Source organism: Mchenga conophoros, linkage group LG8 (genome assembly GCF_057382185.1).
Source record: "Mchenga conophoros isolate Kocher_MC1m ecotype Shallow Benthic linkage group LG8, M_conophoros_male_GT1.1, whole genome shotgun sequence".
Lineage (NCBI taxonomy): Eukaryota > Metazoa > Chordata > Actinopteri > Cichliformes > Cichlidae > Mchenga > Mchenga conophoros.
The window spans coordinates 18,608,822-18,722,070 of record NC_140533.1 but is presented as its reverse complement, the minus strand read 5'-3'; the positions used below and the strand labels follow the sequence as shown (position 1 = coordinate 18,722,070).

At 41.0% G+C, this 113,249-nt stretch overlaps 5 protein-coding genes, 1 non-coding gene and 1 pseudogene across 10 annotated transcripts; 4 read left to right on the top strand and 3 right to left on the bottom strand.

Moving 5' to 3' along the window:
* Positions 1–49,663: 49,663 nt before the first annotated feature.
* Positions 49,664–51,101, top strand: crygmxl2 (crystallin, gamma MX, like 2). The gene is made up of 3 exons (XM_085284697.1): positions 49,664–49,700; positions 50,055–50,297; positions 50,774–51,101. The coding sequence occupies exons 1-3, from the start codon at positions 49,692–49,694 to the stop codon at positions 51,047–51,049; spliced, it is 528 nt and encodes a 175-aa protein (XP_085140823.1). The 5' UTR covers positions 49,664–49,691; the 3' UTR covers positions 51,050–51,101.
* A 454-nt stretch (positions 51,102–51,555) lies between these two features.
* On the top strand, positions 51,556–53,730 carry crygmx (crystallin, gamma MX). Its single transcript, XM_085284698.1, has 3 exons — positions 51,556–51,583; positions 52,670–52,912; positions 53,127–53,730. The coding sequence occupies exons 1-3, from the start codon at positions 51,575–51,577 to the stop codon at positions 53,400–53,402; spliced, it is 528 nt and encodes a 175-aa protein (XP_085140824.1). The 5' UTR covers positions 51,556–51,574; the 3' UTR covers positions 53,403–53,730.
* A 4,870-nt stretch (positions 53,731–58,600) lies between these two features.
* aldh18a1 (aldehyde dehydrogenase 18 family, member A1) lies at positions 58,601–75,438 on the bottom strand. 2 transcript variants are annotated; one of them, XM_085284694.1, is made up of 18 exons: positions 75,186–75,438; positions 74,914–75,019; positions 72,711–72,862; positions 72,160–72,309; positions 71,645–71,749; positions 71,405–71,563; positions 70,173–70,263; positions 69,415–69,539; positions 68,863–69,007; positions 68,697–68,770; positions 68,473–68,572; positions 67,911–68,131; positions 61,506–61,643; positions 61,192–61,387; positions 60,989–61,110; positions 60,643–60,829; positions 59,165–59,260; positions 58,601–59,029 (listed from the first exon to the last, which is right to left on the bottom strand). In XM_085284694.1, the coding sequence occupies exons 2-18, from the start codon at positions 75,008–75,010 to the stop codon at positions 58,833–58,835; spliced, it is 2,355 nt and encodes a 784-aa protein (XP_085140820.1). In that variant the 5' UTR covers positions 75,011–75,019; positions 75,186–75,438; the 3' UTR covers positions 58,601–58,832. The 2 variants fall into 2 exon arrangements, with proteins under 2 accessions (XP_085140820.1, XP_085140822.1); XM_085284696.1 differs by having other exon boundaries at positions 71,411–71,563; positions 75,186–75,437.
* A 4,559-nt stretch (positions 75,439–79,997) lies between these two features.
* On the top strand, positions 79,998–82,873 carry pnmt (phenylethanolamine N-methyltransferase). Its single transcript, XM_085283399.1, has 3 exons — positions 79,998–80,362; positions 80,925–81,135; positions 81,540–82,873. The coding sequence occupies exons 1-3, from the start codon at positions 80,188–80,190 to the stop codon at positions 81,976–81,978; spliced, it is 825 nt and encodes a 274-aa protein (XP_085139525.1). The 5' UTR covers positions 79,998–80,187; the 3' UTR covers positions 81,979–82,873.
* A 2,574-nt stretch (positions 82,874–85,447) lies between these two features.
* Positions 85,448–96,984, bottom strand: LOC146568592 (protein phosphatase 1 regulatory subunit 1B-like). 3 transcript variants are annotated; one of them, XM_085284691.1, is made up of 6 exons: positions 96,892–96,984; positions 96,627–96,809; positions 89,918–90,001; positions 89,021–89,099; positions 86,781–86,900; positions 85,448–86,674 (listed from the first exon to the last, which is right to left on the bottom strand). In XM_085284691.1, the coding sequence occupies exons 2-6, from the start codon at positions 96,720–96,722 to the stop codon at positions 86,562–86,564; spliced, it is 492 nt and encodes a 163-aa protein (XP_085140817.1). In that variant the 5' UTR covers positions 96,723–96,809; positions 96,892–96,984; the 3' UTR covers positions 85,448–86,561. The 3 variants fall into 3 exon arrangements, with proteins under 3 accessions (XP_085140817.1, XP_085140818.1, XP_085140819.1); XM_085284692.1 differs by having other exon boundaries at positions 85,448–86,671; positions 96,627–96,964; XM_085284693.1 differs by having other exon boundaries at positions 89,021–89,096; positions 96,627–96,964.
* trnal-aag (transfer RNA leucine (anticodon AAG)) lies at positions 87,787–87,868 on the bottom strand. The gene has a single exon. It is a non-coding gene; the product is annotated as a tRNA-Leu (tRNA).
* A 3,303-nt stretch (positions 96,985–100,287) lies between the features above and the next one.
* Positions 100,288–104,124, top strand: LOC146568591 (neurogenic differentiation factor 2 pseudogene; annotated as a pseudogene). The gene is made up of 2 exons (XR_014893631.1): positions 100,288–100,623; positions 102,734–104,124. The product of XR_014893631.1 is annotated as a neurogenic differentiation factor 2 pseudogene (transcript).
* Positions 104,125–113,249: the final 9,125 nt, after the last annotated feature.

Here is a 113,249-nt window from a genome sequence, read left to right as displayed (position 1 = left end):
TCTCGTAATCTTGTGATCCTCCTTTAAAAAAATTAATTCTGCGACATCGAACGATAAAACCAAAGGTCACAGAATCGAGCAGCAACAGAGGAATCGATTTGGATGCATCTTATGCTTTCTGTTGTTTTACAGCATCCTCACATCTACGAGTGACAACACAACGAGTCCAGTTTCTCAGATCTGCATTTGACTGACTGAGGTTGCCGGTTCGAGCCCCGGCTTGGACAGTCTCGGTCATTGTGTCCTTGGGCAAGACACTTCACCCATTGCCTACTGGTGGTGGTCAGAGGGCCCGGTGGCGCCAGTGTCCGGCAGCCTCGCCTCTGTCAGTGCGCCCCAGGGTGGCTGTGGCTACAATGTAGCTGCCATCACCAGTGTGTGAATGTGTGCGTGAATGGGTGGATGACTGGATGTGTAAAGCGCTTTGGGGTCCTTAGAGACTAGTAAAGCGCTATATAAATACAGGCCATTTTTACATTTCCTAATCGACTTTTAAAGTTACAGCTCGATCTCTCCCGAGTGTTTGTTACAAAGAGCTTCTTACAAGGGGGAGGACTCAAGTAGAAACACCTCGAGACCGAGAAGAAGCGCAGCATATTTACAGGTGTTACGTGTACTCGCTGCTGTCTGAGTGCAGGCTTGCGTTTCACCTTCCCAAGCACAAGTGCCCTAGTCCCTAATGATGGCGGTGTGCAGTAAGCTAACTACCCTCACAGTGGAGCGAGCCCCCAGGCTAGTGCCACATCTCTCCATCAAGGCTTGCCTTCATCCCACTTTACACTGGGCCCTTTCCAAAGACACACACATACACACACAGAGCCAATGACAAATAATTCATATTATGGCCTGCCTGAAAGTTTGCCACACTACCTCATTAAGCAGCCTATTGTAACTGGCTGACATTCTCTCAGCATAATAACATTCCTTGGTCGGGTTGTTTTTGAAGTGACATCTCACTAGAGGGAAACAGAAATAAATAAAGAAATAATAATAATAATAAAAATAAAATGAAAAAAACAACAACACCCCAGTTGTGCTACGCTGTTTTTCACCTTTGGAACTCTCAAGGTGATGCAACTTTAGCTGCTAGATATCAATAATGGATCCCTGTTGTTTCTTGATATGGTACAAGGTCCAGCAATGACATATCAAATGAAGACAGAAATGTCGTTACTTGTGTCATTCGCATGGAAGGAGCAGCTTTTTCTATTTCAATAAATACCTACGAGGACAGGATGTGATAAGGACGGGAACAGCAGACACACACGCGCAGCTTTAGACTTCTTTGCATGAACTTTAATTACTAAATCATAAAGGCAAGCTGTCAGTTTATGAGACGGATAATGGCCAAGGTGAGGAGGTTTGCTGTCACACGTGGCATTGTGCGTTGTATATTTAGACATGAAAAGCCGAACTTAGATTCCACGTTAGGCATGGCATAAAACAGCACAAGTATCTCAGCCTTCACCTTTTTTGGACGAGGTGAGCAAAGAACTAAGGCAGCTCGGGATAAATGAAAATTTGCTTACTTGCAGAGAGGACATTTCATTCTATGCACATCTCAAGCGAAGGAAACAAACAAAGCCTCCTCAGCTTTGTGCCCATGTGGGCTTTTCTCTCTCACACACACACACACACACACACACACACACACACACACACACACACACACGAGATAGATTTATTCGGTGTAATAAAGACACTATGGCTCAGTCCAAACCTACATATTGAGTTTGATCTCCCACTTAGGGCCGCATTGATTTTTCCTCTTAGCCACATGGTCCAGTGCGCTGCTTCTGATACGCAATGAAAATTAGTCTGTTTGAAGTAATTTGCAAAATTTACCATGGGTAAAGAGAGAGGCAGAGTAAGGAGGGAGGGAGGGAAGGAAAGAGGAGGAGGAGTGCAGGGGTGCATTCGGGGAATGGGGTATATGGCTTGATGAGGATGTAGAGTGGGGCTAAGTGAATATGCTCCTTTGATGTGCTTCGTGTTTGTGCGTGTGGCAGCAAATGGCAGCACGGCAACAATGTGGGAGTTTTTTTTTTCCGAGTGGCAATCAGTCAGTTCAGAGGCGCTGAGCTCCTGGCGAGCCTACAAGGCATGTGGCTAGGTGCTCTCTGTCCTGGGGGCGAGACAGGGAGAGCTCTGACTTAGCTCTGACTTTTCCGGGGCAACAACGAGGCATGGGAGAGGAAGAAGAAACTTTCTCAGCAAAGTGAAAGGGGAAACAAGGGGGAGAATCATCCAAGTAAGGCAGGCTTCAAGTTAAAGTACTGACGTGCACTTCAATCTTCACTTCAGTCTCGACAAGTATGCCAAACATGGATTTTGCATAAACACACAGCACTTCAGAGGCGCTCGAAGAGATAAAGATGAAGTTATTCGAATAACAAAAGGGAAAATGAGAGGAAGACGGAAGGCGAAGCCTTAAAACATGAGGAAAGATGGAAGACAACCCCTGCTAAGTTGGAATCTGCGTCTGCTCCGTCTCCCTTAGCAGATATAGCGAGAATGATAGTGGTGCATGTTCCAGTCTCTTGTAATGAAGTCCAGATGTATCAAGTCAGCTACGCTCCTCATCATCACAGGCAGCGACCTTGGGAAAACTGCCTCAGCCGTGGGCCTTTTGTCATACTCGGAGAATATAGCAGTATCACTGTCGCTTTGGGATAAGGGAATAGAAAATTCCAGGTTACATTTCCCTTGATTACTTTTGAATTAATAGAGTGGTTTGCGTCTACCTGTCCTCCACAGTTTATCCTGTCTCCGTGAGGGCAGTGCCGTTCAGCTAACCCCGACGTAACCTGCTTAATAACAAAGAGGCCGACCTTTAAGGCGAGGATACCGTGCACGGCTATTAAAACGGGAAACTTTTTGTTCTATCGAAACAAAACACACCGAGCTAATGGAGGTGCATCACGATTTCACAATGGCTTGTCAATAAATGAACTGCAATTCAAATCTGATTGTACTGTGCGCAGAAAACAAAGTAGTCTATGAATGACCGTGCACAAAAAAAGGAAGAGAAAAAAGAAGAGATAAGAGCCCCGGTTTAACAATGACAATGAGAGTGATGTACTGCGTGCACTGGATGTAAAACATCACCCTAATCAGTTAAAAGTGGCACCAGTCTCTCTGCTTTTTTTAGTTGCAAGGAAAAAATGTGAGTGCTCCTTAAAATAAAACCTCAAATCCCGCTCCGGATCTCCCTGCAAGGTCCTGAATATGAGCCCGGGAGAAGAGGCACTCCTACACCCTTGCGAAATTCAACAGTCTCAATAGCTTTCCAGAGTATATACTTAAGAAGTTGGTTTTATCCCAAGGCTGACAATGGGAGTAGATTGTGTTTTTGTACTGCATATTACTTCTTATTACCTCTTTTAGCGATGGAAGATTAGAAAGCACAAGACGTGGCTGAGAATAGCAGGTAAAAACATTCCACTGAATTTCGACTCCTCAGTCAAGTGCAATGTATCACAACTTCAGTGGCGCGCGCTCCCTGTATGGAACAAAAGTGGCGTAAAAGTGGGACGGCAAGTCTCATCGAGTAGACACAATTACAGTGCCGAGGATATGCTGTGAGCATCGGATGTAAGACAAGAGAGCCATTTTAAAGGAGATTAGTGCTGACACCTCCCTGTGTCTCAGCATGCAGTGATCACACTGCGCCAGCTACTGTGTGTGGGAGGCCTTTTGTCACTTGTACCATTCAAAGTGGGAGAGGGAAAACAAGCGATGGGATGACACCCAGCCGCCTCCGATAGATCAAAACCAAATTAATAAGCCAGGATGCTCAAATTAACAATGAGGCCTCTTGTTTAACTCGGCTGCTTGACTTCCTCAGCCGAGGCACATCGACTACACAGGCACGTTTAAATCAGACTTTGGAAATAATGACTGCACTCAGCGTCACCGGAAAAAATTATTTAGGGCGAAAAAGAAGCTCTTCTGTCAACACACCTTTATGTTCAACTCTAAAGAGGACGCACACGGGATGCAATCACGACGACTCGCAACAGAAGCAGCTGATTGTAAGTTTGGCCGAGGTGGAGGCGCATTAAGAGGCCAGACATCCACTTAGTGAAGCCAAAGCACACAAGGCCCTCCCTCTGCAATAGTAATCCATCTCCATTGTTCCCCTGAAGAGGCTTGTTGAAAATTAATTTGGGCTGGTCAACAGTCAATAACACGCTCCCCAGAGACACGCAGTTTAACCCCTATAGTGCTCGATGTATTAGCGCGCACACACAAACACTCAAATCCGCATTCCTCTCAATAGTGAGAGGAAGGGATTATTGACCAATTGCTGAGCTTAATGTACCTACATTTCCCCCCTCCGGGCGATCCGCTCGCACCTCCTCCACCCACTTTTACCTCGTTGTTATGTTATCCTCTTGTCATGTGGTCTTTTATTCATTGCACCACCAGATGAGAAAATAGCAGGAACACGAGACCGATAAGGACCGCGCCAAGACAGCAACCTGATCATTTTTAAATAAGCTGTTATATGTCAAATGACAATAATTCATCTGTAACTCTAAATAGACATTTTCTTAATTCTACTTTTCTCTTAGTGCACTTCACTGTGATAGATTATATAAATGTATGAAACATGAGCTACTAATTACACGCAAATACGCAAAAAAAAAGTCATACTATCATGTTATAACTCCAACTTTGCTTGGTATTTTTTAGACTGATTCAGAGATGAGCACTACCGAGTTTGAGAATTAAATCATGTCGGTGTTGTTGAGGACGAATGTTCCTTCGCAGAAATACAACGTGAGGAAAAAGAGAAAGGAAAAAAAAACAACAAAAAAACTGACCAGAACCCGACAAGACCACTTGTTTTACTGCTGTATTTTCATTTTAGATCACACAAAATACCGGACACTGCTGCTGTCAGCTTTGTGTTCAACCACTCACTGCAGACCATGTTTGACATTACAGACTTTTTCACATCTTTTGCTGAAGAGTGCACCGCATTTGTGTTAGAGCAGTCAGCTATTTTCAATGCTCAGCACTCAAGTTCGGCGTGTGTGTGTGTGCAGAGACGCAGGCATGAGGCAATCCTGCAAAGAAGAAACATAATAGTTTATACTGCCCAGTGTGTATTTACTCCCCCATAAAACAGACATTGTGATTCATCCCTAAGGGTGACCCCATAAAAAACACATTCTGTGTCTAGTGACAGACTGAGGCAACAGCCAGCAAAAGAGTTGCAACTGCCTTGAAGAAATTTAGGACACTTACATCAGGACGTTTTATTCAGCTATTATGTTTTTCAGAAGTGAACACAGTGACAAAAGTGTTGTGTGACTTCTTAAACGTAAGAACAGAATACAGTTCATTTGTATGGATTAAGAAGTAAGAGCAGGAGTCTCGATTAGGGCTGGGCTATATCATACCGTTCACGGTGATACCGGTGTAATGTTGGGCAATGATAAGAAAATGAAATATCGCGATAGAATATGGGTAAAACGCGCATGCGCAGTGCCTTTGTTTACATACGCACATGCCGGCGATGCAGAATGAGAAGAGCGAAAGTGGATCGTTGAATGAAACAGATGAACCAGAATTGGTTTGTGAAAATGCTGCAACTTCAGTGGTGTGGGACTGGTTTGGCTTTCGTCCGTCAGATACACAAAAAAGCACTATTTTTGGTAGCGTATGCTAGCGGGCCGTCGTTATTACCGTGTTGTTTGGAAAATACGGCACACTTGAAATCAATCCTTTGATTTTTCTGAAAATCCACAGTGCCCCTTATAATCCCGTGTGCCTTATGTATGAATTCTGGTTGTGTTTACTGACCTCTAAACGATTTTATGTCGTACACGGTGCTCGAAAATCTGTCAAATGTTTCAGTACGACTTTGCTAAGCTACGAAGCCGCACCGCTTGATGGATTGTCGGAGCATTACGGCTATATTAGGCAGGAGCCTCGCGGAGTGATACGTACTGTGCTTCAACATAATTTTACCGTACTGTGTGTGTATAACCTCTTTTTAAGTTTTGTGGATATTATACATGGTTATGCTGAGGATATGTCGGCCAATTTCCACTGGAAATGCCTTTTGGTTAAACTGTCAGCAAGGAATTTGCATTTGCACTGCAAATTTTTTATATAATTTTAATGCACATAAAAGCTGCTTGTTTAAGTGCAAAATACATTTATTTATTTATTTTTTTGCACTAATAAAGTTGAGGAGTTGTAAAGTATTTTTTCTAGTGTCAATTATATCGTCAGTTATATCGTTATCGCAAATTTTCAAATGTATATCGTGATAAATATCTTTGGTCATATCGCCCTGCTCTAGTCTCGATTCTGATGACTGAGTTCGGAAAGATGCGTCAAATTGAAACTTTTATTTGCCATTTGTAATCTGTCCATTTAGAGAACGGCAATTCAGTCCTGTTCGTGCTGGCTGTTATATTTCGCGACACCAGTTATATTTTCAAAAATTGGAAGGTTTAGTCTGCTACGATGGATGGAAGAACAAATTAACGCTAACCGAGCTTCCTCCGTCTCATTCTCACCTGATGCACTCCACATCGCGAGATCCAGGGCGGAACAGTGGTTAGCGCCGTCCCCTCACAGAAACAAGGGTACTTCGGGTACTCCAGCGTCCTCTCACATCCCCAAATTAAATTCAGTTTCATTTATATAGCACCAAATCACAATATTAGTCAGCTCAAGGCACTTTATATTGTCGGGCAAAGACCATAAATAACAACAAAACAGAGAAAACGAGCAAACACTTGGCAACAGTGGGAAGGAAAAACTCCCTTTTAACAGGAAGAAACCTCTGACAGAACCAGGTTCAGTGAAGGGAGACAAAAACAGGCATTTTAGGTTAATTAGCTGTAGGTGTGAATGTACGTATGAATGGCTGTCTCTCTGAGTTATCCCCCCTGATGGCTAACCTGTACGGGGACTACCAGGGAATGCAAGCCTCAACTGGATAAGCGGTTTAAAAAGTGGGCCTAATAAAACATTTCAGAGGCCCATTGAGAACTCTTATTTTAGGGAAATAACAGATAAAGCTTTGGTGCATATTAAGGAAGAAAAGGGTTATTCTCTCATGGAATCACAATGCAGCTGTATATCACTTCTTATTTACTGAGAATTGGGCACGGCGTGCTTTATTGTTCAGGTAGCAACATAAAAAAATCAAAAGGATGATTCACAGCGCGGTTCCTTTCTTATTGTGCCTTGTGGAAACGATTAAAACAGAACCGAAACCTCTTTTCAAAGCGCAAACTTCACCTGCGTGGCTCAACATCGTGGAGGAAAATAAAGGCTTTTCTCGAACACTTTTTGGTGCCAGCTACTCATAACCAGTCCAGCGCCCTGCATCTATTGATAAGAAAACTGTTGTTCTCCAACTCTCACCTCCTCAGAGAGAGAAACTACAAGCCCCTGAACGTTTGGTGCTGCTGAGATGAGTATAGAGGAGCACACATGAGCCATTTTGTCAGAGCAAGTGGTGAAGGTTTGGCGGTGAGAGAAGACACCAGAGGAGAAGAGCCTGTATTGAGGTTGCAAAAGAGTGAGAGAGAAAAGAGAGAGTGGGGCTCAACCCCCCCACATCAAAGCTTTTCCCTCCAGCGGTGTCTTGTGATATTTATTTATTGAGATGATTTTGCCAGAAACCCAGTGGCCTGGCTGTGCCCCCCCACTCTTTGATATGTTGCTTGGTTCTTAGCTGGCTGTCCTCAGAGAAAGAGAGGTCGCGGGGTCAGCCAAAGAGACCCCCACAGGAAAAAAAACACGGCTCACAGAGTACACCTAGAAACACCACACACCATACCATATACACATACACACACACAAACAGCTCACCAGATGATGCACAGGGAAAATGGAGGGGTGGTGCTGGGCGGGGGGGATAGGCATTGATTATTATTAAAGGGCCAATGATTTGTTTCCTCCACCATTTGGAGGAACATGGCTCACATCTAAATTAATATCCGATTAAAACCTTGAAGTTATTACAGCGGACTCTTGTCATGTTCAGTCCGAGCAAAGCAGCGAGAAAAACCCTGGGAAAACAAACCGATGTGAGATGCGGTTCAGGAGGTTTTATTTTTTCCCCTGTAGTGGACACACACAGCCTCGGGGTTCATTTCTCTCATTAAACGACCAAATAAAAAACAATTTGACACCTTGTAATGAGAAAACCAAACACGTCTACACGCTGCGCGCGCACGAACACGATCGCATTGCACCACTGCAGCCGCGTCTTGTATAACCAGATGAAGATTCCTTTATGGTAAAAAGAAAATGGTCACATGTGGTTTAGAGAGCTAAGATTAGCTGCAGTACAGAGCCAGGAAGGACAATCCTGATCCAAGGTGGAAGACATTTGTTAGCACTATGTTGTGTCCCAGAGGGAAACACCCTTGGAATGGAGTACTTACAGGCTAAATAATTTCCATGTAACAGTAAACCACAGTACATTCGAGGGCTGTGAACTCATGAGAACATCGACTGGAGTAAACAAGTCATCATAATATGAAAGGTTTTTCTTAGATTTTGATCACATAACAGTTTCTGCTGTAATCAACTCGATCTAGCTCTAGTGTACTAACAGTGGCCAGGGCTCGCAGGCTTTGTATTTTAAAGTGGGTGTCATTGTACCTTGTAGGTTTGTCTGATAGGATTCAATAGGAGTCCCTCAACATGTGCCATCTGCCATCCCAACTCACTCCTAATTCAGACTTTTAGTGCTTTTTGTTCTTGTTTGTACCTTGCACACCAGAAAAAAAAAAAAAAACGTACGAATGAGTAAAATGCAATGACAATGGGTTTCTGACCAAATGTTTGCATGTGGCCTATTGGGAGTAACTCAAGACGTACACATTTTTTGCCTCTATGTGCAGGCCTATAGGAACTCTGCTATAATACTGTGCAAAAGCCTTGTGCCACCCCTCATTTCTTCATATTTTGCTTCTAAGGAGACAAACTTTCTTGTTATTCTTTAAAGTGTGTTGGTGAATAGTTCTCTGAAAGTCGTTCAAATTTTTTCTTTAACAATTGATTGTTTTTTCACTCGTTTTCTGTCCAGTCCTTGTACCTACCCATTGTCAGAAGAATGTGTTTTGATCTATGAGTCATTCGAGCATAAAAAGACACCTAACTCAAGGGATGAGCCGATGTTGTCTCTAGACAACTTAACAAAGAACCACCTCTTTTGTATCGATCGATAGATTGATATGGAAGACAAAGGTGACAGGCCCAAAAAAAAAAAAAAAAACTATCTATAGGAGATGAACGGTATCTGAAGGTCATGTGTTTAAGAAATTGAGGGAAAGTTCCAGCAAAGACCTGACACAGGACCTGAGAGACACATCTGGCCCATTAGTTGATCCATCTAGTGTTTATTGGATTCTCATCAGAAATGGTCTCAATGGAAGGCTGTCTGACAATGAGTCATTCTTAAACAAGGGAAACAAAGGGAAAATACAGACGTATGCCAAATACCACACAAGAACTGGACCGAAAATCAGCAGCAACAGGTGTTGTGGAGTGACGAATCCAGTTTGGGATCGCGTTGACAGAAAACAGAACAAGAGACATCCAAAGAAGAGCTTTGAATGTCCTTGAAGAGGCCTGGAGAGCTATTCCTGAAGTCTAATTAAAGAAATTATAAGAAAGCTTGCCTAAGAGCATTTAGGCTGTGTTGAAGAATAAAGGTGGTTATACAAAAAAGTGAACTTTCAAATTAGATTGAAAAACTTTTTGACTTATACCCTGTATTTCCATGCAAATCTTTCAATAGATTTCTTCAAAGAAATGTGGAGTGACTCAAGACTGTACAGTGCCATAACTAAGGTTCAAAAGTTGTGTTTATAGGGGAAAACATGCAAAGTTAAGGTGCTGGTCAACAATATAAATCGGAGACACAAAACGACAGCAGAATCCATGCATACTGATGTTCTTTATTATTTATTTTGGCAGTTACTAACTGTGAATAAGTGAGGAAGGCTGCGGTCAGTGGGTCCTACAGTGGTCCATAGAGAATTGACAAAGTAGGAGCCACTCCTCACTGCACCGCAGGTTGTAATTTCAGCCGCACAGGGAGGGCATGCTCATCTTTTTTGCGTGACAGATCTCCAACATAATGCATTGTCAAATAATTCTTAATATGTCCAGTATGACACGATGGCAGTGTTCTCAATATTCAGATTTGCTCTGGCTCATAAATTCAGACGCCACTGCGCGCCATTGGCCCATCAATCAAGACATCTCCACCCCCGCCCCCTCCACTGACTCTTTTTCACCTGTCAGCCCATTTGAATATGAGGTGGCGCTTGGATGGCTTCCAGAAAATAAGCTTCTGGGAGAACAAGGCTCGGCAAGGCTGTTTACACGTGTAGGAATTTTGATTGAGGAATATGCACGGCTCTCCTGAGATTTGACAACCACTCTCACCCCAGTCACAGGTCTTTTCCAGACTTATTTTACACATTATAACGTGCATCACATCATCCTGTAAAAGTCAAGGCTTTACAGATCAATTTGAATATTTACCTCTTAAAGCTGACCATCATTGTTTGAACAGGCATTTAAAAAATTCTTTGGCAAACACACTGACAAGAACTGAAACACTCGACAATGTCAGCACTGGTTTGATGACGAGAACAAACATTGACAGAAGAAGTCAAGGGCTGAAAATCGCTGCCCATCTTTCTTCATGTCCCCTTCAATAAGTCTCCATTTAGACACCCCCCTATAATTGAACTTGTGTAAACAATAATCCATCTAAAAGCAGAAGGCCCATTTAACACAGACTGATTGTCTGCATATGAGGGTAAACAAACAGAGTGCCACTGGATCTGTCATGTCTTGGACCCCTCTAGATAAAGATGGATGGAGGAGTGGAAAAGGAGGGAGGGGAGCCGAGGGACCGGGACGGGCAGTAAAGAGCCACGTCAACTTCTCTCCCTCCTCATGCATTAAATTCAAAGGAAGCTGGTGTACAAAACTCCCACTGATCAATTGTAAGCAAAGGGGAGTGGAGGAAGGGTGGAGGGGTGAGCGAGCCCCTGGTTTGGCATACGTGATCAGCACATCGGGCCAAATGATGTCATCCATCAGGATGGACACTGCAATTTGCCATCTATTTCCTCATCAATCAAACGTGGACATTGGTACAAGGGGGTGGAATATGCGGTGTGTGTGTGTGTGTGTGTGTGTGTGTGTGTGTGTGTGTGTGTGTGTGCGTGCGTGCGTGTGTGCGTGCGTAATGTGTGTCTTCTCAAGAAAGAGAAAAACAGACCTATCGTGAAGGGCATCAAATGGCATTAACAGAATACAGAAAAGCTCTTATGGTGTCTTATCTACATTAAGAAAGACTTCCTGTTTGTTTAATTTAAATTAGACACAATTCATGAAATACAACATAATTTACTCCAGCAAATTTCCGAGGTGTTAAAGTGAAATTCTTATAAAGCATGCCTTTATTTCCTCAGCAGTCAAACCTTGTTAACAGAATACAGAAGACTGATTTTTCCCCCCCAAATAGCCTATGCTGTGCATGCTCTTTCGTTCGCTTGTTGACCTGCTATCTGTAACTTCACAGCTGTTGGGCAGTTTTGACCTCAGTGCTGCTCTAGCTCTTAAAAATATTCTCAAATAAGATTCTCTAACTTACCAGCAGATGTTATCCTTGCTAAATTTCCCAAAGAGCCCCTTAAGTGTTTAGTGCTAACTTTTCGTTATCTACTATAAACAGCTTTTTACCCAGTGGCACAATTCCCTAAACTTTTTTTAAGCATTCAGCTGGAACAAGCTCATTAATGCAGCTTACATCTGAACAAGCCAAAATTCAATCTTAAAATATTCCCACAAAATGTTACACAAGTTGTCATGAAACTCTTATACACTCCATCAAAGCTACCACCTGGATCATGGTTTATCCTCACATACTAAATATTCTGTAATCCTCCCTAATGCTAAAGTCACAGGCTGGAGAGTGTAGCACGTTCAAAATTGGTGTGACCGTGTGTAATCAAGTCGCTATCTTGTTGCCTCTGAAATGTTTGCTTTGAAGATAAGGACCAAGTCTGCAACCACACAATCAGCTGCAGTCTTCAAAGCAACTTTGGTGCATCAAGACAGCAATAAAGTTACAATAAGATGGAGATTGAATGGGGTCAAGTTGGTAATTTGGAGATTTGTAATAATACAGTGATTAGCTGATCTATTGGTGAAAATCTCTCAGAAAATCTGTCATTGTAAATTCTAAATCTGTCGACATCTACATACAAAGAAATCCACATCAAACAGAACTTTCACATTAACATAATTAGTTAAAAAGTTAACTACAAAATGACACAGGAGCCTAGTAACCTTGGTTTTATATAAAAATATAACCAGAATGCAACCAGTTGGCAACCAGTTTCCAAATGATTGTATTACGGTAAGTTGCGCTCATCAATGCGGGCTGACACAGGCTGATTGGAACGTGTTAGCAATCTGTCTGCATTTATAAATCTGCTAGTGTAAGTTCGACCTCAGCTTTTTGCACAGGTTGCCTCCTACCAGGCGACCTGTGAAATCACCTTACAACTAAAAGTGGTTGCCCAGAAGTTGAGGGTGTTGCATGCTCAACCTTTGGGAGACCACTTAGCTACTGCAACTACTTGCATTCACTCTCTGACTGCAAAAAAAAATTCTGTGTAAATATCGAGCAACCACCCATTTTTCTTAGTTACAGGGAGGTTTTGTCCTATTTTTACTCTATTGTGACTGAAGTGTAACAGCTCTGAGCTGTAGGAGGTAGACACCGGACCTGTCATTGTATAGCACTGGGACCCTTTGGGTTTTGTGGGTTGCTTGGTTGGTGGGGATCGGGTATGTCCGACTTGTTTAGGTGCATACTGTGGCTTATTGATCTGATTGGGATCTGGAGAGCTGGAGGCTGGTACAACCACTTGGTCTCTTTGTCTTATTCCTCCAGCCTTCTTTGAGCGGTTCTTGAGAAAATACAGGGTACACTGTCCTACTGGTGGAACAGCTTCATGCTTTTTAGACAAGTGGTAGGTGTCAAAGTCCACATTAATGACCAAAGGTGCTACAATGCATTGCGATTAAATGATCCAAGACATCAAGATCATTTTAATACTGTGGCTCAGTTATGCATATTCACATATTTTTTTAGTTTTATCTAATGAAGAGGATAAGAATAGCTGCACCTGAGTTGCTCCCGTTTAATGTTTTAATGACTGACACGTGCAAGAGGAACTCTAGTCTAGTCAAGGAAGTCTAGACTTGAGGTCAAGAGTGTTAAAAGTCTTTTCTGTCGGGACCATTAAGCTTTGGAACAGTGTGCCCAAGGGGATCAGGATCTAGTTTCCTAAATCCTACTTAGCACTATGCTCAGCTGGCTTCTGATTTTACCATGCATGGCAGAAAAATCAACAGCAAGCACAAAATAATTAAGGAGCACGTAATGTCTTGATTAAGATGGTTTAAACATAAAATTGTCAGGTACAATCTTTATCCCTGACAATAAATTCAGTAAAAATCCAGTATGAGCTTGATATAGTTATAAGTTTTAAAGATATACATACAACATTTTTATTTACAGCAAGTGTGTGCAGACAGCCCTTATACAGCTGCTGGTTGTGCAACATTTGAGTCCAGTGTAATGCTTCTTAAGCGTGTCAAGTATTAAAAAGGGTTTGTAATGAGGTGTTTGAAAGAAAAGGCAAGTTCTGGCACCATAATGTGTACATACTGTTGAATGAACAGCTTTCCATGAGTCAATGTAGTCCAAAATAGTCTTCATTTGTAGATTTCCGTGTGCTGACCTCATTATTTGAAACAATGGCCACTTTTAGCACTGATATGTATAGTCCACCTTAACGTCTTCCTCTTAATATTGCCAGTACAACTAGGATTTTTACTACCTTTGCTATCAATACTAATAAACCATTTATCTGTAATCTCACCACCATGATCTGACCCAGCAGTTTAGAGCCACTACCACTCTCTCCCTCATCACTTTCCTCTTCTTACATTGCTGAGATAATCGTCTTCCTCCCCTCTGGGGGGAAAGAGTGACTGGTCTTCTCTGGGACTGGAGAAGATCAAGTTCACCTCATTATTAACCTACACACCCCCTCTGACCTTTCCAGCTCCCACCCACCAGGCAGCAACATGTGCATCTCATTGCGGCGGAGAGGAATCATTGGCCCCGTTTTTCACCCTGGCCTTCCCCGACTGGCTTATGCGGAGATCCAGAGCTGATTTATGAGCCTAAGCAGATTGGTCCCAAGTGAGTTAGATGGTTTGCGAAATGTGACGCATGACTAAGGTTTGGCACAAGTGCTTCTTGCATGATTGTCAAACAGGCGGAGTCGGAGTGATTTAGGAGGTCTCCCTTTTTAGAGTCTGGATGTCATGATTTTTAAAAAATTGTGCAGAAAAAAAGAGGAAAAAAGTCAGCACTGTTATGTTGTAATCTTTATCTTTATCTATCGCAGTACCAGCTGTGATTTTTTAAAAATCCTACGTAAAGACACTCAGAATCTTCAGAGAAATAGCAAACTTGTGTTTACTAATATTAAACACTTGGTAGTGTTTTCTGAGTGTCTGTAAACCCTTGTGGATGCTGGAATGATGAAAACTTAATGGATGTTGATCTATCAAGTCCATAACCTTAAATATAACTAAGCCTGTATGTTTCTTTTTGAATGCATTTCTTCACTGACATTTATTCCTCATCGGGTTTGCATGGGAGGGTTTTTATTGCATATTAATTGCTAATATCTACAAGGCAGATGGTGAATTCCTGCAAGGCCCAAGTGCTTGGTGCACTTATGTTTGCAATGATGGACTGTTTGAAATCTTATTACTTCTCTCATGTGGGGTTAATCAATCAAGCGCCCGAGTATCAGCTATTATAAAACATAAGTTCCTTTGATCCAGAATTTCGTGGCACTGTAAACAAACATGGGACACCCTTTATGTGTCTTTCCTTTTGCCTTTTTTTGTTTCCGTCCTGCAAACGATTGTGGCCTCGAAGCACGTCCACTTTTAAATTCATTTCATTTTAAATGTTATAAAACGATACGCAAAATATGTGGAATGCAGAAAGGCATCCTCAAAGTGCGACACACCTAGTGTTGGTGCGCAGCAGATGAGACGCAAAACAGAAGGACAGAGGGCCAATAGTTTCGTAAAAGGAATAAATATGCAAAAAGAACAAAAAGTAGAGGTACTGTAGAAAACACACACAGACACACACCCCACAAATCCTCTATTTCTCACTTACTCTCTTTCTCACTCTCTTTTTCACTCTCTTTGTCATCCAGTCTCAGTGATAGCGAGAGTGTTGGCATCCACTCGGGCTGGGAGATGTTCTAAGACCTCTTCTCACTTTGTGCCAGCTCTGCTATACCCTAGTGGGTGTGCGTTTAAGTTTCCCCATCTGCTTCTGTTCACATTATCTAGCTCCAGGGCAGGCACCTTGCCTAAAATACACACATGCACACACATGCACTCACGCAAAGACACACACATACTGTGAGTTTCATCTTTTGTGCTGATGACGCAGTTTTAGAGTTGTGTGAAGCCCACACACACGGCTTAGCAGGGGTGTTTTTTTTATCTTTACCTTCCTTTTCTTTCTCGACAGAACAGGCGAAATCAAGAGGAAGTGCTGGCCTCTGGAGAGTGGAGGCCGCTAACTTCCTCTGAGCGTTGTGATCACTGGCTGCTCATCCCTGGAGGTTAAATCAGCGGTGGAGCACAGAGGACGTAAGGGAGCAAACATCACTGGCAGCTCTACTGTGAACTAGGGGCCAAATTTGCATCAGAGTTCTTCTTTTTTTAAATGCCTCCTCAATCAGATCACATTCTTCAGCACTGGGTTATGACTTTCGAGGTACGAGCACGCAAAAATAAAAGCTCCACAAGCTTCCGACTATTAAAGAACACTGATGATGAGCTGAGAAAATAAAGGAAGCGAATAATATGTAAGGACAACGTGTAAATGCCCAAAGTGCTTTGCAATGTCATGCTGTTAATTCAAAGCCTAACACTGAGTGCATGTGACTGAGAAAGGGTTACAATGAAAAAGAAGGAAGCTGCCAGTGTTTATTTCCCTGGGACCATCTGATGTGGCTGTGGTCTCTTTTCTTTGCTATGACGGGTGCCATAAAAAGCAGATTGAGCTGTCTGCTCGAGGGATCAAAGGTCAAACTCATCCTGTCAGAAGGAGGCTGGTGGTGAGCCACAGGGAAGGGTTGGGGGTTGTGACCTGTTGATTGTCCAAGGTATGATGGACTGGGAGAGGGCAGGGGGAGGTTGCCGTATGTGGCTCCCACTGACCTATGAGGAAAATCAGTGGCGACACGAGGTGACACTGGGTGGTTGGGCAATTTTGTCACCACCTGGCGCTCTTTTTGAAACGCGAGAAAGGAAAAAGAGACGGTTGAGGAGGAGAAAGAGAGAGGAAAATATGTCCAGCAGGGGGGCTGTTCTTCTAAGGATATTTTAGTTCAAAGATTTAGGCGGACATCATTCAGAGTTACTTGAAACTACATCAGTGGAGGTTAAAAATAAAAGAACCATGAGGTACCTGGCATGATCACATGGCTATTATGTAACCAAAATTCACGATATTGCCTCAATCCATCTCTGGAAGCAGCATCTCAACAAATTAATGCACGGAGGCAGGCAGGGGAGGCGATCGGCCTCCATGCGCTGCAGACCATCAGCGATGACACCTTCCTTACAGTAAATCCACATGAAAACTAAGAGACCCTGACAGCCAAGCAGTGCCATCAAACAAACAATCCCCCCCCCCATTTATAAACGAATGCTTTCACATGCCTCGTCTGGGAGGCAGACATCGTGCGCATGCCTGTCTTTTTGCCTCCCCTCTGCCTTATAGATTTACATTTGCTTATCTGTTTGCCTTTACTTATTCATATCTGCGTTTTGGGCACTCCTTTCTTGCCTCTTGATATTTGTCAATATAGGCTTGACCTCAGTGGGCCAAGTCTCTCCTCTGAAGTGGGAGCTGGTGATAGCCTTGAAAACAGACCTTTAAATTAAACGAGGGAGAACACAGATTGTTGTATAATTCATCTAGACCCCCTGCCGAGGATCCTCTGTGCAGTCGTGTTACTGTCTAGATTAGAATTTCCTTTTGTTGCTGCCTGTTTGTGTAATACACAATGTAGATCCTGCCAGGGCCCAGTAAATTACCTCTTTAAACATTCATTTGCCTTAACCAAGAGGAAGGGGGAGAGGGAGCGGAGGGGAGAAAGGAAAAATCCTCTTGATTTCACATACAATGAATAAGTTAATAAAAAGATTTCTTCCCTCTCCTGTGCATGCATTTTTTCCTCCCCTCCACACTTGAAATCATCCTTACCAAATCAAAAAGTAAGAGGGAAAGAGAAAGGGAGGGAGGAAGAAAGAAAGACAGAGAACTACAGTGGGACAGAGAATGTCTGCGTATGCAGAAGTACAACAACAACAAGAAAGAGGAGAGGAGTGAAGCCGATTGGAGAGGAGAGAGGAAGCAGGAGAGAGAGAGAGGGAGACAGAGAGAAAGAACCAGATGAGCTCTTGGAATGATGTGCCTCATAGTCCCCGCTTTCGTATCCCAAAATACCTGGTGCTGGAAATGTGAAAGCCAGGCGCACGACGGACGCCATTCCCCAGAGAGGCTCCGCTGGTATCATTAGCGAGGGAAACGGCGGGCTCAAGTGGCGTACAAACTTCAGCAAAACGTCAAGCGAGAGAAATGTGCACGCATTGCGCCTCTTTTTTCCCCCCTCCCCTCTTTCCCCCCTTTTTTCTCACTCTCCCTCTCTCTTTTTTCTTTCTCTGTGTTGTGTTTCAGATACGACACCACTCTTCTACCAAATTAATATTTCTCAAAATAAAAGCCAGGACAACTTTAAACTAGCGAGTGAAGAAAAAGGGAGGGAAGAAAGGAGGAGAGACAGAGAGGGAGAGAGAGAGAGGGAGAATTCGGTTCAGTTTGCACGCTTCCTGTGAAGTGGAGTCTCTGTCTTCCTGCTCCTCTCATTTTGAGGTCTGCGGTTTTGTTGTCTCCGTCTTGGAGTCAGCTCCATCTAACTGATGAGGTCGTCACAACTGCTTATGAATGCCAAATGAAGAAGCGCAGCAAGCATCCGTGCTACCAGGGGGACATTTCCATATAGTTTGTATGATAAGCAGAAATCATCCTTGACCCGGACAAAGCATTTTCAAATTGCTGGACCTGTGCTGGCATTTACTCTGGTGCGCTTCTGCTGTGTGCTTTAGTTGAAACTTAACACATACCCATTTAAAATGAAAGTGTTGTTCTGTCATGTGAAATAATACCTCATATTAACACATTCAGAACAGTGGAGTCACTTATAATTGCCTCTTAAGTGATATTGTGGTTCTTCTCTCCCAAAGCCATCGGGATGGCACGGCTACAATGCACAACTGTAATCAAACGGGACAGCGACCGCCCTTTGACGACTGGCTGCTGAGTGGGGCCAAATATGTCTTTTCTACGTGGTGCCGTCTGTCGGAGACGTAATTACAAGTTAGAGCTAAATAAACAAACAGCTGCAGCCTGACTGCCCCTTCAGGAGCTGTTTGGTGGCTGCTGCCGGAGATGCACGCCTGCTTTGCTGCAGCACAGTCACAGACGTTTTCTATATGCAGTTCACTAGACACATACACACAGCACAACTAACCCTGCTATCATGCAAGAACTGACATGTACTCCATACCGCCTAATGGCAATTCTAGCACAGGGATAAATATATATATGTATATAATGCACACATTCAGACGTACACAATGCATAATTTGGGATGTGACGCCCTATAGAGAGGAGAGAGGATTTTCCTGTCTGAGGAAAAAAGAAGGCACAAACTAACAATTAGCCTTTATTTTAATTGGAGCATTTCAAAGTAAATCAGAGGGCCCACTCAGGCCTAACCAAAAGTACAGAGTGGTGCTAAACTTGGAGGGCGCAGAGCTGTTTTCCACCTCTCCTCTTTTAGACATAAAGAGGAGGGACGTATAGATGCATACAGTCGAGAGCCAAACTGAGACCTGCTCCGGCGTCTCAGTGAAACATATTTGTGGTAAACCACGACAAAATCAGACAACATGTGAAACATTTGCCTCCCTTCGGGGAAAATTACAGGTGGTGAACAATTTAATGTGCGTGCTGTGTACTTAAATGTGTTTGAGACCAGCGGATGACACGGCGTTAGACGGTCATTAACAGCTGACACAGTTTAAACGGGCCCAGCGTTTAAACAGCTGGAATCCGGAGCAGAAACTAAAATTGAGCATGCTTCCGACTAATGTGATGTTAAACTATGATCTGGTGTGACACGTCGGATGAAAAGAGAACACTTTGTGTATAGCAGTTTGCACAAACTGACAGCCTTGTTTGTTCAACGTTATTTTAAAAGACAACTACAAATCTGCTCCGACGTCTATCTTTGGATTGTTTTTTGGGATTTTCTCAGAGAATAACTTAATATTTTTGAATTTGGTAAGACCTGTGCCATATTTAGACATATAGAAAGTACTGATATTTTAGTGGAAAAAGAACCCGTGTGGAGCATTTTTATGCTAAAATGCTAACAGGCTTTTCACTCAAATTTGATTATTGCCAAAGCTGCTATTGTTTTTATCTGATATGTCACCTTTCAATTAAAAAATATTCCAATTAAACCACTTTTTAAACAAATAATCAGATTCACTGAAGGCCACAAACAGAAGAAACACTAAAGCGAATTTAAATTCCTGGAAATTGGAGTTGAGCAACCGATTGTCAAACCAAGCAGTAATTATAGCTAGCACTTAAGCCAATGTATGACCATCTGATCAATCAAAGATATGGGAGGAGAGCTGACAGGACCGACCATAAAAACAGTTACTGCTGCTCCTCCAGTTAATCCAGATGCTTTCCGGTGAAAGTTTTTGGAAACTGTCCTGGGGAATGGACAATGCAGATGTGAATTCTTAAAGCTGCCGGCTTCCAAAATGTGTGTTTTCTTTTATTTATTTGTTTTTTGTTACAACTACCCAGCTACTAATTGATGAACTGTCAAACTGAGAAGCTGGTATGACTATCTTAATACTGCTGGATTGTATTTCTTTTCCGAGAGACAGGCAGGTAATAAACTAAAGAGCAAGGCCAGCAAAAAAAAGAAGAAAAAAAACGTGAAATTCAAACTATGTGAGGAATCTGTTATGTGTGTCAAACTGCTGTTTAGGGACTTCATTTGGTTTCTCCGATCAGAACATGTGTTTCGTGAGATGAGGATCCTGCAGCTTTCTTAGAAAAAGGAAGAAAAAAAATATTTGCAAAGATTGTCCAACACCAAACACACATAACAAATTTAAGATGGATTAATATTTTCTGGCAGAAAAAGAGATGCACTCTTTAATTAATCTGAGTGTCCAAAAATAAAATAAAGCTAGGGGGGGAAAAAAGTGCATGGTATGAAATCAGTGAGGGCAGTAAGCAGAGTTGATAGGTCGCTGCTGTTTTTCAAACTGTGTTACACTGTCCCCTGCAGAAACATTAGCCACTGATAGTGGTTTTAGAGCAGCTAATGTGCTGATAACACATTACATTTGAAGGTTTCAGTGCTTTGAAACACTGGAGGGATGAGGTGTGGGAATCCAATCCATTAGATAAAGCCAACAGTAATAGGTATCCAGTATCAAAGGAATATAGTCTAAACTGCAGGGGCTTTGGATGCACTCATTGCTATTTATTGTTTTAAGTGGAGCTTTATGCACAGGAGGTGATATCAACACACTAACAAAACCCTTTCAACACCAGTGGGCTTTGAGTGACATCAAATGTGTCTATTAACCAACCTCTTGACAAGCCAAGGTGATTCATCTCTACTGTGCTGCCTCTGTGTGTGTGTGTGTGTCTTTGTGTGTGCACACGTGCACGTGCGGATGTTCTCATCCCAGATACTGATTTGAATGTAGCCTAACAACAAACCGAAATCCCAACATTAACTATTTTAACAACTCGTTAGAAGTGATTTTCAAAGTCACTTTCTTTTTTCTTTTCAAATTCTACCCTCCAAAATTTGGACTTTTCTTCTAAACCGGTGCCGGATAAAAACAAAAACAATGAAAAAAAATTTTTAAACACAAAATCCCAAAAAGACCAAACCTAATTTCTTCCCTTCAAAAGAACAGACTCTGTGACTTGCTTAGTACAATAAATTGTTAAGACCGAATCTCTTTTGTGTATGGCTTTTGGTATATTAAAAAAATAATTAAATAAAAATTAAAACAAAAGTTAACCATCATTCGCTGACAGCTCACCAGATTCCTGAAGCCTGGTGGCTAAACCCAATGCCATTCGGAAAAAACAACAAGAGGCCCTAAAATCAAAGTCCCCCTTCAGCTCAATCACTCTGGCTGCCTCTCCCAAACACTAATAATCACTTTCCTCCCTTCCTTTTTTCTCCCGTGTGTGAAACATCGCATTGCCTTTGATTGGGCTGTTTAAATGATTAGCACACCACCTCGGCAGAGACGGCTGGCAGTGGCACCGGGGAGAAGGGGAGCGCGAGCCCCCCGCTGAGTGTGCTGAGATGCACGGTGTAGAGATGAGGCATGGACCCCCTGTCACATCACAAGAAGATGGCGTCCAATAAAGGCTCACAATGGCCACAACTCTCCCGCAGTTTGTCTAGCTTACCTACATGTTTTCACTTAGTATTTGTTCCCTAGAGGCTTGTTTTCAATGTGTGTGTGTGTGTGTGTGTGTGTGTGTGTGGGGGGGGGGGGGGGGGGGGGGTAAGTATGTGTGTGATGCAAATCTGGGTGCTGTGTATGGCTTCACATCTACCACCTAAGCGTAGTGTAAAATTTAATGTCCAAAGTCACAGATGCAAAAGACCAGAGAGAAAGGAGGTATTTTTCAGCTGCAAAATAATCCCTGCTTGTACCTGATCTGACACTACACCAAAGTACAACATGAGGACAGTTTTCAAGGAGTTTATTCTACCCAGAATCCTCTGTACTGGCGAGCACAAAGAGTAACAACACCGTCATACAGAAGAAAAATGCGTGGCCTTCATCTTTGACTACTTAACGTCTAAAAGGGGTGAATTGTGGTGACCGTTGGTATTCAGTGGCCATAGTTCCTGTGGGCAGACTGGAAAAATACAAGTGGGCAAACAATTGGAACAAGCAAAAAGATAAAAATTAAAATATGAAGCCACTGCCAACGCCAGCTATTTTTTTCTTTCCCTCCTCACTTTGAGGACACAACTTTGGTCTTGATGCCCAGAGTCTTAAATGAATAGCATGGGGAGAGACTTTGATGTGACAATCATTCCCAAGTTAATTTGTCTTCAGTCACAAGCGCTCAGGGCATCTAGTGTGCAATCAGTAGAAAGACAAAGAATCACTATAGAAAAAGATGTTTTCCAAATAATGTTCTTACTTTGATATGCTGGCTGATCAGTGCCTACCTAAAGGCGAGGATGAAAATTTAAGAAATCAAGACAATGCATCAGTCAGACACAATTATTATGCAATATGTAGCCATTCTTTAATGTCTCTCCTTTGTGTTTGTTCCTGGAAACACACACACACACACACACGTAATTCACACAAATACTCACGCGGATGCATCCAAAATGTTACACTATGTCTACACTATCTGAAAGGGAACAAGCTACATGTTGTCAGTGTCATCAAATTGTGCATTTAACTGTTATGTTTCTAAGCGTTAATATTCAGGCAGTTTCTTTTTAGAGAAATGTGGAAGACAAATATGGCTGAATCTAAAGACATTTAACTAGATCTCAGATGCAAATCGTGCACATAACTGCACAGAGTCAAATAAAACACCATGTGCAATGTGTTTGTTTAAAAAAAAAACAAAAAAAAACACTTGGTAGTTAAAAAATTTATGGAAATGTGAGCTAGTTTAGATAACTTTTATCCTCACCTGCTATGAGCAAGCCAGTCTATTTCTTGTTTTCGCCTTAATGCAATGAATTGTTATTGAATATTGCAAATTCTTTAAATTATGCCTTTCATCATCTCAGTCCTCCAACACTTTTACTTGACTCTGCCTTTACTTTAGTTCATTATAGCAATTCACCAACTCGTTTTTCACAAAGAGTCCTTTTAAGAAGAATAAAGGGTTTGCCTTTTAATGCACTTGCATGTGTACAGCTGCAGCCATGTGATCATGAACCATATCTGTAACTTTAACAATAATTTTGGGCTGCTGGGGTAGTTTATTTTTTATTTTTGCAGTTGGTTTGCTCATAGGGGGAAAAGCTTCTTCTACTCCTCTGTGGTATGAGAACACGAGCAGTTTCAAAGAGCTCTGCGTTCCTTGTGCTCTTCTGCCACCCGGTGGCCACTGGGGAGAACAGAGAAAAATCTCCAAAGAGGTTTTGCCTGGAGAGGTTGATCATGTCTCATCCTGCATCAAAATCTCATGATTGCATCTTAGGAGATTCTTAGCCATCAGCCTGGAAGGCAAAAAATAAACCTCTCTTAACTCTCTTTTCTTCACATTCTTCTGTCTTCCCTTCTCTTTATGTCTTTGTCAGTGGCATGACAGCTGATACCCCTTTAAAGACTAAGACAATTAACTTTCTTGCGGGTGCAAAATAAGCAATAAGGGGCTTGCAGTGGGGGTGGGCTGGGACTCTTAAAGACAGAAAAGGAAGCTGTCTGTTTACCCACGTCATCATTAAAGTGACGACCAACACTCGCCCAATGGGCTCATCTGCATAATTGAATAGAGTTAAGAGTTTCACCAAAGCCCATGATTTCAGGCGCGCGTGTGTGTGTGTGTGGGTGTGTGTGTGTGGACTCTGGAGACTCAGTTTCTTCCTCTTGGTACAAACGTCATCATTAGACCTCCTTAGCCCAGCACATAACAAAGAGTTAGCTCATTACTGACAAAAATATCTTTGCTAATGTCCCCCTCGCTTTGTCCGTTTCTCTTCTAATCTCTCTTGGCACAAGTGACTTCAAATTCATGATGATAACATGGAGGAGAGAGCGAGAGAGGGGAAAAAGAAGAGAAAAGAAATGTGCACAGAGGAACTGGAAGAGAAAAAGAAACAGCTTCAGTGACATGGCCACACTGTGTGTACAGAGATAGGCATGCCAAAATACAGAGAGAATAAAAAGAAATGAAAGAGCTTTCTTGCTGGCAATATTCCTGCCAACATCTGTCACAGGCAATGCTGGCTGTGTGAAGGTGTGTCTGTGCGCTATACAGTATGTGTCTTCCATGAGTATGGCTGTGTATTTTCTCCTTAATGCAAACGGAATACATATTCATGTCGCGCGAGAGCGTGTACATCTGTGTACGTATCCAGCAAACGTGTGTTTACGTGATTCCATCTGAATGTCTGCAGGAGTATGCATTCACATGCATGGGTACTTGTGCATGTACCTCCAAAGCCTCCCCTCCTCATTTCCTGCATATTTTTGTATACGTGTGAGAACGAGAGACTACAGTTTCTATGCGCGCGAGGCCGACCCATACATCCAAAGCTTCCTCATTTACCCCGTATTTGTAGGTGTGTGTCTGTGTGTGTGTAGGTTTTGCGCGTGGCGACGTGCATATGTGTGCGCACACTCCAGTATGCCATTAAGATGAGCTATGACAGCTGTAGCCTCTTCACCCTGCAGCCCTCCTTTCTGCTTCTTGAAATGTGCCTCCTGCTTGTCATAGAGGATCTTGGCCTCTCGCTACCACCACATATCAAACTGCTGAACAGAGGTGGAGAGAGTGCAGCAATATTTTACTCAAGTACAATCACTGCAACTTCAGGAAGTGGCCCTTTTGAATAGTGTCGCAAGGCTGACTTCAGTCAGAGCTGAATGAGATGATAGAAAAGTGCTTTTAAATGAATCACAGAGAAGTAGGCAGGAAAAAAAAGGTTGTGTTACACTCAATATAGCTTTTCAAGGAAAATAAGAGATGAAATAACTACTTAATTTCTACCTTTGGTCTTGAGTGTATCTAACAGACGAGAGGGGCTAAGAGGGGAAGTGAGGAATGTTGATCGCACACATCGGAAAATACAGATAAAAAAAGTGCGCTATAAACGAAAGAAACGGTTCTCATGAGAAGCATTGGATTTGTTATTTAGCGGCGATGTGAAAACAACTTATCACACCTTTTCTAGCTCTGTCACAATACCTGCAGCCAAAGGAAAGAATTTTAAGGTCAGTTATGAAAGATGTCAGAACGTCTGCTAAGCCGTTACTCAGAAATGAGGTATAAATTCCACTGAGCAGGGAGACGTTAGAAAATGACAATTACAGCAAGGACGGTGGAATAACATCGTAAATTTTTAGGGCAGTAAACATCAAGACAGCTTTTTTGTGTATTCTATCAAAACTACAAGCGAGTCTGGCATGAATTACAGTATCTCTGACTCTGGATAGCCTTTAATGGGCCAATTTTTAATTTGACTGGCCAGATGTGAGCCTATCTTTTTGTCTGGACGTCCTTATTTGGCCTTATATCTGTTTGGTAGTGTTGGAGTAACAGGCACGAAGGTTATTCCTCATCAGGTCATGCATTGCATTCTCTTTTTTTCTTTCAGTACCAACCTTAATGCCTCTACCTCCCTCTGGGTGCTGTTCCTGCCCAGTTTGATCCAGAACTTTTTATCCATTTGTACCTTGCTTCTGATGTCCTGAACATCAAGAAGGACTGACATACCTTCATCTTCTAGGGTAGCCAACTCTTCCCTGTTCAAGGTGCTTTACTACATGTGAGACTAACTGACCACGTGTTTTATTAGTAGCATACTCTTTTCCTAGACCTGAGATTTAAAGTGCATCGCGTAGTTTACCAGCTGTCTACAGTCACCAGATTCGGTGGTAATTTAAATTTAGCGTTAGCGGAAGAGTTAGCATAAGCGCTGCAATGACGTTTTATCGAACTTAACTGGCTTTTTCTGCCCCCTAGTGGTCACTTTGCTAACTTCAGAACACTTACGTCAGTCTAGCAACACCTCAGCTGTTTGCTGTGCTCCTTTCTGATGTCTGGATAATCCGTGGGGATGATTGACATGACATACTCTGATGGGCAAGGTTAAGTGGCAAACCGTCATACCTACTTACATTTGTGCTGGAATTACTCTGTGACAGCAGAAATGTACATAAACTACTTATGGTAGGACATTTAGCCAAAGTAGGACGTTTTGTCAGAACACTGGACTAGTGAATTTACCGGTTTGGGCTTAAATTGTAAGAAATAACTGTGTAAAATTACAGAAAAAGTTCTCCTGTAATTATAAAACACAAATACTTTGTTAATTCACAGAAAAATCTTTTTTATTTTTACTGCAGTCATACATTTCTATAGTTTATAATTTTTAAAAAAAGAGATTTTTCTGTAATTGTTTAACTGTTACTTAATTACGTTGTTGTAGTATGAATGGCAATGGGAAAGGTCTTTATAAGAAGAAAAGAACAGTAAAAAGTCCAAAATTTATGCACTCACTTTTTCCAAAGCCATCAAGTTGAATTAGTCTTTGCCTGGCCGATTCAAGCCCCCTGGGCCTTATGTTTGACGCCCCTGCCTTAAACAGTGAAGAGAGATGAATGAAGAGCTGCACACCTCTCAGGTTTCAGTCACAAATACTTCAACCAAATCCAAGTTTTCTCTGTATCTATACACTTAGTCTCAGGATCACAGTTTTCAAACAAAGTTATCCTTCTTTTCTCTTCTACCTTGTTAGCTAGCGCACATGAACTGTAACGTGAAGTAAACACATTGTGTATTTTAGCTAACATATTAACGGACTTTTCACAGTAAATGGTAATTTTTTTAAGTACTGTACCGCTTTCAGTAGCTAAATTAAATGCAAACAATGGCAGAATAACTGTCATACAATATAGTGAGACAATACCAAAAGCTAGCTTCCACAGCGAGTTTCTCTGAAAGTGCTCGGCAAAAAATGTCAAAAATTCACCACCTTCTCGCATAAATGAGTGAACATAAAGAAGTAACAATTAACCACAACATGTTGCTAAACTTATCGTGCTTTTTGTGCGGTAATTACCTTCATCGGGGAAAACCAGAGAGGAGATGAGTGAAGAGATTACCACTGAGCTGAGATTCCTCATACTGGAGCCCTAAGGCATTACCAATGGGTCAAAGCACAATCAAACCCTGTATTAGCCATTTCTACTCTTTGAATTCTGGGTGCACACTTCTACAGCAGCACAGTCAAAGTAACAGTAAAATTATGTTATGACATAAAAGGAACAAAATTATATATATATATATATATATATATATATATATATATATCCACCACACATAAGTGAATAACAGAGAGGGGTTTTCAAACGCACGGTGCTTGACATGGATGATGCTGAAACTTTGTTTTTAACGCTTCGCTTCACTTCAGCTCATCTTCATCTAGCACGCAGACCAGGTGTACCGCATTTTTGTACACTGCATCCATCAGTAGATGCTCTCTGCAGGTAGATGCAGGCACTACCACCACTAAACAACAATTTCTCCCGTTCATTGCTGAATTTCTCCTTGATTCATCTGAAAAATTTAACATAACTATAATTTGGAGCTGTTGAAGACAAGGTAATGATAACGTACATACTACCTCGGTTCAGCCATTTAAAAATGAAAACAAACAAACAAAAAACTAAACAAAATTCCAAAACAGCTGAGTTGCTCTTTTTTCATTATTATTAAAATAGCATATTTATAGGTAGAGGCCTGATCTACCTTCCATTTCAGTTGGTGGCACTACAATGTTGTTTCCAAACTGTCATTAAATTCAAGAATAAGAAGAAAACGGGTTAAAGTTTACGCAGACTTTATATGACCCTATACTCTTTGAATCAGTGAATGAGTAGGAGTTCCATTTACCACATGGTTCACTCGTTATAATGTCAGTATTTACTGTCAGGTTGAGTTCACTTACTCTAAAAGTAAGTAACTGTAACTGGAAAACACCGTGCCTAAAATGTTACACACCGAGAAGCACATATCCAAGAAAGCCCTGGACATGTATTCACTGGAAAATAATAGGTGCAGTTCTAGCAATCAGTGGTAATAATGTTTTGATGATACCTGAGCACGTTAAGTTCATTTAAGCACTCTGTAATTTAACATCATTATTCTTTATAAACCTCATAAATTTCAGCAGATTATAAAATTAATGTAACTACTGTTATTTCATTTATTGCAAACCCTTCTGCTGTTACAAATAGTAATCCCATATGTGAAGATTGAGCTTGAACTCTAATCGATCATCATCGTTCACAAAGAGTCAATCAACACAGTGTTAAAATGAACATTTGATCCTGGTCACCAGGTCAGGTTTTAAAAATCCACACTCGAGCCTTTCCATCTATAAAAGCAGCCTCCTTCAACCCCAACCTGATCTTCTACACCCGGGTCGCCCATCGCAGAGTTCTTCAGCTCCAGCCGAGGTCTCTCTCCTCTCAGCCATCTCTAGTAGACAGCTGAGCTTCAGCTCCTCCTCTAAATGTCCATCTAAAAAGAGCAGACCTGGTGATCGTCTGGTGTCCTCTCGCCACACATCTCCCCTGTTCGAGAAAGCCTCAGTGCTTCCGCTGGGCTGATTGGCCGGCTCAGTGCAAGGACCAGATAGGATCTTTCTATTTGCCCAGCGGCAGGGCTGCCTCTCTATCAGCGCTACCTCTGGAGGGGGTTTATCTGGCCTGCTGATAACAATGTTTTCCCCTGCCTTGTTCCCCTCCCTGATGGTTTGTTACACTAGTAAATGGGAGTCAAGGCTGGGGCTGAGCTGCAGCAGCAGTCTGCAGTCCTACGCTACTCCTTGTAAACAAGATTGGCTCAGTTTGCTTTTACCGCTCAGTCATGTGTGTGTTTGTGTGTGTGTTTAAGAGAGAGAGAGAGGGAGATGGAGTGAAAAAGAGATTAAAAGAGAAACTGTGAAGAAAAAAAATCTTTTACACAATAAACACTTCTTTAACACCAACACAAATTAGCCTGGATTACAAATTTGTGAACAGACTTATAATTCATTCAGCATTATTTTTACACTCCTGCGCGGCGCAGTCTAAGTTCTGTTTTTGCTGCGCTGCTGCCAGTACATCTGTCGCTGGAGAGTCGCCAGCTTTACAAATCTGTGCAGAACAATATGCACCGGAGTTCACGGAAGCGGCACTAAATAGCGTCTGTGTCAGATGAAACCTTGGCCGGTGCAGGATATAGTACTTAGCAGAAGTGCACCAGAGTATAAGTTGTAGATCACTTTCCGAGCTTGGCTGGAGCAAAACCTTCAACATGCTTTTTCATTCATGGCGTGGTGGGAAAAGCCTCGTGTTCTCTGCATGGCCGAAACATCTGTAAGCTGTTGCAGAAACAGAGCCCAGAGGAAAACATTTACCTAACAGAATACTAATTCTTTCAGGCCCTCGTGTCAACACTTCGTAAATAAACTTGCACATATGGTATTGTTTTCTTAAGGTTGGTCTGGGAGAACCATTCTGGCTGTTGTAATCTGCCACATCTACCCATGAGGTTTTCTGAATGTTGCTGCAAAGGTTCTTTTTTTACTATAAACTGTCTCTCATACTGTGAACACCTGTCTGCTGCTCACAGTTCCTTCATGGATTGTTCTTGCTAAGACTGATTTAGAGTAAATCATAATCCTGTCTCTAGATGTGAAAATACTGAGGGCAGTGCCCATATAAGATGATGAAATGCTTATAAGTTTAATTAATTAATCAAAAAAAATCTACCTGCCACAACTTTTCCTTTTTTTCTTAAAATAAATGTTTAGCTACGCCACTGTTTTCTGTCCAGATGTGTATTATTTATATGTAAGAAAAGCTTTTGGTGTTAAAAAAAACAAAAGCAAAATCTTTCAAACATGGGGTGCCAAAGAAGTCTTCACAGACTGCAAGAATGGCATCCAGCTAATGGCCTACCATCACCATCTCTGTTGTAGCACAGTTAAAACTCTGCTTTTATGTTCCCACAATGAGTATGTGCATTCCTCTTTGGGATGACTGTCCTAGATTTAAAGGCTTGTCAGACACCACTAGCCCTTTTATTTTTCCATAAACTTTTTTTAATCTTTTGCATTTTACACTGGGGGATTGTTTCTGCTGGGATACTGTTGCAACGGATTATACGAAAAATGTCCACAACTGGGAGTTAAAATAGAAGCCTCCTTCATCTTTGCCTTGCAGCATCTTTTGTTGTGATGCCTGTGTGCTGCAGCACTGGAGTGCAAAAGTATTAAAATACACACGAATTACAGAGCTGCAGGTTTAATGTCAGGCACTGCAATGCGAGTAATCGCTTTACTGAAGGCATCACCGTGCAGCTGATAGTGCTAACAGTTAACAGCCTTTCGGTAAATGTCATAATTAGTTGTGAATCTGCAGCTAATCAGCGCTCCTTGGGAGCCAACTAGGTCACTGTTTGTCTGAGATGGAAAATGGAGATATTCAGCGCTGACAAGTAATTCTGTGATTGTGTCAGCAGCTAAGATACATAATTCAGTGCATTTAAACTGGACCTGTCTGGTGAAGTGAGTAGCGCCTGTGTTGTTGCTTCAGTACATCTGTCTCCTCGTCACTTCGGGAGTCTGACATCTCTCTCAGCGCCGTGGCACAATGGAGGAAAGTGCACTTCCGTGGCGCAGGTAAAAACCCGCCAAGGGATAGAAGGCCCCCTCATGAATAAATGATTGTGACACGCAGCAATAATTTGCATCCGTGTAAAAGTGACGCATCAGCGCTTTTGTCTGCCAAGAAGTCTAGAGGTGTGTTTTTTATTTTATTATTTAATGGAAAATGGCTTTCATTAACAGTGGCAAAGCAAAAGGTGTTGACAGCGATGCACCGACTTGTCAAGCCGATCACAGCCTGTTTTTCAAGCCGATCACAGCCTCTGCCTTTTTTTCTCTAATTAGGCATATGCTGGAGGCATCATAACAAACACTGAAACAGGTTTGTCCTTGCCTAATCCGGGGAACTAATTTTTAAGGTTATTATGCAAATCGATACTGTTTACAAACATGAAAGCCGGCGTCCTATTTTTGATCTGCCACATCGGTTTTCGATGGCTTAAAGCCCGCCTCAGCAGGTGTCATGTCAATAACAACCAGCAATCGATCAGCGGCCGTCTGAGGGGGATTGGGACAGCAGGGCCTTGAGGTGTGGAGGGGGATTTTCATCAGCTAAAGGCTCAGACACAGCCACAACATTACATTGTTTCTTCGTGGACACGCAGCCGACACTGTGGCTATTGTTATGTTAAAACAGCACAGATGTTTATGGTTTTGTGGGACTTCTCATTTCACTGTGGTGACTTAGGTCTAAGAAGGAATAACATCATTTTAGGGTCACACAATTACGACTCTATGATCAATACTAGCCCCATGGCCTCGCATAGTGCTTACACGGACAATAAGATCTAGTTCAAGGTAGAGCTGGGCGATATGAGATTTTTTCATATCACGATATGTTTTTTTCATTTCAGGCGATAACGATATCTATCACGATATAAGCCAAATAAGTATATTTGTAAGATTTAAATGTGCCGTTGCTCACAAGTAAAATGTGAAATAATCAGCAGCTTGTTTTTATTTAAATATTTATTTCCCATAATAAGTTCAACAGGGTAGATGTACTTAAGGAACATGAGACTTTTTCAGATAAATAAAGGCAAATATTGCAAACTACACAAAAGGCAGCCGCTAAAGCGTTTAAGTTTCAAAATAGAACAAACGAAACAGACTAAATTGTCAATTCCACTTAGAAACAAAATATTAATTCTAAGAATAAATCTTAGTTTGTTTTACAGAAGAACAGACAAAACTGACTAACTTTTGTCAATATCAAATAAACTGAGAACTAAAAGGAAATTCTCAATCTCTCCTTGTTGTATAGCTGAGCTTTTCAAACAGTTTTAACAGTTACTTTAGTCTGACAAAAGCCGAATGACGAATTAGCGCTTCCAGTCAGAGACTGAGGCTACGTCCACACGTACACGGGTGTTTTTGAAAACGGAGATTTTCCGTTTTCGTTTTCGTTTTAAAAAATAATCCCGTCCACACATAAAGGCAGAAATGAAGGAAAACGCTGCTATGAACATGCCAAAGCAGCAGGTGGCGCTAGATTCCTAACCGTGCCTAAATGTTGGCCAATCAGAAGTCTAGAAGCCTCGGTGGGAAAAAGTAAACAAAGCTGGGGCATAGAAGCAGAACCGAGTCGTAAGTGTGGAGGGACAGTAACTGTGTGTATATGTAAGCATTTAAACACTGCAGAGAGTAGAATTAACAGTAACAGTATTGTAGAAATTCATTTCACCGAAACAATAACGCGGCGCACAGTGTGACGCATGCACCAGTTTATTGTATTTCCAGACTTGCTTTCGGCACAATTTACAGTGCACGCTACTCTGTTTTTTGTCAGACTTGAAATAGCCGAAATACCTTCACACTACGGAACTTCTTTGGCTCTTCCGTTCGACAATCTCTCCGGCGTTGGAACCATCATCTGTTTTCTCTTCGGTCACGCTCGGTTGATTTTTCTAGTCGGCACACTCATTTCCTCCATTACCCGCTGGCTGCTTCCCAAACAAACACACGTGCGGCTTGGCACTTGTGCTGCACGTAACAAGTCACGCGACGTGACGCTGCGGCTGTGATTGGTTCGGCTCTGCGCTACTTAATTTGGATTGGCTGACCTTTTTTTTTTTTTTTTTTGAGGACAAGAGCGGCGAGGTCTATCGTGATAGCTTAATTTCTCTATCGAGTAAAAGTTATATCGCGATACATATCGTTATCGTTCTATCGCCCAGCTCTAGTTCAAGGTCTCAGGAAGATTAAAACATGCATTTGTTTGCTTATAAAATAAAGATAAAATTACATAAAACAACATAAAACAATGCAAAACTGTTGTTTTGGTGTGATATGACTTCAAATGATAAATATTCAAGCTAGCCTTGGTACTTTTGGCAGCTCTTCTGTGGAGTTATCAATATCACTGGCCCCTGTTTCTTAGTGAAATCTGACATTGACTCTGTGATCCTGACGTCAGAGTTCAGCGAGGACTATACCCTCAGGTTCAGGACATCTACAGGTAGTTATTGCTTCACAAAATATGCATCTGTTTAGAAAAAACTGGTCGCGGAAGATGGCCTGAGGTTTCTTCCTGTTAAAAGGGGATTTTTCCTTCCCACTGTCACCCAACTCCTTGCTCATAGGGGATCATATGATTGTTGGACTTTTCTTTGTATATATTATTGTAGGGTCTACCTTACACGATAAAACACCTTGAGGCAACTATTGTTGTGATTTAGTGCTGTATAAATAAAATTGATTTGAATTGAAAACTAGGCTAAATTTGAAATATACATACAGCAACAAAAATGCTCCGCCATATAGAAGAATGGTTTGTCCCATCAAGCAAATATTAAATATTTTTAAAATTCCCAGACAGAATAGTCTTAATAAGGTTGAAAGGAAATTTAATACAAATGGCCTATATTATAGTCCCCATTTGGTTTACCTAAAATCCTCTGTTCTTATTTGTATTTATGTTTAGATTTGAATGAAGAGGAGAAGGTGGATTTTTAAGTACCCTTTACAAAAGAAATAGAGAAAAGATATTTAAAGTCTGACTTAAAGGCTTTAAATAGTCCAAAATAGGAGACGGCACTTCTGAGATTATGGTCCATATGGTAATTGTTGAACCAGCACGAGACCTGGCTGTATGCCAGTGCTGTTTGCATTATTCTTTGCCCTTTGATGTATACCACCTTAGCCATGTAATGCACTCGGAAAAGGTTTGAGGTAGGCATGGGAGTCAATCTACACTCAATTTACAACAAAACAAAAGCGCAAGTTGGGTTTGCAGCTGGTCTTTTTCTGAATTCTTGGACTTTACTTCGACCTGTTGTCAATTGTCACACGTGACGACTAAACATCTTCCTCGGCTTTTTCGGTTCTGCGAAAAGAGCAGAGCTCCTTTTGATCTGTGGTGCACCACAATGTGCACCTGCCCGTCACATGAAGGGATCAACAATGTACATCCATGATCAACACACACTGCAAGCTGTGTTGGCCAACGCTCAGCCTCCACTTTCCCTGGATCATACGTACCAGCCTTTAGCCTTCAGAACTTCAAAGCTCTAAAGGCTAAAGAGAGATGTATTGTGTATACTTCCTGCCTCCGACATGTTTGCCCTCCTTTCCCTTCAATGGTAAATACATGTTGATAACTTTTTTTATTCAGCCTGGAAACAAAAGGTCCAAAATGGGTCATGTTTAATTGTTAGTTTATCCTTTATTTTAAATAATATATATTACTTTACTTGAATATGTTATTAAAAATTTGGCCTGAATCCTAATGTAAGTGTTTTATGAGTTGCAATATTGCTGCAGTAATCATGTCTTTTTACCTCTCTGCCATGAAATTACATTTTTAGTTGTAAAAACTACAGATCAGTTCCCAGGTTTTAGCCTTTTCCTTAACTTCGATGTCAGACATTTCCTCATAATTTCAGTAGAGCTTTTCATTAAATCAATCAAAACTCTGCTTTTCTGAATTCTTAAACTGCAAGTTTTCAGACTGAAACAAGAGCACTTCTTCTTCTTCCTTTTTTTACCCCTGCCTTTCCTCTACATGCTCGGTCAAGTTCACATCTTTGGTTTTCCTCCTGTGATTTCAGTCCAGCCATTCATTTATCAAGTAATTTATTCATACATTTTTTTGAAGCATCGCTCAATAGCATCTGACCCTGGTGCCCCATCATCCAACTCTCCCTTCCGAGACAGAGCACAAGTGTTCCCTCAAGAGTGAGGGAATGCGGGTCAGAGGCGGCGTTTACTTGGGGTGGAAGGAGAGGGGGGGTGTGCACAATTTTCACATTGCGCCAGCGTTAAGCAGGTAATCATAATGTGATAGTGCTCTAGCTGCTAGGGTCATGTATGCTTATGAATGTTAAGGAGGACTGTTTTAAAGGCCTTCAAAATTACCCCTGATATCAAACACTGACCTTTTGTTGAGACTCCAACACACTATGATGATTAGAATTACAATGTGTGCAGTTTTTTGTTGTTGTTGCCAAATCAGGGAACGCTAACCCCCCTTCAAACTTCCTTGTATTTTTGTAAAAAAACTGTACATAGAAACAGATATTAACATATAGCTAGGTAGACACCTAGATAGCTAGAGGGATATGGATTTTAAACAATGTAACAAAAGTTGTAATAGTAGTTGGAAAGATATGCCCCATTAAACATCGACACATATTCACTGTCAACATGGGCGTTTACCAGAAGTAACTAAATGATCTCTCATTTGACACGGAGTGTCGGCACCGTCGCGAGGTTACCAATTAAGCTCCATGTGTCTTGAAAGTTTTACTCAACAGATCAAAACTCATGCTGCTATGTTGCACTTTAAATTAAAATACAAAGAGATTTATAGATCTATTTATAATATTCCGCATCACCTTGTTTTCTTTTTCTTTTTTTTCCCTTCACAGTAATCCCGCCTTCAAGTGCTATGAAACTGGGGCTTGGAAGTTAGAATACACAAGACTTTGTCACCAATGAAAACTTTCAGTTAACTCGACGAAGCACACTTCCAAAGGAGTTCAGCTCTTATCAGAGAGCAGGATAATTGTTGAAACAGGTGTAGCTGTCGAAGTGTCAGCGTGCCGCTGTCTGTGTTCTGGTCCCTGAACCAACCTCTGCCTATGACTCCATCTCATAAGTCTTTCAGACAACCTTGGTGTGATTTCTTGACAAAAGCACACTCGCTCTCAAGGTGCACTCGAGAGCGATATAAAAAGGGACAAAGACAGAGCCTGAGAGAAGATAGGAGAAGAAATGGATTTCTTCTCTAATTATGCAAGAAAAAGAGACTTTGTGAAGATAAAGTTGGGTGACACAAGGGCATATTGAGGGACACACTCACTTTAGGAAGATTTTTCAAAGTGGGAGGCACAAATGGATGTTTGTGCTATAAGCTATTGCTGCTAATTGGTACAAACTTAATGAATGCAGGGTGCTGTGTGGAGACAGATGCTTTGTGCAATGTGGCAGATTTCAGTGGCTGCGCGTCTCTCTCCATCGCTGGAACATCAAGAAGAGGAGAACATTTGGCAGGTCACGAAATTATGCGAGGAAAAGGGGAAGCCCGGGAAAAAAAAAATGTAAACAGTTGTTTATTTTTTCGTTAATTTATGGGTGACTGTGTGTATGTGTACATTTGTGTGCGTGCGCGCGTGTGCGCTGAGCGTGAGAGTTAGCAGTTCTCAAGCGCTCGTCTATTTGTTTGAGCCCATCGCTTTTGTTTTGGCTTTCTTGCCTTGCCAGCTCTGTGGCTCTCAATTAGCGTGCAAGCCTCAGGGACCTAATTAACCAGTTCAATTAATAAATAATTTTCTTAAAAATCCCATACAAGCCATTCTGACATTTGTCAGCCACTCAGGAGCTGCTGTGTGTGTGTCTGTGAGAGAGAAAGAGAGAGGAAAGGAGGGGGAAAAGGACAGAATGATTAGCTTGTTTGCAAGCTCTGCTTATCCCCCAGGTGGCTTGATGCAGGGGACAGTGTGTGTGTGTGTGTGTTTGCATATGTGTGTGTGGCTGGATGGAGAGGGGCTTACGCACAGCGCTGGACCCCATAGCAGAGGAGGGCCCCCATGACCTTTTATCGAGTGTCCAATCAATAATGTGCGAGCGTCCATCTCTTTGAGTTGCAGCCTGAGCCTGGGCTTCTGAAGGCCTGTGGCCAGCAGCAAAGCAGGATGGGAACAGGCTACACAGTGGGGCAAAAGAGTCCTTGGGGGGCCACGAGTGGAACAGAACCAACCGCCTCATGTCATTTACTCATAATGATGTCTTCCTTTGGTCGAAAAGGGAGGGGTGGATGGGATGGAGGAGGGGGCAGTGTCCCCCTCCTTCACTAGACACCGCAGATTCAGCCTCTCTCTTCCTTTGTCTGAATGGTGAAAGCATCCTCTTTGGTCTGTCACCGGGCTCTGTGATTAAGCAGCAGAAACAGACCCCAGCTTTTTTCACATTAGAATCCCATTTAGTGGTTCTTATCACAGGCATCTATCCGGTCACATGTTGGGATGGAGTTATATTTCATTGTTTTGTGAACTGTAACGTATATTCCCTCGTGGGCACAATTGGACAGATGTGCTTGTTTAATTTGTAGCATTATCTCAAAACATCGACTTTACAGGATCCGGTTGTCACCGCCAAAGAGGCAGCGCTGATGGATCTGACTGTGTACCAGTGTTCATTAAACACACTCCAAACAGCCTTCAAACCGACTCTATTAGTGGCTGCCTCCAGAACAAGAGGCGCCTGAATGCAATTTTTGACCATGAAATGCTCTTTAAGCAGATGAACGAGACTTGAAAGATGAGCGGGACTTGAAGTTTCCTTTTTTTTCCCTTGAAAATGCCAGTGAGGAGTCAATCACTGGATATCAAAGCAGCGGGGACACGCACACAGACACACACGCAAGAAAATCCAGTGATAATAAAACGTAAGGCTTCCCACACCCACTGAAGCCCGCTAAGATGGCCATCACAAGTATGAGCGTCGACACAAAGAGCAGACATCGGCCTTTCAGCGAGCAGCTAGCTGTCGCTCTGCTTTAGCTGCAGGCATGCGACGACAGTTTGCGTGGAATCGAGATCCGGTTTTCCACGTAGCTGAGCAGGAAGAGACCAGAGACTTGTTCAAGATACTTGGCTGACCCACACTGCCTACAGCAGGCAACATATGGCTCCCTGGTCTGGCATTGCCTTGTTTATTATGTATGCTGCAATTTATTTCTGCACTGCTCTACTGAGAATACCCACACAAAATGAAGCTGCCTGACTAAGTGAGAAATATATTCTGGCAGCCAGATGAGATAAAAAAGTGAGTTAAATATACCAGCAGACAAATAACTATTAAAGTCTGCATGTTCATATTAAGCATCATCTGTGGTAGTCATTCCTTATCACAGCTGAGCTAGAGAGATTTCAGCCTATCGATCGGTAAAAGTAAGTGTGTGAAAGAGAGTATGAGTCAAAAGGGGATCTGAAGGTGGGCTGACAGATGCAATACACATGGAGGACCTAAAGATGGAGAGATCACGTTTGTTCTCTGTCAGGTTTGACCGAGGCCTTCTCTGCTCAGAGGTGACTGTTGCTCTTTCTGGTGCCCTCTAACACCCCCTTGGGATCCTTCCACTCAACTCCACTGCCTCCACTTTGATGCAAAAAAAAGAAGGGGGGTGGGGGGGAGTTATTGTGTAAATATTTTGCTTGAGCATTTGAGCATCTTAATCTTCCATAAGGTGATCTTTGGAGTGGAGCAACATGGGGTGCTGATGTTCAGAGGAGCTCCCAGTTGTAGAAAGAAAGAGGGAGCGAAAGAGACAGAGAAGGGAGGGAGAGGAAGAAGAAGAAGGTCTGTGTACTTGCTGGAGTGCTGGGAGCTAGAGTTCACTACGGGGGCGTAAGTGTGTCAAGAAGAGCGCTTTTCCCCCATCCGCAAGCCCCGGGCCCTCTCCACAACATTAAAAAGCATAAACAGTCAATACTGAATGTAACTCAGAGAAAGAGCAAGAGAGGGAGCGTGGAAAAAAAAAGAAACAAGTACGAGAACGCAAGGGTGTTTCAAGCGTTACACAACATAGTGAGATCAGAGAAATGGAGGCTGGGCTATAGTGTATAGTTGCAAAGCTTTCTGATGGAGGAAGGGAGCCTCTCCAAGTGAATCATTCATTGCGGGCGGCAGGGGTGTAAATATGAAGGGGAGGGTTGAAGGAGAGCGGGATCAAGGAAATGCACACCTGGTGCAAGACAGGGGTCAGATTGGCCCTACACAAAAGGAAACGAAAGAGAAAAAGAGAATGAGTTGTTTGGCATACCTCTGTTTAGATAGCAGCAGTGCTTCTATCGGCGCGCTTGTGCAAAGCAGGACAGAATGGAGTAGGTAGAAGGTGCATATGGTGGTAGGCTGTCTGTGTCGATACACATGCTGAAAACACATGCTTTCTATGCCGATGAGAGGGAGGCTCGTCTTATTTATAAGGAAGAAAAAAAAAAGACTTTCAAACGTTCAACATTTTAGACTTCCAGTTTTGAGATGTGAGGGCTTGTTTATCTGTGGCACATTGTTCCTGCTCATAATCGCTCAAGAGTCTCAATCAGTCACTCCCTCTCTCTCCGTCTCTCACAAGTTTTTCAAACGACATCTCCCAAACACTCGACACCTGGCTGGCTGACTTCAGAGCCGAAATCAGCGGAGAAGTCTGTGTGTCTCTGTGTTTCTTTTTTTTAATCATCCATTCAGTCGCTCCTCACATGTTCAAGCCTATGCATTCGGGGAGATCTTCCTCTATAGACAGATCATAAAGACTCAGAGCTTACTGGAAAGCAGGTGTGGGCAGGTTGGTACGTGACGGTATTGAGGACATGTGAATTGTTTGTATGTTTGAGATTAAAACCAGCCTCTGTTTTTATTTTTTCTTTAATTAACTAAAATGCTCACCATTCATTTTTAGCCCTAAAAGGAGATCTAAACTGTGAATACTAAAGGACGTGTCAGGTGAGAATTATTTAACAAGAAACTGTTTCTTTAAAAATAAAAAGTGCGTGTGGCATGTGTGTTTATTTTCAAGGTTCTCCAGTTTATAGAGAACTTATGAACCGCTGCTTTCCTCTTAAAAACCAAGGACATTCAGACTACATGCTGTTTTTTTGTTGTTTTATTTCTCCTTGAGAGAATGTTCTCCTGGTTTATGGCCAAACAAAAGTTGCTTCAGTGCAAAGTACTGTTTGAGCCACTTCCCCTGCCAGAGCAAGACTCCATATTTTAAACATTTGGAGGAGGAAACAATATCTATGAAAAGTGTGAAATTTGATTTCTACCCCACGGAATAGGCCGTTTCCTTCTGTTGTCAAACAGAATGACTAAACATGCTCATTCACATGCTCCCATGGTAGGACGTTATTAATTTATCACTTCAGAGTTATCTGTGCTCTGTCTCTCACATGCACGCACACACACACAAACACACACTTTCGTACACGTTTGCTTCTTGATGATTGACAATGTGATAAATTTTATTTGAATATGGCTAACATGAATTATGTAACCATAGAGACTGGTGGCTTTGTTGCTTCCCTCTTGCTCTTTGCTTTTCCTCCAAGATAACATACAGTTGATAATTTACAGTAGAACACATTCTGAAACTATAAAGAAAGATATAGCGACAATGCCCCGCAGAGAACAAAACAGAGTGCTTCAGTGCAACCAGCCGAGCTGATTGTGAGAGTTGCAGAGGAGAGGAGAGTCGATGTTCATATTGTGGCAATGCTGCCATAAGATTAGGTGGTTGACACTTTGACACTGCTCTGATGGTAGCGATGAGGTCTCAGGGGAATGGGTTAGGCCAAGAGAAGAGAAAAAATAAACACAAATGAAAGGAGAAAAAAATCAGCACAGCACCCACGGTATCTGATGTGATAGCTGTGGCGAAAGACAGTCTTTGAAAGGCTTGAGGGAAGTGACAATACAGTATGTTTTTTTCCTTGTTGATGCTCTTCCAGGCGGCTAACAAAAATACAAAAAAAAAAAAGAAGAAGAAAAAAAACTCGTCTGATTGGTCTGAAAAGACTGTCAAATGTCAAGTAGTTATCAAACAGAAGACTTGTTTTCTTTTAAAAAGATACCAGCAGAAGGAAAAGCCTAACCTTTCAGCAAGTGAGTGGAAGTCACTCAACCCATCATGTGCGGTACTCTATACAAGCAAAAGCCCTCGCTCTTTACAAGGCTTACACTTTCCCCTCTGATTCAAATCCATAGCTGCTGACACAAGTTGTCGATGGCTGAAATAAATGGAACTCTAAAAATACCCGGTTCTGGGGAATTATTTATCGGTAGCTCACAACCGAGCAAAAGAAAAAAGAGGCCAAACTAACATTCACGCACAAAAAAGGGAGTTTTCTGTAGATGTGGGCACATAAAATTAAGTAATTTTACAGTAAGTAACCCACCCAGAACTCGTGTTTTCCCTCAATTCACGGTCACATTTAGATTTCAGATTTCAAGGTCCTTACTGCAGGTCCTTGCTCTTCCGTCTCATGTTTACATCTCAATAGGGCCCGTGCAGGATTTCACAGCACCGTCGACGACCCAGGCTGACAGAAACAGCTTGCTTAACACTGCACATACAGTTGTATTTCGGTGTTCCAGTTCCTGCAGCTGACGTTGTTCAACTCCCTTCACGCCGAGCCGCTCTTGCGTGAAAAGAGAGATGGGACGTTTTTTTTCTTTTTTTTGTCCTTGATTTTCAAAGCGCTGAGACTTGTTAATGCCCTCGTTTTTATGTAAACCACTGAATCAATCATCACCGCTCCATTGTACCGTTCAAAAAAACTTCTGCACAACTTTCACATGAACCTGCGCTTCTGCTCTCATTATTTTTTGATTTTATTCGGAGGAAGTCTGCAGCTTTGTGCTCGCTGCACGGGGAGGTCAGAGATCAGGCTGGAGCTGGCAGCGATTCAGTGTCTTGCTCAAAGACACTCGAGCAGACTGGGTGCTCTGCTACTGTGGGCCCCGAGCTCAGCTACGCTGCCCTGCAACTCCAACACTGGCAGTTGATATGAATCTCAAAGACTGAATATTTTTATCCTAGACTTTTATTCTTGGGCTGTCTAGAGAGGCAGAGCGTAATCAGTGACTTTTATCTCAGAATAGGAAATTACAACATCCCTAGAAATGCTTAATCTGACCTGCAATTCAGCTACACAACAGCTCGAGTGAGGTAATTACCTAAGAAAGCAAACAGAAGCATCTTGCGTATCTGCCAAGTTTAAAAAAAGAATACTTTTTACTGGCGATGGAAATAGAGGTGAGGAAAATATCGGAGGCTTGTTGTCACACTCTTCTCCATCTATTAACTGGTGCATCACATCAGGTGAAGAGTTTTCTTCCTGAAGATGCTATTGTTAAGAATTGAGTTGACTCATATCCGTTATTCCAGTTATCAACACTCTAAAGAAAGAGGATTTTTGTATTCTTCCACCAGATCTTGGCACTATCGAGCTTTTATTTAAAGGGGAAAAAACTACTGCAGACAAGGCCACAAGCATCACATCTTCAGTTTCAAACAAAGGTGAGTCCAGGACAAACTGTGTACTTTGGAATTTCTCTGCATTGAAGGGAGGTGAAAATGAACATTAATATGTAGAGCTGGCTCTTTGTATCACTCGTGCTGTGCTGCCTTTGGTGTCCTGTTGAGAGAGTGTCTAAGCAGTGTACCATCAATAGCAGGGAACAAACCCAGAGAAAATATCAAGTCTTTTTCCACAACTGCCTCCCTGCCTTGCTCTGCCTTAAGATTAATCTAATTTGGTCTTTATTGAGAAATGGGTAAGAGCAGTTTTGTTTTATTTATGTATGTTTTTTTTCCTCCTCTGCTCCTTTCCTTTGTTGCTTCTCCTCGGCTGCCTCTGACAAAAGACAACCAGCCTGCCAAGCCCGGTGTTGCTCTGGGACGGACCTGTCAATCACTCCTGACGGCACCCTGACAACATGTACGTTAAAATTTCAAACGGGACTCAAAGGCGGCGCGTGACAGCCGAGCCTTTGAAAGTGGCTGTAGCGCTTGGCGACAGCCAGAGGAGTACGGATGGAAAACAAACTAGAAAACAACAGTGCGGAGGGAAAAGAGAAATAGAGTCAGAGACTGAGAGGGAGAGGCGAGAGAGGAAAAAAACAAACCAAAAGTTAAAAGCAAAACAGTGAAGAATGTGGGTCTTGATGATGGGAACTGGCATTAGTTTCTCCCTTAGTGTATCATTGTTTTTTAATTTGGTTGAAACTCCCCTGAGTGGAGCTTTCGGTCTTCCAGGGACTGTGCCGAGGGCCCGTTCTCTCCGCAGTCCAGGGACAGCAGCATCTCTCTCCTGCTCCTCCGAGGCCTCACTCAGATCAAGTCAAGCCTCACGTGCGTCTCGCTGCTACCCTTCAACGCAAAACAACTGTGCACCGATCTTAATAATATTCTTGATTCCACCTCGCATACATGCGCTTCATGGCTGCAATTAATTCCCAGTGGGAAAGGGAAAAACCAGCAGTTTTCACAGAGATAAGTATAGAATTTATAACTCTAAAACCTATAGTCTTCAATACCAACTAGAAAAAGGAGAACTCAATTTGGATTCTTTCCTTGCTATCCCAGAATGGCCAGGACAAAACACGTTTAAAGCAACATATCTGTGAAAAGCCTTTGCGGTTGCCATATGGAGTAAAATGCGCACGCACGAGCTTGAGGATGCACTTTTAAATGATCACCTGCCACAAAACAGAGAGAGAGAGCACCACCAGTCTCTTTACTGTGGCTAAATGAACAGTGTAAATGGTGTACGACACAAAAGGCCTGGGCTGTGCCAGACCCTATGGGAGAACTGCCATCTCTGCAGTCCTGCAGTTTGTGCACTGATCCTTCAGTCAGCATCCACATCTGCAGTTCAAAAACACACAGTGGCTTGAAACTGCTACAAAGCTAACTGTTCATTGTCTATCTGAGACTTTGTTTGACCATGCTGTGTGGGTGTGTGTGCGCACACAAGTGTGTGCCCGTCTAGTCAAAGTTTGTTTGAAACTAGCATTGTAAAACCAACTCTAGAGCGTGTGTGTTTGTGTGTACAGCGTGTGTGTTTGACTTCTACAAACAAGTGGACAAGCAGTGTGTGTGCTGAGGGACACGGGTCATGTCAGCCTGTTAGTGATTTTATAAAGTTCTCCCCTGGTGGAGCCATGTTGGACCACTGATAGGCGTCAGTACAGACACGAGTCGTGGCACTGACTTACACGGAGCCGTACCACATTGTCTAACTCGTGTCTATATACATGTGAGTCCAAGCTTACCTACTAATGTATAGATGCAAGCAAACAAACACACATCGAAGCAGCTCTGAGATATGGCTGTTGTATAAAGGACTTAAAAACAGCCACCAGGCAGCCAGATAATGCTTTAGCTTCCAGTGCCCTCTAGTGCTTGGAGCTGATTGGCAAATATCTTCTGAAACTGGCCAACTATCAAGACAAACTGAGCCCCACTGAAAAGTCCCAGTATAACAGAAAAACAAATCTGTATGTGTCTATAGATTTAATAGTAAAGTTTGAAAATATGTAGTCTTTTAGTGGATAAGAACAAAGAAGCAGCTATTGGAAATTTCCTAATAAGTACACTGGCATTAATACAGGGAGTAAAGCAGAGTTTTCAAATAACAATAAATATACGTATAAATATGTTCGCTGTGCAATAATATAAAATCGAATTATCACGTTTCAGGCAAACAACTGATTATTAATAGATTCAGATCATGAAGCAATCAATTGTTTAACTGGTTGTTAGTGTGTAAAATATTCTTAAACTTTAAAATAATCATTTCTTTCTTACTAAATTGCTGCTAATAATAAATATTTGTCTAAAAATGATTTGGAAATTTTAAATCAAAATCAGTTTAAAAATATACAATGTTATTTAAACGAAAAAAGGCTGTTTCATCTGTTCACTTTGTGATATTGATCTAATTTTTTTAAAAATCACATAGCTTTTAGTTTGTATTTACCTTTCTAAAAGGTCAGATTTGGGGCTTTTTTTTGGATTTGACATTAGAACATAAAATAATCAAAGTAAGCTCTCACTTTCTTTTATATGATAAGGTGGGAAAATCTTGAAATCAAATGAGCCAAAACCTTGTTTAGATTTCAGTAACTTAAATGCTTCTCAAAGCTGGGATGTAGGCAGTAACATAATAATACACATAAAATAAAAAGGCTTTATTAGCTATAACAGTTTGTTTAAACTGAGTGTAATAGAAGCGAGTCATCTAGGACTTTAGGTTATTTTAAACCATGGGCCCGTAAGCATACGCGTGAGTCGCGACAGAAAATAGACCCTGTTATTATGCTCTTTGTTGTCTATTATTCATGTGCTTTGTGCACGCACGCACGCACGCACGCACGCACGCACACACACACACACACACACACACACACACACACACACACACACACACCAAAATACAAAAAAAAATCTAAAAGAAGATTGGAGTGTCCAAAAATGTAATGTTGTTTGCTTAATCATGAAACTCATAGTTTTATTGTTTCTCTTTATAGCTTTATTATAGAGTTAAATAGTTATAATACACTTAAATCTCCCTTTTTGTCTTCAATTTCTTTATTCCTTCAAATGATTGAATTCCCTCACCTTTCCTCATTTTTGACACATTTGACATGTAAATATAGTCAATTATACTAAGGTCAGGTGGGCCACTCACTTTTCAGCAACTGGATCCTCCACGTGAAGATATTAACATAGTTTTATATATACTGCCTAATTTAATATAGTAATGACAGGGTTTAGTAAATGATATGCATGCATTTTTGTGCATGCATGACAAAGCTGGCAGAGGTGGGATTTGAGAGGCACCTCAAAGATATGATTATCCTGAGTGTCTCTGCTCAATAATGTTACCTGCTGGGACAGCAGCACTGCTCCTCTAAATAAATTGCAAGTGGCCTTGGGCAATAAGAGGAACCCTCCTTTGATCTGCCTGACTGCCAACGAGGAAAATGTGCAGGCAGTCAATCAAGCTCTTAAGGCTTTGCAACAATGAAGCTGACCCCACTTTATTATTTATTTTCTAAATTGATGTATTTCATTATCACAAGGTGTCTACTTGGTGGGGTAGTGGGGTGGGGTGGGGGGGGGGGGGTGGGGTGGAGGAGAGAGAGAGTGTGTGTGTGTGTGTGTGTGTGTGGGGGGGGGGGGGGCAACATGATCAATAATTGATATGCGGTGTGAAAAAGCTGATTTGCTGCCTCTCCTCTGGTGCACTTGTCACTAGCTGTTGTCAGAACACATTTGCTTTGATGACAAATTTGAAGAAGTGAACAACAGCATCACATCTTATTATAAATTTAGTGAGTTGGTGAAAGGCACGGGGCCCTTCTTGCTGAGGCTCTGTTTGTTCAGGGCGCTCTGGAGGAATGACTACCAAGCTCTGAGGTGAGTTACAGTCTTGTAAGCAAAGAGATGAGAGGGGGGTTGAACTTTTTTGTCATGTGTCAGTAAACAGCGTGACTTGTTTGAAAGGCACCTGGATTACAGGGTGAAAAGTTGCTCTTTAAACCTTTAAAGCTCTGGGATACGGGAGACACGCCACGTCAAAAACAAAGTGTGAAGATGAGGAGTGAGAGCAACTAAAAGCCATCACTCCCCAAAGTGCGTCTGCTGAGAGACGAAGGAGTCGTCCTGCTTTTCACAGAGTTTGGGTCATGGCTGAGCATCTCAAACTGATCTCGTCAAATAAAGAAAGATGCTCGGTTCATTCGATCGGCACAGATTTGTAAAAAAAACAAACAAACAAAAAACAAATATACAGATAAGGGAAATCAAACACTGAAGAGTGCTGCGAATAACCTCTAAGCTTAAATTTAATGTGTAAGCACAACACAGAAAGGAAGATCTGACATAGAGGTTGGAAAGTGTGGCCCAGGTATGAGAAAACTGCCACAGCAGATAAAACAGAAGGTCATAAAAAGTCATAAACCAACATTAACAGTTGTATCTTTCTAATCACCTGTGGGCACCTGCATCGCACTAAAACAAAATCTTTATGGTGATTTCATTGCTAAGAGAAGTTCTTAATTAGCCTACATATATTTTTTTAATTACATGTAGAGTCTGAAGATTTACTGCAAACTTTAAAACTAAATCCTGATGGAGAACAGTTCAACACAAAATCTCAGAGAAAGGAAAACAAACATATCAACAATTCAACATAATTGACAGCTGCATCCATTTGCTCATTCCAAGCCCCCGGCGCCTCCCTCCTCTCCTGCTTTTCCACTCTGTTCTTCCAACACCATTTCCTCTTTTAATTATCCCCCAGCAAAAAAGATGGAGCACATCAGACGCATCGCGGTAAATCCTGGCCCTGGCACGGGCTCACAGTGGCTCCTGCGTCTGGCAATCCCGATAGAGCCTGTGCGCTGGCAGTGACAAGACAGGGAGGATGCCTGGAGATTTTCTGACAGAAAGAATGGAGAGGATGATCTCTCAGCAAAAGAGAGGTCCTCATTCTACTCCCGGCGTGGGAGGCTTTTTGGCAAGCGCTTTCCCATCATACCACATTTTCAGCACCAGATTAGCCAGTTCTCAGGAGCAAAACTCACATAGAACCCTTGTTTACACCTCAGTACATAGTGTTTTTGTAATGACTGCACACTGCACACAAGCACGGTTGCTCTCCTATCTCCACCAGCAACATTTTAGGGGTGACACTTATTGTATGTATCAGGGTCAGAGAGACTATTGTCTGGATTAAGGGAATATGATTTGTTTCATACTGAAAGAAGTCTCCTCTGACCAAAAAAACTGTGTTTTACTGACTGAATTGCTCATTCAGATTCTAATTAGGTATCAGCAACACGAATGGGTTTTGCTTTGGGAAGCCAGATAGATGAAAAAGGTTGCAAGTTAACTAGTGTTGGGCTGCTATCTGTCAGAGTTTCTCCTCTATTCGTGGAGTGTGCATCAATCACTGAGGTCCCCAACTGACAGTCGTTCTGTGGGCTAATAGTGTCGTCATCTCCCATGCGATTACACAGATTGCGCAACGAGATCCTCGGACACAATGGAGCAGCGAATACAGCCCCCCTGTCTCCACCCCCATTCTGTTCCCCTCTACTTTCCTTTTCTTCCATCATTCTAAGATGAAGAGTGGAAAGCTCCGCAGCGGGTAGCTTTCTTCTCCTCCGGGGGGAACTAAGAAAGCAGGCAAGGGTCTCTGTGATGTTAGTTTCCCTTCAGGGTGGGGAGGAGATGTCTTGTAGCACAGCTAAAGATGATCATTTGAGAGCCCGTGAAACAAGGTGCCAAAGAAACATGGCGAGGTCCCGACTAATGAGTTAGGGTTAGCTGATGTTCCTCAATGATGAAAATGAGAACAATGACAGTAATGACAGTGGCAATCACTTTTTTCCCTCAGTTTAGACACTGTATTGCACCACAGTTACACGCTTCTCTCTGCAAATAGGTCAGGGGTCAGGCTTAGCTGTAGCCCAACTCAAAGACACCTCAGCACAAAAAAAGAATAAATTCTAGCAAATGCATCACGGTCTTAGAGCTTAAACGAGCATTTGACGGAGTACAATTTCTTGCCCTCTTGCAGCTAAAAAGGCTTTACGTTTAATTAGCGTGATGAAAGAAATGATTAATCTGTGAACATATGAGAAAAATCTAAACATGTTTCTTATGCATTCCGATAAAAACCTTTCTCCCAAAGTAAACATTTGCTCCAGAAACTCACAAAACAAAACAACATCCCATCTGATAATCTGCCACAATTACGCTACACAGCATGATGAAAGGATATCAATGGTCTACTTATGTCACAGAAAAAGAGAGGAGCTTCAAACATGAAACCTATTGAAGCCTATGAGAGTTTCGAGTCGATCAGTGATCAAAGGAGCAAAAGCTTATCAGTGCCGTTTCTTAGCATTGAAATAGTGTCATGTGGCTTTGGATATACTACCAGGGTAGGAGTGTTTATGCCTAGAAACATAATGGCTATTGTGTTTTCTGAAAACATTAGCCCTTTTTTTTCCAGAGTTAAAGCTGTAAAAAGCATACAGAGTGGAGAGGGGGCACGAGCTCTTTATCCCCATGAAAGGCTAAAGGATGGAACTGACCTTTCTGGCATCAGCTGGGCTTTGGGAGCACAATACATGGCGGCAACTCTTTCTGGCCTTTTCCCCTTCGGCTCTGGGCTATGCTTACAAGCCAAAGACTCAAGTCCAAACATCTATCATTTTATACAAAGACTCAAACGCACACATGCCCCGAACCCCTTCTTTTATATCATAAAAACACACACACACATACAAAAACAGACACACACTGAGCAGTCCTGTCTGTTCATCTGCAAACAGACCAGTCCCGTCTGACATCACAGTACAACTGCAGGCTATGGAAGCAAAAAGAGACAACAAATCACTTTAGATTACATCAACTCAAAAGCCCAACTCAGTATCAACATCAACTCCCTTTAATGGAAACTGAGCAACAGTTAAATTAGAAGCTAAACCTCGTCGGTAATGCCCCGATCTAAACTTGAGCTGGGACCGGATGAAAAGCGACTGTTACAATGTGACATCCAAGCAAGACAAAATGAAAAGCATGACCTCATTGAGTACAACTTCAGCGAGTGCTCCGCAAAAATGACCTGAGCTGCTGTACACTTTAGACGCTTTGTTGTCAGGGGGGCCTCACACCCAAAGAGCCTTTGTGTTATATTTGAAAAGGCTACATCACAAGGTCATGGCGGAACAGGGGTCACGCAAATACAGAATAGCACTTGTGTGGTGGTCATTTTTGTGAGCGAGGGGGGGTTGCCAATTCTATAGGTAAACTCTAGCAGTTTGGAGATAAGTTACCCATAGGATATGAGACAAAAGAGAACAGTAGCTGGCATCTGAAAAGGTAAAGATAGTAGTCCCCAATGTGTCAGAGGCCTCATGGTCAGCAGGAGAGTATAAAAGGACCTCTAAGTGTGTCTAACTCTACGGTGCGCAAACATCCACAGTCCTACAACCATGGGAAAGGTATGAGCTCACCTGCAGTAAGGCAACAGCTTTGGACAGGTGGTGAAGGAGAAAATAGCATTAATTGAAAACATGCAGTCATGTATAGGAAGGAGATTCAGTGAAGGAGAAGACAGGGCAGCAGAAATACTCTTTTGTCTTTGTTTTGATGTGTTTGGATGGGACAAGCAGAACCCCCCCCCCAGCTCAAACAGTGGTTTTAGTTACCTTATTTTTCATCTGTTAAGCAGTGCAAATAAATGTGTAAAGAAGTGTAGAGGGTTGGTAGAGAGAGCCTATTCACGAGTCTACGAGATAGCATTTCTTTATGCCGAACATAAACTGTATTCTCTCTCTCTCCCTTCTCTCCTCGAGATCGTCTTCTACGAGGGCCGCAACTTCCAGGGCCGCCACTGGGAGTGCAGCAGTGACTGCATGGACACCTTTAGGCACTTCAACTACTGCAACTCCCTCCGTGTCAGCGGCGGCCACTGCGTGCTCTACGAGAAACCTCACTACATGGGATACCAGTACATTCTCAGCCCTGGCGAGTACCCTGACTACCACTGGTGGATGGGCTTCAACAACTGCATCCGCTCCTGCCAGATGTTCCCTCCTGTAAGTCAATCAAACAGACAGATAGAATTGGTAGCACCCTCCCACCCTCCCACCCCCCGCTACACTCACCTTGTACATCAAAAGCTGCTTTGGATATGGATGTCAATCACTGGCTTTTTGATGTCATTTACAGATACTCACACAGGTCATAGCATAAAAGTCTCTGCTGCAAGGCCCACAAAGGAGACCGAGTCAGCCTTTAAAAAGAATATGACATACCCCCCATAAGACTTGGTGCCTTCACTCTAATTCTGTTTGTCACATTGAGTGTTTCTGGCAGTTCAGGGAGGAGGAAAAAAACTAATTCTGTCATGCTCCGAAAGAGTTGTTGCTCAATCTCGTTTGTAGTTAAAGAAACCAAGTAGTACGAGTACTGAATTAAAAAGTTAGCTCGTTGTGGGAAGAGTTCTCTAGAGATTACACCTATTGAAAATAACATAATAGTCATGATTACCCTGTTTTCTTTCACAATGCAGTATAGGGGATCCTACAGGATGAGGGTCTACAACAGGCCAGACATGATGGGACACTCAATGGAGTTTATGGATGACTGCCCCAACGTGTATGACCGCTTCCGCTACCGTGACATTTTCTCCTGCAACATCATGGAGGGTTACTGGATCTTCTACGAGCACCCCAACTACAGGGGACGCCAGTATTTCCTTCGCCCTGGAGAGTACAGGGCCTGTGGCGACTGGGGCTGCCACAATCCCATGGTGGGCTCATTCAGGAGAATGAGGACTCTCATGTAAACTGCACCCGTGTGCATCTCAAATGAACATTAAACACAAAACTTTAAAATAATGATGTCCTTTGTGAGCTTTCTTTTTTGAACGTAGACATGAATGCAACTTGCAGTGACACTCTAGCAAGGCAGCATATTTGCTTCCTGATTATATTCAACCAACAAAGGCTGCTGCTTGAATGGGTTTATAATACAAGTCAGATCTCAGACTGTTTGCTGCTCTGTCTAGCTTCACAGTCTGCATGCAGGTTTCAAACATTCATGCCATTAAAGGCAGATGTTTGCAACTCTTATTGTAGGCCTTTGAGAAAATGCAGTTGGACAGTATTTTCCATAGACAGACAGAGCTTTGACAGAGACAAAGCGGCTGCGGTGGCTCAACAGTGCCATAGTGTTGTGAAGTCTATAGAGCGCACTGTGCTGACACGACAAAGCTTTGTTTCACTATTGCAAAGCCCTGATCTAAGCAGGGTCTATAAAGAGGTCTGGGAGAGCCCCGCATCTGGTCTGGTCTGAACTTAACGCAGTTACAATGGGCAAGGTAAGGAAGAAATTTAACAAATGTAATGTTTCACTGATATTTGATGTGCGGTATACCGATTTGTGTAGTAAATATAGTGCTTTACAAATTTGTTAGATCACCTGTTATATATATAAAAAAGAAAACACAAATATTTAAAAAGCATATTTTTATTTATTAGGAAATACCAAACTGAATTCACTTTTTCCCACTGGACTTCAAGCATAACATTTAACCACTAAAACAAAAGTTTATTTTCAGGAATGCAAGTAAATACCTATAATTTGGTAAAAAATAAGACTTAATTTGGCTTTTTAGTAAGACTGTAGATTTAAAAATTAATGGAGAATAACAATAACTATATTTTAGCATTAAAAATATCATTTTATCATTACCAACACTGCCAATTTAGGGTAGCTGTGACAAAAAACTGACTTTGAGTCGTGATCTAATATATTTGTTAAGCACTATAGATAAATAATTAAGTTGAACTAATATATTCTGATAACGAGCTGTAAAAATATATACATCTTTCGGTCATATGAAACGTAAAAGACCTTTAAAGAGTAACAACGTATCGCTCTCTGGGTTAAACATACCATTAGTTCTTTAGGACTATTTACCATATTTACATAACCTATAAATTAATGTAAGAAATGCTAAAAGTGCAGGGAAATGTAATTCTTCTCTCAAGGATAGTAGAAGCCTCAAATATTTAATTGATCTTATAGTCCTATTTCCTGTGAAAACAGACAAAGAACTTGTGAAAAGTATTACACAGTTCATTCATTACAATGTACCAAATGCTATACTTTATTTTATTCGGCTTTGCTTCTAGCACATCTTTTGGGACTTTTTTGTACTCCCTTAAGCTTATCTTTTTTTCAAATTTCTCCACTTACAAATTTTCTACTCAGAAACTTTTGTTAGATAAAACTAACTTTAAAAGTCTGGCTCAGAATACTGAACAGTGAACACTAAGCGTTCATGTTATTAGTGTTTAAGAGCCTGAAAACCTGACAGGTAACTACACGGTTACATTTCTGCGGTGGTCTTTGGAACATCTCTGTGGTGATACACTAATGCTGAGCCATCTGTTCTGTGCAGATTATCTTCTATGAAGACAGGAACTTCCAGGGTCGTCACTATGAGTGCAGTACTGACTGCCCCGAGATGCAAAACTACTTCAGCCGTTGTAACTCGATAAGAGTTGAGAGCGGTTGCTGGGTGGCCTACGAAAAGCCAAATTATGGCGGCTACCAGTACATGCTGCACAAGGGAGAGTACCCCGACTACCAGCGCTGGGCAGGCTTCAATGACTGTATCCGCTCCTGTCGTATGGTGCCTCCTGTGAGTTTAAACTCATTTTCTCTTCAGGATCATTTGGTTCTTATGTCTACTGCTGTTACTTGAAGCATCAATGCCAGTAGCCAGGATTATTTTAACACATCTCGAAGTGTAGACTGGGTAACTAGTCAGGATAATTTATCCTGGCTGACTGCAACAAAAAAGACATTTTTACCTTAATTTGTGGTATTATCTTATTCTCTTATTTCTTCCCTAGTATAATGGGAACTACAGGATGAAGATCTTCGAGCGATCTGACTTTGGCGGTCAAAACATGGAGCTAATGGAAGACTGCCCAGACCTGAACGAGCGTTTCCACACCCGTGATATCTCCTCCGTCAATGTCATGGAGGGCTACTGGATGCTGCACGAACACCCCAACTATAGGGGACGCCAGTACTTCTTGCGTCCTGGAGAATACAGGAGGCACAGCGAGTGGGGAAGCGCCAGTCCCACCATTGGCTCTCTGAGACGTGTCACTGAGCTCAACTGATTCCCATTACTTTTATTTTTAACCCTTATTTAATCCCATCATTAAGAATACCACCCTCTTGTTCCCTTAATGGCTGTATTGTTTCAGTGTGGTCTCAACACTGTGATGTTCAAACCTGAAATCATACATTTTAATGATGCGGGTTTGGATGCGTCGGATGTTGGGGTTCCCGTTTTATTGCTTTGCATTGTTGGGTAAAATTACTACCCAACTTAGTGCTCAAGCAATGCTTTGGTCGTTCCATAGCAGAATGTTTTGCCTCGCCGGTCCCTAACCTCCTGTCCTCCTGGAATCACAATAAATGAAAACTTGATGAAAGTCAACTAAAGGAAGCCTTTGTTAATTTTCTATTGACTGCTACAGCTGTCACTGTCAAAAGATCAAGGGGATATAGCTTGTCATAAATCTGAGGGGTATTTTTCTCTTTAATATGGTGATTGAACTTTAGTTTCATCAGGCCACAGAGTTAGACACTGTAGTGGAATCACTGAGGTCCTAACAATACCAAGAGTTTCTACAGTTTTTCGTGATATTACAGATCCACATACACAAAGAAAAATTATCAAGGAAACAGAAGCTTATTCTTTGAAGTTCACTATTAAAGACCATAAAAAAGGGTATCTGAGGATGGGCATGTTGGAGTCTTTATGAGATCACATGGTACAGAGTAAGCGCTTTGGGTCCATGAAAGATGCCCATATTAGATCCACATCACAAGGCCAGTGCCAACTCAAAGAGTTGGAGTCAAAGTGGCCTGGTATTAGCCCCGAGCATCAAGCTCTCTCAGAACAAAAAACAAAACCCAGTCCATATCCCTGCTCATGCATTTTTCATCAGCCCAAGATACTGAACCCTTTCAGAACTAAATATCAATTATTGAAATTGTTAATTAGACACTACGTAATTGGCAAAGATACACATGAATAAATAACACTGACCATTAATTATTGATTCAAAAAAAATTGAACCCCAGCAGAGAGTGCATTTGAGAATCTCTTAAGATCAAGCACAACAAGAAATATGAGTTTTGGCCTTGAGTAATGTCCAATTAAAGGACTGTCAGCTTTGCTGTTCAAGTCCAGTGATTTGCCCTTATCATATTTTTTTTTATATCTGTGGACAACAATGCCCAGCAGACAACACAACATCAACAGAGTGCAACATGGGATCTGATCACCCGGGGTCTCAGGGCAAAGCCAGATAAGAGATGAGAGGAAATCTTACAGGCTGCCTAGCCTGACACATAACTGGAAGTTAATCCGAGGTCAAAAGGAACATCGACATCAGATATTTACAAAATTCAGTAAGGAAAGCATTTCAGGCATACACAGAACTACAGAAATTGCTCTGCATATAATGTTGCAGTTAAAAAAAAAGGGTGCATGCTAACCCCCCCTCCCCAAAACAAACAAACCCAAAACAATCATGCAAACAAACAAAAAATAAATACTGCAAATGATCTTGCATAATATTCCGTATAGTAAATTTTACTTCACTGTCCACTTTTAACATAACTGAAAAATCTCCTTGGTAGATAAGGACAAAAGTTACAATACTTTCTCTATTTTTCTATATTTTCATCCATCCTTTTTCTTCCACTTTTCCAGTTCAGCGATATCACAGTATTTTCATTGTTGGTCATCCCAATATTTCTTCCTTTGAAAGCTTCAACCAAGTCAAAGCTTGAATTCAAAAACAAACCATACTGTGGAAACATTTCAACCAGGCATCTGTAAAATACAAGGGCAAAGTTTTATCCATCCATGCATTCTTTGCCACTTATTTGGGTTTGGGTGGTAGGGGCAGCAGTCAAACTAGAGATTTATGCTTCAGTGGGAAATCTAAACCGTAGGTATGTTATAACTGCAAACCCTCTGGGCACCCTACTGCCTGATTTAAACTCCTTGGGTGAATCTTTGCAGAATCTACGATGTAACCTACACAGTTAGGCTGACCAACCCAATCAGACCCTTTCTACAGCCTGACAGCTCCTTTGACTTCCAGTGTGACTGGGATTACTGCTACAATTGGCACCAGTTATCTTGCAGCTGCAGCTCCTGATGACACGATCACAAAACTCGATTACTGACTTGCACCTTAGCGTGTCTTGCTGCAATGTGCACTAATTGACATCTTATGCTTGATCAGTAATGGAAGGCAGTAACTCCCAATCATACCCTGAAGTCAATCAGCAAGACAACGAAATCCCCACATTAAACACTCTGACACCCCACCAAAGCTGGGTACTCTGAACTGTCATTTGGCAGGTACACAAGAAAAACAATCAGGACCAGTCCTCTGACCTGAAGGTACAGGGAAGCAACCATCTTGTCCACTGGAAAATATCTTAACGTGCTGGCACCAAATTGGGGGGATACAAGTATACTCTGCCAGTCGCATTACGCTTGGAGCAAGTCCAACTCCTCTCCACAAAACTGATTCCAGAGCCTAAATTGTGCGTTGAGCCAATATTGGATTAATATTGAATTAATATCCCTCAACCTCACGTACTGCACCAGTGAAGTAACATTGCATGCGTCACAATCCATATAGTACTGAACCCCTACAGCTCCTGTAGGTAGTGGGCCCACAGGAGGGCAGACCCATGTAGCTGCTTCAGGCTAAGGCCCAGCAACCAGACATCTCTCCCATGTTAACCCTGTCCCAGGAAGGGTAAACTGGTCCTGCAAAGGTTTATGTCAATGCAAAATGGAAATTATATTTAAAATAGCAGTTTCAGTTAGTAACCTCCCTGGTTCATAACAGAAACACTCCTCAGTGTTCCGTTACGTAGAAAACTCCTGTTACTACGTGAACTAGATGCACACACCTGCACTTCAATAGCTACTGTAACAAACAACTCTTTACACTTAAGAGATGGTAAAATACAATTCTATCAAACATTATGTATCAAAGAAGCAATACTGAATGCCCCTAGATTGTTCCTTCTCTACCTCCAGTCATTTAGATGATATTTTCAATCGCTCCACACATAAAAAGGAAAAAAGAGTGAGATCCGAGTTTTGTCTCCCTCTTCATCTCTGAACCCTTTGGACTTGATGATGGGAAGCTGATTGAAGGGTAAGTAGTGCGTTTTGGAGAATGAATTCTTTAGATGATAGAAAAGAAAAAAGGAAAAAAGAAGAAACCGAGAAACCCAGAACATAAGACTGTGATTCCATTATTAGTCTCAGTTCTCCTTTTCTCCCTTTTCATTTCTGATGGCTGGATAATTAAACCTCTATAGTATTGTCTTCCATGTTACTTGCCCCACTTCCAGCAATGCGAATTCCCCTATGGGCAACTTTAAAAAGGGCCTTTTTAGACATCTGTTTTTCAGATCAGTATGACTTTTTTCCCCATTAATTTGTGTTCTTTGTGAAAGTAGAAAGACTAGTGCCAGGACAGAGATGAACATACATGTGAAAATGCTCAACATTTCATCTGCCAAAAAAAAAGAAAAAAGACAAAAGAAAGAAAAATATCCAAATATTCTTTTTCAACTTTTTATTCCACAATACTGCTATTAAATAACCCGAACTAATCCTTAAGTGTGCATTGCAAGACATCTGATAGCAGCTCAGAGGCTGGAATGTTACAAAGCTTAATTTAAAGGCAGTCGCATTCTCCCCTCCAGCTTGAAGGAGGCAGCTTGTCAATTACGATTCCCGCTCTGACAGAAGCTTTGGGCGCCAAAAGGAACAAGCAGGAAAGCAACAAAGCATGGAAAAATGAACACAACATGCAAAAATAATCAAATAAATAAAAAAATATGGGAATATATGGATGCATGTAAATTGGAGTGTATTTAAGTGTCATTATTGCAGAGAAAATCTCATTTTCTGATGTCCTAGAATTGCATATTTTTAATCCTATTAGGTAAGATTTTACGAATACATTTACAAGCTGCATGTCTGATAATGTCACGGGTATTTTCAAAAGACAATATATCAGAAACATACAGAAAGTTCATCCCAGAATTAAAGCGGGGGGTACAAATATTGTTTGAACAAAGAAAGCACTTACAGTACAGTCAGTGTGAACCTCGTGGGTAATGAACCGATGTAATCCACTGAGCCCTTAGTCACTGAGAGGTTACAATATTAAATGTAAATTTAAATTAAATGATCATTTTACCATAGTAATACTGTAGTGGCTAGAGAGAAGCCATTAGCAATGTGTATCCATGACCACACATAATAAAGTTGGGATAACTTCTAATGATAAACAAGTGCATTTTGTTATAAATATTTTTGGATATTTTTGATCAAACTGAAAAATCATGTTCTGTGATTGTTTAAAACACACTGCTAGAGGTTCTTTTTGATATATCAATTATAGCAATGAAGTGTTTTTTATAGGTTATTAGAGTAATGTGTAACTGCGAAGGTACTTAGAGTCCATTACTAATGTGTGCTTAGAAAGATTCTTAGTTTGCACAGTTACTGTCAGAGTAATTAAACAGGGGCTCTAGCTTCTTGGTACCAGACATATGTTAGCTAATCAGAGTCACTGCAGACAGATGCATGCTAGTTATCTGTAATCAGCATACAGCCACACTTTTCATATAGAGAGACAGGGACCATATGACCTGTCAGCTTAACCTCCTAAGACCCGAACTCTTCCACGTCATGCATTTTTAATTTCTCTTTGATATTTGGGCATATTGGGGCCCGATGAATGTAAAAACAAAGAATTACCAGATTTTTTTTTTTACCTTATTTTTGTTTTTAAGAAAAATAAGAGCCACATATGAGGATATTCATTTAAAATTTTGATATAACAGTAGCAGTATAATGTCCTCGTAAGTGGATATCAGGCCCATGTAGAGCAAAATTGAGTATTTTGGTCTAAATAACCCAAAATGTGATGTCCACATATGTGGACGCCAGGTCCTAGGAGGTTAAAGTGGGAGAATAGTCAGACAACCATTATTAAAGTGAGATATTACCAGGAAATAAAGGAAAAAGAAATGACATCAAGCAAGGAATTTGAAGTTATTAAATAGATGTGTAAATAAATGAACAGTTTTAATATCGTTTTCTACCAAAATCTTTAAAAAAATAAATAAAGTAATTTAATTAAAAGATACCATTACTAAAATTAGTTTGCCCAGTGCAAATTCAAATGAGAAAATAATGACGAATCTCAATCTGTGTGAAGTATTTTTTTTTGCATGGTTTAAACACCGTTTGGGGTTTTTGCATAGTTTAATATTGGGGCTTATTGACTTACCCAACCTAAGCTGAGGTAGAATATTTTCAGACTCTTAGTCCTTAAATAGGAACCTCTTTTTAAATGTAGTAATAAAATGAACCATTGCTGTTTTGAGCAGCTATGTGCTTCAAAAGTTGAAGATAGTGAAAACAGTCAACCATCATCTTGAGAAAATAATAATAAGGCCAAAGGAATGCTGTCAGACTCTCTGGCCTAGTTGCTGTCTCTCTGTCCAGCTAAAGGCTGCCCAGCAGGCAGGTTTTCATGCAGGTACTTCATGGTACCATGCTCCGAGAAGTCGGCTACTGTGTGTCCATCACCTCTCAGGACCCACTTGGTTGTGAGCAGGCCCTCCAGGCCTACAGGGCCTCGGGCATGTATACGAGCCGTGCTGATACCTACCTCTGCTCCTAGAGAAAAGTACAGAAAGAGTGCAAATAATGAGGACTACATGAAGAGAACATATCAGTGAAATATGAGTAAAAATATTCAGGCAGGTTTAGAGAAAACAACACAGAGGATGTCAACACAAGACCACCACATACCCAGTCCAAAGCGGTAGCCATCTGCAAAACGTGAACTAGCGTTCCAGAAAACACAGGCGCTGTCCAGCTGCTGAAGAAACTTCTCTGCTGTGTCCTCTGACAGAACAAAACATCTCATTAGTGCTATTGTGTCTGTAAACACTTTTGGGGCTTAATTTAAAGAAATGAGAATAGAAACTGCGCTAAACTGACACATTAATGCACTGAATGAGACTGAAAGCTTATATAAAACCTAAAACTATCATTTAAAGCAGGGGTGGAGAACTCCAGGGCTCAAGGTGTCCTGCAGGTTTTAAATATCACCTTGTGTCAGCACACCTGAATCAAATGATTACTTCATTGCCAGGCCGCTGGAGAACTTCCAGACATGTTGAGGAGGTAATTTAGCCATTTAAATCAGCTGTGTTGGATCTAGGACACCTAAAACCTGCAGGACACCAGCCCTTGAGGCCTGGAGTTCCCCCATCCCTGATTTTAAGGCTTTCCTGAAAACAAAGATATGTCCCCTGACATAATCTTTGAAATTCACGTGAACCGTGCACATCCATCCAAAAATATATCTACAAGCAGGTTAATGAAGACAGCGTATTCACCATTTTTATCAATCTTCTTCTCTGATAATATCCGACTTTGATACAAACTGATTAGTCTGGAATTCACTGAGGTTCCTTCTGTAGTCACTAGATGGCAGCAACACATCCTCTACTGCATGTGAGATCATCCTCAAGGTGGAAATCTTACCAGTAAACACTTTGCTTTATTTTTTAAAAGTTAATTCTGACTGCCAGAATAAAAGCACATAATATTTTTAATATTTATATTTTCAAAGGAACGTGAACCTGAGTTTCTTTGCCTTACTGAAAAACTAAGCTCCCACCATTCAAACGATACTAAATAGTGTCCACATGTGAATAGAAAATTGTAAAATATATGAGACATCAGTTTTGTCCACATGGTAATGACCACAGCCTTAAAGTGAGAGAACACACTGGAAACTGCACAGGATAGCTTCTTTCAAGATGAGTTAAGGACACACAGCATGACGGCTCACTTCAAAGACAGAAGTGTGTCTGAGCATGTTTCAAAGTTATGAGAAGTCTTTTAAACTGTTAATCAGCTGCTCTACATTTTAAATGGGCTCCGTCCACAATCTAGAGTCACAAAGGGAGGATGTGCACTCATCCTGACAACACCTTGTCACTGCTCATTAATCGCTATGGCAGAAAGTGAGACGTAAGGTGGACTGAATCCAACAGAGAGAGAAGGAAAACTTGATGAATATTAAGACACGGAACAAAAAAAGAATGACCAAACTGACAGGTGCTACTCAGTCATGGTGAGGTAAGATGTGACAGGAATTGTGAAACTACAAGGCAAAGGAATTAAAAAGCAAATTGGTAGAATGTATTTAAAAAGAGGGAGAGAGAAAGAGACTAGGCAAGAACAAAGTACTAACAGCGAGATATTGCATCACCTACCATTTTCCGTGATTATAACATCTGTGTGAAAGCTGCCATACTTATGTATGTGCTCTACGGCCTCCTGCATGCTGTCCACCACCTCCATGCAGCACTCCAGCTCACCATACTCTGTCCGCATAGACTTTGCCTCTGAGGGGCTGAATGTCAGGTAGGAGGCAAACCGAGGGCCTGCGTGAATCTTCACCTAGTCTCATCAGACAGAAATAAATTATTTCTAACTTTAATATATTATGACAAACTTTTTCATTTTGTTGGATGACTAGTGATGTATCTAAAAACGAGTAACATTGAAAGTCAGCCGCAGGTTTCCTTAATTTATCAATGCGTGTATTTGGCATTTTACCCGTTCAGTGCGGAGCATGTCGATAATTTGGTCGAACATAGGGGTCCTGAGGATGTCCCGGTGAATCAGCAGAGTTTCCATAGCGTTACATGCAGCTGGATAGTCACACTTGGAGTCTCTCACTAGAAGAGGAAAGCATTAGTCAGTCGCTGGCATGTTATGACTGACAGGCATTTATATGGGGGGGAACTGTTCTAACTGACCGATTTTTATGACTTTGTCAATGCTGGCTTCTGAGTCCACATAGACGTGACAGATTCCCTCGCTGTGACCCAGCACAGGAATGCCCTTGGCCGCTCGCTGAATGTCCCGCACCAGCTGGGATGAACCTCGGGGGACGATCAAGTCTATCATCTTATCCAGTCGGCACAGATCCTCCACTTCCTCACGGGTGCTCACCTGGGAAGAAATACGGGTTTGTGAATCACATCAGATAGAAGAGTGTGCTGTAAAGTGCTATAAAGATGACACAAGGTTCTCACTGCTTTTTAATAAATATGTAGGAAATCAGTTTTACCATCTGCACAGCCTCCTTGACTCCATGCATGGAAAGAGCTTCCTGGGTGAGCTGGTGGAGGACATGGTTGGTGTTGGCTGCCTCTTTTCCTCCTTTCAGCAGGAGGGCATTGCCACTGGCTATTGCCAGTGTTGATACCTAGTTATTACAGGTGTTCCGAGAAAGTGACAAAGTACATTTATAAAAATGGAAACCAAAAAGTTAGCTAAGCATATAAAGCACAGAATGTGTTATGGTAAGTTCTGCAGAAATACAAGGTGTTATTATTTATTCATGCTAATCTCCTATTCATAGTAACTTCCCCACATATCCATTAATAGAATAGAATAGAATAGAATTCAACTTTATTGTCATTGCACATGCACAGGTACAGGGCAACGAAATGCAGTTTGCAGCCATCCAGAAGTGCTTTAGTGATATAGATATATTACAATATATATTAGCAATAATATAGATATGTGAGTATATTACAGAAATGGGTCTATTATGGTATGTTATAATGTACACGGTATGAAGTATGTTGTGAATATTCTATAACTATAAGTATGTACAGGCTGTAGTGAGTACAAGCTATGTACAGGATATGAACAGGATATAAATATGAAAAACTATACAGAATATGAAATAAATAACTTTACAGAATCTGAGATATACAGCTATACAGAAATGGGAACTATGCAAGTTGTAAACAGTTGTAGGATTAAAAATTATCGAATGTACAGAATGATTATTTACACAGAGCTATACAGTAGTGCAGTTAAGATAAGTGAGGGTGTAGATAGTTTCTACAGAGGCTATATAAAGTGCTAGTGGTTGTGAGTGGTGGTTCAGTCCATGTTATTATTGTGTTTGAGGGTACAGTTGTCCATTGTGGGTGTGTGTATGTTCAGTCCATGAGTTTAACGTGGGTCAGATGTCAGGAGGCAGAGTTCAGGAGTCTGACAGCTGTGGGGAAGAAGCTGTTCCGGTACCTGGTGGTCTTAGTCCGGAGGCTCCTGTGGCGCCTCCCAGAGGGCAGGAGGGTGAAGAGTCCATGTGATGGGTGACTGGGGTCTTTGATGATTTTCCCAGCCCTTTTCAGACACCGCTTCCTGTAGATGTCTTTTATGGCAGGAAGTGGTGCTCCGGCGATGCGCTGGGCAGTTTTCACGACCCTCTGCAACGCCTTCCGGTCCGAGGCAGAGCAGTTCCCGTACCAGACTGTTATACAGTTGGTCAGGATGCTCTCGATGGTGCAGCGATAGAAGTTCACCAGGATGTCTGAGGACAGGTGGTTCTTCCTCAGAGTCCTCAAGAAGAAGAGGCGCTGGTGAGCCTTCTTGACCAGCTTGGAGCAGTTGGTCGTCCAGGTGAGATCCTCAGAGATGTGGACTCCCAGGAACTTGAAGCTGCTCACACGCTCCACAGCCGTCCCCTTAATGTGGATGGGTGGATGTGGGTCAGCATTCCTCCTGTAGTCCACGATGAGCTCCTTGGTCTTCTCGGTGTTAAGCAGCAGGTTGTTTGTGTCGCACCACTCAGCCAGACGATCTACCTCCTCCCTGTAGGCGGCCTCATCGTTGTCACTGATGAGGCCAATCACCGTGGTGTCATCTGCAAACTTAATGATGGTGTTGGAACCATCAGCAGGTCTGCAGTCGTGGGTGAAGAGGGAGTAGAGGAAAGGGCTCATCACACAGCCTTGTGGTACACCGGTGTTCATTGTGATGGTAGATGAGCAGCGGTTATCCAGCCGGACATGTTGGGGGCGGTTGGTCAGGAAGTCCAGTAACCATTTGCAGATGAGGGAACTGATACCCAGGTCTGTCAGTTTCCTGATGAGTTGTGAGGGGTGGATTGTATTGAATGCTGAACTGAAGTCTATAAACAGCATTCTGGCGTAGGTGTTGTTGTTGTCCAGGTGTGAGAGGACAGAGTGCATTGCGATGGAGACTGCATCCTCTGTGCTCCTGTTCCGGCGGTATGCGAATTGGTGGGGGTCCAGGGTGGGGGGGAGACAGGATTTGAAGTGTGCTAGGACCAGTCGCTCTAAGCACTTAGTGATGATGGGGGTGAGTGCTACTGGGCGGTAATCATTGAGGCAAGATGGGTTGGAGTTTTTGGGTATCGGGACGATGGAGGTGGATTTGAAGCAGGCCGGTACCACAGCGTGGGCCAAGGACAGATTGAATATGTCTGTGAGCACTCCTGCAAGCTCCCCAGAACACGCTCTGAGAACACGCCCGGGGATGCCATCAGGGCCTGCAGCCTTGTGGACATTGATCCTGCTCAGCACCGCTCCTACATCGGTGGGGGAGAGAGTCATAGGTTGGTGGTCTGGCGTCATGTCTGCTTTGGTTGTGGTTGTGGGGTTCCCTCGCTCAAAACGAGCATAAAAGTTGTTGAGCTCGTTGAGGAAGGAGACATCAGAGGATGCGGGGGAGGGTTTGGTGGTCCTGTAGTCTGTGATGGTCTGGAGTCCTTGCCACATGCGTCGGGGGTTGGAGTTGGAGAAGTGTTCTTCTACCTTCTTTTTGTAATGGTGTTTGGCTTTTTTGATGCCCTTCTTTAGATTAGCCCTGGCTGTACTGTAGGCGTGTGCATCTCCTGACCTAAAGGCAGTGTTGCGGGCCTTCAGGAGGAGACGAACATCCCGGTTCATCCAAGGCTTCTGGTTGGGGTACATGGTGATCCGTTTCTGGGTGGTGACACTGTCTGTGGTTTTGGAGATGTAATCCAGTACAGATGAGGCGTACTGGTCCAGGTCTGTGTGGGTGAACATATTCCAGTCTGTGTTTTTAAATCTGTCCTGGAGCACTGCGTCTGTCCCCTCTGGCCACACTTTAATTGTCCTCACAACAGGTTTCACACGTTGGATGAGTGGTGAATACCGTGGTGTGAGGAACAGGGAGAGATGGTCCGATTGTCCAATGTGGGGGAGGGGTGTGGCTTTGTAGGCTCCAGCCAGGTTGGAATACACATGGTCTAAAGTCTTGTCTCCTCTGGTGTGGCAGGAGACATGTTGGTGGAATCTGGGGAGGACTGTCTTTAAATTGGTGTGGTTGAAGTCGCCAGCAACAATAAAAGCAGCCTCGGGGTGTTTATTCTGGTGTTTGTTAATGGCTGCAGAAAGTTCTTTCATGGCCAACCTAGCATTAGCGTCGGGGGGTATATACACGGCAGTGAGTATGATCGAAGTGAATTCTCTGGGGAGATAATAAGGTCTGCATTTGACCATTAAAAACTCCGCATTAGGTGAGCAGTGACTCTCAGTAGTAGTGGAGTTCATGCACCAAGCATTGTTAATATAAATGCACAAACCTCCACCTCTGGTCTTGCCGGAGTCATCTGCTAGCCTGTCGGCTCGGTGTGTGTGGTGTCCTGCTAACTCGATAGCATTGTCCGGGCAGCTGTTGTTCAGCCATGTTTCGGTGAAAAACATGACATTTGAGTCCATAATCCGTCTGTTGTTAGTGATGGAGAGCCGTATCTCATCCAGCATGAAATCAGCATGAAGAACAACTGAGATACAGACGTGTAAGGACAGAAGAAACTATGACTGCATTTAAGAACAATCTATTAAATCAGGACTGGGACAAGGTGTACAAAGAAGCTGATATTGATATTGCATATGGCATATTTTTAAGAATATTCATGGAGTTGTACGATAAAAACTGTCCAACAATAAAATACAACAGAAAGCACAAATATTCAGATAGACCATGGCTCACTAAGGGTTTACAAAATGCATGTAAAAAGAAAAATACACTCTATAGGGAATACCTAAAACAAAGAACAAAAGAAGCTGAAAATAAATATAAAAAATACAAAAATAAGTTGACCAATATTATACGTGTATGTAGAAAGGAGTATTATAGTAAAATATTGAACAACAATAAACATAATATGAAAGGAATATGGGATGTTTTAAACGGTATCATTAAAAATAATTCTGGACAACAAAGTTATCCACAATACTTTATCGATAATGGCAATATTATGGAAAACACTGCTGATAAGGTCAACAGCTTTAATCATTATTTTGTAAATATTGGACCAAAACTGGCAGAACAAATTCCTGAGTCACTGCCATCAGTAGAATGTAGTGAAAACCTGATTGATAGGAACCCTAACTCAATGTTCCTCACATCAGTGGAGGAAAAAGAAATAATTGACATTGTACACATGTGTAAATATAAAACATCCACTGATTGTAATGATATTGACATGAAAATCGTCAAGAAGGTCATTGAAGGAATTGTAGGACCTCTAACATATATTTGCAACTTATCATTTCAGACGGGAAAAGTGCCAAACAAAATGAAAATAGCTAAAGTTGTGCCGCTGTATAAAACCGGGGATAGACGCCACTTCACAAATTACAGGCCTGTTTCTTTACTACCACAATTCTCCAAAATCCTAGAAAACCTGTTTAATAAACGATTAGACAAATTCTTAGATAAATATAAATTACTCTCTGACAGTCAATATGGATTCAGATCAAAAAGATCAACATCTCTGGCATTAATCGAATCAATTGAGGAGATTACGAATGCTATAGATCAGAAACAGTATGCAGCTGGAGTATTTCTGGATCTCAAGAAAGCATTCGACACAATCAATCATGACATATTAATTAATAAACTGGAACGGTATGGGATTAGGGGGGTTGTACTGCAATGGGTGAAAAATTATTTAAGTGACCGGAAACAATTTGTGAAGCTGGGTGTCCATTCCTCATCATGCTTGGACATTGCTTGTGGTGTTCCACAAGGCTCTGTACTGGGTCCTAAATTATTTATTATTTATATAAATATATATATATATATATATATTTGCAGATGACACAAATATTTTTTGTTCTGGGGGGAATCTAAAGGAGCTGCTGGATACAATTACTTCAGAAATGTGCAAAATTAAAAAATGGTTTAACAGGAACAAACTATCGCTAAATCTAAGTAAAACTAAAATTATCTTATTTGGGAATTCCCTTAGAAATGCACAAGTGCAGATTCATGTAGATGGTGTGGAAATTGAAAGAGTACTTGAACATAAGTTTCTTGGTGTGATTATAGATGATAAATTAAACTGGAAGTCTCATATAAATCATATACATAACAAAATTTCAAGAAGTGTCTCAATCTTGAGTAAAGTAAAACACATTCTGGACCACAAATCACTCCACATTCTCTATTGTTCCCTGATTGCACCGTATTTGAATTACTGTGCAGAGGTTTGGGGCAATACTTACAAATGTTCGCTATCATCAATCTTTATATTACAAAAAAGGGCCATAAGGATAATCCATAAAACTGGTTACAGAGATCATACAAATCCACTATTCTTAAAATCAAAAATTCTAAAATTCACAGATCTGGTTCATTTTCTCACAGCACAAATTATATATAAAGCAATAAATAACCTGCTTCCTGACAATATTCTAAAAATGTTTTCTAAAAGGGAACGGGGATACAATTTGAGGGGGGAATTAAATTTAAAACATCCTCGTATCCATACAACATTAAAAAGTTTTTGCATCTCTGTGTGTGGAGTGAAGCTGTGGAACAGACTAAGTAAAGATATGAAGCAATGTCCAAGCATGGCGCAGTTTAAAAAGCGGTTTAAGGATATGGTTTTTACAGGGTACAGGGAAAAGGTAGAGATTTGATAGGGTGTTCTTGTCTAATATTTTCATGTGTGTGCGCATGCACGGGTTTGTTGGTATATATATATATATATATATATATATATATATATATATAATTGTAGGTTGTGTATCCTTCAGGTGTTAATGGGGTTATTGAAAATGTGTATATGTGCGTATGTGTGTATATACGTAGGTATGGATAGATAGAAACATATATGTGTATATATTAAAAAAAAAAAAAAAAAAAAAAAAAAAATTACACATAACATATAATGTAATTACAAGGAGGTATTTCTGTAGTCTATTGATACTAGATAGTGGATAAGGGGTGGGATTAAATAAGCTTATGCTTCTTCCTGCTCCTTTTTGAACATGGACGTTATTTGGAGTTGTGGTTGCTCGTTTTCCTTTTGTTTGCTTTGTTCATTTGTCTCTTTTAATTCTATTTTTTTTTTTTTTATACTTTTTCAACATGTTCAAAATAAAGATTCAATCAATCAATCAATCATTTTGTTTGCCAGAGAACGGACATTGGCGAGAAAAATACTGGGTAAAGGCAGCCGGTGTGGTGTTAGCTTTAGCTTAGCCCGTAGCACTCCGCGCCTACCTCTAACATTTTAGTTTTATCCCAGTCTAATACATGTGTGTGATGAAATACAAGGACATTAAGAGGTCAAATATCAGCCTTGTCTTGATATTGTCCCATATGTAATTTTTGTCAACAATGTTCAAGTGTTTTATATGTTTTTGTTAAGATTTAAGTTCTTCTGCAGCAATACCTGCGGCAAGCAGTCGGGTCGGGCCTCAAATATGACCAGAAGCAACCCGATGGGTACAGTAATCTGCTCCAGCTCTAAATTATGAGCCACTCTGGTCCTGCGCAGCACTCGACCCACACTGTCCTGGGCGGCCGTGGCTATCTGGCGGAGACCTACTGCCAAGCTGTTAAGTTTGGCCGGTGACAGACTGAGACGCTTCAGCATGGCTGGAGGCAAATGGCCTACAGAAAGAAGGCATAGCAGAGTTACACTTTGATAGCAGGTAGTGAGGTATAAAACTCATATGTAGAGAAAGGGAAAGTCGCCCTCTGGTGGCAACACATGAGAATGTTATCCCTTAGGTTCAATGTTGAAGTTATTGTAGCAACATACATGCAAAAGCTGCTGAAGTCTGGAAATCAGTTACATACATGGCACATGAATTTATTATCCTTATTTTTTTAAGAGAATGTGAAAGCACTAGCACTACAATACCAACATAAAACATCAAACAAAGAAAATGTCTCTGCAAGTCTAGTTTATATTTCAAAAACCAGACAGACTTGATGTGGTGTCCTGTTACCTGCACTGACAGCCAGGTCCATATCCATCTTGTTTGCAGCCAAAATCTCTTCCTTCCTTTCAGTCAGCAGATCTGCTAGATGGCAGATGATCTCACTCCTCTGACAAGTAAACAAAATAATTCAGTTTTTCTCTTTAAGTGATAAAGCACCCAAAGAGCTGTTTACATTTTTAAATGTTTATAAAAGATATTGCCCGAGTCCTTTATCTAAAAACATGTGTCACCTGGTCTGGATGCAGAGATGCAAGGGCTCTTCCAAAACGGCGCGCCATTTCTGTCTGTTCCTCCACAGATGGGCCTGAAGGAGAGTCAGGACAGAATTAAACATCAGAGCCTGCAGATGCAGTTTTACAGCAATAAAAAAAATTTATTCAGCCCAGGTAAACTCACCGGCAGGTTTAAATTCAGAGAAGAAGGTTCCTACTTTCTTGCCTTCCACAATGTCAGTGATGACATGGCCTGTTACTTTGGGGTTGGTGCCATTTGCAATAACCACTGAGGTGCCACCGTGCAAGGCCCAAAGGGCAGCTTTGACCTGCAGCCAAGCAGAGATTTAAAAAAAAAATTGTATAAGATTTACTTAATTTTAATACTCAGTCCAATCAAACGTACAATCTTTTATCGTGTCCAATATGACATGCAAACATTATCATATTGGAAGACACCATCTGAGAGTTGGGTCATCCCAACACGTTACATGTAATAACAAGCACAATCTGACCTCTTGTTGTTCATCTTATTTTATATATCACCGCTCATACTTTAAGGATTTTTCCCCCAGTCTGTGATATCTGCCCTGAGTTTTGTTGGTCGCTTGTATTTCTCATTTAGGTTTATGTAAAAGAATTTTCTGTAGAAAACTGATGCAAAAAAAAAAAGAAATGTACAGGAAAAACCTGAACTTTTCCTTATTGTAATGACTTGATGGGCAACTTCACCAACCTTGGCCTCCATGCCTCCGATCCCAACTCTAGACTTTGTACCATAGGTGATGGACTGCTGGTCTCCAGGGTAGAAGATGTCAATGAGCTTGGCATCATCTGTTCCAGGGGGGCTGTTGTATAGTCCTACAATATGACCATTACGCATATGACTTATTTGTTTGAGATGAAAATAACCAGCATTTACACATCAGCCTAAATTGTTCCCACATCCATTTTATTGCTAATGTTACTAAAGCCATAAACAAAGCTGGTGAATATAGTTTAGTTAGCAACAACAAAGCAAAGGTTATATCCTCAGAAACATCCCAAACACATAATAATACAGATATAGAAAGAAACTGCAAGATCTCTGTTGATAAGAAAGCCCTATGTGATGATTGAAAGGTACTATTTTTGCATAAGTCAACCTCTTTAAAAGGAAAATCCTGGATAGTACCCTTTTATTGTGCATAATCATATGATAATTTACTATGATCACTCTTCTCTGCTGAAGTTTTGTTTTATTTAATATTCTAAAAGCCATCCAGATGATGCTGAATGACTGCAGCCGTGATTCTGTGTGTGCATGGACGCCATGTGTCAGCTCCATCAGCATTAGTTTCAAACACGAAGGCAGAAGGTGTGTGTTTGTCTTTCTCATATGGCTCTCCATTGACCCTGAGAGGGATGTTTTTTCCCCCCGTCAGCAAAGTGACCAGACAGATGGTGTTGTTACCTAACAGCTGACCCAGAGTGTTGTTGCAGTGACACACATACCCTCCACATCAGAGAGTGCGATGAGCAGGTCAGCCTTCATCTCTACAGCTAGCCGTGCTGCCAGGCTGTCGTTGTCCTTAATGCTGATCACCTGCAGAAACAGAAAATTGCTCATGTAAGCTCCTGAAGGCAGAAAAGCGGCAGCAGAGAGTAACCCATGAGCTTATTTTTTAAAGACAGAACTAAGCAGATAAACTGAAACACAAATATGTTAATACATATGACTCTGCAACACTGTTGGCAGCAACATCTGGAAAATGTTAAACAGAGCTGATCAACTCAGAGATAAGCTTGTGAAGAGCTTTTTGATGCTTGAGGTTTGGCCTTTTTTGTTGTTTTTTTCCCCATCAGATGTGACTGCATTTGGACAGAACTGTGAAGTTAACACTGACTCCTTTCAGGACAACCTAAAGTTAAACGATACAAAAGTAGGTGTGGCCACTCTAATAGCTGATTTAGACATTGGAGATGAATCTTTGTAGAGATTTTGGAAATCTCCCACCAGAAAATTAGTGTCCTTACATTGATGCTAAGATTATTATTCCTTACACTGAGGTAATGATTGTTATTTTCTCACTGATAAATTCAAAAACTGCAGCGAAAATGTAACGAAAAAAAGCACTGAACAGGCCAAACATTGTGATTACTAGGGAGGTGCACGCCAGGTTACAATGTAAGATTTGTAGTTGTGACATACATACAGTGTAGATTTCTCACCACGGCATAAATTTTAGCAGATAAATTACATAAAATAGGTAGTTATTTTTATTAAAATATCGATTTTGCTAGAAAGTTTTTTTTCCCAAAAACAACTGTTTTCTGTTAATTAAAGAAAACCTAAAGTTATACCACTGACTTATAAGTAGTAGTCTTCTAGCTGCCTAAGTCAATAATTAGTAATATTAATAATACAAATACAACGCAGTAGAAAGTGAAGCTAAATAATCTGATAAAAAGAGGTAAGTTATTCTCACAGGATGCCCGGTGATCACATGCACTGCTGTCTATCCCCTCCCTGCATACACATGCCTTTATGGTTGATTGCAGAGCTGACAAGGTAAGGTGGGGGTGGCAGAGGTGTTTCAGCGTGCGTGCGTGTGTGTAAGATAGAAAATGTTGTAGTTAATGAATAGTGGATGTTAAAAAAATAAAAATAAATCATAAACACCGTCTGCCACCCCTGCTGCCACCATCACTACAACCAGCGGTGCCCCCATGCTGCCTGTACCCACATTTACCCCCTGCAGGTCGCTGTTGGGCTCCGGAGGGGGCACCACAGCATCATTGGTGTTGATGATTGGCACGATGTTCATGTGCAGCAGCTCCTGCAGTGTGCTGTTCAGGTTCTGCCTCTTTTGGTCATCGTGGAAATCCAGATTTGTCACCAGGACCTGATGGCACAAAATCAGAAAATGTAGTGAGGGGAAAATTTAAGCAGTAGTAATTAATTAAGCAAGAATTTTGCAAAGCACCTGTGCTGTACAAGTGCTGTACTGGGTGAACATGGCTTCATACAGGGCCATCAGACCGCTCTGTCCAGCTGCAGCACAGGCTCGGGCCTCCAGCACCGGCAAAGACTGAAACACAAACAAACACAAAGACAAATTACACCACACCGACCAAGTGCAATTTATAAGCTAGACAGAAAAGTGTGACCTACACACTCTATACACAAAGAAGAATAAATGTAAGCTAGTGCAACATATGATAGTATTTGCACTGAAGTACACGTGTTTGTTCAAGTGAACTGTCTGATAAAGCACCATAGCATAAACAAAGTTTTAATTAACTGTAAACAATGAGCTTCAAAATAATAGAAATTATTGTGGGATTATATTGGGATGATATTTCATTGTATTTTCACACTGAAGAAAATCTAAAGCATTTGGTGAAGATTTGACTTACCTTGTCAGCAAAGTGGCAAAGTTTTCAGCTAACATAAGCATCTTTATTTTCTGAGATACCCTAAGTTCCCATCTTTTCTCACCATGTCATTGAGTTGACTGTGTCCAGAGTGGAGCGCCTGCCGAACACTCTGGGACAGCAGGATCTCATGTCTCAGTCTTTGCTTGCCGAAGGCCACAGCTCCACTGGTGACAATCATCATCTCCCTGCCTTGATTCTGCAACATAGCCACCTGCGCAACAACGGACCCATTTAGTTTCACTGCTGGGGCTATTTTCTTCCTCTTCAGGCTCACTAATGATTTTGATTTAAAGCTCAGTTTTAACCAATTATGAACCCATACATTCTGTAACTTGGTGATAAATGTCCATTTTGTACTATCTGTAGCAAGTACTACAGTACATGTGTCTACAGAGAGATAGAAAATGAGTTGAATCAAAGGAAAAAGGGACATTAAAACATCATCAGTAGATGGGAAACATCATGAAAACCCACAGATTGGTTTCCACGTCACTGAATTTTAAAACAGTTAGGTCAAAGCTTGTGTTACCTGATTTTTACCCCCGTGTCAAGAATTTTCTACACAATAATCTGTAAAATGTATAGAGTGCATCATTTTATTTGTTTTTTCACCTGCTCCACAATCGAGGCCAGCCTCCCAAGAGCCAAGCCACACTCATCTCCACGTGTAACGACGGCACTGCCGAGCTTAACTACGATCCTCTTGGCCTGACGCAGCTCACTGCGGTGTGCGAAGGAGCTGCTATGAGCCCTGCCCTGGCCACCTGGAAGATATTTTTCTGCTTATTAATCACACTTAACTTTTCAGTACTGTGCTTAATAAGAGCCAGCTGCTAACATAATGTTCATGATGCTGCCCACTAGACTAAATACTAAGATGATCTCATAATGCCTGATTACATTCACTCAGCATTCACTTTGCGAGGTACAGCTAGCAAAATGCAGTTACCTAATCAGCCAGTCACATGGCAGCAACTAAATGCATTTAGGCATGTAGACATGGTCATGATGACCTGCTGGAGTTTAAAGTGAATATTAGGTGATTTAAGTGGCTTTCAATGTTGCATAGTTGTTGGCGATGGATGAGCTGGTTTGGGTATTTCAAAAACTGCTGATCTAGTTGACAGAGAATGGTCAGAAAAAGAGAAAATATCCGGTGAGTGGCGAGTTCCCTGGGAAAAAAAAATCCCCTGTTAATGTCAGAGATCAGAGCAGAATATCCAGACAGTTTTGAGCTGAAAGGAAGGCAACAGTAATACAAATAAATATTTGTCACAACCAAGGCATGCAGAAGGGCATCATGAATGTGGAGCGGACAAATCTGCAGCAATTGCATGATGCTATCTATGCCACAAAGAATTAAGGCAGATCTGAAGGTAAGGAGTCCAACTCAGTACAAGCACGGTGTAACAAATATGTGGCAAGTGAGTGTACATCTCTTTACTTATTGTAGTTTAAAAATGTCTCCCTTCCACATTTGCTGATGTAACACTATCTGGGTAAATATTTTTCCTTTAACTGACCACTTCAAACAACCATTTTTTTTTTTTTTTGCTGGGTTTCCGTTTCATTGATTACATGAATGAAGCAAACAGTGTGAGGCCCTTCCACACATCCATTTGCAACCTGGGAAACAGATAATCACAGCCTGCAAACTGCCACATCAGCAGGACACTCAGAGAAAGCCTGTGCTGACATTACACATCTCTGTGGACAGAGAGAGCGCACCAAAAAAAAAAAAAAAAAAGAAAGAAAAAGGAGGGGGAAAAAAACAAGGAGAAAGAGAGCAGTCGGTGACATCTTTTACAGAGTAGAGCAGGTCAGAAACTGCCCTGACCTACAAAATCAAATCGTTTAATGTTTGAGCATGTGACCAATACACTATAAAAACTTTTTAGCTTGCTAAGATCACTTTAATTATCATTTCATTTGTGATTATTTGTTTAATTCTGGATCAATCGCTGGTCTATATGTGTGATGATTAACCGAAACAACAGTCACAATATATAGTTATTGTCTTTAAAATGTCTGTTTTCATAACCAATTCTTAGACAGTCCTCTGGGAAAAAAGATTTGCATGAAGAATTATTATTTTGAAGTGATTTACCACATATCAAAAAGTTTCTGTCCTGGGATTAATAAAGCAATTGACATATTACATTTACTTGCTGGTGTTCGACTGCCAAAAAGAGATTTTTAATGTTTCTGTGTGTTTTCTATGTGTAACAGCTTTGCTTATATTGGTAAACAGACAGTCAACAGGTTTTACAGAGGGGTTATAAATAAAACGAGGAAAACTATTTGTTATACAAGTTTTTTTTCCATGACTCTGTGTTATTGTACCTACATTATAATCAATACAGTCCTTTTTGGTCACTTAAAATATCTTTATAGCACTGTGATGGTATATCTGATGTCATTTGCCCTGTTTTCATGGACGGATTTCCATTGAAAAAATACATTTTATATGTCAATTTACACATTTTACCCTCCAAAAATAAAGGATATATAAAAGTGACTTTGCCAAAAACCATTTGAGGCTTCTATATTGAGACAAAAATGTTCTTTCTGGCTCAAAATGCTTTTCATCATTCATTAGAGATAAATATGTTTCACATATGTTTGACAGATTACAGGCCATCAAGACACAAGTTTAAATTTGTTTTGGTTTTTTTGGGGGGCAAATACCAGAAATAACTTTTTTGATACAGCCCAGACTGCCACAATATTATCTTAACACATAGAATAATCTATTCCTTTAACTGTCCCACAAGGGGAAATTTGGTTAAGGCACATAAAGCACTGGATTACTTGCCTTGTGTCAGTTTTCTGGAGAGCAGCTGGCTTAAGTGTCTTGGTGAATCCGGGGGGATCTTTGAACACAGGGTGAGCCTCAGCAGCAGCATGGTCATTTTTATGGTCTTTAATAGAGACAGAAACACCAGTAGGACAAATACATCAACTTTTTCCATCCACCTAAGACGTCTTCTTGCATAGCAACATGAAACCTGATTGCTTGCATCCACGTGCACAGTCAAAATATAAATAAACCTCCTGCTCCATGCATATTAAGATGTTTCTTCTTACTTAACCTCCTGAAGTCCCGGTATATGTTGCCCTGCGTGCTAACCAGCCCCTGTCTTCTGTTAATTCTTGTTCACCTTCTTCTTCTTTAAGCTTTGATTCCTTCATTTATCACAGCAGTGCTCTGAACACAGACGGACACGGCTCCTCCCCTAAGTGATGAAACTTTTGCTGCAGCTTACAGCAAAGAGAATGAACACGGAGCGTTTCGCTTCGTTTAAAAAATATTCGTTAAAGATATTATACTGATAACTACAATAAACTAATAACTCTCACTCTGTAGTCTGATATTTAAAAATAAAAACCGACGCCTTGTACATTGGCTGTGAAGTGGTAGGAGATGACGTCAGGCCGGCCGGCGAAATGCGGAAGAAGAACGGAAGACGGTAATTTTTTTCACTTTTCAAAATAAACCCCTGCCACCCGACAGTCATGCTGTCGTACAATGCTGTTAGTCACTACTGTAATACTGACAGTGCTCTACTCCAGTGACATTGGTGGAGGAGCACCAGAGGTAAGGGGTGATGAATAGGTAAGAGTTTCTAGTAAAACAAAAGATAGATCATCAAAAATAAATTGTGTTGTTTAATAAAAATCCTGACTCGTGTGTTGATGGTGACTTAAGGAATCTATATATTCTAAATGCTTTTCCAACCCATAACCTCACATTAGGACTTGTAATGATACAGAGGGCCACCGCAGTTTGAAACGAAAATATTTTTCATTAAATGCGTCCTGTATTATTCTCATTTAGTCAATTTAAAAGTAACTGGAAGTGGTGGATGCTGAAATCATGTCCTGCACTTCTATAATTACCTTGTCACCTATATTTCAGTTACTCCATATAGTTAAAAAAATATCAAAACATGAATTTATTTTGCTTTTGTATTTTTGTAATTACACTATTGTGCTTCAACAAAATAGAGTAACCCAGAGGAGACTTGACTCACACTGTTGAACCCCCACTGCCCCTGGGACTATAGATAACTAAATTGACTCCTGTTGTTCTGGCTAAGTGTGTATTATTCCATTATACCTGACCTGTTCTTTTCTCTGTTGTCTGTTTTATCCCTTTTATCTGTTCTTCCATGTTCCTCCTCTCCTTTGCTCTATTATCTGTCTATCTGACTCAGGGGAAGGAACTGACCCTTACCGTACTCCTGCCTGCACTAATCCACAAACATGTCTGTGCGAGTGGGTGGTGCAACATTTTAATTCTGTTTATTTTTGGCTCTTTTTAACTCTTTTTAAACTATTTTTGTGTTCTCCACAACGATTTCATGGAATTATTAGGACATACACATTCACGTCGCCCTCTTGATAACTACTAGGGTATATCAACCTCAGGTGTACTTTGTCTTCAGTTCTTGTTAGAAGTGTTAGCATCGTGAAATATTTAATAGTTTTGAGCAGACTGCACATTATACCTGCATAACATCAACGTGTTTTTATTTGAACTGTGAGCAGTGTACTGATATTCACATTTACCTCTAAACATTGAGTATAGCCCGAGTAAAAGTGCACACTGATATGGTTGAATCTTGTCATGTTCAGAATACAAAGCAATAAGACCCTCTCCTCCAAAACTTATACAGACATATACAGTGGTGTTAGGGAATAAACACTGGTCAAAAAAAAATTAAAGAACACATTTTAATCAGTGATCAGTGTAGCATCAACTTTATGTTTCCGTCTGTCTGACCCCAACAGGTTGCACCTCAGACCATCCAGGAGTGTCAGACATGCAAATAAACATCTAGACGACAAACAAACTGTAAACCATTTTTGATTGCTGCTGAAACTTTGGCATAAAAAAAGCCTGGTACATCTTTTTTTTTCACTTTGGTTTTCAAGCTATCTTTTAACTTAGCCACTGTAGGATGATCATTTTCATTTCCTTGAAATGTCTTAACACATTACCCAGTCATACCAGTACATACAGGGAGTGCAGAATTATTAGGCAAATGAGTATTTTGTCCACATCATCCTCTTCATGCAAGTTGTCTTACTCCAAGCTGTATAGGCTCGAAAGCCTACTACCAATTAAGCATATCAGGTGATGTGCATCTCTGTAATGAGAAGGGGTGTGGTCTAATGACATCAACACCCTATATCAGGTGTGCATAATTATTAGGCAACGTCCTTTCCTTTGGCAAAATGGGTCAAAAGAAGGACTTGACAGGCTCAGAAAAGTCAAAAATAGTGAGATATCTTGCAGAGGGATGCAGCAGTCTCAAAATTGCAAAGCTTCTGAAGCGTGATCATCGAACAATCAAGCGTTTCATTCAAAATAGTCAACAGGGTCGCAAGAAGCGTGTGGAAAAACCAAGGTGCAAAATAACTGCCCATGAACTGAGAAAAGTCAAGCGTGCAGCTGCCAAGATGCCACTTGCCACCAGTTTGGCCATATTTCAGAGCTGCAACATCACTGGAGTGCCCAAAAGCACAAGGTGTGCAATACTCAGAGACATGGCCAAGGTAAGAAAGGCTGAAAGACCACCACCACTGAACAAGACACACAAGCTGAAACGTCAAGACTGAGCCAAGAAATATCTCAAGACTGGTTTTTCTAAGGTTTTATGGACTGATGAAATGAGAGTGAGTCTTGATGGGCCAGATGGATGGGCCCGTGGCTGGATTGGTAAAGGGCAGAGAGCTCCAGTCCAACTCAGACGCCAGCAAGGTGGAGGTGGAGTACTGGTTTGGGCTGGTATCATCAAAGATGAGCTTGTGGGGCCTTTTCGGGTTGAGGATGGAGTCGAGCTCAACTCCCAGTCCTACTGCCAGTTTCTGGAAGACACCTTCTTCAAGCAGTGGTACAGGAAGAAGTCTGCATCCTTCAAGAAAAACATGATTTTCATGCAGGACAATGCTCCATCACACACGTCCAAGTACTCCACAGCGTGGCTGGCAAGAAGGGGTATAAAAGAAGAAAAACTAATGACATGGCCACCTTGTTCACCTGATCTGAACCCATTGAGAACCTGTGGTCCATCATCAAATGTGAGATTTACAAGGAGGGAAAACAGTACACCTCTCTGAACAGTGTCTGGGAGGCTGTGGTTGCTGCTGCACGCAATGTTGATGGTGAACAGATCAAAACACTGACAGAATCCATGGATGGCAGGCTTTTGAGTGTCCTTGCAAAGAAAGGTGGCTATATTGGTTGCTGATTTGTTTTTGTTTTGTTTTTGAATGTCAGAAATGTATATTTGTGAATGTGGAGATGTTATATTGGTGTCACTGGTAAAAATAAATAATTGAAATGGGTATATATTTGTTTTTTGTTAAGTTTCCTAATAATTATGCACAGTAATAGTCACCTGCACACACAGATATCCCCCTAAAATAGCTAAAACTAAAAACAAACTAAAAACTACTTCCAAAAACATTTAGCTTTGGTATTAATGAGTTTTCTGGGTTCATTGAGAACATGGTTGTTGTTCAATAATAAAATTATTCCTCAAAAATACAACTTGCCTAATAATTCTGCACTCCCTGTACATATCCAGCAGGATTTTCTCTCCCATTGATATCTGTTTTCAGAGTATTTGTTTATTTTTTTAAGTAGTCGAAACTTAGTTACAGAATGTTTAATGTGCATTTTATATATTATTATGTCTGATAACTTTAGTGGAAACATATTTTTATATTTCCAGTCCCGGTGGTTTTTATATTGTTGTGGATTGTGTGTGATTTAGCAGCCCTGATGCATCTGATACCTTTGCATTGTTTTTTCTGGTTGGTACTGGAATTTCACCTGGATTTTATACATTGTGATTGTTGTTTGTCTTAAACAATGCTGATCACAGATAAATGTTGAATGCATCTGTCTTTGTCGTTTTCTTTTCAGACAGTATCAGTATTTTCTTTCTTTTCTCAGTCATAATTAACCATTTACATATTCTAATGAATTTAAATTTAAAGGATTAAATTGCAAAGTATTTATTAAATAAATCTTTCATTACACTGCTGATTAATACCCACAAACCTAATTAGCTTTATTAAAATGGGGCTCTTACATGTGTTAGACTCAACCTAACGATAATAGCAGAGCTTCACAACTATTTACATATTTTGAACTAATAACAATCCAAATTGTCTCAATGTGTGTTACAGTCTCCAGAGTGTGAAATGTCTGTGGACACTCAGGGGACAGAGGAATGCTTTGAGGTGAGCAAGAGAAAGATTTTCTGTTTGAGTGTATATATAAAAATATTTCAAGAGCATTGTAATTATATTTATATTATATATATATTATATTGTAATTATATTTTTTAAAGCTTTATTTTAAAAACCGTAAGATTGTTTGTCTTGCTAAGATTGTTAGCAGGACAACAATCTTTGCATTCTCCTTTTTTTGTGAGTGTCAGTGAAAGACTTTACAAGTTTCAAACTTCTTTTTAAATCTTTGACTTCCTATGTGAGGCATACGTAAAGAGGCAGTCTTCCCCGCCTTTACTTTGCAACCACTTGATATTTCTTATCTCTGCAGCTCAGTACAAAAATCACAAAGCGAAATGGCCAACGAAGACAGAGACAAACTTGTTTGTCTTTGAGACAGACCTGTTTGTATTTTCGAAAGGGGTTGCCTAAGAACAAACCTGCTCAGTGCCATTTAACTCCAAAAGGCCCTTTGGAATGATTGTGTAGATATGAGAGGCTTTTGAAAGGTGGGTGAAGGAGCTAAAAGCCATATGAGGAGTCCATTATTGGGTCTAGTGTTGGAGGAAGCCCCCTGATCTGATGGTATCAGTGCCTTAGGGCAGGGAAAGTGAACAGAACAAATGCTATCAGGCAGCATCGACTAAAAAAAGAGGATCTCTATCTCTGTCCATGAAACTCAGAGTAGCCCAAAGCAAAAGCACACGCATAATACCACAGATACACCCACACAGAGACACACAGACACAAGTATATAATTCAGCTCAAGGGGTCTCAGCAGCTTACCTGAAGACTGACCAGCCAAAACAGACGTGCAAGGTATCGCAGCAGAGAAAGCAGGATGATGGAAGAAAAAGGAAGAGAGAATGGAGTGGCAGCCATGAAAGCCTGCTACCGGAGATTTGATCCTGCTGCGTATCTACAGTACAACTACACTCCACCACGGGCTGACTTCACAAGAAAAGACAGTATTGTGCCGTGGAAACTGGCATGCCTGCACAGAGCTTTTACTGAAGGTAAGGAGGTTCTGGCGTATTTTGTTTCTGAAATGCAATAAAAATTTGCTTCATCACTCATTTGCTTCTTCATCTCCCCATTTTTCCTTCTCCTAAGATAAGATAAGATAACTCTTTATTGTCATTGCACAGTCATACATAGTACAGTAGTACAATGAAATTGGAAAACTGTCCTACGTCGGCACTACATATAACACAACACGACACGATATGACAGATCACAACGCAACGAACAACACAACACAGTATATTAAGAAGAATAAGTGTATGTGTATTGCACACTGTTATTATTGCACATTAATCCTAGTTTGTAGCAGAAAACAAATAGAGCCTTGGGTGGGTCCAAGCACTGCTGAAGAGCTTGTCCCTAATAAAAATAATAATTTTTAAAAAGGCAACTAAACCTCTTTTTCTTTTCCTATAAGGTTACTTAATGAATGATCACTTTTATTTTACTGAGTGATTCAGTGTCAGGATCTTTACATCTAATATGATAATGTTTTAACCAAGAAAACTTTCCTTCATGATCTCACTTTGCTCTTTTTTTCTCCCCTCTTCCCAGGTGATATGAGTGGTGAGCTCCTCGTGGACATAGGTTCAGGTCCCACCTTGTACCAGGTGATGAGTGGCTGTGAGGTTTTTAGTAAAGTGCTCCTGACAGACTTCCTGGAGGTGAACCGGCAGGAGCTGAGGCGCTGGCTGCAGGATGAGGGACAATGCAGTCTTGACTGGACACCATACCTACAGCACGTCTGCAAACTGGAGGGACGACGGTATGGAAAAGATCACTTTGAACTATAGCTAAAGACTTGGTACAGCTTAAAATGATGGTTACTAAGATTCAGTGAACGTTAGATACCTGGTATTTTGTATGGCTAACCAAAGACAGAGAGAAAGAAAAACAAGATCACATATTTTCCTCTTTCTTGTTGATTTTCTTGAAGCAACACTCTTTTCTTGCACAGTCCTCAGAATGAAGTTGCCTTCTGTGTCATAACAATTTATTTTGGGTTCTATCATGGAGCGTTCTTCTTAATAATAAGACAAGAAAAAAGTGTCTAAGTTAGAATAAAATACTTGCCAGTTTAATGATAATGATAAAAAATCATGCACTGATTAGAATATGGTGCCAGTCTGAAAGAGCTGTTTTATACAGTTTGATGATTCACTCAAACAGGCCCTCAGCGTGGACTGAGAAAGCTGCAAAGTTACGTCAGGTCGTCGCGGACATCCTCCCCATTGACGTGCACTGCTCTCAGCCCCTGGCTCCTGACGCCCTTCCTTTGGCAGGGGCCGACTGTCTGGTGTCCTGCTTCTGCCTGGAGAGTGTCAGCCCTGACCTCGCTGCCTTCACCAGGGCCCTTGGCCACATCGGGAAGCTCCTGCGCCCTGGTGGTCACCTCATGCTCATCGGAGCCCTCGGGGAGAGTTATTATTTTGCGGGGCCTGGGGTGAGGATCCCAGTGGTCCCGCTGAATGAGGCCCAGGTCTGTACTAGTTTGAAGGAGAGTGGATACACTCTGATCCGACTGGAGGTTTACACACTGACTCAGGATATGAGGGTGGGGGTTGATGATGTGACTGGAGTGTTTTTTGTAAAGGCAAAGAAGGATTAACAAGGGAGAAAGTAAACAAGTGAGAGAAAAGCAAAGAAGGCAGATAAAAAAAATCTCAAAGAAGAAATTAAATAAGTCACTATTCAGACGGAAATAATATAGATTAAGCCTGGGTAAATGTTTAGCAGTTATTTAGACAGTGGATTGCTGATAATGCTGAGAATAAAATGCACACATATTTCTGTTTTGAGTTAGAGCCTGTGCTTTAGTCATTTTAAGGTATTCCAGTTTCCACACGAATGACATGTTTCACTTTATTCCACCACATTTTGTCGCATTTTCATCATGTTACTCTGGACCTCCGTCTGTCTTTCTAAGAGGGAAAGTAAATGAGAGACTATTTTGCTGCAGAAACACTTATTGGTTTAGTAAAGGCAGCCACCTCCTGCAGTTTCTACAGCATCAAGAATGTAAACATTAGTCCTACAGTAGGCATATCACATAAAATCCCCACAGGAATTACCCAGCCGTATGTAAACAGCATGTGCTTATCTTCGTTCAGCTGCTAATTATTCAAAAGGTTGAGATGATTTTTGATTGTATGAATAAAAATGCAATGCTTATTTATTTTTCTTGGTACTATGTGCTATTTTAGGGAATCATTTTATATTGCCATCTAGAAACGTCTTTGTGTAATTAGAAGGATTGAACACAAGGTGTCGCTACTTGATCATCTTGAGTTGCTCCTCAAATCTCATCACAGGCCTTAACACATCTCTTTAGTAAAGAGATATCATTGTTGTTGTTATTATTATTATTATTATTATTATTATTATTATTATTATTGCTGCAAAACGGTTACTAATTGTACTCTAAATTAATTACAATGTGTAAAGACACTATTAATAGCTTATTTTGTGTTCCCCTAACATTAAAAAAAGCTTAACAAAACTAACTTGTTGCCTTGGGTAATACGTATTACACTCACATGTTCATTTTGCCTTGAGAACTGTTTTAATTTGTCATAGTAAAGATTCAACAGGATGCTGGAAACATTCTTCAGAGATGTGCACAGGACCTAACACAGAACTCTGGGCCCTATACACCACATTTAATAATAATCTAGGATATGCACAGTTTGACAGTTTGAAATCTCCATCTTCAACCCTTGTTTCTCAGCAAATTCTGTTGTTTGCGTCACACTGTCACTATCAGCAACAAAATAAGTGTCCAAACTTATTTGTGTTTATGAAACACTAAATTAGAGGTACCTTAGTTGAGAGCAACTAATAATAGTAATTAATTTTATGAAAATACACTTAAAAGTCAAAAAATCTGGGCCCTGGCCTTAAGTTTGATACCCTTGTTTTAAATGTTATCACAACACAAATGTTAGTGATGCCATATACATGTAGTAGCAGTAACATTTATAATCCAGAAATTCAATTTGCCCCTTTGGGCAGCTTTCAGATAAACAGAACCACAACAATAAAGATGTCACAGTTACAAACATCACAGATATTAACAAGATGGGCCTGAAACATCACCCAGAATCAAAGCACAGCTATGTGCAAATGACACTCTCAACGTTACACCTGGATTTATTCAACAATTACACTGCAAAGCATAAAAAACTTCTGGCACAAGAAGTTTGCAGAGGTGGAACCCCATACATTTGTCCTGATGGTAGGAAGTTATACTCACTATAAAAAAGGTGCGTCACTGAGGATGTCTCTCCATTTTTATACCTCTTAGGACTATAGAGTGAAAAATGCTAGACAATAAAGCAGAAATTAGAATTACTCTCCACCACTGAATAATAAAGACAAACCAGAATGTGTTAAAAGTCAAAAGCATATAAATCAAAAAGGGACAAATATGCACATTTTGGTACATTTATCCACTTTTGAAATATTATGCAGGGATCTGCTGTGCTGTAATGCTGCCCCATGGTTTTTAATTAGAACTATTTGAAGTTTAATAAATGATACCGTGGCGATTAGAAGATATAACTGACTACCTACAACCTTTTCTTTTCTTTTCATTCATAAGAAGTGTCATTTTAGTATTTTAAAATGCTGTTTTATCAGCATGAAACGCGGTGGCTTCCTTAAAATAACTCACAGTTAAGAACTGGCGGTCCAACATACAGTAAAGCATAGTGCTAAGCTTTTGGTTGAGACTGCACTCGATATAGATGAGAACACAAGCTCCCACTGCTTCACTTTTTGGCTGTTCCTGGAATTAAGGACCTTGAGTTTCCTGGAGTTAAGTTGTTTTTAACAACTGCTAATAGCCAAACCATTCTTAACCCATTAGTTATGGTCTGGTCACATCTGTTTTGAAAGAGCTGGCTTCCTTCAGCTTGTTTGTAAGTGATGAACGTTTGAGGAATCAAAGTTCATTCACCCAACTAATTTATTCAAGCAATTTAATTGTAGCACATATTTATTAGGGGCAAAAAATTGCAAGAAAAAGCTTTTCATTCTGGGTTTACACGCTCTCTTCTACTACTGGGGCTCTATGTAGTCGGTACCACTTTTCCTCCCACATCTGGTGACTGTCGAGATTATTTTAGTACAGGAAACTCATTGTCATGCCAACAAACCAGGCTTGGAATATTTGAGCTTTGTGACATGACACGTTATCCTACTGAAAGGAGCCAGATGATGGGTACACTGTGGGTACACAGAAAAGGATGGATATAGTCAAAAACATTATTGAGGCTCTGGCTTTAAACAAGGATTCATTGATACTAAAGTGGCCTGAAGTGTGGCAAGAAATATTACCCATACTATTACACCACCACACCAGCCTGAACCATCAACAGGTTGGATACAGGCTTGTTTACACTAGATTCTGAAAAATCAGTACTCATCAGATCAGACAGCATTTTTCCATGGTGAGCAAATTTTTGCCTCAGTTTCTTGTTCTTAGCCGACAGTAACAGCACAGGTGTGGTCTTCTGCTGCTGTAAACCATCTGATTCAAATTTTAACCTGTTGTGCACTCAGTGATGTTCTTCTGTAAACTTTGTTTGACAACAACAAGGCATTTTCACCCAGAGCTGCAGGTCAGTGAATATTTTCTCTCTTTCAGACCATGACTGTATCCTCTTGAGATGGTTGCATGGGACAGTTCCAGTAGATCAGCAGTTTATGAAATATCCAGATTCACTTATAGTCAACCATCTTTCCTCCTCATTCTGATGCTCAGTTTGAACTTCAGCAGGTCTTCGCGATTATGTCTACATGCCTAAATGTATTTAGTTACTGCATTGTGATTGGCTAGTCAGATATTTGCATTAATAAGCAGTTGAGCAGGTGAACGCAATAAACTGGCAGGTGAGTGTGCACTGATAAAGAACACAAATACTCTTGGTTAAATCCCACAAACATAAAAAAAAAGTTTGAGCTTAAGCTACATATGGCCTAAATATGGTGACATGGTTTGGTTTGAATAAAAATCAAATGAAATATGTCTTTCAAGGAAAAGAAGCATTAGGCATACAAATACACAAACACCAACAGCCTCATAAATGATTTATTATCAACCGGCACGAAACAGTGTTTATGTACAGGGTCATGAATGAACCTTCATATGTGATGTTTCTGAAAATCAGGTAGATTTTATTTCACTATCAAGCTAACATGTGTGGCATCCCAAACATATCATGTCCGCTAATCTCCATGTTACAAAAAAACAAAAAACCCCAGTTTAAAATATCTAGCCTGAAACAGTTTGCTGCATTATCGTGATTAGTTGGATTAATCTGTTAGGATATAATCTGGTCTACTGTGACTGCGCTGAATTCGTCTGTAATCCTCCGTCTTTTGATTTCTTGACCTTGCAGACAAATGTCTGAAAGACTGAGGAAAGCAAACTTCAGAGATGGACATAACTCTGAAAGCAGTGTCACAGTTTCTGAGCTAAATTCCAGTTGAAACTGGCTATGGTCATCGCACTGCAGTCTGTTACTGTCTGCACTGATACTACGTACAAAATATAATCTTGTGCATTTGTACAACACACACATTAGCTGCAGATGTATCTTCATTACCCACTGTGACATTTGGCATTTGATTTTTTTATGTACTTCTTTTGCTTCTAATCGGACGTGAACTGTAAATTTAGCACCCGTGTCACTTCAGCTCATGCCCCTTTTACATGATGTCAACAAAGCCTATTTAAATTCTAATTCTTCAAACTCAGATGTCTCACAGTATTCCCAGACCTTCAAAGTGAATAAAACAAAACAAAAACAAAACACCTTTTTGAACTAATGAATGCTTTGTGAAAATACGAGAGTTCTTAGCTATTCTTATATTTCTTGTGCAGCGTCCTTGGCTGATAGGAATTTAGCCCTCGTTTCTTTGGCTGACGGCGACACAGTTTCCTTCACAAGTCTCCAGCTAAAGATTTCCTCTGTCAGCTCAATGATATTCTGACCTTCATCATATAATCTCTGTTGTGTTTCTCTTTTTTCTCCACATTCCTCTTTTACACTGTATGTTTCCACAAACCCACAGACCCAATTAATACACACTCATACACATATCCATACACGCATATGTACGGCACACACATGTGCTATGCATATTGATTCATCATAAAACTGTCTCGATCAGGGCTCTCTTCATTTGTCATTCTGCATTTCCTTCCTCTCTTTCTTTGGCATCCTCTTTGTCTTTGTTGCGATGACCTTCTGTCAGACTGTCCAGGAGACCACGCTGATCCCTCTGTGCCTTGCTTTCTTCTTTTAGATCCAACATGAAAAGAAATTTCCAAAGTGTAAATGTCCATACTTGGTATAGTTGCCAGCAAAAATCCAAAAATGGGAAAGCCTATCCTAGCTTACCCACCTGAGGCTTTCTGCTGCCTTTCCTCATCATGTTGCTCCTCTTCTTCCCCTGAAGAGGACTCTGTGTCTACAGACTTCATGTCAAGTGAGGACAAATGGGCCTGTGCCATCTTCTGGACAGCTGAAAATACAAATCAGTTATGATGAATGAAGTTACACTGCAAACATTTTACTAACAAAAATACCAAATTTTCCAATCATCTGTCCATTGTCCTCTAGAGGACAAAGAATAGGTTGATAAAAGAGATTATTGTGTTTGGATTTGTATATCTAGAGCTGTAATGTTACACATCAACTGTGTGCAATGCGTGTGAAATCTAACACTTGCTCTTTACTAATTTTGGCTTTGATTGATTGACTTAACAAATGATATCCCCTTTGCTCTATTACCGCTATAACAGGATCCTTTGGTTATTTTGGTATGAAACTGGGTGAACAGAACCAGCCATGTGGACCTCATTTAGTTGAGCAGGGTGTGTGTTGTAATTCTACTAAGGGGAAGAGGCTGGGTTTTTGGTATTCCAGTGGTATATAGTGAGTCACAGAGTCATTTTGATGACTACCACTGTTTAGTTAATATTTCTGGATGAACTTCCAAAACTAAATCATCTATCAGTTGCCCTAACCTCCCATCTACAATAAGACCTGTACCATGTTTAAATGAAATACCCTCTCTGATTTTTATTGGGTTAGTTGATGAGGAAGAAGATCTGATGATGTTTTGTCTCCAGATGCAGATTCAGACTTTGAAGATCCATTATCCAGTAGTTCATTTGTCCTCCAGTTATTCACTAAGCCAGAGTTTAATGACTTAGTAAGAGATTCGGATATGCCAAAGGACGCACTTGAGTTTTTTGTGTCTATGCTTTTTCTTTTAATAAGAATCATGAAAAGGATCCTAATCGATTCTTTGAAATGTTCTTTAGATAGAAATAGAATAGCCCTTTATTGCAAATGTATGAGAAAATAGAATAGCCCTTGTATGAGAAATTCTGGAAAATGTGCATTGGCAGCAGTGGGATTCGAACCCACGCCCCCGAAGAGACTGGAGCCTTAATCCAGCGCCTTAGACCGCTCGGCCACGCTACCATTGCTGGCTGACCACTGGGTGCAATGTGTTATAAGTACAATGCAGATGAGTGGAGGTCATTCATTGACAGCTCGAAACAGGACCTATAATGTGTCCTAGTGCACATTATAGGACACATTAGCCAAATGGCTATTATGTCTTGTTAAAAGAAACATATGAAAATTTGCAAAATGTTTTGGAGAAGCAGAGATACAATTAGCACAAATGGACCAAATGTGAAAAAAGGTGACAAAAAAGATTTATTATTTAAACTCAGCATCACTGAATTAGGTCATTTCAACTATTTTCTGCAAAGGTCAGAATTGTTTTTAATTTTTTTTATACGGGTTAGTATAATCATTTTGGAGTTAGGTTTCTAATCGCCTGTCTGGTCATTTATCTAATGATCAATATCCACAGGAAAGGACTATGTCATCTGCATATAGAGACAACAAGTTAATGCCAAGGTGAAGATAAATAATGTTCTATGAAGCAATGAGAATATAACAAACTCATGAAGCTTTTGAGCTATTCAAATAAAGTAAAAATCAATCTTAAAATTTTGTTACATTTTTTTAATGTGGATTTTCAATTTTAAAATATACATGCATGTCTTATGAAAGGAAAATTTTTTTGTTATATAAAATTATAAATGCAAACATCACTCAAATAAAACGAGCAAAACCCAGTTAATATTATGAGTGGCAACTGTCATGTCTGCAGGTGCCAAAGCCACAATTTGCACAAAAAAGAAGACGCATAAAAACGTCTGTTGTATAGATATTTATAACAACAGAGTTGGTTTTTTTGTGTGTATTTAAGTCTGTGTGACTCTGGTTGCATCTGATAGTGTGTGTGCATGTGCCAGTGAGTGGGTGAGACCGTGTTACAGCTGTGCAGCCATTCTATAATCCAGGATGATCCAGAACAGACTCACAGCTGCCACTGCTCCTAATCTTACATGACACACGCATGCACACACACACACTCTCATTGTGGTTGTGGAAATGTGCGTAGTCCAGACAGATAGAGACCACATGGTGGTTGCCACAGCAGAATTAGGTCTCCCAAATTCTTTCATTTGGTGTCATTTGTTATATAAACAAGAAAAACCAGTGTGTGGGTACAAGGGAAAAACACACACAAAATGATTCGAGTCAGGGTTCATTTACCTTTAAGAGATGGCGGCTGGTAGGTTGACATGTGAACCAGTTTGGCTTTCAAAGCTCCATTTTCCCCAAGAACCCACTGCTGAAATAAAAAATGCAAACCAGGGTTTACAGCTAAAAGTGTACGCAACACTTTTTTGTCTTATTGTTGCCTCAAACAAATGATACAATATAAGAAATCTAATAATCGCTCCTTTCCAGTTGCAAGGATTAGAGCAGAAAGGCAGTAATGCACAATGTGAAGGTTTGTCAGCAAAAGTCAATGAAAAGATAAAACAAAACGTAAAAGCACTTTCATACTTGTAACAGGTAATTATGGAGTAAAGCATAAATAAAAATGCCATCACTTATTCACATATTTGTTGCGTTATTAAGTGAAGATGCAGAATTAGTTGTCACTGTAATGTACATAATGTAAATAATCGAATTTGACATTTCCTATGAAAGCTTTTCTGCAGCTGTTTTAGAAACAGCTTGAAAATGTAGAAGCTGGTTTCAAAACAGAAAAAAAAAATTTCATCATCAATAAGTCAAAATTTCAAGTTATTATTTCAATTTAATAACTTGGAAATTAAAGTTATTTTTTTAGTCTCTACTTCTTTTCTCAGACGTTTGAGTTGGGAAGAGAAATGTTTGAGATACCTATCTGGAAATTTTGACATAATAACCTGAAACTTTGACTTAAATAGCAAAATGTGGGCTTAATGATAACAAAAAAAAAACTAAAGAGACATTCACAATGCACATAGAAAGTCGAAACACCACATTTCCAATTATTTCAGAGGCCATGATTGCATTGTACTGTGGTCTTTTGGAACTTATGACTACTGTATCGTTGAAATTTGATTCAAACCTTTTACTGCTGGATCTTTAACTTGTATAATTCACATGCATATCTACCTGATGTGGGCTGCTGTCTTCTTCTGGTGATGGTGGGTCCGTCAATCTGAACAGCGTGGCAGGTGTCGGCCTCCGACGACGAATCTGCAGAAGAGAGAGATACAAGAGGTTTTTTTCTTTAGGGCTTCACTGCTTCAATAATCAGCATTCATTTATTCTAAACTGTGGTTTATGGCATGTATGCAGAGGACTTGTTCTTTGAAAGTTAGATGCATTAAAAAAATAAATGCATATCATTATGCAACAACATTCAAGAGACTGTCCAGCTTGTTTGTGAATGAGGATTACGTTTTATGATAGAAGGCAGAAGGATTATTTAAATTATAAATAAATCTAAATAAGGATTATTTAAATTTATTTCCTTTTCTGCTACAAGTTCCTATCGCTTGGATGAAATCACAGTTCTTTTGTAACATGTTTACAGTATGTCTCCATCATACAAAGCAGCCGGTACTTCTTCATCTCCTTGTCTTATATGTGTGAAGCAGGGAGAGTCAAAGTAACCACAAAACACACAAAACATTAAATATACACCCAACTGCCAAATTGTTAGGCACACCTGTTCAACTGCTAGTTAATGCAAATATTTAATCAGCCAATCACATGACAGTGCATTTATGCATAAAAACATACGGAAATAAAGTTCAAGCCTTTCTTTACATTTCTTGAAGAAAGATGATTTAAGTAACTAGAGTTAAGTTTAACTAGAGTTTACAGAGACTATGAAAAGAAAATATGCCTTGTTAATGTCAGAGGTCAGAGTGGAATAGTCAGACTGCTTTGAGCTGAAAGGAATGCAGCAGTAACTCAAATGAAAACTTGCTACAACCAAGGCAGCATTGAAGAGCAGAAGAAGAACATGTTGAACCTTGAAGCAGATTGGCTGCAGCAGCAGACCACACCAGGTGCCACTCCTGTCAGCTAAGAGCAGGAAACTGAGGCTACAGTTTGCACAGGCTCAACAAAATTGGACAACAGGAGTTTGGAAAAATGTAGCCTGATCTGGTCAGCCTTAATTTTAGCAGCAGCAACATTTTTTCTTTTCTAAGTTTACCTTTTTGTGTTTGAGTCCTGCATTTGGGCCCACTTCCTACCTGCCACAGCAGTCATGACACTGCTGGAGTGTAATGGTGTGGGAATATTTTCTTGGCGCACTTTGGGCACCTTAGTACCAACTGAGTATTGTTCAAACGCCACCGCCTCTGTGTTGTTGCTGAGTGTGTCTGTCCCTTTATGACCACATGTATTTTCCAGCACCTTGTAGGGTCTATTCAATGAAAAATGAAGGCATTTCTGAAGGTATAAGAGGGCCCAACTCAGTACTAGCAAGTGTCCGATGAGTGTTTATCTACAGCATATCCCGACCTGTCACATTCCTCTGATAGTTGGGCATTACAAAACTAAGCCTGTCAGTAATATGACTTGTAAATGAACTCTCTAACTTTTAATTTGGTTCAAAAAGATGCAATTTGAGGCCACGGGGCAAAATTTTGCTGTATTCGTCACCTCCTGTGACACGTGAATACATTGTATTAGTAATGCTCTTGTATTCTTGGACCTTCAGTTTATATTTTACTTTCCCATAACATTTCAAAGTGAAATAATGTACTTTTTCATGCACTATTTCTGGATAGTTTTCAGATTAAGATTTTAAAGCAGAGTTGTTAAGGTCATTTCCAGGTTTCAAAGTTCCAAAAGCAAAATACATAACACCTGGGTAAATAAATTACTGATTGAAAATACCATATTTACAAATCTGCTCCACACTAAATAAAGTAGGCACAATTAAGAATTTATTTTATAGAAACAGCAAAAATCCAATAATATAACACTGTTAGGATCCTTATTGTGTCCTTTCATAGAATTTTTACTTGTAATTAGATTGATTACATTTTCTCACCATTATTTTTATAACTTGTTATTTATGGAAAACACACACTATACTCATCGCCGGCTCTATTTTGTGATGTGTGATGGTGATAACATTGTTATGAGATACAAGTGGCTGCCAAGCCAATCACAGCGAAGAGTGTAGGCATTGAAATGTGTGGGCAGCTTTCACTCTGGAGTAACTCTCACAGCTTCTGCTTCCCTTTGTGCACTGCATTCATCCATATTCATGAGTCACACACTAGAATTAAATATGCAGCCCCTTTTTTTGGGGAGGGCATCCTATTAGAGGTTAAAGATGTGTTAACATGAAAATATGAGTGTGGCAATCCAATAAACACACAAAACATGTGCACACAGCACTCAGGAGGGGAAAAAAGGCATGTGGGGCCAAAGGACCAAACCACATTTGGAGCACCTGTCTGAGAGCCTCTTCAGACATAGTGGCCTATGTTTTGTTAACACTGTAGTCGGAAGGTCAAGCACCTGCAGGGAACATATTTTATTTTCATCAGATCCTTGTTGTGCATGTCTGAAATTCCTGTAAATACCACTGATTGCTCAGTGTGGCTGCAGTGGACGTTTGATTTCACTGGAAACAAATTAATGTTTCATAGTTCCTCCTCACATGCTGGGCTTATTGTGTTTGTTATTTTAGAATAATAAATCATTTTAACATTGTATTTTATAATATGGACCTTATTATTTAGGTGATATTCTATTCTTCAGGTTTTTAAAAACTGTATTACCCAAAGCGTTTTTTGAAAATGCATTTTATTGGTCCAATAATGTCTTAAACCAGTGAGGTCCAAGTTATCATGTTATCATTGATGATAAGAAGTAACCTTAACCCTAAAAAATGCAAAGTTTGTTTTTGACATCAGCTGTTGGTTTTATGATATTTATCTTTTATCCCCTGATTGCTTTTTGAGACTTCTGAGGCGACTTTTCAGGGGACAAAGTCCCTCTGACATGTTCTGATAGCATAGGGTTAAGGCTGAGGATTAGGATACTGATAGAGGGACAATAAAGATAGCAACACACAAAACTGAGTGAGGGGTCTGACAAAAATTTGGAAAACAAAAAGCAGAAGGAGAGTTCTTTAAAGAAGTTTGGGCTATTGTTTAAAACATAACAGAAACCTCTCTAAATGAATTATGTCTAACATTTCCTTTTAATAGCTAACTCTTTACTCTGTACTTATCAATATCCAGAAAAGGTCAACTTATTGATCATATTTTTCAATCCACTTAGAAATGTAATGTGTTTTAAATGTTACTGGAACTCGTTGATCGATGCTTTGGGGTTATAAGAAGCCTTTTTCTGTTGCCGCTACCATCAAAACACAGACACGTCTAGAAAGGCAAATTTAAGCAGCAGCATGGGTTCTAAGTTTAGTGGTCATGTAGTAAATCATTAATCCCACACCCCATTTTTTTTGTAGGTCAGATGACCTTTAGTTGCATAACATTCAACTCCAATGCGTCATACTGGATGTTTAAATGAACAATGACAACACTGAGTGGGGGGTAGTGACCTAAAAAGCCTTTTACGCAAAAATAACTTCTGTGCTTAATGATTAAATGCATGCACTAAAAGTATAAAACTGTGTACACAAAACACTTTTCAGGGAATAATCCTTTGCAGAACTTGATTTGACCACAACACGACTCATGACTTCGGACTTTTGACCTGGTTTTTTTTGTGTAGCGTTGGCCTGGATAGTGGAGAACAGGAGCTGAACCCACACAAATGAAAGAAAACACAATTAATGCACTTGAAAATAGAAACTTCCCATTGGAAGACTGGAACTGTCTTGTTTATTTTATTCTCCTGCTACCACCTCCCTTTGTCAGCTACAGTCACTTCATCTAGGTCTGAAGATTTACCAATATTAAGACCAATATTAAGCCATCAGCCCACTCTGTAAATAGCATTAATGATTAACAGGGGTGCGTATGCTGGGTTTGTAAGAACAAGACCCTATTAGACTTTAGAGCTTTTTATTTGTGCTCTTGGCAGGAGCTGCCCTCGCCCTTGATTCATTCCTCAGTCATCCACAGCTAATCTCTTTCTTTTTAATCAGTCATCTCCTTGGCTGATGATTTTCCTCCTTTTGCGTGTCTTGTTCGGCTTCTGTCAGCTATCTTTGTCTCTTTTCTTCTGCCGTTTTTCCCTTTCCAGCTCAATGTGTTCCGTTTATTCCTGCCTTTATTTTGATTTATTCTAGATGTTTCAGTCGCTATCGACGGGCGGCATTTCTCAAGGACCACAAAAGGACAAGAAACTCTTGATGAGACCTCACAAGACAGTAAGAGAAGGTGGCTAAAACCTCAGTAAACCAAAATCTCAAGGACAGAAAAGAAAAAATACACTTCAGCACTGCTCCTGCAGCTCTCCACTTGTTTTTTGAAACAAATTCCACCACTGGACGGAAACAGAAGTATTACAAGACAGATCCTATTAACTAGTCATGCTGTTGCACTCACACATGCATACAGTAGAGGCTCAAGACTGTTTGGTGGCAGCTCATCTACTTGTCATAGTAGAAAGATTTAGGTAAGCAAGCTGATATTGTCCATAACATGAATTAGCATGTTGTGTGAGCTCTGATGTGCTCTGTTGGCACACTGGAAGAGCTGTTAATGATGCCAAAATATCATGTGACTTTGTGCATGTGTAGCTCAGGTGTAACTTATAATCAAAACGCTTTTAAAATCAAAGTAAGCACAATTTATTTTTAAGTATTAAAAAAATCAGCTCTGACTGCCTATTATGCTCTTGCAATTTTGGATTTAAAGTTATTACTCTCTCCTCTTTCACTCATGGGACCTTAAAAAAAACTGTCAAAATAACTGCCTGAGTCATTACTAGGATCGCTGCCAGGGTACAAGACTTCCTTACAGAGGAAATTTGCTGAATATAAGTCATTGCTGAGGTCTGGCCTCACAGGATTTGAATCTCCTCTTTTTCTACTTGTTGTTGTGTCACTTTTACTGTATGTATGAATTTGAAATCACTTCCTTTTATGTGTGTGTACACTGATGCCGAAGACGGTCATTTCTAGTTTAGCTTTTTAAAAAGTGATCAAGAAATTCAGCCGATGAGGTGCTATCAAGGTCTTTCGAGCTAGGAACCCATTCCCAGAAGGACTTGCTACATGTTGGGTTAAGTTATCGATGAGAGTTGTGGTTTTAAGCATTCCTACACGTCTCATTCCACATGATATGACCACAGGGCATTTTTGGTCAGTTAGAAAGAAGAAATTCGAAGATTATGATACAGTTTTCCAAAACTATAGATCACAAAGCTCTTTTTGCAGGTGAATATTTATCTCCTCAGACTGTTTCCTTGTATCTCTGTGTGTGCAGGACTTCCTTAGTTTGATCCCGTCCCTCTTATTTTCATCAACAGATGCCTGAGGATTATTATTTTGTGCACACTGTTCCAGCAGACTTATGGTCACTTTGGTGACGTGATGGCTTCAGAAACACAGAAAATGAAGCCCTGTAACCTTACTCCTACTTTGAAGGAAATGTGCTTCTTCAGGGTCCTCCTGATATATAATGTCTCTGGCTTCTTGCAGTCTTATTTAATCAGTGGAGGAAGATTGCCATAATCTTACTAAGATCTGAGCTGATAAAACTGCCAGAGCATCTTATAGACAAAACGAGTGAAGAAGTGAACAAGTCTATCAGGTAGAGTATAGCAACTGATTAGCATCAGACTGTATTTAAATTAAAATATCACTCAGAATTGTGCCATCATTGTGCATGGGCTTGCTTAGAAAAGCAAATAAATGATCCCTTCTGTACTGGACAGGGTATGAATCAAGCAAACAGAAAACCCAGAGACCAAGAGTGGGCTGTAAACAGCAGATGCAGCAGAAAATATCTGCCCAGAAGTTATTGATTTATTAGGCTGAAACAAGCTTTCCAAACAGATGCCATTTGAAATTTTCCAAATCTCCTACTTGGAAAAAAAAAGAACATTTCTTACTCTGCACCTGGTCTCCAGTGAAACTTCCCTTAAGGGAGCGACTGAAGAAATGAACATCTCCTGCACAAGGAATGGATAAGCCTGTCATTTGCTGCTTTTTGTGTCCAAATATTACCTCATTGGCAACTTTGTGACCTTTATGGGCTCTTGTCTTTAACACCACCAATAACATATGCACATCTCTGCTCATACTGTACAGCATAATACCTTCCCTCTTCACCCTGCCCTGCACTGTTTGCATTGACCAGCGCTCGCTTTGGGATGATTCAGCATAAGCAACAGATAACGGATCTGACTTTACATAATATGCTCACCACCTCCACGAGCGTATGAGTAATACCTTCTACATTTTGCTTCTTGTGTGTGGTAAAGGATTTATTACTCAGGCGCAACTAATTTTTAATGCCACAAATAGTCCTTTATCCCTCACCTCCTCCTCCTCCTCTTCCTCCTCCATTCGGATGGAAGGGCAAAGAAATCTCATCAACTTTAAGGACTCCAAAAAAAATCTGTAGCTGCAGAGCTCTGCTTAATTCCAGCACTGCCCATACCCTGCTGCCCACAGAGTAACATACAAACATCAAAACACAGTTTTGCAAAGTCTTGCTAGAGCAGTCTGTCAGCCTCCGTGTTAAGCACTGATGCCCCTGAAGAAGCATTAATGATGGAACTGCAGGCGAGCACGTTTTAGATATTTACTTTTAAAATGTACAGATGCAGTTACCCAGCCTGAGCTTAACAATCCTTCCACACACACACTCATCTCCACAACCACTGTCATCATCCGTGTAGGCTACAGCCACACTCCCTCAGATCTCACCATCTCCACCTGTCGCGGGTCCAGCTGGGTGGGCACGGAGGAAGGCACGGAAAATTGGATCTTCCTCCTCGCATCCGCGTCTGCCTCTCGGTCCATCACCTCCGTCTCTGCGGGGAACAGCAGCAGCAGCAGCAGCAGCAGCAACGAGTCCCGCCTGTCACCTCCGCAGCCGAGCGCACAAACCTAGAGTCCAGAGGAGGTCAGCTTCAGTGGAACCGCCTGTGGAAAAACTGCAGTAAAGTGCTTATACTTGACAAAAACTCGCCGTCAGTGAGTAAACAGCGGCATCTCTCTCTGTCCCGGCGATCCTCTGGTCTCTGGAGTTCCGTTTAACAGCAGCGATCAGCTCCTCTTCCCCGCCTCCCCGCCAGTCTCCCCTCCCCTTCCTCTCACACTTTGTCCGCTGACCTTAATGCGTGAGGAGGAAAGAAGAGCAGTGAAGGTTTTGTTGCCTTTACTGGAGCCGCAAACTTTGCGCATTTGCATTTTAAAGTTGTCCGATAAAGAATGAAGGGGAAATTGAAGAAAAAAAGCGAGGAAGTTACACAACTTCAAAGAATTTCACAAACTGATAAACAACTAAAGTCAGCATCGAGTCATAGTGAACTAAAAGAAACGAATTTTAAGATATTAGGAAGATGCCACTCACTGCTATCTTAGCAAAAATGTGCCGAATCCTGGTTGGGAAGAAATAGATTTTTTAATTTTAATTAATTAACGAAGTAATTAATTTTAGGTAGGCACTTAAGGTCGTATTTTATTGCACTGACGTTGAGTGCAAATTTGCGTGCTCACTTTGAGGACGATCAACAAACTGGAAATATAAATAAATAAAGATCTAATCGCTCCCCCTCTTCCAGAGGCAAAAGTATTAACCTCTGCTTTCGCCGGTGCCCACCTTGGCTTTACCATATGCACAGCGAATATCTGCGAGGCACTCAGTTGCCATGACAACAGCTTTTCTTCTTAGAGAGCTGGCAGTGCAGGAAGTGTGTTGGAGTGTGTGCTTCGGCATAAGTTCGAGGAGAGGCAGGGCAAGAGAGGACAAATGCATTTGTCAGCGCGCAACACAATCAGCGGCCAAGCTGTCACGAACTGTCATTTATTTGTACGTGGGATCCCCCCGAGCATGTAGGCTGTTTCAGGCGGAAGTGTCCTATTTTTCATGTGTCATGCAATTCGTAAAGAAGTGGAAAAAGGTAAACTTTCACCCAAATCATTATGTTTTCCTAAAAGTCAAACAACAGGATACATTTGGTGACTAAATATAACCAAAAGGAGATTGAAAAACAAACTTTTCTAAAGGCTTTCTCCTTGTGGTGTATATTGTGTGTATATTGGAAAACGAACCAGATGCCCCTGTAAGCAGAGGGCCCCATGGTTGATCCCACTTGCCACAAGCCCAAGGGTTCACCCTCTACTGAAGTACTGGACTTGAGAAAAGCTCTGGACATCTGCCAGCTTCAAGAAGAGTTGCTAATGACAGCAAACTCAGGCCTGCTGGGCGAGGTCTGCAGATAAAAGAGCTCGCCACCTTGGACATTTTAAAAGAGCCCATCTGTGGCTCAGCTCCGTTTCAGTTCGTCTGTCGTCCTTGAAAACATAATGTATGTTTGCGAGCACTTTCAACAACACGTGACACCAAGCAACACTGGGATGACAAGTCAGCACCATCTTATGGCCAAAAGTAAAGAAATCACTTCACTGAGGGGAGGTTTGAATGCAAGTAAATATATGATAGTCCAAACTCACGACACAGCACAAAAATGAGCAGAGCTGAAGGTGAAATATTTATAAGATTATTGTGTTATTATAAATGTAATGTAGAATCCACAACAGATCATATATGTGAGCGTTCCTGTGTGGCACTGTGTAGTTACTGAAACCACCAGAAGGTGGCGACAACTGCTAAGAAAAAGCAGCCATTTCTAATTTCTTATGACTGACGTTTGCACAGAGCGATATTTAAATTTTTACATTTATAGTTCAAAGTATTGAAATAACAAGAATATTTATTTGCAATATTTAAAAATATGAATATTTCAATATATTTCACAAAACCTAAAAGCAATAAAACATGATGCAAATATCCACAGATTTACTTCTGCTGAAGAAGGTAAATATTTGGCTGTGTTTATTTACAACACACTCTAAATTAAAAACGTCGTTCCATCCTCTTTTGGAAAAGCTGAAAATGCGTAATTTTATTATATTTTACCGAGGACGTCGTGTATTTGCTTTCTATTTCCAGCAGGTGTCACCCACACATAACTGTGGAAAGAGTAGTCACTGAGAATTTCAGTGATATGTGAACCGAGCCGTAAAATATAGATGTTTATAAGATTGATAGAACCAAAGGCTTGGCAGTTCAGGACATATGAGGCCAAATTAACTTTAAAGCTTCTCCTAATCTCTTCATTTTCCTCTTTAAATATAATAACTCAAGGCAGATATAGAATAAACAATACTATACAATACTCTTCTCCAGGTTTTAAACCTTTTCAATCACAGCGGAGGGGAAAATGCATTTATTTGTTCATTTAGTTCTTACTTTTAATCTGAGCTGTGACATGACGCCTTTGGTGACTCCTAAAACCGAGAATCTCGAACTCTCCTTTTGCCTGTAGGATAATGTAATGATATGATGATATGCATGACGTGTCTTCATTATTTAAATGTCCATTTGATGTAAGTGTATGTTTGGCATTTAATAGTGAAAGAAAAATAGCATGAAATTCTTCTTATTGGGTTTGAGCTTTTGTTATTAACCCAAAGGACTCCTGAAAATGGCACATAATATCTCTCATTAACCTCCATTCACATTTGTGCCCGTGTATGACTTTTATCAGAGATTTAAATGTGTGAAACAATAAAAAATAAAAATACTTGTCTGTCAGGCACTTTGGTTTTTCCACTGAGAATGCACAAATTACACAGCGGTCAGTCGAGTGAGGCTCAATAGCATGATGATGATGATGATGCTGATAAGCCTCCCCACCACCCACCCCGCCTTTCGTTCTTGCTTCTCTCTACCTCTTGCCTTGCCCCATCTTCTGGCCCCTCTCTGCAATCTGTGCCTTCGCCACCTTTGGCGTCAGTCCGGCCGCTGGCACCTGTGCCAGTCCTGGCAACCCAAACCAAGACGCCTTGCTAAGCTCAGTTCAACTGATTCGTTTAGGCAATTGCACTCTGACTCTGATCTGTATGAACGGCAACTTACTCATCCCAGACCTTTGTGTGGGGTGTGGGCACGCTGGTTTGCTCAAGTTTCTGTTGATGGAATCGGGGATGAGTTCAGTTGCTGTTTGTTTTTTTGGGCCAATATACTGTTTCACTGAAATACTTCCAAAATGTTCCCATATGTGGATGATTTCCATCATCATGATTTTCTTATCCTACACAGCTCATTTTAGATCTCCGCGCTGGGGATATTTGTTGTGGCGTAGCCAACTATATGAATGCTATTACATGTATATTACAATTAATGCTATAAGGGGATTTTCCTACATCTTCTATACGAGATTAACCCAATTTTCCCCAAAGATGGAGGTTAAGAGAAGCAGCCTGAATCCTACGTTTCTTTTTTTTGTGCCATCCTCTCCTTATTCCATTTTCTCTTTCAGCTCAGTGACAGATGGCGAGTCCCTCTCCCCCAGGGGAAGCCAGTCTCTGTGAATGCGGCCGCATGTCAATCACCGGCTCTCATGTGATGGCTCTTGCCAATGACGTGCCAGCCATATGGGCCTGGCATCAGAGCTGGTATGTAACCCACCCAGTCCTGCCTCTGAGGTGCCACACGGCTCCCTCCTCGCGTTTGGGCTGAGGATAGCAGCAGCAGACAGAGCAGGGTGGCAGGAGAGGAGAGAGAGGTGTGAGAGCAGAACGCAGCGCCTCGCTCGCACAAGCATCCGTGCAGGGCGTGTGGATGTGATGCCCACCCGGAGAGAGATGGTGTAAACAAACCCGCTTTGCCCCGTCACTGAGCTCCACCACGGAGGTAGGTTGCACAATTCTAGTCAGTAGACTATCAGATAATGATCCAGATTTGTTTTTGTCTTTGTGCTGATGTCTCTTACAGCCACGGTTAGGGGAGGGTAATTTGGGTTTCGATGCCAGATTGAGATAATGTAATGCTTTAAACCTGTTTTGGAAGAAGGGTGCAGTTTTCCTGGCTCTTTTTGATCATTGTATCGCAAGCGATATGATCAGATTGGGCTTGTAATCTTTTTTTAAGGCTTTTTCATTTTTGTTATATATATATATATATATTAATGTTTTTATTATCGGAGGACATCGATCATGCTGTGTTTCATAGATTTCGTTTAAATAAATCCACACTGACCCTCAAGAGATAGGTTCTACTTGTCACTTTTGGCATTCATAATTTGCATTTTATTGTCTTAGAAAATGAGCAGCATGTGTGTGTGCGTGTGTGTGTGTGTGTGCGTGTGTGCGTGTGTGCGTGTGTGTTTGTGTGTGCTCTTGCATGATTCACGTCAGAGCACTGTGGGGGTAGTATTCTCCACAGAGATACATAGGCTAATTGACAAGGTATTGGTAGGCATTAATTACATTGTGCTTACAAGATTAGATAAAAAATACGCCCTTGGACACCAAACGCACAGCTGAGCTCAGGGTAGTGAGAACCTGAGGAGATCTGTGGATGTGGCAGCTTTATAATATCTTTACATTTAATTTTAGCACAGAACTTGTCTATTTAACCCGTGTCGTCGGTGAATGTGGTGACATGAATTCGGAGAGGATTTACATTTTGACTAAGTTGGTTTCAGAAAAAATAAATAAATAAATTATGAGGAGAAATTTAATTAAAAGCTAGATTTGTGTAACTTAAAAAGAGCTTTGATCGGGCTGGAATCTCTGACGGAAAAGAAAGGTATTGATAGAATTATTTAAAAAAACAAACAGTCAAGGTCAGTATGAAAACATACTCTAATTTTCGCTCACAAATCTATGATTTATTTATTTATTAAGTCCAGACAAACTAAAGTCCTCAGATGAGGATTTATCTGTAGCCTGCGTGATCTGCGAAGGTGTGCCAAACAGGGTTCATGAACCCGCAGAGAGTTTACTGAGGTTCTGGTGCATTTCATTTTTACACTATCTGGATGTTATAAGTTAAACGCATATATCTAATTTTTTTTCACGATTAAGATTAAAAAAATAGAAAAAGGTGTATTTTAAAAATGTAATTTTTAACAAAAATCTGTTTGCTCCCTTGGTCCTGTGTGCGGCCTGTGTGTAATGGAATTCCTCCAAGTTGGTAATTTATTGGACAGAGGAGGGACCCGCACCCCAGTGAGCCCCTTGGGGATTCAGCAGAAGCAGGCCAGTCTGCGCCGTGCTGCTGGAGGGAACAGATCGAAGCACATGCTGAGGCCGAACAGTGGCCTACACGGTTACTTGCCTGAAGAATAAACCAAATGCATCTGATTTTCTTAAAAAAACGATAGTACTAAATTATAAAGTTTTTATTAAGAGAATCTTCCATAAATATGTTTTTGCTATAATTTTTTTTAAAAGGTGGAAACATTAAGTTTTCGTGACGAGCAATTTTATACGGCCAATTTGGTTAAGCACAATGTGAAACTAAATTGATTCAAATTGAAATAAATATTAAATGTATGCATTTATTTTTTTACACAAAAGATGACAGTTTTTTTTTTGTTTAGCAATTGAACAATATTTCATGGCATATAGATAACCTGTCTTGTAGAATTTTGAACCCTAGGTGATGGGATAATTTTACAAACTGTCATAGCTCTATAGCTCTAGGTTGTCTCTTTTTCAAACAAAGATGTAACCCACTGTGGAACAGCTGGGATACCCTGCTTGGTGGATTTCAGTCTGAAGAAGCCTTGACGTTCAACGCAAAACTCGGTGATATAAGCCACAGGGCACTCTCACTGCTTATAAAATAATTAGCGAATAATAACTGTTTTTTTTGTTTCTTTCTTAAGATTAGGGACGTCTAGAAGCTACGACCCTATGAGGGCTCACCGGAGATTTTTTTGCAATGCGTGCTTGTTGGTGCGTAAAAAGCAGGGCGCCCAACAGCCAGGCTGAAGCGCTGTTTGTCTGTCTTGCAGGTTGCATGCCACAATGTTGAGCCGTCTGTTCAGCGAGGTGCTGCCAGACGTCCAGAGGCTCGCAGCCGACTGGGTGGAGGACAATGAGGTCGAGGACTCCAAAGCCAAGGAAGATGACCACGAGCCCTGCCACCTCGAGGAGGACGAGCTGGACGAGCCACTGGAAGGCAGCAGTCGAGCTGAGTCTGAGATGGCCGGCGACGATGATGAGGACGAGGAGGCCGAGGAAGAGGAGTGTGGGGATGAGAACAGCGGGGACAAACCCAAGAAGCGCGGCCCAAAGAAACGTAAGATGACGGCGGCTCGCGTGGAGCGCTCCAAGATGCGTCGGGTAAAGGCAAACGCTCGGGAGCGCATGCGCATGCACGACTTGAATTCCGCGCTGGACAACCTGCGCAAGGTGGTGCCCTGCTATTCAAAAACCCAAAAACTCTCCAAGATCGAGACTCTGAGGCTGGCCAAGAATTACATATTAGCCCTCGGGGAGATTTTACGCAACGGAAAGCGTCCAGATGTGGTGACCTACGTGCAGATGTTGTGCAAAGGCCTGTCCCAGCCCACCACCAATCTGGTGGCAGGCTGCCTGCAGCTCAACACCAGGAACTTCCTAACTGAACAGTGTTCAGACGGAGCCCGATTCCACATGCCGAGTTCTCCTTTCTCGGTCCATCCCTACTCGTACCGGTGTTCGCGCATCTCCAGCCCTCATTACCAGCCCGGAACCGGTGCTCTCAACTTGCGAAGCCACTCCTACGGCTCTGGATACGAGGCCGTGTACCCGCCTGGAGGCACGTCCCCTGACTACAGCAGCCCGGACTACGAAGGCCAGCACAGCCCTCCCGTGTGCCTGAACGGCGGACTCTCCGGGAGGCAGCAGGAGTCCTCTGAGACTGACAGGAACTATCATTACTCTGTGCACTACTCTGGACTGACCACTTCTCGACCCAGCCACAGCATACCCTTTGGGCCTTCGGGTACGCGCAGTGGTGGTGCGCACTCAGAAAACATTCCACCATTCCACGACGTACACTTGCACCACGACAGGGCGCCCCCATACGAGGATCTCAATGCCTTTTTCCACAATTGATTCCATACTACGGTCCAATCAGGCTTATTGACATTCTAATGACAATCCTATAATGTTTAATATTGTTTGGGAAGCAAGAAGAGTCTCTAAAGGGAGGTGATGGAGGTGGCAGAAAGAGTCTTTTGATTATCTTCTGTATTCTACTGATGTCATCCCTATACTGTTGTACATCATATCAAAGTGTGTCCAGTATTATCCTGTATGCAGAATGAGTGCAACTGACATAAACAATGTATAGGCCAACATGAAACATGTTATGACTCAAACGACTTAAAATAAAAAAGTGTTTTCTAATCGTCTGAAATGAGCGAACAAATCTTCTTTCTTTACTAGGGGAGCTTTCATTCAGTTACTGCAATATATCATGAAAATAATTCATAAAAAAAGGTTCCTTGAAAATAAAAAAAAAATAAAAAAAAATAGCACTTAACGGTTGTAACTCAGTAATATTTTTTAATATAACTAGGTGCAAATTTTCCCTGTGGTCAGCCAACCCTGTAAACAACACATTAAAGTCGCTTTTCGCAGAATACACAGGTCCTACAGCTCACTCGCTCTCAGGGCAGTGAAAGATTTACAGTAGACAGATTAGAGCAGCAGGCTAAAAGCCTTTTATCTCAGCTCAATGGCAATGTGTAGTTGATCTCTGCTTTATAAATTAAGAATTTATGTACGTTGCTAGACAACAGCTTATTAGAATCAAACGCAGAAAGGAAAATCATTAAATTTTGGAGTGAAGCCTGTGACCCTGGCTTTTAGGTCCCAAAATATCCAACGAACAAAAACATTTTGAACACAGCTGATAGTTAGAAAATCTGGACTGCTGAAGGCGTGGGTTAATTAGGTTAACAACCACTTGTAACAGCCTCTACGCATGCGCACTGTAAAGTAAAGGCTACGATAAACAGGTATAGAAATCAAACAAACCTGTTACACAAACTGAAACAGCACTTTGAGTAAAAAGAAAAAGAAACAAGAATAAATTGGGCTGTATTTCACTGTGCCATAATGTGTACTCATTAAAGGCACATTCTCCTGCCTTCCTAGCAGGATGCATCCTTGAACTTTGAAGAGGCCTGGAACAGAATTATCATCCATAAGGAGTGATGTACCCTGCTAAATGGCAAGTATGTAATGCTAAATCTGAGGCCAATTCTTTGAGGCGATATGTAACCCAGCCACAGGGGAGGGGGGCACAAGCCAGTGTAATCCTAGTGCGGCTCTCAAGCCCAGAAAACGGGGAGAGTTGCGCTAGGAAAAGACGTCGTTGCCAAATCAAATATGCGGATAATATACTTGAGATGTGTTGCTTTTTAAACACATTTTATTTTATTTTATTTTTAGCAGTTCACACGGCAACCTTAAGGAAACCCTCAAGTGTTTAGCGATAAAATCGTGCCACATCTTTTTTGGCTTCCATCTTTTTATTTTGTGGGTTGCGTTTTTTCCTCCTTATTCTTCTTTTTTTAAACTCCACGGTTTTAAATTCACAACAATGGAATGTAAGGGATCCGTTCAAGATGGATATAGTTTAAAGGCCCCTGAATGCAGAGCGTAGGAGGAAGAACAAGTGGTCTGCAGAAACTGAGCGCCTGGCATTCAGATTAGCGATTCTCTTTTCCAGCACACCGCGCATGGATCTGGGCCCTGTCACGCCACCGTGGTTTGATTCTCAGGTGAGTGTATTTGTCCAACAGCTTAAATAATAGAATGACCTTATTAAAGATTCACAACACTTACTTAATGCAAAACAATAATATTAATATTAACACTGACCACAAATAAGTTATTGGTAAAGTTTTTAATGCTCGCTTTAAACCACGTTTGAGCGAATAGTTCACAGTTTAATCATGTGTGGTCGAGATCGTATTTTTGGTGATTTCTCATATCACTGGAGAAAGCAGCCACCATCTTTGGACCAGTGCCCTGGGTCCCATATGTTGCTCTGGACATCCAGGGGAAATCAGTACCGGGCACCGCAGGGTGGAAACGGTCCCATCCAAGCACTAACACAAGCAAAAAAGAAAAAAATGTCAGCAAAAATGTACGTAAAAAAAGATTTGCACTGCAAAAACATCGATTCGGTGCTGTAAGAATTTCATTTTTGCATTTTAATTTAATTACATTTTACCATAAAGAAAAGCCCATCTGACGTCCTAAAACGGTGAAAGAGATGTGCAGGTGCAAAATCAGGTGAGTCAGTGGCCCGTTCCCCTGAAGATCAAGTCCGTGCCAGAATAGACATGCACACACACCTGCACGCGTAAAGTCCAAACCACCAACATAAATGATACATAGTAGTAACATATATCCTGTATAAATACAGAAAATGCACAGTTTTGAAAGATTTTGGCAGGGCCGCAGTTTTGGTGATCGTGGAAGGGCAGACAAGCAAACATGGGTTAAAAGGCCATTTTTGGTCGGAGAAAGTTCTCAGATGACGAGCTTGATGTCTTTTAGGAATTTAAATGATTAATTTATTGTAATTTATTTTACTTTAATGTTTACTAAACGGATCTAACCCTTAAACAAAATTGTATTTATTCATTTATTTATTTCTACTTTTGAAGGGAAAATCGCGCAGTTTTGTATTATGCGTGCGCTCAACTATAAACTAACTTAACCTAAACATGGTTAAAAGCATTTGCACGCTAAGAAATATTTGATATCAAAGTGATTTTAAAAAATCGTAATTTGGGGTTTGCATCTTTTCTTTTGCATCCGGCGTTTAATATTTATTATGTGGTGCTGCCCACGAGTGCGTAAAAAAACCGCAAAAACAATTTCCAGAAAACAATTTTGATTAATTCAAGTAACGAAAAGCTTCTTAATTTGGGAAACTCTTAGATTATATATTAATTAGCCAGCATTAGAAAGAAAAGGAAACCTCTATGTCCCTTGAACGCTTGTATCCTACAAGTGGCTGCATGCCTGAAAGCGAGTGTGGCCACACGGACGTATATTTTTAATGTTTTGCATTAGATAAAATTAGGTTGCGTAAAACAATCTTGGGGGGAAAAGTGATCACCACCTGATATTTCCGGCATCCCCTCTCACCAGTTGACCACTATTCTTCCCGGGTGAAGGGCAGGTCTCAGAGGGCAAGGTGAGAGGGTGCATTTTTTACTTTATTTTCCGCTGTAACCTGACAGTTCGGTGGTGGACTTCTTTTAGCGAGGAGGGTGTCGGTTGGCAGTGGATTTGATGGCTGAGCTCAGTGCCAAGTCGCTAAATGTCTGAGCACCAGTAAAGCCAGAGACTACTAGAGCCCACCATCACCAACCCGGGTGCCAGCTGCGCCACGTGGCAGCCAGGCGGCCCCTGCCAAAGTGGCCCTTGTGGGAGGGACCCAGTATTTCTTTCCTAATTCACTCAGCATCTGTTCATTATTCTCCGCCGTTAAAGGAGGCTGAGTGCCCCGCGCAGAAAGGGACCCTTTTCCCCCGGTCGTGCACTTTTGAAGGAGACTGCAGAGAGACCGAGCGTGAAACTAATCGGACACTGAACTGGGTTAAAGAGGTGTCCGTTTCATCTCCCGTTAGTCCCTCCTGCAGCATTCCTTTAAATAGTGCATGACTTTTAACCCTTTAAACTCACCTGTGGGTCCAGGGGCATTCAGAAAATAAAAAATAATAATAATAATATCATTATTATAATCATTATAAATGTCAAATTAGCCCTTGAACAGTGTTCCACTGACACCCATACGACTATGGGCCTCGGTCTAAAGCAATTACCCGATTAATTATTTATCATTACGGGTTTCAAGTCAGATTTGCCAGATCTTAATAAAATATATTTTACATCTTACATTATCGTAGCTACACGTGGTATTTCTGGACAAATCTATGATAAATCGGGTTACAGTTTTTTCTGAATGCTTAAACCCTAACTGTGATTCCTGTAGCACAATCTCTAAAACTATTCAGACTTATAGCAAAACCACTCACTGAGTTTGCAAAACTAAAAGCACAAAAACTGCTTTGCACTCAGTTTGCAATTTTGTAACACACACTTTGCAAAACTGTAGGCACAATTCACTGCGCAACACTCAATTACCAAATTTCCAACACACTCCTAGCAAAAGTATACACATGTATGGCTATCATTAACACTAATTTGCCAACTGTCTGGCACACTTTCACATGTGAAAACTTTTTTAGATAATTCGTTCACTTTGCAATCTGCCTAAGCACTACAATACAGGTAAGCTGTGTGTGCGGAGTACAATGGAGGGAGCAGAAAGAGTGAGAAGAAGAGGAGGCCGAGGAAGAGGACGTGGAGGTGAAGAAGTAGGATGAAGAGGACGACAAGGACAAGGAGGAACAAGAGGAAGATGAGGAGGGGGGAGAGGAAAATGAGGACGGGGGAGAGGAAAATGAGGAGGGGGGAGAGGAAGGGTAGGAAGAGTAAGAAATAGAATTACTGATGACATCAGAGCTACAATAGTGGACCATGTAATCAACCGTGGAGTGACCCTGAGGGTAGCTGGCCAATGGGTCCAGCCTAACTCGAGCCGCTACACTGTAGCAAGCACCATAAGGACATCTTGAAATGAGAATCGGTTAGTTGTGTGCTTAGTAGATGATGGCTTGTGTGTACTGTTTGATACGGAAACACCACTTTTACGAAGGTGTGAAGAGTTAGTCTAGCTGTGTTTGCTTTTGCAAGAGAACTACAATGTTTTGATGATTGGGTGACAGGTTTTCTTATTTGTGTGAAGAGTTTTGCAAAATTAGCCAATAGTTACAAAAAATGTGCTTAAGCAATCAGAAAAAACTGTAAGTGACATTACTAATGACCAAAAAAAAATAATTTCTCTGGTATCGCGTTTAGGCGTAATTGTTCAAATGAGTGTTTATAAAATACCGTGCAATTACTGTAATTAAATAATCCAGCTCAGAGCTCCAATTTGGCGATTCGCTAAAGTCGCCGGACACCACACAACACTCGCGACACTGCAAACAGGTCACAAGGTAGTCCCAGGCTTACGGGGCCTACACAGATCTCCATCTGGACCGCTTTACTCCCATTTATCAGATTAGGTAAACATTTACCGGATTAATTGTATTGGGATTAATCTCGAAAATGTATTTAATGGTTTAATGGGACTAATCAGTGTCATAGCATAGAGTGTTTGTGCGTTAGAGGAGAGAGAGAGAGACAGGCGGAAGGCACAAATAAATCAGGCTTAAAATAACTTAGTGCTATTAAAAGAAGAGTGACAAAGTCCCCATTGCAGCACCAGGATCACTCACTGGAGAGCTTCTGTGGGGCCCAGTGTGTGTGTGTGTGTGTGTGTGTGTGTGTGACACATAGAGAGAGAGCTCTATATAATATGCAACATGTTTTGTCACTTACTCCCCAACAGTTGAAGAGAAGGCACAAGAACAAAAAAAAAAAGTCTTTTAATTTTTCATCCTTGATCTTTTTATTCCTGGCTAAATTCTGCACTCACCTCCACTGCAGTGGGCACTGCATCATATTTAGCCACCGTGCCCCCTCCCACCATTACCACCCTGCCAGCCTGAGCGCCACGCCCAGCTCTGTGAAAAGAGATGAAGGGGTGAAATTCCACTGCATCTGCAGAACAATAGTGTTGTGTGCAAGTCTGTGTGACTGGGTACAGCATGGATACCCATGTGCATGGCTGACTGTCTTTGTGTGTTGCAGGATTATTACATTTATTATTTTTCTTTTTAAAATGCAAGTGTAAAAGTATCAGACCTCGAAAAAAAAAGATGCACACACAACTCAAACACACTGATACCCAACCACTCACACACTTGATGGTGAGTATGAAAGCACACAGAGCCCATCAGTGAGGATTTGTCATGTTTGATGTGTGTGTTTGCCCCAAGTGCCTGTGTGTGTGTGTGTCTGTGTGTGCAGTGTACAGTCTGTGTTGTGCATGGTAGGCTATAGAGGTTGTTGTCACTCTGCACAGATGGTGGGAGTGTTTTTTATTTATTTTTGGGGGGAGTGTGAGGAAATGAGAAGGGGAGGAGGGGGGCAGAGGAAGAGGGAAAGGAGAGGCGAGGAGGAGGGTTGCGTCTCTGATGCTGCCATGCCACGGTCACACGGGCAGCAGTAATTGGCCTCCATATTGAGGGGTTTTGCGGTGCTGCAGGGTGGGCAAACTCCCAGCTGGACCTGTCAGATGGTATTCAATCCAGCTCATTGCCCTCGCTCCTCTGCTCCTTTCTCCTCTCTTTCCCTCCATCTCCTCTCCTACTCTGGCATGTTCACTTCTTTTTGTTCTTCTCCTCTCCTCCCTGCCTTTTTACCCATCTTTACTTCATCCCACACACAAACTTACACAAACTCTCCCTCACAGCTCCTATTTTCTTTAATCACACACTCATCGCATATTTCTTTCTCTCTCTCCTTTTTTTTTTTCCACACAGCACTTTCTCCTCCCGGCATATCACTTTTTTCCTCACCTTTCTCTTCTCTTTACTTTTTTTCGCCTCGGTTTTTCGCACTAATGGCACATGGTCACTTCTATCTAACACGTTGAGTATCTAAAAGTACATCACACCCTTGCCTATCTCCTCCGTCACTGGTCACCCACATTCACAAACACACGCACACATGCAAAGTCGTGTTTTCATAACTTCGGAGGACATTACAACTCACAGCGAGCACTCACTTCCAGAAGATTTACCCTAAATTGAACCAGAACTCCTACTTGCCTAACAACGTGTGAATGCAAATTTATGTCCCCACAACATGAACAACACAAGTACACTTTTTCATACATGTACACACCTCATGCAAGCATTCCTTCTAAGATACTCAATATAGTTCCCACCCTCGCAGTTGTGTCTCTCTTGCTAAACATTGACTTCCTATTAAAGAAGTCCTTTCTTGAAATTTTAGCAGATGCTGATGCAGCCAATAGTGTCTGGAAATTTAGAGCTAGGCAGCTTCATTTAACGGTGTAGTAATAACTAGTAATTTTAAGGGAGAGGACATCAGGGCTGCTTTACAGGACACCAGCACATAGATAGCGACATGACAGGAGTATGAAGTAGTTACCCATACACTGTACTGGATTTGTTGAGTTTAATATTTACATTATAATTTCCAGGCTTTCTGCTGAGGTTAAAGTGAGACAATCAACCATATGGATGATGCTTTACGCAGGTTCAGTTCTAAAGAGGTGATAGACTTAAGATTAGAGGTCAAATCTCTTCCCAGCTGAGGAAATCTGGGCCTGGATCCAACAAATAGCATCCAAGTGTCCTAACTTAACCGACCTCTGCAGCTTGTCTTTGTGGCTCCTGCCTCTCCCACATAATAACATGATATTCAGGAAGATTAATTGTATTATTATGATCAATATTATAATAAACAGCAGAATTTGGATAAATGGAAATCACAAATTATATTTAATATTAAATATCCACAACATGTAAAACGATGTAAGATGTAAATTTCCTCTATTCTGAAATGTTTTGAGCATTTAATTCAATTACAAATGATAATGTGGTTGTATTGTAGCTGTTAGCTGTCAGTGTGGCTAAATCATCTGTGTATGGTGAGGTCACAGTGACAGTGCTTGGGTGTCTCTGTGCACATGTGTGTGTTTTATATTTCCATATTACACAAAATAATATTTTAATATTTAACCGTAACATCAGTGCATCGCTGATTTTATAAAACCTGAAAAATGCTGCACAAACTGTCATTAACACAGACAAAAAAAATCCAGTGTCTTTAGTGGATTCCTATATATTAAAATATGTAAATGCAACTACCAAAGACCTGATTTTAGATACAGCAAGACGAGAATCTGCCAGGTGTGCAGATTTCATTTAAAGTTCAGTGAAATAGACCCGTGCTGGCCGCTGTCCATATGTTTCTGCATTCTCCCACTCACACATTAGACATCCCCCAGATGTACACGCAGCATAACACAGCAAACACACCATAACAGAAGGAAAACTATTTGCATGTCCACAGGAGAAGCTCAGACACTCAGTACTCGCTCATGAGGATGCAATTAGGTAGGGGGTCAATTTTTTAAATAAAACATACATTTGTTGTATGCATGCATTTGAAACACTGATGCATTAAGAAATACACCTTTTATTTCAAAAGAAGCAGTTTCAACTATTATTAAATACTCTTTTTTTAAGTGAAGGGCGATTAGGTTACAAAAAAGACCAAAATTAAAATAACACCAATGGAGATTGTTATCAGTGAGATAATACTATGCTGGCCTGAAAAAGTCAATCAAAATAAAAATGAAGACAAAGAAAAGATAGAAGGAAAAGAAAATTAAAGAAGAAGCTTAAATATTTAGCTAAAATTTAGATTTGTCAAAAACAGCAATGTATAAAATTTCCCTCTTTTAATACAATAAACCTGTATGAAATTTAATGCCAGAGGAAAGACACATAAGAACACACACACACAACAACAATTAAGACGTATGTATATGAAATGTGGCCCGTCCTTCTTGTTGTGTCTTTCTGCTTGTATGTGCTGCTTCGAGGAATCAGCAGTGTGGGGTTGTAATGGACTAATGAACAGCTGTCACTGAATTTAAACACTCTCTCACACATACTGAGACTACCACAGTGTCTCTCATGCATGCAGATGCTCACAACACACACACACACACACACACACACACACACACACACACACACACACACACACACACACACACACACACACACACACACACACACACACACACACACACATGTGCAGACATGTATACACACACAACCTCTTCTCTCTCTTTAGTCGCTGGCCTTGACTTAGCAGCCACCCACAGGTTTCGACTTTGTGTGGCTCTGACCTCTAAGTGTCCATTTGTACCTGAGTTTATTGCTTGATGTGCATATAAAACACTTGTTTTCCCCTGGTTTGAAAAAAAAAAAGCCTTTGATCAGAACAGCCCAGATGTTAAATTTGAAAGAGTTCTCTGTCTTGTTGTAGACCTGCCCCTGATTTTATTTTACTGTAAATACGAGGCTTAGATTTACAGGGAAATCATGCTGTGTACAATGATTTCAAAATCAGAGGTACGATGAGCTGTCTTTACATATTCTTATGTCCTTAGAATCACATTTAAAGGAATGCATATTTCAGAATTTTTAATTTTTTTACATGCTGTCAGCGCTTTTACCATTAGCATCAGTAATCAGTTTCAGTGTAGTATTTGGCAAAAATAAAAATATACAGTAAAGAAATGTCAAAATCTAGCTTTGGTGGATTAGCTTTGGAAAATACTGACATTATTAACAAGTTAAACATGTTCAGACTCAAAACAACAGATTTACACAACACAATCAGATATTAAGACAATAAAAACACATCCAGTTATTTCCAACAAACAATGTGCTTTCAATCCCTTTTGAGAAAACAATAGCTTTTAATTAAATATCTACTATGTTCCACCTAACAAGAGAT

Excerpts from the sequence above, each read along its gene's own strand:
- LOC146568592 (XM_085284691.1), bottom strand. The coding sequence starts at position 96,722 with ATGGACCGAGAGGCAGACGCGGATGCGAGGAGGAAGATCCAATTTTCC. Across the intron at positions 90,002-96,626 it reads ACCCGCGACAGGTGGAGATG|ATTCGTCGTCGGAGGCCGAC; the intron begins GTGAGATCTGAG and ends TCTCTTCTGCAG. Across the intron at positions 89,100-89,917 it reads AAGACAGCAGCCCACATCAG|CAGTGGGTTCTTGGGGAAAA; the intron begins GTAGATATGCAT and ends TTTTTATTTCAG.
- aldh18a1 (XM_085284694.1), bottom strand. The coding sequence starts at position 75,010 with ATGACCATGCTGCTGCTGAGGCTCACCCTGTGTTCAAAGATCCCCCCG. Across the intron at positions 72,310-72,710 it reads TGGCCTCGATTGTGGAGCAG|GTGGCTATGTTGCAGAATCA; the intron begins GTGAAAAAACAA and ends GTTGTTGCGCAG. Across the intron at positions 60,830-60,988 it reads ACATGCTCCGCACTGAACGG|GTGAAGATTCACGCAGGCCC; the intron begins GTAAAATGCCAA and ends TGATGAGACTAG.
- pnmt (XM_085283399.1), top strand. The coding sequence starts at position 80,188 with ATGATGGAAGAAAAAGGAAGAGAGAATGGAGTGGCAGCCATGAAAGCC. Across the intron at positions 80,363-80,924 it reads GCACAGAGCTTTTACTGAAG|GTGATATGAGTGGTGAGCTC; the intron begins GTAAGGAGGTTC and ends CCCTCTTCCCAG. Across the intron at positions 81,136-81,539 it reads TGCAAACTGGAGGGACGACG|GCCCTCAGCGTGGACTGAGA; the intron begins GTATGGAAAAGA and ends TCACTCAAACAG.
- crygmx (XM_085284698.1), top strand. Across the intron at positions 52,913-53,126 it reads CCTGTCGTATGGTGCCTCCT|TATAATGGGAACTACAGGAT; the intron begins GTGAGTTTAAAC and ends TTTCTTCCCTAG.
- crygmxl2 (XM_085284697.1), top strand. Across the intron at positions 50,298-50,773 it reads CCTGCCAGATGTTCCCTCCT|TATAGGGGATCCTACAGGAT; the intron begins GTAAGTCAATCA and ends TTCACAATGCAG.